The sequence below is a fragment of the Struthio camelus genome, chromosome 6, assembly GCF_040807025.1.
Source record: "Struthio camelus isolate bStrCam1 chromosome 6, bStrCam1.hap1, whole genome shotgun sequence".
Classification (NCBI taxonomy): Eukaryota; Metazoa; Chordata; class Aves; order Struthioniformes; family Struthionidae; genus Struthio; species Struthio camelus.
This window is the reverse complement of record NC_090947.1, coordinates 35498717-35620763: the sequence shown is the minus strand read 5'-3', so window position 1 is coordinate 35620763 and position 122047 is coordinate 35498717. Positions and strand designations below refer to the sequence as shown.

Genomic DNA, 122047 nt, shown 5'->3' with positions numbered 1-122047 from the left:
AAGGTAAGATACAGAAAGCTGTTAGGTTGTTCTAAATTCTTCTCAAAATCCAAAGGGACTGTTTCAGCAGCCAGTAATGCGCAGAGCTCTGTCTATGCCTATTTCCCCCCAGGATACCTCATAACAGAAGGCTGACTCTTCCCCACTTGAAGTGATAATCTGTCAGAGGAAATCCAGCTGTGCCGAAGAAGATGAAATTGGCTAAATAATTAGGTCTTTGATTTTCATATATGGGTCCATTTAAGTATTCTCCTGGCTGACTACGGGACACTCAGAATGGGATATACCCTATAAGAATTATAACCTGCAGTTCATGGTTGTTCACAGGTCTATGCCTGTTCTGTGTTTTGTGTGAAAGACTGAGGGATTACAGGAAATAAGTTGAAAGAAAAAGGATTCGTGTCAGGAATGAAATCATGGAAGCCGTGCTTTTGGTCTAATGTTATCTAGTGCACTGAAGTATTTTTGACAGTTGTTTTTAGCTGGATTATCATTTATAATCTACTGAACCAGAGCATAAATTTTGGACTGAATTTTTATGCATAACATGATACACACACACACACACTCATGTGTATGTATAATTATCTCTAATAGAAAACTAATACCTGTTAATAAACACTCAGATATTTTATAGTGTCTTTTCTGAGGATCAGATAGCAGGACTGCACAGCAACGGTGTGAAATGTCTTCTCCTTTCAACATCATGGAAAATACTTTATTAAGGTATCTTTTAATGTACTTTCTGTGTACCCATATTAAAGAAGCAAATTATAGTCTTTTGAAGGAAGTGTCTCATTCTGTTTTAGATTAATCCCATGGAAGTACAGATTAAGTACAGTACTTCACATACAGATTGCGAACTAAGATCCGTTAATGTTATATATAGCCCTATTCCTGTTCATTCTAATGTTGATTTGTGGACTGCCTTATTTCTGGGAATCAAAGGGCTGCATTTGTACTGACTTAAGTGGGGAAGTAAGAATGTGTAAATTGATGTGCAGAACGTGACAAGTTTATTTCCATTCACTACACATCAAACTACGGCTTCTTGCACCGTTTGGAAAGGATTAATTGGCTGAATGATGATGTATCTGTTTACCAGTTAAAGTATATCTATCTTGCCTAAAAAAGGCCTGTCTTATTAGCAGAGTTAGTAAGCGCTGACTCACGCTTTAGCTCTTCTCACTGTTATTACATAAGAAATGAGCATTAACATCTAAATCAAATAAAAGGTGCATTTTAAAAATTAAGAAAATATTAATGTTTTTATATGGAAATTATCTGTGAGCTTCAGTGCTCAGTAATTGGGTATTAATCTCACTTACTGGGTATTAATCTCACTTACTCTTCCATGATAAGAGAAAGACCATCAAGGTCTTTGCAATGTAAATTAATTATATTTCCTAAGAGGGCTGGGAAGAAACAGCGGTGTGCCTCTGAGGTAAAGAAGTGGGTGAAATTGTATTTTCAGTTTGCAAGACCAGTTTCATGAGCAAATTAAAGAAACCTCCTTATCTCTGGATTTGTAACAAAAGTATCGTTGATTCCAACTTTTATGTGGTTTGGCGTTTATGTTGTCTCTCCCCTGCACAGGTTTTCTAGTGTCTTATAAGAGCTGTGCTCACACTGCAGCCTTTCCCTCATGGATATGCTATGAAGGCTTCTCTCCAGCTGTTTAACCAGGCAGGATTTTAACTCTTGCTGAGACCTCTCTGGCTCCTTTAGTTTGGTTGGAATTAGCCAGCAGGTTTAGAAGTTATCTGGGGAGACAGGTACACAACTGATCTCATTTCCTCAGGGAGCTGAATAAGCAAAGAGAACAAGGACTTTTTTGAGTGCTAGTTTGAGTAAATTTCTACATAAATGTTGTAATTGCAAAGTGCTGTTCTGTAGTCAGTAAGTGCAAAGACCGTACAGTTTTTGGAGAGACACCAAACAGCTGATATGCTGAGAGCTTCTGTTACGTTTGAAAATCTGAGGGAAAAATCTGAGCTGCCACTGATATACCGAGCTTGTGACTAGAGGTGATTTTTAAGGCAGAACTGATCTCCCACTGTCAACCTGTGCACTGATTACTGATGGCGCTTGCTCAGAATGAGTCTTCTTCTTCAAGAGGTTGAGGTTGCAGTATCTTTTGTTTTCTTTTTTTGGAAAGTAAAAAGCCTTCAGAGAAGATTTTGAAAGCAGTGAGCAAAGTCAACAGCTGCTCAGTCTCATAGCACTGACAAATGTATTTCCCCATTGGCATCGTATCAGGGCCCCTAATCAGAATAGATGAAATATTCAGCCTCCGCTTGTCGTCTGTGCCCACAGTGTGCGATGGCAGCCTCTCTGTCGGCACTTAGAGGCAAAGTAGCCTAGCACAGTAGCCAGCTTTTCTAGTCTGAGCAACCTCTTCCACCTCCTCCAGCTCTGCCTGCTGCCAGAGGATGGATAGGGGTAGCTGCTTTGGTGTGGGACCCTGGAGAGCCATCAGAAGTACTGTGCTACAGCCCCATACAGCTCTTCTCTGGGCCTTGTGGTGTGGGGTATTGTCAGAAGCAGGGTCCCAGCGTATGTGCAGAAGAGACCTCCCATTTCCAGGAACAGAGTCCCATTCACACCCGCTCCCACATACTGCAGGACTTGGTCAAAACTGTCATGTGATTTTCTGTTTTTACAAACATCTCAAGTATCTTATGTCATTCCTACAAAGTCGGAATTGGCAGAAGTCTCCCAAAAACACTGCTACACTGAGCCATCCTTTAGCTGGTTGTGTACCTCTGTGTCCTCTGAGAAAGCTAGATTCATCAAAATTAAAATCAATGTGATATTGTGCCAATAATTTCAACCACAAAAGACATCCAGATCACACTATTTGGCCAAAAAAGACAGACCCATCTAATAGGGCTGTCTTGTGCCACTTATCACCTGCAGAAACTAATTGGTCGCGAGGGACTTCTCAGATTATGTCTGTATGACCACTGCAGGGACTTGAAAATTAAATCAAGCAAACTCCTAAAAACTCCAGGTGATTTCAGAGCATCTGCAGGAAGTATTTTTCCAAAGCAAAATATGTGGAAAAAATCTTCTGATAAGCTGCTTACTTGTGCCTGATACTGTTTGGCTCCAGTACTTTCATGTTTTTACCAGTCCACAGATTAAACTTCATCAAAGTGGGTGAGGGCTTCCCAGGGTGAAAAGCGGTAGCACTTTGTACTGTCTTTAAAGAAATGAAATTCCTAAGATTTGCTGATTCTACTATTAGTTGATGAGCACTTTTGTTTTTAATGGCTGTCATGAGCAAAGTGGTTACTGCTTTTCCTGCTGTTAGAAAGCCTTTCCAACTATTTCAGTCAGATTCTATGAGTTTTTAATTGCACAAGGGACTGAGTTAACAGTGCGTTATTTTTAATCAGCTGATTTTATCTGGCTTCAGAATTCGGAGCCAAATTATACCTCTCTCATCAGCTAATTACTAGTTTCTAATCATTTCACAGTGTGGAGTCTCCAGTACTCTGATATGCATTGCCTTCAAATCAATAATGCACTTTGACACCTCAGGGATATTGATTGCATGATCTTTGGCTGAGTTTCAGAGCACCAGATGAAGAAACTAAGGCTTATTTCCCATGAGTTTGGATTTGCATGATTAGTTCGCTGCGTGTTACCCTGAAAACAGACCACAAGAATCAAGAGAGAATTGCTTTCAAACAATTCTTCTTTGCTGCCCTTCCTCTGAAGCACCCTTCCTTGCAGACAGCATCTTGTTTCAACGAACTTGCTACTTGTGGTAACACGGTAGGCACAGATGTCCCCCATGCAGGTACTGTCAGCAGTCATGGCCAGTCATTTTATATATTTGTACCACAGGGCCTGGTGCAGCTCAGGATGCTCAAAAAATATTGTTGATGAACGGACAATGGCCACCACCACATGAAGTAGCCCCCAAATTTTTCTGATTTCCTCTTGTAGCTAAGAGAGCAGGGGCTCTCAAATTGCTGAAGTTCCGCGTCTCCTGCTAATAACGCCTCGATATCAATGGGAAGAGAATCTCCATCCACCACTGGAATGCAATATAATTTGTAGAAGCTGTGTGGTAACATTGTCCAACAGCTGAAAAGGAGCAAAATAGCTAGGTCTCCTGTGACAGTGATAGCCAGCTTGTTAACTCTTTTCTCTCTTCTGCAAGCACCTCTCCAGCCACTTGCATGCACATTTTCTCAATGGATCCTTCTTCCTGGAAAATGCTGACTAGTTCTCTTTCAAACCTCCTTTCTAGAAGAGCCCTCCCTCTTAGTCTGCACCACTGGAAATAGCAGCTTTTCCAGTTTCCACTCCTTTTGGAATCAGGGAACTTGCAGTGCAATTTCCAGTGCATCATGCCTCATTTTGCTATCAGTCAGTTTAGTCAGTTTATAGACATATTCTTGCCTCGCTAAAAGCCGGTGACGCAGAATAATGGAGCTTGCAATCATGACACTGACTTAAGCATTCGCACAGCAACACGGTCTTGCTGAGGGGAATCACTCAAACTAATCTGAACTATTCAAATTCTGGTAGGATAGAAGGCAAGCTTCAGAGCAGACTGGTCACCAGCATCAGTATCCAGCATCCAAGGAGGGCTGTCAGTGCTTACATTCAGGTCAGCATTGATTAAAAGTAGTATAAAGAGCTTTTCTGTGCAGCAGTCAGACCTCCCACCTTCAGCAAAGACATGCTTCAAGGTTCCTGCCTTCCAGATTGCACCTTTACTTCTTCAGAATTAGAAAACTCAGATATAGCAGCACCTATGTTACCATGGAAAGATTCCTCCTTTCAATCTCTCAGACCCCACAGGCTGTTTATGTTTGTTGCTCTGGAGTGTGTCAGTCTTGCGAAAGGGCAGGGTAGCATTACTAATTTAGACTAATAGACTAAAAATAACCAAAAAGCTGGGGGAAGAGATCAGGGACATGGCAAGGAAAAAGCACAACCATCTTATTTGTTCTCCCAGCCCCAGAGAACATACCAGACTCACAAGAATCCCATTTTGAATGAAACATCATGCCATAACTTTGTAAGTGCCATGACATATGTCAGAATTTCCCATTCTGTAAGTCCTCTTGCACAGGAGAAGTAGAGCTTATTCATCCACTTTGTGACAAGAAGTGCTGAGTTTTGATTATGGTTATTATTTAAGTGTCTAGATCATCCCTTCCATGAGTTGGAGACTGATATACAATTGAATGTCAATGTTTTGATGGATGTTATGTATTACATTAAAATGCAAGGTCGGGGAGATAGATAGGGGGAAAATGCACTTCCCAACAGGATGAACTGAGACTAGATAAACTCTATGAAAAGGGCCCTATTGAAAAATATTTTCCAAAAGAGGCTCTGCATCAAATCAACACAGTCCAATTCTGATAAAATGATGATGAAGAAAACCGAAGAAGGAAAAATGTGCTCCAGTTTGGTCACAGGCTTTTTGGCTTTAAGCGGAAGTTATTGGATGAGGCTGTACACGTTGCACCAGGCAGGAGGTCATGATCATCTCTCTTATCCTTCAAACAAGTGAATTTACCAGTCTGTTTCTATTAAGTATGCAAATGTGAGAAAGTGATGTTCTCAGTCTGATTTCAGGCCATTGAAGATAAAGAAATCCAGACACTGTAACACTGAGACGAAAGTAACTAGTCACATCAGCAGTTATTTATTTAGCCTGCAGGCAGAACTCAGATCAGTTTAAAGTCGTTCATGTATGGCTTATCGCTGGGAAGTCTTGCGTATGTCTAGATTCTTGTATAGTTTTGTAATTTCTACATTTGCCTGTCTCTAATCTTATTCCCTTTGAGTATTTGTCACACTTGTTATGTTTAGCAGAAACAGTGACAGTAAATAACCAACAGAAGTCTAACAGTACAGAGCTTTCCACTGATAGCAATGGAATAATTGCTTCTTGTCACAGAGCAGTCTTGCAAGGCTTATTTGCAGGTGATATACTGGGGAAGAATTCTTACACTGCTGACAGTAGGACAATCCAGGAGACGGGATTTGGGTGGAGAGGGCCTAAAAATGTTATAATTTTATCACTGAATTTAATATTGGAGTTATTGGTCCTTTGTCTTGATACATGATAGCCAGAACTCAGCAAGCTACACTGGCTCTAATAGACTCTCCTTCAGCTGGAAGGATTCTTGGTCTTGCCTAACACTTGCATCATTGAACATTTTAAGGAGTGCTGTCTTCTACAAATATTCCCCAGAAGAGGCCTTTTCAAATATGTTCTTCCTGTGTCTTAAATCTAACATGGCAGTTTTGCATTTTATTATGTTATACTAGACTCTGGCAGGGAGGTACTTTGTTCCTTGTAAAAGTATTTTGTTCTTTCCTCTTTGTTTAAAGATATTATCATACCCTGGTTTTCTTCAGCAAGAAAGGCCTGGCCATTTTTCAGTCCTGTATCATTAAGCTAACCTGTTCTCAACTACTTATTTGGGGACTTTTTAATATCTTTTCTTTGATGAGATTACCAGCAACAGCTCAACCATAAATACACGGATAATCATTTGTGGTATTATTCTCCAGCAAAACCACTCATTCTTGTATCTTTTGCTTATTGTTTTTGATGATGCTGCTGTTAACTGCAATTGTTCCAAGTGCATCAAGCCCTCTCAGCATGCCTACGATTAACTCTGACGGCATACGTTCATCAAACCTGTTACCTTATTCATGTCTTCCAATAAGGCTTTAGTTCATGCTACAGAAATAGATGCTAATTTATTTAAAATCTGCAGCTATAGGCTTCGACAGATGTCTCAAAGGGGATCAGCGATCTCAAATTGGGGCTATTCTGTTTCAGACCAGCATTCAATTTTGGAAAGAATTTCCATAGAATTTTATTAGTTTCTATATAACCCTACTAACTGCATTCTTTATGGGTAAGATTTTCAAAACTGGCTATAGGTATTTTGTGTGACCAGCACAAGACACCATGAGAGGGGCATGGATTTAAGTAAAAGTTCCATGTGGCTGTAAGGTGTCTCCAGCCAGGCACCCAGAATTTCTAATCAATTTAAGAATTTTGACTTGAGTAATTTCCTTAAAAGATAGATAGCAGTTTGTATCACTGCTTAATAAAAACCTTATTGTCTGTGAGCTATGTATCTAATGCATTTTGAAATCTTTCAACTTAGCAACGTATTTTAATTTGTCTGCAGCTACTTGAGTAACGTAAGAGTGAACAGCTTGTTGTTGCCTTTGGACTGGAGATACTATTTGTGAAATAGCTTTTCCAGGAGTGAGTCAGTGATGAAAGGAAGTCCATTTATCATGTTCCCATGAAAAGTACAAAGAGAAAACTGATTTTCAGTTTGCTTGAAAGAAAACTGAGTGTTAACAAAATCTGGCAGCGTTAAATATGGGATCTTCAGCTGCCACATGAAATAAATGCTTCATGACTTGCAATTATTATTTCCTTTTATAATTTTATGGAGCTCAAAGCAAAGGATAATATCTAGATTGTCTAGAGTTTAACATCTGAAACTGCTGAGACAAACTCAGTCCTTGCTAGAAACAAATGCGGTATGAAGCATTTGATCCAGTGACATGTAATTAGCTCTGAGGCAGAGCATTCTCCATGGTGGTAGGGGTCCTGGCAGTGGAGTGTGCACAGATTGCAAGTTCAGGGAGCGGGACATCAGGTGCATGCCCAGAGCAGTCCTTCCCCGAGCATGCCTGGGGTCTGGCTGAGCTGTAAGTCTGAGGTGGAGCCAGACTCCACTTCTGCTCACGCATGTCAAATGTGCCTCCAAACTGCTTGCACTGGCACAGAAGGGCTTTCCTTGAGGCACCCCCTTGAGCTGACCCCCCATGAGCTCAGAGCATTAGTTCTGCACATAAGGTGGCATAGCTCAGAGAACACATAAAACTTATGGGCCAAATTCAGCTCTGCACTTCAACACTGCTGAATTCTGCTGGTGATTCTCTGATCAGCTGAAAGTCCTATTGGATTGACTCCAACTAATAATTGTCATGGTAGGTTTCTTTTAATTACAGTCATGGTTGGAGACTTCATCTAGGACCCTTTTTCCTACACATAAGGAGCTATGGCCCCCATTTTATGGAGTATACAGCTGGGATCTTGCAGCTACTTTTCAGAAACAACTTCACCTAGTTCGTAACTGTAGAGTCCTGATGGACTCACGACAGTTTCCATTCAGCAGAACATAACCTTTCTACCTTCCCTTCTAGGACTTTTCAGCAGATTCTGCCAGATGCAGGCCTGCCCTCCAGTGGATTGTATTTTTCTGCTCTTTGAACTCACTTAAATGTTCTATGAGAAGAAGCATTATTAAAAAAAAATAAAACCCAAATTACACAACAGCACTGGAAAATATGAGCAATTTTCAGGGAAATAATTAAGTCTTGTGGTGCCTTCACTTTGTTCCTCTGAACAAAATATTTTGTAGCAACTGACATATTAAAAACAAATGCAGGAACTGGAAGAAAAAACTTGTGAGCTATAAGCTAATTTTCAGGAAGAAAGTGAGTGGGAAAGAGCTTGGGCAGAGAGAATGGATAGGACTACTGTTTTGTTTGTAGTCTGAAATCCGTCATGACTTTATTGGACATCAAACTCAGAAGAGGAGCATTTTCTTGGATCATAGTAAACAGAATCCTTGGGTTCTTCATACTCAGTCGTAAATGGTGCATTCCATCTCTCATGTTGTGAGGCTAAATGGGTAGCTGGCGAATGAGTAGGACAGGCTTTTGTTACTATCGTTAGCCTGCGGCCTCCACATGGAGAATCTTCTGAGCCTGCCATTGTCCGGGAAGCATCCCCAAATGGCACTTGATTTAAAACAAATGGAACATTTTAGCCTTCTGCAAAAGAACAAGCCTGAAAAGAATCAAACAGCACTCAGTTTCTGTCTCTAATTTCTCTTATTATGATCAAGACAGTGGAGCAGTTCTGCTGGTAGAGATCCAAGTCCAGACCTGTTTTGGCAACTGTAAGAGGGGGTGTAAGGGAGCAGGGTGAACAGCTGGGAGGGTTAGTGCCCTCCAGTACAGTGGCAACACTATGCAGAATGGTGCAGTGGGGTGAACTCAGCCCAGGCTCTGCCCTTCCCTTACTACCACCCTCCTGCACCCCAGCAAATGTGTAGTGGATGGCAACAGGCTGTGATCATACCTTACAGAGAGATAAGGGGACTTCTCATCCCACCCTATTGCTTGGCTTCATGAGAACACAAGAATGGTCATAAGGGTTCAGGCCAAGAGTTAGCCCAGTATCCATAAGCAACCACTTAACGGAAGAGTAAGGAGAAAGCACCTATGATATTCCCCCAAAACTATCCCAGTCTCCAAATGTTCTCCTCTCAGGGACTGAGCCTGATGTGCTAAGCCTTAATAGGCACGTTCTCTCACTACTACTCCAATCTCTTTTTCCTTGCCCAGTTTTCTTTGAGGTTCCACAGTTCTATTACCCGTTGCATAAAGAACCATCTCCTCATGTTTTCCCTGGAGGGTCACAATTTTGATTTTGGGTGGAAGAGAATGATAGGAACTTTCCTGCCTTGGAGTTTTTCCAACCCTTCTCATTTTTATTGTAATTTTAAAACATTATGCTCTTGCATCTAGTCTTCGTTTACATTTCCTGGCAAACATAGTTCTGACTATGCATTGGCTACAAAGCAGCATATGTCTCAGTGACTCATACATAAATGCAATGACAATGACAAACTTGAGCCTGACATTCTACTGACTGGTTTGCATGGTGGGAAACAGAAGGTCTTTATTATATCAGTAAGGAAAAGGCTAAAAGCAAAATCTTCCTGAAGCTTTTTAATTAGAACCATGGCAGAGAAATAGAGAGGGGAAAGGTTGTGGCTTTTAAATTTGTTTGATTTCCTTATAATCTATGAAACCTGGATTCTGTAGGAACTCTTCTGAGAGGAAGAGGAAACTCTTTTTTTTTTCCCCATAATAAAATTATGAAGCTTTCTCTCTTCGGTATCAGCAGGCTTTTCCATAGGCAACCACTGGAATTAGGAGCCTATGAAAGATTGGGACTGATGGGAAGGTAAGAAAAGAACTATGATATCTCGCAAAGATAAAAATATCTTTGTCTGTTTATAATGTTACAGTAATACATACTCTTCTAGCAGCAAAGAATTTATACTCCCTAGCTTTGAGAGAGTAAGAAGGAAGAGAAGGTAAACTGGAAAGCTGAGTTTACAGTAACTTGTGGAGCACATCAGGAAAGCAGCCTTGTTTTTCTGATGTAGTCACAGAAGACATATGCTTTCTCTGATCTTTTAGACAAGATCTCTGAATTGCAGTGCTGACTAACCAGAGTGATATTTTCCATTTCTCTGAGAGCTCTCCTGTTTGCCTCTTTACCATAACACTGCTGTTCATGGAAGAGTCAGTGTGCACCCGCCCTTTATGATATGCCTACATTATCGCAAAAAGCTGAAGGGTGAACAAATGGCTCAGTTTCAAAACCAAAGACAACAAGTCCTGTCCAAAGCTTGACTTCAGTGGTTCTGATTTACACCACTCAAGGATTTTTGCCAGAAAGGTTTCATGCCTAACACAAGGAGCTATAGTGGGACAGGAACTTCTAGAGCAAACTTTCTGCTGACTTGTTAAAGATGCAGGAATTGAGATACTATGGATCTCTCTCCATCAGCTCTATGTTTTCTGGTCTGTTATATATTATCTTCTTATGTAAAATGCTGGGCCTGTCAACTTGACTTTCTATTCCTTGCCTTTACCAATCACGGCTTTCCCATTTCAACTTCTTCCTAATCACATTGACCTCTTACATTTACTGTCCAGCAGCAGTATAAGCTTCCACTGCTTGTTTGCCCACTTGTCTGAGCAGTGTCTCAGCATGAACTGTAGCGTATTTTGGCTCTTGCCTCCCACTGAAATTGCTCCCGTTGGGTTTCCAGATGTGAAGCAAGTCTGGGGGTTTGTCTAGCTGAGTATTCAATCAGAACCTGGTGTTCTGAAGCCAGGGCAAGCAGAGCTGCCAGGCTACTGTACACTGATCCTGACGGCTCTTTAGGCATTAAACTCTCCTAAGAATATTTTGCAATGGCATTTTCTTCTCTCCCTCCAACTTTTTCTCTCTCCCTTCAATGTTTTCTTCCCAAGACTCATATTGCTGGGGTAACTCATGTTTATTGTATTTATGTCTTTTCAAATTAAAAAATGAACTAAAAATGAACTAAAAATTGTCTCATTTAGTTGAAGTCACTCCTACACGCTCCTTAATCCCTTTGATTTGTTTGTATACTTGTTGCAACTCCACTTGTTGCATCTGTCTTTAAATTAAATCATGTTTTTCAGGGACTGATGTGGGAGACTGATGTGGGAGAAGGTAAACAAGGATTTCAAGAAAGGGTGCAATATGACCAACAATTGTTTACTTTTTAAATTTGTTGCTTGCCGCGGTCTGGAAGCAAGGTTACATCAGGTGGATCACAGCAATGATGAGTCAGACAGGACTAGCAGCAGCACATGGATTGCACTGGAAACATCCTCTGTTTAAATAAAAAACGCTGACCACTTTGTTAATATGAGGAAGTTTACCTCAGCTAGGTCTTTCTGCTGTATGCAGAGACAGAAGCAGTTCATGAAAAAGGACAGCTGCCCTCTACCAGATGAAAAACTGCAATCTTAATCATAGTGCCAGAATGGGACTGTAGTGAACAGTGCTAGCTCCAAGCCACAAAACCAAGGACATGAAGAACAAGGGACACAATGTCCTTTCCCCGTTGTTCCACTGTTACAGTGTGCTATAACACAGAGATACAAATTCTCATTTTCCAGGTGACTCATTTCTTTACTGATTTTTTCCAATCTGAAGCCCATTCAGAGTCTATTAAAACGTAGGACTGCACTTTACAAAAAGTGAAAAGAACTGTTATAGTCTTTCTGCTAACAGTTTTCTTTGTCTAGGTTGAGGAAAGTGTTTCAGCCTGAAACAGTTCCCTTTCTTTCCCAGTCCCTGAGGAGCTACAGACACTTGTGCCTGCTCTCTGCAGGGGAGGAATTTTGCCTCTCGTTGACAAATATTTCCTCAGAAAATAATGTTCTGTTCCTTAAATTTCCTCTGTGTTTTAAATTTGACTTGTCTAGTAAAGGATGATTATAGGCAAAGGTTATTAGCCTGGAACTTTTAGAAACAGAATGGCAGAAACTAGCAGTCGATGTGACATAATTTTCCAGACAAATAATTTATCTAGTGCAAGTGTACAGTAAAAGCAAGAATCTGGTGTCAAGAGCTCCAGATGGTCACATCAAAATGCAGCTCCCTAAACACACTTTTGTTGAACATGCAACAGTTGAACACACATTTGTTGAACATGCAACAGTTCAATTTACCCTAAAGATGTACAGTATTGGCCATCTGAAGTGGAACTCATAAAAGAACAAGGTTATAGCCGCAGCTAGCTTTTCCTAGCGCATAAAGTATGGCTTGCATTTGAGGGTTGCATGTTTTGGGGTTTTTTTAATCTTAGAAGTCTCAGTGCCAGAGCAGGAAACAATGACTCCATTGAGCGCAAGAGCACAAGCCCAACAGCAGTGCTGGCTTCCCCGACTGAATAATGCTGGCTCTCCTGCCTTCTGAATAAGACTGGGGTCACAAATGCACAGCAAACATTGGCCTGGAAACCAGAGACCAGCTAGGATTCCTCATTGTATTACTGAGCCAGCTGTTTAACTTCCCTACCCAAGTTTCCACTCTTGGAAATGAGGTTTCAGTAAGATTAGTGTTGTTAAACTGTGGGTCAGACAATCAGCTTCTGTATATTAATTTGGCTCTGCTGAATTTAATGGAGCAAAAATAGTTTGCAACAGCCCACAATCTGTCCCTAGTCATTTACTCCCGTATCTCTCAGTGCTAAATATTTACTGAATTTTTATAAACTTTTCTCTTTTTATGCATAATGGAGGACGTCTGCCCTTGAGCACAGGTCTCAATATACCACTTATGCTCCTTATGAAAGATTTGGGTGATGGAAAAACTCACTGGGAGGAGCTTTCTCTAGGACAAAGCTCAGAGAGCCTACCACGTTGGCAATACCTGCACTCACACACTGAAGTGGAATAGCAAAAACCTGGACTATCTGAGCTATTTTGCAAGGCTCTTGCAATTGTATTGCTGTCAGTGACTGAACTGAGCAACATCCTCACTGTGAGCTGGGTGCTCGCAGATCACGCAGTGCTGTAGATGGTGTCTCTGCTGTTGTCACTGATACAATAGCCATGTAAATATTAGCTGAATTCAGGATTGCGAACACTTAACCAGATGCCAGGATCTCAGTCTTGGCCGGCAGAGGCCACTAGGAGATCATAGAAAGAGCTGTTCCACAAGGCCGTGGAGGAGGTGTTCAGCACTGCCACTGCTGGAGAGTTAGCATCTGGGCTGTGGATTGAGAGTTTTACAAAAAGGAAGGAATCTTCTGGGGATTTTCATACTTTCCAAGATTTTAAAAATAATCATGGGACAAAAATTGCTTTTGCCACTGCACTCTGAGTGGGCTGGTACTTGCCAACAAATAGGTTAAACAGACGCACAGGGGAACCTGTTTATAAAAAGTGAACCGGGAAATGTTCTTGTTTGTGCAGAATGCTAGGGAAGACTTTGTAACTACACCATGCGGTTTGGTTCAGTTGATCAAAGACAGACTGTCAGCTTGCTTGTGTCAGGTTTTGTGAGACATTGCCATGTAGACAGCAATAAAAACTCTGGTCTATCTGAGAGGATCAAGCTGTCTGTGTCACAAGGACAAGAGGAAGTGGCTGGGATGGGCTTTACCAAATTTACTCTAATCTCATGTTAGTCTTCATGAGGATTTTGTGTTTATGAGCTGTAGTGTCGGCTACCCCAAAGTTTCCTTCCTTCCTCAAGTTTCTCCCAGTCTCCTTGGGCTTTCTACAACTCACTGAATACCATGAAGTGTCTTTCCTCAGTCCAAACAATTCATCAGTCCGTGTCTAGCCTCATTCAGTTCTAGGAGACACTTTGCAGCAAAGGGAGCAGCACTGGGTAAAGAAAGCAGATTATGGTTCTTAGTAAACTGCTTCCATAGCACTATGCAATTCCTTTAAGTCTTGAGCTTTTTTGTGTACAACTGCTGCTCATGCCAAGCTCGTGCCAAGCTAGTGCTCTTTGGCAGTAACTTGATTCTAGGAAAGTGGCTTCTGACTTGCTGAATTCCCAGCCCTGTGCCAGCCTGGCTGTGCCATTAAAGCCTCTGCCTGTGCCATCTTCAGCAGCCCACACTGACATTGCAATGGGGGTCCCATGCACTCTTCAAGTGGGAGATGGCAGGTAGGTATTCCTGTGTCAGGACCCATTACATGAAGGGATGCCTGGGGAGGCAAAAGTGCAAGCAGCATTGCCCAGAGTTTCACCTGTGTTGCTCCTGTTTGTTATTCAGTTGGCCTTAGTCTGATCTGTGTCCCAGTCCATGTCAAACACAAGCCAAAGACATGAAGAATGCTCAGGCAAATCCATGCTTTAAAGGGACTTAATTAATTGTGCAGTTATGACTCAGCCCTGCAGCAGAAAGAAAGGAGGATAAACGATCCTTTCTTTCTTTCTGGGGAGAGAAAGCATAGCAGATGATGCATCAGTTACTTCTTCAAAGTCTGGGTGTGAAGAAGCTAGCTTCATAGGGATGGTGTTATTAGGTAAAGGGGGTACAACTTGCCGAGAAACCCCTCTGTATATGTGATGTGTCACATGAGAGGTGTCAGTTAAACGAGATTTAGTCATCCAAGAAACTTACCTAGAAAGTTTCTCCTTTCTGGATGCACCGTTAATGGGGATGTACCAAGTGGGACAGCAGTTCCATAGTCTGTACGGTCCCTACAGCTCAGTTTCTGAGCACTCTTAATTCCCTGAAGAAGTTTCTATAGCTCAGTCAAGGCCTTCAAGCAGTTAAAATACATCAAGATGCAAGTCGTTATGACTAAAGACTAAACTATAAATTATTAAGCCTCTCTTGTAAATACATATTGAGCTTGAAAGGCAGTTTTTTACAACTTAATGTATGTCAGTAGCATCTAACAGCATGTTCGTTCACTCAGCAAAGTAGAAAAGCTACTTAAAAGGATGAGGAGATACATTTTTTCCTAGGGTTTTCTTGCTTGCCTTTCAGAAACTGACTCAACAAAATATATCAAATATTTTGTCCTCCAAAAAGTCATGCTTTTATACTGAAGACATTGTATCTTGTCCTCACAGATCCTATTACAGATACAATTATTCAGACAGAAAATGGGAGTAAATCCATCCTATAGCAAAGGAGAAATTTAAAACAGTAAGTTTACTTCTGAGGCTGTCCTTCTGAGATGGAAATGTGCAATGCAATAATAAAAGTTGTGTTCAGTAAGGATTTTTAAGAATAAGCTGAAGTTCTCCAGCTCATTTCCATTTTCTGCTGATTCCATTATATGTGAAATACAGTCTAATTTCAGCGAGACATGAGCTTTTTGGTGAGAAACTCTTTTTCTTCAATCCAGGTTGTAAATTAGCTACCAAATCTGGTCTGTATACTAGCAATAATGATGGCATGCAAAGAAAGCTTATGATGGCATCTGTGAACGTATCCTAAGTGGACAAGTCACAACTAAGCTCAGACAACCTCTGCTCTAGCTCATCTCTGTCACAGGTAATCCCTTTCAGGACACGTTTTTAGAGCAGTACCTTCTGTAGCCTTCCTTCCTGATGTAAAACCTGTTGTGTTCAGCAGGTGGCACCAACTGCTTATGGGTCAGTGCAGGCTGCAAGAGGACCTAAAGGTGTGTCCATGACTCCTGAGAAAACCTGAGACATCCACAGAGCCAAGAAAGTGACAGCTCCAACTCCCAGGCTGTCTCCAGAAGTCCTGGAAAATGCTGTCCTCACTTGAAGGGAAGTTTATCTCTTCTCTCTCTCTGCTGCTATCATAGATGGTGCTTTGTCTGCTTCCACATCCTCGTGCCTCTGCAGTTACAGAATCTGTATCTAAAAGACACAACTTTTCCCAGTGCTCTGCTCACCCAGGTGTCTGCTGCAGCTTGTAGCATGAGAGCAGTGTGGGATTTCCTGGCGCAAAGGGCTTGGTTAGGCAAGGAGCACTGGACCACACCACCCCTTTGCCTCCTGTGCTGTATACTCCACGTCCCGCTGCACTGCCCTCACATTAACAGCCCTCTGTAGCAAGAGGACATGTGACACAAATTGCTGTTACTAGTTGTGTTACAGTGCCAACAGTACCAACTGTTCAGTGCCTCCCTGTACTGCCCATTGTACAAACTTAAGAGTGAGAAGCTATAAAGCAGGCAGACGCTAGGCACAGACACAGAGGAGCGAACACAACGAAGCGGGGCATTTAAGAGCAGGGGTCATGTAATCCCAACCCAGTTTTGCACATGTTCCCAACTAAAGCCCGGATCTTGCAAAGTCTTCTGCATGTGCTGAATTTCCCACATGAGAGGAAGTCTCTTTAGCTTTACCAGTCCAGACCAGGCTTATGGATAACGCTGGTTATAATCCTGGATTAGTCATGGTTTAGCTAGTCAGTATCTCACAGCTAGGTGGAGGCTGGTATTGTTTTCAGCCCATGGAATGATTCCCAAAACAGGACATACATACATAATTTTTTTTCATGGCCAAATTACACATCTCCAGCCAAAACAATATACCTGGCTGAACACTGCAGCACAGGTTCATTTGATCTGCCCAGCTCATGTTTCATTCCCGGACAGGGCCAAACAGAACAGGGGAACCATAGCTTTCCCCAGGAAAATGCACTCCAAACTAGGTAAGAGTGTTTTGCCTGAGAACAGACAGTAGGATTAGATACCAGTTTTTTGCATTACGGCAGGCAGAGTCTGGATGTGGCTTTGCTTGAAAGGGTGAACAGTGCATGCACGGAGAGCACAAGCCCGGGGAAACTAAGCAATAATTCCTTGTCAAGTGACAGGGAGAACCCAAGGAGGTGACTGCTTTAATCAGGTCTTGATACAGAAGCCAGTTTGTTAGCACACGGAGAACATTTTTATCCTTACATATGTTTTTTTCTATTTTACTGTGGATGCACAGAGAAAAGACATAGTGTATTTCTAATATTTGTTAGCATTAATATGAGAATTTCCAGCGTGGTCACAAGCACTGAAGCCACAAGTAAGATAGAAAGTCATCTTCAGTGAACACTTTGATATCTAGCACATTGGTATGCACTTAAATGGGTATTTTACATGAATGCCTTTGCATATTCTCTATAGTTAAATGAAAAGCGTTGGCAGTGGTTTTCCATAACTCCCCACCTTTAGAGCAGGTTGCCTTAGTTACCATGGCCAGCTTGAGAGACAGCAAATTTAGTACTAATACATTTTCAGAGCCCTGCAGTTTCTGTGAAATCTCTGTGTTATAATAAGCTACAACATATGCTTTTAACATTGCGTAAACAAACAACAGCAGTGATGTCTAGTCAAGTTAAATTGGCGATGAAGACTGTCACAAGCCAGAAAACAAGTTTTGATCATTACCTTAGTGACTGTCCTGTATATACTGGGAGAAACATGTTGTGGTGTTCCCCTGTAACTGGAAATAAGATCAGCTTCAAGTGGCTCAGCAATTTGGTAGGTTGAAAGCAGTCTGCTCGCAGTCAAGAGCATACTTGCCCCAAGAGGAAACGGATGGGTCTTAGGTTGTCCTCCAGGCTGGTGATTCATTATCTCCTTTGATACTTAAGAAAACCACAGGATATAATTATTCTTTAAAGGGTAAAATCTACTACCCATCAGAAACAGAGTTAACAGAGGTCTCAGAGAGTATTGATTTATCCTGTTCTTGTGAACACAGTATTTGCTTTAAGAACAACTCTCTAGGTAGCCTGTTTCGATAGAACTAATTTTTCACCTCCTCTTTTTCTTTAGCCTAACTTGAGAATTTTAAGCAGTATGAGCTAAAGTTATATAAAAATATATTTTATATATCCTTTTATATCTTATTTATATATCTTATGTTGTAGCTTATCTTTTGTAAGATACAAAAAGAAATGTTATATTCTTAGTGTACCTTTTTAAAGGCTCTAGAACCTCTTTAGACATAGGAAAGGTTTGTCTCTTTGCAAGGTAAGACCTGGCAGCAAAGGAATAAACAGTGCCAAGAAAAGGTGGCTATTTCTGAGCTCGGGGTCCTGGGGGACAGTCCATGATGGCGTGCAGGGTTCTGCATTCATGGAAGCACCTCCTCCACTGACCAACAGCTGCCGACAGTGTTGTGGGACTGAAAGAGTTGTGTTCACGTATACACATGAACATACATGAGCTCTCATGTAAGAGAGAGCTCTCTTGCTGTGTTTTACCTTGAAAATGTTTTTTTTTCTGAGTGAAGAATAAGTGAAAACAACAAATTGTAGTTTATGAAATTGGCCAATATGTGTTTCACTCCAGCCCCACTGTTTCTGCCGACTCAAAAAGACGCCGCCTGTTGGTGCTTCTACATTGAATAGTTCTCCGAGCTGGAGCTGAGCAGCTCCAACACTGCGAGAGCACCAGTTTGAAGGAGGTAAACAGTGCATCTACCCTTTTTTATAGCTCTTCCTAGTAGTAAAGGCCGTTAAGTCCTCAAAGCACTAGAAGATCCTCCTTTTTTTCAGAGGCTTCTATTTCTCTGAAAGATCAGACTTTGGGACTGCGATTGCCTTTGTGTGATCTCACCCCATAGATGAACCGTTACACTGAAAATGTTTCACAAAGCTCTAAAAGGCAGTGGAAGAAACAAAAGAAATAACAAGTCAGGCTCGGTATTGGGCCCCAGTCAGAACAAAAACAGCTAGATTAAAAAAATGGATTTTTGCATATAAACATTACTCCTGATATTCTGTAATCAGGCAAACGAACCATTGTATGTTTTTACATGTATCCTAGCAGAGGGCAGATAGTCTGTCAGCTTTAGATCCACCACCACCAATTTCTGGTCTCTCTTCCCAGCTTTTCATTATTGTTATATTAATGCCCCTGGGGCCAAACCAGTGGTCCATCTGGCACTCTCTGCCGGTGGCAATAGGAGGTGTCCTTTGAGGCAGAGCCTACGAGCTGGGTCATTTTCTGAAGTCTTTTCTCACATGCTCCCCCAGCATCCACAGCTGTTGTACGCAGGGTATTAGGGAGTACGGTTATGGGCCTTGTTGGAGGATTTGTCTAATTCCTTTTTGAACCTGCTGATACAGTCTGCCTTGCAGCCTCCTGCAGGTTCTAGAAATTCACTACCCACTGCATAAATAAGTACCTTCTTAGATCTGTTTTAAACTGATTTATCTTTGCAACACCCCCAGGGAGAAGAGTATATTCATCCTCATTTCACTGAAGGGGAAGATTAGGGTTTTTGTTTCCAAAAGTACCTATTAATACCAGGTGTCTCATGCATAAGTTTGCCTAATGCGAGACATCTTTGACCTGATTTTTTTCAGATTCCTGAACATCCACGGCACCCACTGCTTTCTATCCTGGATCAGTCATGCACCCTGATTAACATACAAGCGAGGATCACTTGCAGTACTGTCAGCTGTATTGACTGGCCCACGATCGCGTACCAATTGCATGGCAAAGCCGGGGTCTAAACCTCGCTCTCCTCCCATCATGGGACCTTCCTTTTCTTGGAGGTTTGTTTCCAGCTCATCGTTTGTTATCTTGTACAGCTGATACAAAAAAGGGGTCACAAAAAAAAGCTGGCATCGTTCATTAATGTTTCCAACTCGTCCAGGGAGTAAAGTGTAGCCTCTGCCAGACGCAGAGAAAATTCCAGTGGAAAACAGAGCAGAAGCAGAGAATTACAGTCTGTCTCCAAAGGCATATGTAGACAGGTATAGAATTAGTATTGCTGGGACTAAAAGCATCTCAAGAAGTGTCTAATAGTTTCCAAATAGCGCTGCATTTGCTAATGCATAATTCCCAGCATTTTGAAATCTGAACTCTTGCAAAATCGCCAACAAAATCAAAAGGACAGGAAAAAACGCGCTCTAATTCTTCCAAGCCGGTAGTGTCCGGAAGCAACAGGTTGTTTCGGCCGCAAACAAGCTGCTCTCCTCTGCTAAACAGCAAGCAATCACAATGGGATTTACTTAGGTCCAGAGTGGAAAAAAAACCCCCCAGGGACCGCAGTAATGGCTGGAGTGCGTCAGGCTTCCTCCTGCAGCAGCTGCTGCTCAGTGGGGGCCGGTCCCACACCCCGCGCCTGACACGTCCGGGCCCCCCCCGGCTCGCCCCCCAGCCCAGCAATAGGCATTAGGAGCTCCCCCTTTCCCTCGCAGCCCTTCTGCCCCACGCATGTCCTCGCCGGAGCCTGGGCGCGGCGCGCTCGCCGGGGGGCGCCAGAGCGCAGCCTGCCCCGGCGGCGGGGCCGGGAGCGGGGCCGGGAGCGGGGCCGGGGCCGGGCGGGGCGCGGGTGCCCCGGCGGCGCCTCCCCGGCGGGCGGAGGCGGCTGCGGCAGCGGCGCGGGGAGGCCGCGCTCGGCCGGGGCGCGACGCGCAGCATGGAGCCCGCCGCCGCCGCCGGCCCGCGGCCCGGCGCGCCGCCGCCGCCGGTGCTGCTGCTGCTGCTGCGCTGGGCGGCGCGGGCGCTGCTGTGGCTCGGCCCCGTCTACCTAGCCGGATACCTGGGGCTGAGCGGCAGCTGGGTGCTGCTGGCGCTCTTGCTGTGGGTGTGCTGGGGCCGGAACCGGCGGGGGAAGCGCTGCCGGCTGGCGGCCGCCTTCGCGCTGCTGGAGGACGAGCGGGAGGCGGTGTGCCGGGGCCTGGCCGCCCGGCACCTGCCGGCCTGGGTGAGTGCGGGCGGCGGCGGCGGCGGCGGCGCGGGCTCCCTCCGTCGCGGCCCCGCGCAGCTGCCGGCTCCCGCGCTCCCCTCGTCCGGGGTGCCGCGGGGCCAGCGGGCAGCCGAGAAGGAGGCGGCGGCGGTGTCCTGGACCGAGGCGGGGTGAAGCCTCGCTCAGTGAACTGAGCGGCAGCTTGGAAGTTGCTTTGGTCCCTGAAATACGCGCGTTGCTCTAAGGGTGCTGGTGAAATAGAGGCTGCTCCGCTCCCCGGGAAGTCTTCGGTACAACGTGGTGAGGCTGCGTGGCAGCTGTTTCAGTTCAGAAGGTGCTTGCTTTAGGCTTTCTCATCCACAAAGCGTTGTTTCTAGCATCGTTTAGGAACTAAAACCCACAAGCGCAAAGTTCTCTGCTAAATCACAAATGTGTAACTTCAAAGAACGTGTGACTTCAACGTGTAACTTCTTGGCAATATGGAAAGCCAACCCGGTTTGTGCTTCGTATTTGTTCCTAGCTGTTCTAGCTCTTAAAGTGAAGAAACTTGAAAAGCTAGCTGCGCTTTTTACTACATAGATCTGGTTATTTGTCATGTAGCCTCCATTGGGTAATTATGTTCTTTCTTCATGATCATTTGCTTAGCGTTTGGAAACCAGGGGACTGGTAGGGGAGTGCATTTCTTGTAGGGAACCATCAAAGAGCTCTGTTTGTTAGGAGCGTTGCATGGAGGCATTTGCAGCCTGTAAACTGTTTTTTATATAGCCTACAGCGCTTGGCTCGCCCCTGAATCCTGCGGGAAACGAAGGCAGTCAGCACTTTGGAGAAGTGGGGCCAGGGTCTTTTTAGCAAAGCTAATACAGCTCCCTGCACATGTTCTCTCCCGCTGGGGTCGGAAGTCTGCCTCTGAATGAGGTTTCTGCTTGTTTATATTGACAGAAGCTTTTAAACAACTTGAAGCATTAGTGAATATAGTGTTGTCAGCTCTTGCCCTGATCCTGTGGTAATAGTGTTGCATTTTATCCTCAAGCCCCGGTAACAACAAATTGAGACTCTTAGTAGCCATTTAAAAAACAAAAGCCCCTCCCCAAGCCATCTCAAAAAGTTTTAGGTTTTGCTGTTGAAAGTGCGGGAAATATTGGGCTTCGTTAGAGTGTAGTCCACGGGTTGAATTACTGCCGTGTATTCAGTACTTGGGAGGCTGCATCTGGAGCACTTTGTCCCCCAAGCAGGAGGGAGGCTGGAGCACCTGGCGTGTAAGGACACACCAAGGGAGCTGCATTTGTTCATCCTCCTTCAGGGGAAGGGAAGGTTTAAGGGCATCTAACTGCTGTATTCCACCCACTAATGGGGGGTTACAGAGATGACCGGTCAGCCTCTTCTCAGAGGTGCGCAGCAAAACGACAAGCCTCAAGGGTCACAAGCTGCAGCAAGAGAAATTCCTTGTTGGACGTCAGAAACAGTTCTTTGCAAGGAGAGGGGCTAAGCACTGGGACAGCAGCCCAGAGCGGCTGTGGGATCTCCGTCCTTGGAGATGCTCAAAACTCAACTGGAGAAGGCCCTGAGCAGTCTGACCTTAATTTGAAGTACTTTGAACCCCTGCCTTGAGAGGGGTTTGGACTAGAGGCCTCCAGAGGTCCCTTCCAACGTAAGTGTAGATTCTACACTTCTAAAACGTACAGCTGTAATGCAGGACATAGGCATGTGGTTGCTCCCCACAATGTACCCACAGCACGTGAATGAGCCAGGAGTAACTGTCCTGCAGCCCATTGCCTGACGATACGTCCTGGGAGGTTCAAAGTGGGAAAACAGAGGCACGATCTTTTTCTTCAGGGCCTCACTCATGACTTTTGACTTTTTAGAGTTGGCTGAAAGAAGATAGGGTGTAGGACTGAAGGATAAAGGGGTTGCAGTGTGTGTCTGCTTTTAGTTTGTCTTCATTAGTATTGCCTCATCTTTTCCTTCTTTCCTTTTCTATACTGATAAATTCATCGTCATTTGGTGTCTGGTACCGCAGTGTACTCATACTTGATGTTTTTTAACTTCTCATTTTTCATTTTCCTTCTATCCCCCTTCTCCCTTGTGCCAGTCTTGGAGGTTTCTTCTCACCTGCTGCCTATTCACAGTTTATTGTCGGCAGTGTCATCTTTTTTTATCTTTCATTTTTACCTTCCAGCATTCATGAGTCCTCAATTGAAACAGCTCTAAAAACAGCTCCTGTGTTATTCTCTCCTGACATGCAGAGGTGGGAGTAGGAATAAAATTCAGGCAGGGGGAGTATGGGTTGGAACTGCAGTGAAACCCTAGGAAAGGCACTGGAAGTGTGAAGCAACAGCAGTGTCTTAGGAGACTGGTAAATAGTTGTCTCCTTGGGTGCTGTGTAGTGAAATGAGGAAGATCGGATCAGTGAGGTGTTAAGACACGTCACTGATTCCACTACTTGGTTAGAAACTAGCTCTCTGTAAGAGAGCTGCAGTGGCTCTTTCAAAAGTGGCTCAGACTTAGCTCCGTCCTGGTGAGGGTTGTTAAGAGATGTGTTTGTATCGCAGCCTTTCCTTTGGTGGGGACACGAGGAGGGTTGCCCTCATCCGCTCAGCCATCTGTTTCAGGAAATCCGCAGGGATATTTTGCAGTATCAGTCTCAGCTGAAACCAGTCAGTGGGTTTGAAACTGCCTGGGGATGGGTTGGATGCGTTCTTGTGCTAGACAGCGTACGTGGACATGCGGGGCTTCCATAGGAAACCAGGCAGGAAAGCAGCTCGTGCAGAGCAAGGAGTTGGGTCTGTGTCTTGGAGAGGTGAGGTCTGGATTTTTGACTTCAGCCTATGCAGTCTATAGCGTGACTTTGGTAAAACCAGTCAGTGCCCGGAGCAGGAGTCATCCTGCTTCTCCTGCCTTCATCCTGATTCTTGTGTAGTGGTGGTGACTTTCCCATGTTGCTTTTACAGCCGTAGCAGATAGCAGGTGTGAACATCCAGGTATGCTGGGTTTCCTCCTGACTTTAAACCTTGTACTAAGAGAAGTTGATATTACTGGGTACAAACGATCCTTTTAAAAAAATTGCCTGCTACTTCCTTCTTTATGCAGAAGACTTATTTAGGCTTTCTTTTTGGCCCTGAACAGGGACCCAAAGAAATGGTCTCTTAAAAATACCTGGATGGATACATTCTTGTGTTGCATTTGAACAGAATGGCGCTGTCAAGTCAGACATGCTTTTTACTATGATCATTGGTGTAGTCTGCTGCAGGGCAAGGTGGAGCCTTGCAGAACCTTATGTATTTTATTTACTTGCTAGTAATTTGCCCTTGCTTAGCATTTTTGATCTTCAAAGCTCTTTTCAAATGCTAAGTAATTCTTGCAGCATTCCTAAAATATTGGCAAGAATTGTGCTTGCTTAGGCAGATAGGGAAGACTGATTTTGATAGTGTGACTTGCCCAAGGCTATGGGGCAAGTCTTATTCTGGGATAGTGCTAACTTTGGCAGCTGCTGGTTGCTGATTCTAGGCTTAGTAGGGAGTGTTTTGTGCTTCTCGTCTCCTCTCTGCTGTACTGGTGATGAACTTGGGGACAAGACCCTACTGCCAGGGCTCCCACCGCTGACTAGGGTCAGAAGTGGGTCTGAAGTCCAGGGCACGTGGTAAGATTGGAATTGTCTCTGTTTTTTTTGCCAAAACTATTAGGATACTAAGTTCTTGCAGTAAGTAGCTGTGTTAAGAAGAGAGCTTGGTGGTGCCGCTGAGCTGACCAAAGCAGAACTTGCCTTCTGCTAGATGCTAGCAGGATGTACATGTTATTGGAACACCCTCATGGTAGGAAAGGCTTTGCTCAGAGTTTGTGCCATACTAGACAGCAGAGAATCTAGAGGCAGCACGAGGGTACCAAGCTGTGCTTTTTCTGCAGAGCTGCTCGTTGAAGTCGTTCCACTGAGTACGGTTTACCTTTGGTATCGGGAACTCACGGAAACCTTGTGGCCTTTCATATTAGGCAGAAAGCTGTTTTACACCAGAGGTATGTAGTCTGCCAATCTCTCTGATTTTTGCCTTGGTGAGAGCCCTGTTGACCTAGCCACTAACCTCCTGGTGGTCTTTGACAGGCTTACTCACATGGTACCTTTGAGGTACAGCAGTGTTGTTTCTTCCATCTGACAAAGCAAACTAAGGCACAGACTGGCTAGGTCCAGCTGTGGAAGAGGAGGGACACGCAGATGCACGAATGAGGAGATGTAAAGCAGGAGAGAAACGTATACCACACGTGGCTACTAATCCCACCGCAGTGATGTGAGATGTGGCATGCTGATCTGTGGTTCATTGCAGTCTAGAACGGGATCTGGTTGCTTTTGCCCTGGCCTGCCCTGTTCACATGTCCGTGGCTCAAAGAAGTGACTTTTAGTTTGCTTTTTCTTAAGGTGTGCCTAGTTGCCACCGCCTTTTCACGCCTGTTGCCTGATGGTCCTGGGTGCTGTTCCTGCTCTTCTTGGCCACCGGCTTTGTTTCTTGGATGCCTCTTGCAGTTGCCCTTCTAGCAGCTTTGGCTCTAGTGAATAAACCCAGAAAACTCTAGTGGTTTATATTCTGCTACATTTCTCCCCTAACGCTGGTGGGTCTCACGAGCGGGCTGTGACTCCGCTGCTGGGGTCTGGTGGCCCAGCTGGTGCCCTGAGTCATGGTCTGTCCTTCCTTTTTGATCATGTCCCCTTTCCTCACGATGAGGTCCTTTAAAGGACAGCTGTTTCCACCTCTGCTCTGCCCTGCCCGAGACGGACCCAGGGCCTGGCTGCAGGGTGCTGCAGGGCTTGACGGTTGCCTTGGAGCTGGCCACCAGCCACTTTCTGGGCATCCAGGACTGATGTGCCCAGACAGAGGACTTTTCTGTGCAAGGTGAAAGGCTGGCAGGTGAAGTGGAGATCCCCTGGTTCCCTTAATCGTCCTTCGTGTGAAATGTCTGCAGCGTTTTATCCACATTGATTGTCCCTTCTGGTGCGGTATTCTCGCTTTATCATACAAGTAGAGCCGGGTAGGCTGACATTTCGGTGAACTTGTGTCTTCTTGTTTAATGGAAAAGTTGCTTTTTAGAGCATCAAAAGAAATTACTTATAAAGAATAACATCACTTTATTTTTTAGTATTATAATTGGAGATCATTTGAAGTGTTATGTGAGCGGGGGAAATGAGCTCTGCAATGGTACAGCAGGCAGGAATACAAGGCGGACGACTGTCAGTCGTATCCGAAGAGCTCTGAGCACCTCTCTGAATGCTGCTAAATTAAACAGCGACCCTTTGACTGAAGCGTGTAATTCACAGCTCTTGCATAAGGAGGTGAAGTATCGTCCTACCCAGTTTCTATTTCAGGCTAACGATAGTCTAAGAGGTCCTTTTATGTTTGAGTGCCCTTACAGGGCCGAAGGGGACCTGAATGCCTGGTCTGAGGAGCGGCCACAGTCCTGCCAGTCCGTTGCCCTTGTGGAAAATGCTGCCGATGGGGGACCGGGGAGGCTGGGGCAGGCGGTGGCAGGGCTGCGGCGCCCCCCTCCCGGCAACGAAGTGTGGTGCATCGCTTTGGGGTGAGCGTTTCTGTTTGCTCATTTATTTTTTAAAAAGGTTGTTGAAGAGCGGCGTTTCGCAAATGATAGAGTTAGCCTTTCTTTGCGCGGTTGCCGCTTGTCTGTCATGAATGTGGACCGTTGTGAATAAGGCAGAAGAAAAAGGCTGAATTCAGGTGTATTTCCATAAGATCAGTTTAGTAGGGATCTGCCCCATGATCCTTTTGTTTAATTGATGACTTAGCCTCTTAAAAAGCTCTGAGAGATGAAAACGCTGGACTTCTAAGGATGACAGTGTATGCTAATAGACTTAATCTCACAGCGCTTGTTTTCCCTAAAGCCATGGGCGCTGTGTTAGCGTTAGCACAGAAATCCTGTCACAAACAATACGTTGAATTTCCCAAGCAGGCTCTCATTTTCCACTGTGCCATGTCCTGTTTCGGGTGAGCCCACACCTGAAAAGGGGTCAGTGCTGCTCGTGGTCGTGAAGGGAAGCAGGTTCCCGTGGCTTCCCGTTGCGTGACCAAGACGGGGATGAGAAATCCAATGCTACTTTACTTTGCTAACAGGATATGACACTTGCTTTAATCACATAAGTGTGCCCAGAGGCGTACTGGTACATCACTGCACGTGTCATCTTTCACCTTTTACTATTTTAGTGCAGTTTTTAGATGAGGTAATACATTATAAAGGGCGTGCGTATGAGCGACAGGATCTCAGCTTGCTCTAAAACCTGTTCCGCAGTCCCTGGTATCTTTTTTCCTACATTGCAGCGTGACGAAGCGGATTGCACGTGGCACTAACTTTATTTTCCTCTGTATCCAGGTTCATTTCCCTGATGTTGAACGAGTGGAGTGGCTGAACAAGGTGAGGCGCTCTGAACTCCAGCTTGCCGGGCCGTCTGCTCCGAGCTGCCTCCCGGCGCAAACTCCACAGGCCGAGTCTGAGAAAGTTTCCAAGTCGCTACAATAAGGCTCAGTCACATCAGTGTCTGCTCTTATGTCTTGGAGCACGTAGAGCTGCTACAGATTTTAATGAGAGCCAAGTGTTTGCCTGGTTGGTACAGGTTATGCATTCCCTCGCTGGTTTGGCGTTTGAAGCTGCATCAATAAATCGGACTCAGTTCAGACAGAACTAAAATCACCAGCTTGTTCATTCTTACTGGAAAACAAAACGAAAAGGAAAAAAAGATCTATTGTAGAATGATTTGGTACATTTGACGCTTCATTCTGAGATACATGTGTGCATATAGGTATATATATATGTATTTGTTTTTTTTAAGCAAGAGTGGTGGTGACTCATGTTACCAAAGAGGTTACCAGAGAGTTCTCAGGTCAGTGCTCGCATCAGGAGGTTTAACTGAGCCCTCGCTGGAACTGGACTCTCTGGAATTCAAAGCAAAACAGCTGAATTTGCAAATCGGCATCCAGCAACCACAATGTCTTTTTTAGCCAACTTTCTTTTTGATGTGAAAGTTCACCTCACTCCTCTCTAAATAAATCTAACTCCAGGGAGCTTTCTGACACTTCTGAGTAATTAGAAACTACTTCACTTAAAAAAAAAAAAACTTTAGAAACTTTAATCCTGGGCTAAGAAACTTTATAACCCTGGGCTTTGCCAATTCAGTCACTGTGGTTAGAAGCAGTCAGCAAACTCCGTCGTGTTAAAACTTACTCTTCAGTTCCTAAAGCAAATTCCTCTGCTGAGGAGCAGAAGTGGATCCTTCCAGAGGGCTGACTTCAGATCTGAAATGTGACTTGATGTTTTAAAAGGACAGACATTAACAGCCAGATGTTCTGTGATGTGTCTTATTTTTCAGCTAAAGGTATCTCCTACAAAGAATCTTCAGTGTAATTTTGCTTTTGCTATTCCGTAGGTCCTTGTGCAGGCTTGGCCATACTTTGGGACGATTATGGAAAAAACATTTAAGGAAGTTCTTGAACCAAAAATCAGAGCAAAAAACGTGCATCTGAAAACATGCACCTTTACCAAGATCCACTTTGGCGAGAAGGTAGCGTGAATCCTTTGCAACGCTTACAGTTCAGACTTCTCTGAAAAGTTGAGATGCAAAGGGGAGAGCGTTTGTTTGGGATCCTGGCATCCCGCTCTTTAGTAGCACTAAGTATTTAACAGAATGGTATTGGTACGGCACTGCTGCCTCCTTTGTTCCTCCTCCTGCAGACCTGAGCACCTTCACCGTGAAAGAAAGATGATGTAAGATGCACGGAGATCCCTTCCCCGTGACTGCCAATATCAAGGGACGGGGACAGAAAATGGGGCACACATCAGCGTTTCTTTCTGTTATACCCTCGTGGCAGGAGTTTTTGATGCTTCCTGAGGCTTGCTTCCAGCATGAGCTCCTTGCAACCAGCCCCGTATTTTGGGACTGCCAAGGCTGCTCACACTGCATCTTTAAGAGACAAACTTGTACAGTTTGCTCATAATTTAAATGCTATCGTACAAAGTTTTTAATGAAAGCTTCTGTACTCGGATTGCATGAAGAGGGTAAGACTCTTCAGTTGGCCATAACTTAGACGATATTAACTATGCTGTATCTTGTCTATCTTTATTTCAGTGCCCTAGAATCAAGGGAATAAAAGCCTACACCAAAGAAATTGATAGAAGACAAATTACCCTGGACCTGCAGATATGGTAACATTGCGTTATTGATTGTATAAATGGTTCTTAACTCCTTGCCCATCTGGCAGCTCTGTGTGAGTTGTCATGATGGGCTGGACACATGGTCTGTTAAGTCCAGTATGAAGTAGAGAGGTGTTCATCTTACATCAGCCTGCAGTGATATGACATAATCTGACCTCCAGCTGGATTTCGTCCTTACTTGCCGAGGTGAGATGCTGTGCGTTAGCCTTTAAGTCAAAAAGTAGTGTCACCTGCACAGTTCTGGGTGTTACCTCTTCTGAACCGCCACTGCTGCTGTGGATATAAAAGTATGTTCCCTTGGCTTTGCTGTTCCATGGCAGTAAGAGCTATGTTTCCTGACAGCTCTCTGGCGTGAAGACCCTTGGTGTGCGTGTTGCCCTTCTGTGGTTCCTCTTCAGTCTGGCCACTGCAGTTCTTCCAGGACTCCTTGCACTATTTATTTGTATAATTCTTTCCCCTAGACTAATCTTCTTGTTTTATTCACCACTTGTTCCATATGCCGCCCAACGTATTTGCTTTTTTTGATTGCAGCTGCTCTTTCAGCAGAAAACCGCCTCGAGCTCTATTAACAACAACAAGAAAATTAGATAAAACATTTGATACCTTCCAGGCTGTTTTGAATGAGCTTTGTTGTGTGTTTTGTCACCATCAGAGCCACTGCGGAGCTAAACTCTCTCCTGGCTTAGCCTGGAGAATGGAATTATTGGGGAATTACCACTTGCATGCTCCTGTAGTGCTGTAAGCGTGATGGACGACTCAGCTGCCTAATTGAAATGATTTCTCTTCATGGTAGTGCCAGGAAAAAATAGTGTGAAACTATGGGGTGACTTGGCGGCAACACAGAGCTGCTCAGAGCTGCGCTTGCTGTTTTGTGTGGAACTGGCATGGCAGCTCCCCCAGGCCCTGACAGGGTACCGGCACTCCCTGCAAAACCACTTGTGTTTGATCTGAAGCTAGTACATGTTGTGCTCCAGTACAGTCATTGAGGCACCCTTTGTAATAGCGGGGCCTTTGGCAAATCATTCGCGTTTTCCACATTGAGATTGAGGGGTTCGCTGCCTGCAGGCTCTGCAGGAAATTGCTGCTCTTCTCTGTTAATTTGCTGTTCCTGGCTGCTTCTCCTAAGTACTCATTTCTGCTGTCTTTTACTAATCAGCTGCAAAGGGATTCCCCCACCTCCTCGTTCCCATGCCTCCAGCAGACCCTTCAGCACCTCCAAACTGGCCGCTTGTTTCTGTTCCTCCTTCTGGCAACAACTCACCTCAGCTGTCATCTGATAACCCAAATATTTTGTGTGCTGAGAGAGGGATGTTCAGCCTACCTTGTCCCTTTGATGGGGAACTCTTCTCCTGGGCTGTGCTTAGGGCCCAACTCCTCTCTTGCTAGTATACTAGCATCAGTTAGCATCAGCATGAGCAGGCGAGCTGTGCGTTGCACAGTTGCCGCAGGAAGTAGTGCGTTACTTCCAGGAATGGGGAGAAGCAGATCAGTGAGCAGTGTTAGTTATTTACCTGCCTTTCTCCAGGCTGCCAAAGGAACACTCTTTTTCCTTTCTTTAACCAAAGCCATGGGCAATTTCAACTTCGGGGTGAGGCAAAGTCCTGTTATGAATACACTCTCTCTGCCACATAAAGCATGCATCTCCTTCCAATAGTTATTTATGGCTTCCTCTATTAAATTCAAAATAACCTGGCTGGATGATGCATGTTTTCATGTAGCTGGGAAAGCCAGCATCTCCATTTGCGCACTGTGGGGGCGTCAGTGGAAACATTTCTGTTGTAGCAGACTTTGCGCTATTGCAGCAGGTGCTGAGGAGAAGAACTGGTTGGAAGAGGCGGATCTGAGCTGCCCCAGATGTGAGGGTGCAGCCCTTCGCGCTGCGTCGCAGTCGCTGCCTGTCGATGAGTCAGGTCTGGGTAGCTGGTTACACTTACGTAACCCGTGACTGGCTGGTGTGTGTGTGCAGTGCGTCTCTGCCAGGACACTTGCCTCCGCGACTCTGCGTGTGGTGTCAGTGAGCGGACATGCCCGTGTAAGAGCGTGCAGCCAGAGCTGCCGCGGGTCAGTAAAGGCCTTCCCGTGGCTCTTGCATTTGGCAGCAGCCCCAGCAAAAGCAGGAGCAACGTGGACGTTCGCAGCCAGCGCCGACGAACATCGTCTGTACTTGCACGGAAGTTGCATCCGTTGGTTGTGTTTTCACTCTGATTAGTCTAATCTGTTGGATTTGTGTCGCTCTCCCCTCTACTTGCACCAGCGTCAGCCCTACATGGTTCCCCTTTATCAGTGAGGGAGCGCTGATCGGTCAGACCTGTGTTGGCGATGCTGTCCCAGCCTCCTCCCCTGCTGCTGGCCTCGATGGAGAAGATGCGGCTCTGCGTGGCCCTCTCGGAGCCAGAGCTCAGCAGAGCTGAGTTGCTCCATGCCTGCTTGTGGGATGTGACCCTCTGTCTGACACTTGTCGCTTTTCTCATCCTACTGCTGCTTCTTTTGGCTCTGAAGAGTGGGTGCTGGAGGTGAAGATGTAACAGTGAGGTGCTGTAAGGTGTAGCTTTTCTGCCTGCAGATTTCAGGCAGCTGAAACAATATCCCTCAAATTGCACTGCAAAGACCATTTTGACAGGAGAGGAAGCCTTCTCCCCAACCCAAATATTTCTGAGTGTATCTGATACCATGAGGAAGTGAGAGGAGTTGAAAGTGAGCCTTAACTGCATAGTTTTTACAGGACCAGGTATTGGAAGTTTCTGATTTCTACAGATTAGAAAGCTCGCGGCCTCGCATTTTTCAGGTGGCCGTTGTTGCATGGTGGCAGTTCTCTTTTGCTGCTCTCTTCCCAGTTAACATTTGACATGTGGTCAAGATTTTTCTTAATCAGTGCTCTCAACTTGATAATTAGAGTCCAAAAGCCACTGATAAAGTGAGAGCGTTTTATAGCCTCGTTTTCCATGTGAAGGTGTGTATGGGTGAAAAGTTGCATCTCAGCTACCTCATTTTTGTGCACAGGATCCCTCCAAGTGGTGCTAATGGCAGAGCTTGCTACTGTCACCTGCTACTACTTTCCTTCTCTCTCGTTTCTTCTGAAGGCCCTGGTTGCTGAAAAGGTGTGGTGTGAATCACTGTCCACAGAGCTGAATCCTGGCATCACAACTCTGGATGACAGAGTAATGTGCTGTGGGTGTTAGCATGGTTCACTTCGCAATGCCAAGACCACAGTGACCTCTCTCAGGTTAGGTTTGAGAAACATAGCTTGTTGCAGAAGACATTAAAGAGTTAATGTGCCTGCCTGCCAAAACATGACTCCTTTGCCCTGGTGTTGGCCAGGTGTAACTTCAGGGGAATTCCCTTGCTGGTGTACACATGGGATGCTTGGTGGGCTGGTTGGCTCATGGCTTTGTGCAGTGTGGGTCAGGACAGCCATAGACTGGGAAGCCAAGCTGCCACTTCCTGCGGGAAGTCGTTATCCTGGATGGCGTTCCTCCTGCCATGGTGGCAGCTCTGCCCCGCTCTGTAACGCTTTGTTTATAGGCATCATCTGGAAATCTCAGTGCACTCTATAAATGCTTCTAACTTTCAGCCTCGCAACAGTATAGGAGAAGGGATTTTTACCCCTGTTTTATCAAGGAGGAAGCTAATCTCTGAAAGCCAGAGACTGATTTGGCTGAGGAAAAACACAGGAATTTCCCACTTAGACTTCTTTTATGGTCTGTGTGGAATCACTGACTCAGTTTTCGCAGCCATCGGTAGACATGTGGTCTACAAGTTCATCAGGTCTCTTCTTCAGTCTGTTTCTGCCCGGTCTCCATAGCGTGATGTTGCACCGAATGGAGTAGCTCAGTTGGGAGCAACTCCGCTTGGGAGCTGTGAGGAGCAGCACTTAAAGGTCTATCATTTGTATGGACAGCAGCTGTCAGCAAAGTCGGTGATGCCGTAGATCTGGTATCACGTGGAGTTACCAAAAGAAACTTGAGAAGCTGCTTTAATTAAGTCTGTTAATAACAGGTTATGTGTCCATAGCATCAGAGCATTGGGAATGGGTATGTAGAGCAGTGTCTCATTACAGTCTGACTGCCCTGCATGAGAGGACTATCCTTGGGTCTTTGACAGGAAAACCAAGGCTTCGAGGTGATTACTCGTCAGGCACGGAGGAAGGAGTCCATGCATAATCTTCCAGGATCTTTTGCTTAGTCCCTGAGATGGTGCACCCAATTGTTGCAAATTAAGTTGATGTACATTTTATCATAGCTTATAGGACCGAGGAGAAATGCTGAGATAATGACTGCTCGCCCTCGGGTCTTCTGTACAGACAGAATTTCAGCCATTTATCTGTCTGAAAATCCTGGCGTCTGTCTGTTCCGTTCACGTATCCAGTCCCCTGCAGAAATATCCCTGATCTACAGCTTTCAAGTAACAAATAGGGCTAAGTACCAGGGTTTCTGCTGTGGCTAAATTGAAAGATGGGATCCCAGCAGGTCTGTGGAAATAAACTGGGAGAACTCTGTGGTCTCCAGACATTTGGCCCTAGATCTAAATCAAGGATCTGCCTGCTGAGCTAGGGAGCTGACGGTTGTGTTAACCAACTGAATTAATGTCAAAGCATTCCGGAAATGTTCTCTAAAAGTGCAATTTTCAAAACAGGAGGAACTCCTCAAGTGCTGCCACTTGACCTCCTGCAACTGCCTTTCTGGCCACTAATCCTTTAATTGCCTATAATCATGAGAAATTCAAAGTATTTGAAAGCAGTATTACCTTCCAAGAGGGATATCTTGGAATCCAGCTACTTCCTATTTCATTCATCTAATTTGTTACTCTTATAGTATTTTTTTTCATTAGAAGTGTTCTAAATTTTCATTTGCTTGCTCTTTTATGGCATTAGTAGTGCACAAGATGTCATGGAGGGATAGTGTAACAATGAAAATGTACACAATTAAAAGTTTGTAAGCAATGCCATTTACTCTTACAAAAGAAGCTCTGAACTTCCTAACTAGCAAGTTAGCACATCCTTCTGGATGGTCACTGTCATCCAGTGCAGCTTGGAGAAGTAGTCAAAAGTAGTATGCAACAATACCTTGAGCTTTGGTGAGGTTTGGGTTAACTGAGTTTGTAGAGTCTCCTAAGAAACTAAAAGATTTTGGAAACTTGTCTAATCAGCCTTGAGCAGAGAAGAAACACTTGCCCTTGGGAGCATTAACTTGATAGGTAAAGGCAAAAGGCAGAAGTGGCCTGATTTCTCAGGAGCATTTCTTCTGGGGCAGAGGGGACAGCAAGGTTGCGCTGAGCAGAGGGGGCAGACAAAAGCAGTGAGCAGCTTGGACTTGAAATGAGAAGTAAAACTACTAAAGGGAGCGTGCCCTGGCGTGACGCGATGCCTGCGTGAAGCAGGCGAAGGCTGGTTAGAGGCTCAAGCCCTGACAGAAGGGGAGAAGACTACTGTGACATCTAGACTTCAAAACATGCTTGCGTGAGGTGTCACTAGAGAAGACAGACGTCTAGGACGGGGTGGGAAGGTTTTTGATTGTGCGGAAAGGCATAAAGATTATAAATTGGAACGCTGAAACTATTATTTGTTGTGTGTTGGACACTGGCAACAGCCAAATTAAATCCTCTTGGATTAATGCAAATTAAGGGTCTCGTTTTGGCTTCTCATTTAGACTGTTTGTTGTGACAAAGCTTCATTAGCAGTCAGTGTAACGGATGATAAGATAATGTTAAAATTGTAGAAATTAATAAATGTAAAAATAAATCTAATTATGTGGCTAGCTTATAAGGAGGATTGCGTTAATTTTAGCATGCCCTGTGAGGCTGGTTATTTAAAAAATTAGAATGCTCTAACATTAAAGGCTTTAATTTGTATGTTATGAATTTCTTAGATTCTGCTAACTGACTCTCTGTTAATAAAAGTTTGGGAACTTTGCCTGCAGAAATGGAGACAGATTCACAAGGTTGCACATTCTCTGCAGTGTTTTTTTGGTGGGGAGGAGGAATCTGATCATGTACAAATTAAAGTGTGAAATTAATGGCAGCTACAGCCCATATACACCTGCAGTCAGAGCAAAAAAAAAGATCCCTTTTCTTTGATCGTGGGGTGGAAGTATGCACGCATAATGTACAGCACATTCACTGTGCCATGGTACCTTTACACCCTGCTTTACTTGCTGTTAATTTGTGTGTGTCTGTATCCAAGAAGAGCTTTTTCTCAGAGGACTGAAAAAAAAACCCAGTAGCTCCCTTCATTTTCTGCCAGAGACATCAACAGATCCGCTAGGTTCTGCTCCTAGGAGAGTGGCTGTTGGTTTTTGCATAAGGTGATGTTTGTACTTTGATAAAAGTCTAAGGTGGTCTCCAAATTGCAAAAAGTACCACACTCAGTGTTTATTTTATTTAAAGCCTGATGTTCTCCATGGCAACTGACCAAAATCTGATCTAAACCATTGTCTTTTACCTCAGCCTCAAGGAAACCAGGTTATTCTTAGTGTTGAATTTGTCCTCCGACTGGGCTTTTTGCTTGCTGGCAGGAAGGAGCTGTAACATTTAGGGCCCTAAGTATGACGGCAGGATGGCTCTGCATCAGCTCAGAAGTTGGGCCACCGGTTTTTTTTGCATGGGACCGGGGCCTGTGGCAGAGAGAGGAGCGAAAGAGCAATTGCCGTGACTCTAAATTCCCAGTGAGGCCGTCAGTCCCTTCCTAAGAGTGAGCTTTCCACTCTGAAGAATGGGAAATTCACCTTGAAATGCAGATGTTGCTTTGACACTTTGCGGATAGATCAATACCCCAGCTGATACCAGGGTTTCTGCTGTGAAGAACCGACTCGTTGTTCAATGTGCTTAGCTTCCCCTTTTCAGTCCCTTGAAAATCCATCTCTGCCTGTAGTGTTGTGTTGTCAGTCATTAAACTCATTTCCTTTATTTTCTGTACAGACCAAATTTGCTCACCAGGCTAATTGCAAACTGGAATAATGTGAGAACTTTCTTTCAGTTACATAGGGGACTGTGAGATTCACATGGACATATCGAAATTTAAACTTGGAGTGAAAGGCGTACAGGTGCGTGCAATGCTGAAGTTGTCTGTTTAAGGCCATGTGTGGTAGGAGGTAGCGTGTCCCAGTGGGGAGGGTAGGACGTTTGACTGGGAGACCACAGACTAGCTGACTTGGGGCGAATCACTTCCTCTCCTTGTGTTTTGCCTGGGGAAACAACGCCTGCCTTGGAAAGCACCTGGCTGTTACTTTTAAGCTTCTTAGTGCAACTCTTAAACAGGTCCAGTGCTAGAGCGCTGAGCGTGTGTGGGCCAGCTCTTGCCACTCGAGCTGAGAGGAGTTGCATAGCTCATAAGAGCCAGTTATGTCGGGATGTTCATAAACCATTTTAGATTAGACTTACAACCTGTTCTTACAATGCTGGTGAAAGCTAATAGGCAGAGCACAAAAGCACCGGCAGGACTGGGCTGTATGGCAGTCAGGGTCGAAATGGTTGGGGAAGGGGAGAGGGGTCATTGTTATTATCAAATTCTAAGTACAATTATTTCCAATAGGATTTTTAAAATCACTGAAAAGCTCACTGCTTTGAAACTGGATGTTTTTGTTCAGATAAAAGCAGCTTTGGGATTCTGGGGATGATAAGGCAGGACAAGTTTGAGGACTTTGTTTTTCCTTATAACTTAGGGTGCCCATATTGCTGTCAGAACCCTAGCGTTCCCTCCACCACTAATCACGCATTGCCGTAAACAAGCAGAAGTTGAGGCTTAGATCATTCAGCGTGGATGTTTACACCAGACTTAGCCTGGTAGTCTCCAAAGGTCTCGTGAGAGTTTCATACTCAGTTTTCCTTGGTCTGCTCTGTTTGCAGTTGTACGGGACGTTGCGGGTGATACTGGAACCTCTCCTAACTGACGCACCTTTTGTTGGAGCGGTGACGTTGTTTTTTATGCAGAGACCGGTGAGTCGCTAGCGAACTGCAGTCTGCAGCCCTCTTGATTCTTGGTCTGTCTTAATGTGTGGATGGGTCTTCAATGAGTGACACAAACGGGCCATCGCAACTGACCCGACTGCATAGCCATGATTATCTCAGGGTGCAGTTATTTGAATAGCAAATTACTGATTGCTAAATGCTCATTTTGAACTCCAAGAGGAAGGGAATCATTTTGTCCTATTCTCTGGCAATTGTGTGTAAGAGGTTACTTGCTTCAGTCTAAAAACGGTTGGACTTTCTGATGGTCACAACAGGCAGCTCTTCTGTAGGCACTTGCTGCAAGGGTGCTGGCAAATATTAACATAGATTTTCAAATGCACCTGTCCTTGGGACCATTCAGCCATGGCCATGCTTTGGAAAGCTTGCTTGTTTAAGCTTACATGTGCCTCCTAGTTGAATTCAGTTTAATAAAGTATGAGAAACCTTCTTGCCCTGTAAGAACCAGTTACACTATAGCACAGGATTCTTTGCTTGCTTCTGGATTGTACTGTGCTTGAGTTCATGGAAGGCATACATTTTTGATCTTGGATGAGGCGTTCCTTGTTCACATGTAGTAGCATTATTTTAGCACATGAAAATCGCTTTTGTTTATTGTGTGAATAGAAATAGAGATCTCCTGAAGTTGAGCGTTGTTTGTAAATCCCCCTGCCCCAGGGCATGGGGAAGCCCAACTGAAAGGGTGAGGAAACAATTTCAAAACTTAGGTAGAGCTGCCGAATTTCCCAGACGTGCCTCTGGGGCATCTGACAATGGCCATTGCTAGGGGCTGAATGCTGTCTTCCCCTCTGCTTGCAGGATAAGCCCCAGTGATACCCTCATTTCAAGTATGGCAAGTAAAATAGATAAGGAAATTGTTACCAGCTGTTAGTTTTACTGTGTAAAGACATTCATTTACTGGTGCAGGTTTTGCTTTCTTTTACAAGCATTTGTTTTCCCCTTAAAATTCAACATTTGTCCTGAAATTAATTTTAATGGTTCTGTGTTATTTTTCTCCTCAACCTTGTTAGCACTTGGAGATCAACTGGACCGGCATGAGCAACCTCCTGGATGTCCCAGGGATTAAGTGAGTGTTTTGCTTCATTTTATTACTTTTAAAAATCATGTGGAAGGTGGGCCAGCTTTCTTCAGTAACCATGGAAGTTATTGTCAAGAGAGATCTGTAGAAGGTGTTACACTGGCACGTGTCGCAATGTATCTGGCTGTGGAGTCTGCAAAATCTGAATAGGAAGCTTTTTATGTTCAATCAAACTTACTTCAGTCCTTTCATTGCTTATAATGGGACTTATAACGGAAATAGTAAATCACAAAAAAATGCAGCGGTGTCTAGTCTGAAAAATGGGCCCTTCCCTCTCGCGTGCGCCACTTACTTAAAATGGTAGACGAGCAGATCTAGGCGATTAGCAGTCTGTACTTGCACTTATTTGCCTTAAAGTGAGAATAGGTTACATACCACAAACTTGCAGCGCTCTGTTGTCACACAGAAATACAATCCACGGTAAAGAAAACTGCAAGATTTGAAATGAAAAACTTCCTTCTCTTTCTTTGTAATCTGTTAACCCCTTTCATTCTCCAGAAAACCCATCTCTTCACCAATGCCTCTTGAGTTGGTCTTGTACATAAAACTTGCACAGCAAGAATGAAAATCTCAGTGTTTTTCACTATTCTAGGTTGTCAAACTATTTCTCCAGATTGGGGGCTTGCTTCTTCCCTTGCTCCTCAGTGTAAGGAGGAAATTCTGTTGCATGAGCACAAAACACATTAATTACTTGGCCATTACCTCTCTCCCTTTAAAAGCAAGCCCAGACACTTCCGCTCCTCTCTCTTGTGCTGCAGCTTTTGCTTTGCAGATGCATAGGAAATAGTTGGCCACTCTAGGTGGCAACTTACGGAATAAAGTGCGGTAAAGGGCTTCTGCAGACTTTTGATGCCAAGTGAGAGGAAGGTTTTGGGTTTTTTTTTTCTTAATTTGAAAGCAGCCTTGTGCCCTGCAGTTTGCCCTGAGAGCTCCTGTTTTCATCAGATGAATTAATCTATTCTCTTTTCTAATGCAGCTTTCCTTAATCCTTGCAAGGAGAAGGTATGTAGGTGTTTCCACCTACAGCCACTCATATAATTAAGTGCAAATTTGGTGTCCTAAATCTTTACTCTCTGGTTCTCACAGTGATTTGAACATAGAAACTCTTGCTTGTTCATCAACATTGCACATGAAAGCCGTGAGCAAAAACATGCCTGACTGTGAATAGGCTGAAATACAGGTTGAACAAGAGCTCTTCCTTTCAAATGAGCCTGGCTTCCCTGAGAGTAAAGAAACTGGATCCAGTCATCTGTTCTCATATATAAGCTATGTATATGTGGGCTTAGCCTGAGACTCCAAAGAAGGGACAATCTGTGAGTTTCCTGTTGACGGCAATTTTGACAGGAAATCCAGCTGCCTGACCAAGGGTTTTCAGCTTCTTGGTTTTACATTTGGAGTAGGAGAGGCCTTTCCTTCCTTCTGGGTGGATCCAGCCTCATCTATGGACTGTGACAATGTCATCGTACAGTCTTATCCCGAGAAGCTGCCCAGTAAGTGCTAGGGTTTAGCAGGAGCACAAGAGGCTTTCAGATGTTCTGGGTTTTCCCTCCAAAATTGTCTTCTGCCCATGCCAAGCTGTAGTATAATGAAATGATCTCATTAATGACCCAGAGACTGTTGGAGGTCTACGTTAGCCCTATGCTTCTTGCTCAAGAGAAGTAGCTCAAATCACAGTTTTCCCCATCATAAACATACAGCAAAGAAGTTCCAAAGAAAAGATTTGAAACTGGAAAAGCTGAAAATATGTAAGTTTTAAATTAGATGGGAAGGTACCATGGACTCCAAGACAGATATCACCCTCTGTTCAGCCAGTGTGATCTCCCTTGTGCCAGAGGCCTAGTAACCTCAAGAAAGATTTTCCTTCTTAATGCAATGATGTCAAGAGAAAGAATCTCATCTTTCTCTTAGTCTTAAAAACAAATAAACTCATTCTGGGTTTTCAGTCTGACTAGCTTTTCCGTCCATTTTACAGTAAGGTCACGGCATGTGGCCAAGAGCAGAAAACAGCGTGCTAGGACCAAGTTCTAAGCTTAAAAACAAACTATCTCAAGATCTTGAGCCCCGCTGTGAAACATCACCAATTGCAGACTGATTCGCTGCTCACCTTGTCTGTCTCTGGTGTTGGCATTCCCAAGGAAGCCCAGAAGGCACCTGAGTTTATATGACTTGTTTGGGTGCGTGATGACCTCATCATCTGGCCTAAGCACCCAGTCATCATTTACCACCTACTAGAGCCAAATTCCCATCCAGCCCTAGTAACTCTAGACTTGAATGTCCTTGTGTGCAGATGGACACTGGACCACGTGTGCCCCAGGGCAGTGGTGGTTATGTGCAGAATGATAGGGGATAGGACTATGGGAGATCTCGAGAGGCTGCCCCGTGCTTATTTCCTTCCCTGAGGAAGCCCAGCTGGGTCCAAATTACTGATAGCAGACAGCCTAGCCTTTCACAGTGATCCGTTTTCCTCTTGTTCCAATCAAAGTGTCAAAAGCAAGATGCCTTTTGCCTGTGTGCAGTTGGATGTAGGCTACAGCTAAACTACTGCCCCACAGCCCTCTCTGGGGAAGGTAGTATCACAGGTTTTGCAGAGCCCCTTCCTCTTGCTCTGCCATATTTTTCCCTTCTAACTGAAATTGCGATGGATTGTAGAGATTTAGGTGGGTTTTTTTTTGTTTTTCCTGCAGTGTGATGTCAGACTCACTAATTCAGGACTTCATTGCTTCACGGCTGGTTTTACCAAACAGAATCACGGTGCCTCTGAAGAAGAACATGAACATTGCCCACCTGAGGTTCCCTGTCCCATATGTGAGTTTTTTCCGTGAGGATACTCGAGCTTGCATTCCTCGAGATGGGGATGCGAGTTTGGTGTCAGGTTCCTGCACATCCCGTTCTCATCAGCTGTTTCGGCCTAGATTTTAGGCTTTCTGTAGGTAATATTTCAGAGATATAAAAACAGATATTGGATAGTTCTTTGTTTGGGGGGGGGAGGGGGGTCCTACCCTATGTATGTGGTGGAAGAAGTCTGTTTAAACACTGAGCTCATTTACCAATGTAGACCTTTAGTCTAATTTAAGGATGTAACAGATCTTCAGCTGGAGAAAGTAATTACATGAGCAACAAGCATTAGGCTACTTAGATTTCTTTACTAATGCTATGAAGGGGTGTAAGTGGGAAGGTCAGAGGATAACATCTCTTCATTAAAGAAAATATTTAAGGAAAAAAAAAGCCCCAAACCTCATAACCGTTTAACACATCCAGATATTCAATCTCCTTCATCCCTCAAGTACATAATATACTCACTGATGGGGTAAATATAAATGAATAAGAGAGGGATGCTCTGTCTTGTAAACTTACCTCCCCAAATTGAAATTGAATGGCCTTTCTGCAGTAAAGTAATAACCTGCCAATGGATGCTTAGTTCCTCTTTCAGTTGGCGAGAACTGAACTTGATTCCACAGAGGATTTGACTGTAGCTGTAATCCTGTGTGCGTATATATATGTTTCTGATTTTAAAATAAATGGAAGAACACATCCTGCCCAATTATCTACATTGGCTTGGGTATCTGGGGATTTTTTCAAAGTAAATGGTGGAAAAAGTAATTGTTATCTTACAGCTCTGCCGTCTGAAAGATGCTGCATCAAAATACCAGTCTTTGTAAACCTGTCATGCTGACTACCCTATCTGCCTGTAATAACTAGTTTTAGGAAGCAGCGTATTGTAATTATCCAAAGATCACATTTTCACGGCCAATTTTGTACCCTGTTTTATGCAGGGAGTAATAAGAGTTCATCTGTTAGAAGCTGAAAACCTTGTCCAGAAAGACAATTTCCTTGGTGCCATCCGGGGGAAGTCTGACCCCTATGCTCTTCTTCGAGTTGGCACCGTGCAGTATCGAAGCAAGACAGTCTCCCGAGATCTTAACCCTCTTTGGAATGAGACGTTTGAGGTACTGAATCTTGTGATCCTCCTCTCTCTAGGATGCACAGCTGTTCTGCCTCCCTAAGCATAGAGGACCTTCTCTTAGCTGGCTGCACTGGAGCAGGTGGACTTCCTTGTTACCTGACTGATGAGTCGATTCTGACCCTCAAACAAGTTCCGATTTGCTTTGCAACTGTGAAATGGTGTTCAGTTTAATCTGATTAACATGTGTGGGTTTTCAGGGGAGGTGCAAAGCACTGCTCTAAATAGCAATCAGTGCAGCAGGCTGTGCAGCTGTAGTCCGCTCTGACACTGATTTCTCTCTGTATTGGATGCCTTTAGCTTTTTCTGGTTTTGTAAACAATTCTTACTAGGGATCCCCATTTGAGGGGTTTAATTTGCAGTTCAAAAACAAGGAAACTGGTTTTGAAATATTTTTTACCTGTAACCAATTGCCTTCGTTCTAAGATTAGCCGTGGAACAGCTGGGAGTGTCCTTTATGTGTTACAGCTGTGAAGTGTTATGCTCTTGTCCATAACCTGAGCTGTGAACCTATGTGAATGCTCTTTACTGGAAATCAGTACCTCTCTTTTCTCCAGTTTGTTGTTCATGAAGTACCTGGTCAGGACTTAGAAGTGGACTTGTATGATGAAGATCCAGATAAAGATGACTTTATGGGCAGGTAAATTAGTATGACTTTCTTTTCTTCGTTCTTCAAGAAGATGTAGTTTTCAGACATGTTTGTTCAGTGAATTTGAGAAAATAATTCTGAGGATTAGATCCTTTCTCCTCCTTGTCTTCAGCCCTAACGGAGTGCAGCCTAACTTGGGTGTTTTCTTATTGCTCTGATAAGCTCTTGGTGCAGTTTTCTAATGGAGAAATTTCCCTGTAGCAACATTTGGCATCCTGTCTTCATTCTTCCAGAAAACGCACAAAACCTGAAATGCCCGGCAGCCTGGAAACTGCCCTCCCCAGAGCAGATGACGGGCAGGAGAGGGGCACTGCTTCAGGAGTTGCGGTTCTCTTGTGAATGGGACAGTATCGCTGATATTCTAGATAATAACACTTAGGGGAGGACAGAGAGGGTCATGATCTTTTCCAGACAGAGAATGTCAGATCCTGCTTTTTAAGAATGGGTTTCTACATATTTGCGTGACTTTAAAAAACAAAAACCAACAACAACAACAAACAAGCTCCCCCCTCCCTCCCCAAGTAAACAAACAGAAGAACCCAACCTTTGCACAGGAGCCGGTAATCTCTGAAACAGGACATCCAGATTATTCACGCAGGAAATTTACTGCTGAAGGAAGCTATGCCCTTTGTTCAAATATTTTTATCAAGAACTTCAAGCAAATAGCTTTGAACGCCGTAGAGGATAGGCCCCGCCACTGGCGGGGAACCTTAGGAAGCCGTTAGAAGCGGTGGTTATTACGTGACTTGAGATTTACTTAAAATGTATTTTAACTTTGGAAGCACTTCAAGAGGGAGAAGGCACTTAGGAGTGTAAGGGTGTTCCAGTGAATATGTGCACAGGTAATGCATGTAACTCTTGTTATTTGGAACAGCTTTGATTTCTTGTTCACTAATCAGCAATATACTAAATATATGCTGAAATGTTTACTTTTTTTGTCTTCCAGCTTACTTATAAGCCTGGCGGATGTAATGAATGACAGAACTGTTGATGAGGTAAAGGTCACGGTTTATTTCTAAATGTGGTTGTGGTGCATGCTTACAGGTACTCATTCATGCTCTCGCTCTCTCTCTATCACTGCATTGTTTCTGTGTGCTTGAAGCTTCCTTATGTACTTGAACGGTGTTATTTTCACAGGAAGAAAGGAAAATCTAGTTGCTTTTGCTCGGAAAACTTGAAGTAACTATTACAATCATTTTTACAGTCAAGCTGACAACCTCAGACGGGCCTGAGGTTACGTGGAGCCTGCGTGGGGGGTATCTCGTGTTGAAACCACACGCACTGTATGTTCCAATTGTTTCTGCAAAGCTATGGATAAAGTTTAGCAAAGCATTCGGGTTGCAGAGGGAAGAAACAATCTGATCTTGCTGTGGCTGGTCTGTAACCCAGCAGTCTGTGAGAGTGCTGGGGCGCCTGTCCTAGCGTTGCTGCTGGCTCCAAACGTCCATGTGCATTGCATATATATTAGTATCTTATTTTCAGGGTATTTGGCTTGTGATTCCTAAGTAGATGGAGCTGGTACAGTCTAAGTGTCTGAAATTCAAACTAAGGAGCACAAAACACAGTTCATGTTGTCTGTTGTACATAACTCCCAGTGACTGCAGTGTGTGTATGTATGAGAATTATTCTGCCTCACGGTTCTCAAGTTACTCTTTGTTGTCTCCATTTAGTGGTTTCCCTTAAGTAAGACAACAAGTGGACACTTACATTTAAAGCTGGAGTGGTTTTCATTAGTAAATGACCAAGAAAAGCTACATGAGGTGAGTATGTTTGCTTAAGGCATTTAGGTACTCTGTTTCCTGTACAGTCATCCACGAAGGAACATGTAAAATTAGGAACCCCAGGTAAACTCCTTGGAATTTGGTTTGTTTTTTTTGTTGTGTGTTTTATTTATTTGTTTGTTTATTTTGGACAAAGTTTTGGTGTGGGGGCTTTTTGGGGTGGTGTGGGTTTTTTTTATTGAGGACAAGGGAGGCTCTTCCTAGAGAGGAAAGGTGTGTGCTTGCTTGCGCCAGGTCACTTGGTAATCCAGGAGTAACTAAAATGTGGCAGCTCTTTTTATTTAAATTAGCATAGCTTTGTTTGACTCACTGCTTTGACAAAATGGCCTCACACAGTTCCTTTCTTTATTCCCTTCTTTTTTTTTTTTTTCTCTTTCCCTTTTTCTCTAGTATCTGTGTAGGACCCCAGCATCTGTACGCATCTGCTAGTCATAAATACCCAACAGCGATGCTTAGTAGGGCCATGGCTACAAACGGTGTCATATTCTTTCATCAGGATTGCTTGGATCAAGCCTGTCTCCCAAAGATGCTCTCTCTTCATAATCAAGCAAAAGCCTTTAGGTTCCACTGAAACAAATAAAATCTGTATCCCAGCTTTCTCCTGCTGACACTGGATTACTGATGTTGATGTGTATGTTTGAGCATGTGCTTAGGTGTCTTGCTGCACTGCAAAATCCAACCAGTTCTGCATGAGATAGATTGTACTGCACTAAGGCCAGTGGACCGAACTGGTGACCTTACTGCTCTGCTTAAAACAGTCAAACTGTAGGGTATTGGCTTGTGCTCCTCTCCATCGCAGGTTTTAGGAGAAAGTCGAAGAGCTGCCTAGCTTTCAGGAGGTGTTCTTTGAATTCATGCTGTGCTTTGGTTTGTCCCTGATGAGTGACCCTGCCTGTCTTGTGTTTTGCTTTGTTTTATTTTTTGCTGGCCTTCGCAGGATAAGAAGGGTCTGTCTACAGCGATTCTGATAGTTTACTTGGACAACGCTTTCAACCTCCCAGTAAGTATGAACCACGTGCAAGCAGCCTTCACTCCTAACCTTCTTTCTTCTCTTTTTTTTTTTTTTTAAAGCCCACAAATTAATTGTTTTAAAATATGCTTTTACCAATTCAGAAAAACCACTTTGAGTACTCAAATGGTGAATACGGAGCAAAGAAGTTCAAAAATAACAAGTACCTGAAGGTAAAATGTATATTGTATTTCTGTGCTTGCAAAGCCACATGCTGGATTATACTGTGTCGCAACAATTGGACCTAGCTGTTGTTAAAGGGAAACGATCTCTTCCCTGTGAGAAACTTAAGCGATCACTGGTTCAAGGTGGTGACTGAAAGGCTTCCCTAGTGAAAGTCAAAGAGATCCAAGGGGAAAAGCATCGATAAAATATTTGGCTCTGTGGGGGGGATTCCTTATTTTTATTTTATTCCGTGGACAGTAAGAGCCCCCGGGCATCAAACCCAAGTCATGCCACCCTTCCTGCTGCTGCAGGGGTTGTTCCCCTGCTGAGCTGTCCCATTTTGACCTCTCCAGTTGGGACAGGAGGGACATGCTTGTCTGCAGTAACCCTCTCACCCATTGCAGAATGACCATGAGATTCCTTCTCCTGCATTTTTAGCAGGATTCAGGAGCCCATCTGTCATTCAGGCTTCCTCTCTCTGTGCTTCAGGTTCCTTTTTCCCCAAATACTGCGTTTTGCTATTGTAACATGAACTGGGGGTGTAGGGGAGAATGTCTTTCTCTCTGTTTCATTGAACAAGCTACACATGACCGCAGCTCTAAGAAATGGATAAAGCCTTTGCATGGATGACTTTGACGTTATGCTAATCTCCTTTTGGGAAAGGGCAGGAAAGGGTCCCCTAGAGCTTCCCCAGGCCCCCAAATGGGTACTGTAGCATTAGTACAAAAGCGAAAGGCTTGGCACAAGAGGTTCAGTATTGTGTCTTCTGGAAAGGAATCGTTACTCAGTGCCAGTGACTCGCTTATAGCCGCTTTACAGCGAGTTGTGAGCACAGGAAACCATTTCTGCATCGGGGAATGACGAAGGCTCCCTGCTGTCCATGGGGTCTTCAACTCTTTTTCTGTTGCTTTCCTCCCAACTTCTGACAGATGCTTAGCTGCCTATCTATTTATACCTAAATACATAAAGATTTGGCTTAAATGTGAACTCTTGATGGTAGAGGGTAAGACTATACTGTGTTGTGGCTGGAATCTTTCCTGCATACTGGACTGTTAGTTCAGGTGTCCCGAGTCTGAAAAGCTGTCAGCTTTCCAGCAAAGAGCTTCAAGTAAGCGTAGTGGTTAGATATTGCTGCCTGTAAATTTTTTGAATGCCTCCTCTTTGTTTTTTTTTCTCATATTAAATGACAGAAGATGGAACGAGAGCCTTCCTCCTTCGTCCTGCTCACCGTAGGGAACAAGACTCAGAAGAGCAAGGTGAGGCTGTTTGACTCTTCAGCTTTCCTTAAATACTTTCAATTTTATGGGCGACTATTTCCAAGGTCCAGAGAGGACAGGACCAGCACAGGTGACATGCAGCACTGGAGTTACGGTGACAGTTGCAGAGGCCAGCCTGTCATCTAACACGTGGAAGCACCACATTGCTGAGCCTGGGCGTGTGTTTTAGTGGCTGTCTCCTCAGCCTGTCTGCTGAGCAAATGTGTGTTTCCATGCTCATGGCTACCAGCTCGTGAGGGCTGCAGAGTGAAAACTGATTGGTCTCCAGTCTGGCTCGTACTTTCTCATGGCAGAGGGTCATTTGTGTCAAACTGGCATCTATTCCCTCATCAAAGAGTCTCCTGGCCTCTGTTTCACAGAAGCTGTACTGTTTTTTTTTGTTGTTTTTTTTTTAACCTGGAAAAAATGTATCTGGATCTCTTCCTGTTCACTTTCAGTTCATTGTTACTTAATATTTAGTTTCACCTGATGACTATGAGCAAGTGTTGAATGCTCCCCTCCTGGTAGCTGCTGAGATTATTGCATGGCAGCCAGATGTGGACGGGGGAGGCCCTTATGCTCCTTCCAGCACCAGACAACCAGGAGCAGATCCTGTTGCCTGCGCGCAAGCATGCAGGATGGGTGGATCCACACCAAAACTCACCTTTTTTTCTCTGTTTCCTCCACCTTTTCCAGCCAGAAATTGGGCTCTGCCTGAACTTTTACCTTCTTCAGCTTTTTCCTGCACCACATCTCCTGCCTCTCCCAAGCTAGATCTGACTTCCAGCCTTCCCAGGTGCTCCTTCCCCTTGCTGCCAGCGTTCCAGCCTGGCCAAGGCAGCTGTTTGAGGGAGCAGCTCCAGCTGCAGCCCTGCTCCGGGCACCTGCGGGCTAGAAGCAGCGCTCCCGCTCCCTGTCAGGAGCAGTGGGGAGCGCTGCCCAGCTGCGGCTGGGGAGCGCCTCTGGTCCAGGCAATGCTGGTCTGGTCAGGGCCAGCCACGGCTCACCTGACTCGTTCCTCAGCATTCCCACACCTTGCAGACCTTGTTCTGGTTTTGCTGGAGACTTGTCTTCTACACGCATCTTACTGGGAAATCTCACTCTCTCTGTGTGGCTGGGATGTAGCATCACTTGAATAAAACAGGAGGGTCGCTCACTGGTGATCAGTGTCACGGTGTTGTTTGCAGCTCACAGAATTGCTAACATATATGCCACAATCTTCCTGTTGCAGACCTGCAATTTCAACAAAGATCCCACGTGGGGCCAGGCTTTCACCTTCTTTGTCCACAGTGCTCATTCCCAGTCACTGCACATTGAGGTGAGAAAAGCCTTTCCTTTGAAGACTGAATGTAGGTTTGTAGAAAGAAACCTCCTTTATAGCAGAGGTGATCTCAGTGCAGGTCATTTCTGTGTGCTTTTACTGGGGCCCATGTTTGAAGTGATCCTGCTTATAAGGTGGATCCTGCTGTTGTACGGGCACTTCTATATTAGATGATGCTGGTACCTACCTTTGCTCTAGGGATCCTGTAATGCTTAATATCTTCGTACAAAGCATGGGACATTTCTGGTTGCAAAATGCAAAGGAGACTTCAGATAGGCATGAGTGCCGCAAAGCCCTGAATGTTTTGCTGTCAGAAATCAAAGCCTTCATAATCCTCAACCAGAGTCCTATCTCCTTATCTTGGTGTCTGGCCTCCTCACGATGTCCTGTGTCTCACTGTCGTTCATTACAGTCAAGGCCAGGTCTGTGGCTGTTCACTGGGCTACAGAAGTGCATTTGAACTTCAAAGGTGTACTGAGGTTAGAAAGGCTAAAAAAAACTGTGACCATAAAAACCTCACAAAAATGTAGGCCAGTTGCCATCCCAGCTGCCTCTGGAGTTGAAGACATTTTCTCCAGACCAATTAAGGAAACTCGAGTAGATTCCAGGACCTAGTTTTTCTGCTAAGGGAGGCGCTTCTCTGCGTAGTTATAGATGAAGGTTTTTTGTTTTGGTTTGGTTTTTTTTGGCTTCACACACGCAATCTGTTACACTTCTAAAAGGTTGATGTGACCTATTTGAAGTAAATAAGCTAATTTTGGTCTCTCTCTGAAGTACCTTCTTGTTTTACTGTTCTCTGTGGGGTATGCTCACCAGTTTGCCATCTAGTAAAAAAACCCTCCTCTTTCTAGGTAAAAGACAAGGATCGGGATAGCATCCTGGGAACTTCAGTGGTGTCTCTCTCCCACTTACTTAAGGACCCAAACATGACTCTGGATCAGCGATTTCAGCTGGATCATTCCAGTTCAGACAGCTTCATTAAGATGAAACTTGTGTTGCGGGTAAGTTGTTTTCCATATTCACTTTGCTTATCCAGTGGACGCTTCCAATTCTGGCCAGGCAGAAGAGAGGAAAGGTTTAAGAGGAGAAATACAGCTTTGCTTCACAGGTGAAGAGTGAAAGTGTGAAAAGATCCTTAGCTGAAGTGAAGAGCGCATGATGGAGCTGACAGCTGTCCCCTGAGGCTTCCTAAAGTTTAGTGCATTGCCATTGTTGAAAATCCTCTGATGACGGTAAAGAGTATTGCTGAGCCGGGGGGCAATCTAAGCTGCAAAGCAGTGAGAGACAGTAACACTTAGGGAGTGCTTTCTCACAGTGCTGTGGATCAGTGTTTAGGCACTGTTAAATGCATGCACTGTAGGGCAAAGGAAGGGAACATCATAGCTAATCCCACAGACCTCTTTCATCTCTAAGGGCAGTCTCCTGCTGTCTGAAACCAGTAGTGTTGTGGTGAAATTTCAGCCTAGTTGGTAATGCTGGCATTAACTCCAGCACTTTGGTAGCAGGGCTCACTTCTCCACCTTGTGATTTTTAGGCCTTGAGTGTTGAGGAACCCGATCCACAAAGAGTCAAGGCAGGTGTCAATGCCTCGAAGCAAGGTCCCGTACATATCGCGGAGAAGGGTGGGAACCAGCACAAGTATGTCCCTCCACCAAAACCAGAAGTCTCAAAAGTACCTCCTGTGAGGAAAGACTCTGCAGCGCTGGAATCCATGCCAAAAAAGGACAGCAGTGAAGATGTGGACACAAATGACAGTTCAGCAGAGCCTCTAGCAAGTGAAACTGTTGCTGGCCTTAATGAGATGGAGAGCAAGCAAAATCCAGAGCATCGACTGTCGGCAGCATTACAAACCAGAGCAGCGGTAGTGCCCACGCTGCCAGTCATACAGGAATTAAGGCTTGCACCCAGTGTTGCTTCGCTGGGTTCTCTGCCTTCTTCTTGCTTTGACTTAAGTAGCAGCAATCTGGACCTTCATAAGTAGGTGGTTCTTCCAGCTGAATTGTTCTTCTCTTGAGAAGGTTTAGGTTTTATGGGCGGCTGTTGCATTCAGTTGGATTCAAGACTGCTAAGTCACTTGGAATCTGAGGTCTCAAATTACCTTACGTGAGAACTAGCATAAGTGTTCCAGTCAGCAGCAAAGTAAATTACTGGGTCACTGTCAGATCAGGTGTAGAGTGGATGCATTTCCTTCTCTGACTGTCCTAAGAGGTGCTGCATGTGTTGGCTAGTTAATTGGCTTTCACACAGAATATCCTGGGTCCCATAATACTCATGGGTTTAACACCAAAGTTCCCTTTAAACAGGAGAGTGGAAGTCTGAATATTTCACTTATGTTTATCATGAGTTTAGGTTTTTACTTATCTGGCTACTTTAAATTGTGGATGCTCTATTTTATCTAGCAAGTTTTGAGACTCTTGTAGTGGAGCGAACAAAGTTTTCCCAGATGGGCGTACTTGCGTCCGTCCTTTGATGGTGTTCCATGAAATAAAGCCCGCTCCATGGAGGAGGATGGAAAGCTGGATCTGTCTCCAGGGGGCAGAACTGAGCTAGCAGAAAGCTTAATGAACAGAAGTAGCAAAAAAGGTTTGTCTCAATTAAGAGAGCATCAAACCAGGCATCAACCTGAATATCGAATCCAGCTCCAGCTGTTCATTTTAGTACCTCTAGACTGGCAAATTCTCTAGCTCTGAACAGGGGCTCATTTATAAACCCTTAATTGTTGTTAGAGAATGGTTCTGAAAACCACTTTAATAACATGCAGCGTGAGGTACCAAAAGGGTCACAGTGTGCCTATACAAGCATCCGTGAAGGAGTTGTGTAGCATGTGCTGGTCTGTGCTTTGCTGCTACATCAACAGCAGGCCAACTAGGTGCTCATGTGGACGTTTATAACACGGGACTGAGAGCAGGCACCTGTACAGAAGGTGTGCTGGGCACCGCTGGCGCTAGCAGGAGTGTTATTTCTCTGAATGCTTTGTGGTCCAGCTGCTTTCTAGAAAGCAAACTTTAAGATGCCAGAACGAGGAATAGTGCTCTGAAAGTTGGTTTTAGTTGAAAATGCATCACCAGCTTCTGAAGCTCATGCCCTGTTCCGTGCTGTTAGGACTGTGCATCTTTTCTTAAATAGCTGCATTTAAGAGCTTTGACTGTCTGTCTTACAGCGGGACCGAAATGCCTCTGGGAGAAATTCAGCTCACGGTGCGGTATGCTTCTATACGGCAGAGTCTCATTGTGCTGGTAAACGGCTGCAGGTAACACTGACGATTGCTTTGCATCTGTCTGTAAAGTAGAGAACAGCTCTCGTGCTTGTCATACGTTTAGCAAAGCTGGACCAGAGCTGCGTGCAGTGTAAGCTGCCCACCTGAGATGCCTTCACGTTAGCTGACTTCAGTCTGTGCAGCCTCACAAGGCCCAGGCTGGTGGAAACCACCACATGTGGCCAGTGCCAGCTGCAGGTGGCCAGCGAGTAGTGCTCACTATGGTACGCTAACTTTCAGCCATCCAAAACTTTCCCTGAACACCATCAACAACTGATGCATGGCTTGGGAGGTCTAAAGGAGGTGTAAGTGTCATGGCAAGGACTGGCACCTACAACTCAATTGTAAATGTTAATTGAAGTACCCCTATAAGTGGCACACTTTCAATAACGAAAACTTTGTGAAACTTCACAGCCTTAAACTTATTTTTTGCTTACGTTCCAAATCCCAAGATAAACACTGTTTCCTCATGGAGGGTGGGTCTGATTCTAAGTGACAACACATTAAAAGTCATGTAGCGAGAGAAGCTGACTTGCTTATCAATGCTGTATTTCTTTTAACAGAAACTTAGTACCCTCTTCTAATCGTGGAGTAGATCCATATGTTCGTATATACCTGCTTCCAGATAGAAGATGGACAAGCAGAAAGAAGACTTCTGTTAAGAAAAAAACTCTGAACCCCCAGTATGATGAAAAGTAAGAAAATTTTAATTATGATTGCTGCTGAAAAAGGTACAATCTCTGTTTAATGAAAGGGCTTACATGAGGTATGCAGCTGTTGTGCCTGAAGGAGTGTTTCATGTGAACATTCGCAGGTTTTCTGAAAAAGTGGCACTTGGATTGAGATTTGTGAGTAGTTAGGGCTGGCTTCTCCCTGTATACAATATTGTCCCTCCCTCCTTAGGAGCACACACCTCCTCGCTCCCTTCCCTGACCCTAGGAGATGCAAGGTGCTGCTTGCTTCTTGGCACGCAGACATTCCCCTTCCCACGTTTAACTCGGTTACTGCGGAGTTAATCTCCCCGTTTCGGGACCTAACAAAACCCACTTCTCTGTTCATGCTGCTTCTTCCCCTGTTCCATATTCTCACGTTTTGCCAAACGCCAGAGGCAAAAATATAAAGCCCTTTGAGACCGGGCCATTCTTCAGATGGGCGGATGGATGTTCTCATCGAGACCTAGTGGAAGCAGATTAAAATGCTACCACCTCTTTGCTGACTATTACCGTGTCCACAGCTTTGCCAGTGAAGTGGAATGTGTTTGGTGTAAAGTCAATCACAGTACGGCTTAAAAGTAGAGCTATTTTGAAAGATGTTCTTTTATCTCCTTGTGTAGATGAAGATACACTTATGTGAATACTGGGTAACTCATTATTTTTCCCCAATGTTTGGTCTTTCCTATAGATGTTAGGATAGGGTAGAAACGGAGAAGACTTTAAATCCATCCCCTATTGACACTCAAAATACTAGTCGCTAGCTAGAGCTGTGGATTTTGTTCCTGCCTGTTCTCATGAACTCCTCTAGCAAGTACTCTACGGATGTAGTGTCAGCACAGCTGCTAGGAGCAGAATCTCTTTCCCCTCACCCCCAATATTGGCAGATCCTGTACATCCGTAATTAACTATAATACGTTGAGCAATACTAAGCTCCAAAACACATTACCTGTCTTACCAACTCTTGACTTAAGGAAAAACTACTTAGGGGGGCAGAACCAAAAGGATTTAGCATGGGCAAAACTGGCTTTGCATTAGATGATGTGTGCCAGTCATGAGTCAAGAGTCATTAAGAATATAATTGCCACAGGTTCCTTCCTTTGTCTTCTCTTAATGTGGTATAAGCCTACTTTGTAAACTTGGGGGTTTGGCTCTGCTATTTCCTCTGAGTAACAGGTGTTGCATGGAAAACATGCTGATCTTCCATGAAGGGGAAAATTGTTGGTAAATAGCATCTCATCGCGGATGTATGTTTTCCTTCATTCCTTCATGCCCCTGGCATGGGGAACAGTCCGATCATCAACAGAATGTCATATTCTTGCATGAGGCCTGGAAAAGATTTCTTATAATATTACTAAAATCTAACTATAAAATTGCCTTTTCTGTTCCATGGAGAACAGGCTTTGTTCACATGTGGATTAAAGTCAGTCCTCCAAAGCAGTGTTTTACCTTATTAAAACGTGCCGTGGTTGGGCAACAATGTTCTCAAGGTTTATAAACGTTAAGGTTTATAAGCAGTAAAGCCTTTTCGAACTTTGGGTGTGATTCACCTGTGCTGTAAAGGTCATTCTATAAAGCTATATTCCTTCTCTGTTAAAATTACTGTATTCTGGCCACTGATGTTTATAGAATTTTAATGTTTGACTTAAGTCTCTCCTCACAAAACTTTACTTTTAGGTTTGAATTTTTTGAATCTTTGGAAGATGTTAAGAAAAGGACATTAGACATTGCAGTGAAAAACAGCAGGCCGTTCATTTCACAGGAAAGAAAAGAACTGGGCAAAGTAAGTTCAAACAAGTTATACTACTGACTTACCACAGCTGAACAGTTTGAGAGATTCTTCTAATCCTGAACTGCAATTCTACTGTGAATAACAGAACTGGCACTCACTCTGAAAGCAACTCTTTTTCTGCCAAATTCTCATCCTAAATCAGGCTATAATCCCTATAGAAGCTTGAGTGGTCTCATGTGATTTATAAGGCACCCTACTTCATTGAAAAGGGGCATTTCTGAAACAGAAATGTGCTGCTTGGAATACTCCACTGCCCATTTGGGCAACCCCTCAAGTAATGCAAACATGGAGCCGAGAATGACCTGCAATAAAACTTAGAATTTTCCAGCAACACTCTTTAAAAAGTTTTCTGTGAACAACTTTGATTATGTGAAAAGTAAACTTCCCTCAGTTCTTTCTCTTAAGAAACTGAGCTTCAGTGCTGAGGCTAGCTAATTCCCATGTTTTGGAAATGCACAAAGCTCAGCTCCCCAGACCCTGAGCTGCAGCCCTAGAACTTAAGTGGAACTGACCCGGGAGGAGTGCTAACTTTGCTAATAAACTTGTATGCTGAATAATAAAATAAAATTTGCTTTTTAAAGGTGCAAATTGACTTGTCACAGGAAGACTTAATCAAAGGCTTTGCACAATGGTACGTTTGTTTCATCTTCATACTTTCAAACCCTGCTAATTGCTTTGTCCTGAATTCATGTTGGAGTGATGGTGAATGGGTTGTGTAATTCGGTGAGCAAAGAGAATATTTTTGCATGCAAACGCTGGACTAACTTGAACTAATTTGGTAGTTTTATCAAATTTTGATGTTAATCTCGTTACTAGTGCAATATCTGCTCTCTGAGTTTTAATAAGAGGCCTACATGACAATTATTCTTAGTCTTTAGCATATTTTATTTTAAGTTATGATAAAAGCCACTGGGAAATACGAGTAAAAGAATTAGCGTTATTAAAGTACACTTGTAACAAATTGTAATGTGTAGGAAGATCTTAAACTAAATATTCTGGTCAGCAATGTATATTATAAATATGATAAAACTATAATTACAAAGCATTCATAAAAGTTATTATGTTAAGCTATTCACTGTTTTCCTTTGTGGTTCAGGCTTAAAAACCTCAAGTATTGGTCTGAGGCAAAAATTAGGAACCTGATATTTTTTCCCCAAAGTCTGTAGTTAATGGCTGCAGCTCTTCCTTCTCCTTCAATGAAGGAGCCCAAGGAATGCAGCATGGGTAGTCTAGTAGCTGCCATCCACAAGGACAGTAAGATAATACTGATCAGCAGGACAAGAAAACCAAGTCCCTGTGGCCTAACTTGAGCGTGTATCTTATGGAGGCAGAGAGCAAATATGAGAGTAGGAGAGAAATGACTCACTCATTCGAAGTTCCTGGTAAAGAACTGAAGTTTGAGGCCATCTTTGACCCCTCCTTTGCCCCACCGCCTATGAAGCACAAGCGATAAAGCAGCCCAAAGTCTCCTCCTCAATTGTGCCAGTTAAAACTATTTTAAAAAAAAAAAAAAACCCAAACAACCCTGTAACTGCTGTAACTACTTGCTGTATCTGTCTTGCAGGTATGAGCTGACAAGAAGTAGATACAAGAAAAGCTGATTTCTTCTCCTGTGCATAAGTTACTAATTTGTAAACTAACTTTATACGAATGTACATATCTTTTGTAATTAATGCGTTTTGAGCAGTCACTGCAAACTTGGAGCAGTCTCCTGTTCAGGATGTGTATATTTAAAGATGCTACTCAGTGTTTAGTAAGAAACCACTGGGAATAATTTGGCTTTAAATAGCACTAGTCACTTATTTTTGCTGTTTCTGGCATCCTTTTCCCAAAGAACCCTTAAGTATGAAAACTCTCTTAAGCTAAGTCTTGCACCTTTAACTTATTTTAGATTCTGTCAGCTACACATCATTGCTCTGATTGGGCAGTTTTACTTTCCCAGGATCTTATATTGTTTTAGCAACATTTGAAAGCACTGCACCTGTGAAAGAATAGGGTTTGGGTTTGGTTTTGTTTTGTTTTTTAACATCCTTCACCTATGAGGCTTCAGAAGTGTTGAAAGAAACTGTTTAAGACTGTTTAATGGCAGTTGGTTTTGAGAAACTAAGAAATTAATAGTCCACTTTTGAGTATCTTAGACTGTGGTGGCAGGTATGTATATAATGAGCTTCCAAAAAGCACGGAGATGATTAGTTTACCAAGATGTCATTAAGGTTTAGTTTGTGATGCCTTAACATGTTTTGTTCTTTGTTACAGTACATTTCAAAATTGATAGTAAAGTGTTGTGCCTGAGGAACAGCAGTTTTGTAAACTAAGCTTAACACTGGAGTGAAATATACTAAAATATTTTCAGAAGCTCAATGTACCTGTTTCTGTACAATAAACTTTTAAATGTCTTGCTTACAAAACTTTATCTATGCCTTACTAAGACTGACCTTTAGAAGGGAGACCATGAATACCAAATCCATGCTAGGTAGAAATCCATAAACTACCAACTGAAGCAAGTTTCAGCTCATTTCAGCTAATATTACATTAAGCTAGTCTGTCTTAATCCAAAACCACAAAGAATATTCACTGACCAACAGTTTGCAGCACAAATCGGGAACCATGACATCTGGTAAATAGCTGAAGAGAAGAGAGTATCATTAACTCAAATCTCAAACTTATATGAAGAGGTAAAGGGCGTTTTGAAATAGACTCTTCAGAAAACCAAGACATGGTCAAATGATGAAAGCATGAGGGCTAGGGCAGGTAGAGCATCTTTGTCTCATGCTTCCTATGCCAGTACCATTCAAGATGCATAGGGGCTATATCTGTTTTCTGTCTTTGTGTGGGGCAGACTGATATCAGGGTGTAGTGGTTCTCTCTCTGGAACTTAACAGACCAGTTATCTGTGGTTATAAGAAATCTTTCTTAATAATTGTTTCATGGTCAATTTAAGAGAAATAAAAGAATGCAGTGGCAAAGTCAAGCTTTTATTTATGTCAGAATATTCTGAAACTGTCCATTAGGGTCACGGAAGCGAGGTAGCTGTATGCCATTTGCTTGGTGCATTCATAGGTAAGATAGAGCATGTTAGGGCACACAATACAAACACTTAACTAGCTACCAATTTCAGATTTTTCACAGTAGGTAAAATATCATCCAGGTTACTGATTTCTGAAACAAAATGAAAAGCAAAGTAGTGAAGCATATAGATGTAGAACATCTTCAACTTCCAGCACAATTCTAGCTTAAATGTTTAGAAATACAACTGGTGAGCAAGGAGCACCACAGAGAATAATCTCCTCAAACATGTTAGTGCTTTTGGGAAAAAGCTGTATTTAAGCTACTTTGGCTGATGAGTAATATGATTGAACACATGCAATCCAATTTTCGATGAAAACTTAATTTGCAAGTATTTTGCTTACTTGCTGTGGAAAGACAGAGACAAGAGTGAGGCTAAAATTAGCACCTTTCCCCCTATCTTCCCTGTGTTTTATATCTAAAGATTTACACATCAGGAGTAAACAAAACACCTGTTAGCTGTAACAAGTTTGAGGAGGAAGAGGAAATTGTGGCACGAAGGTACCTAAAATTGTTGCAAGTATGACTTACCTAGAAGACAGAGCAAATCCTGAATGAGAGCTTGAAATGGTGGAAAGAAGCATTCATGTTCTTCTAGCTTACGGATTATACTGAAATGTGTAAGTGAGACTGTCAGATCAAAGTTGCAAAGGCAGTTCATCTCCTTGGCTGTTATGGCATAGTATGGCACAAGTTTCTGAAAACAATATTACTAAGTTGTATGCAACTCCATCTATGCCAAAAATGCATTCTCGCGTTCTGAAACCTGCGGCCAACAACTGTTATTTTCAGAAGATTAGCTGTTGTTGAAAATGTCACTGTTTCTGCTCTATATACGTCCTTCCTCTCTACCTCACCTGATGCCATGGAATTTTTGGACTAGAATATTAGTCTATGTATGCCAAATACACCACTTGGGGGTGGCTGATGCAACTGCTTCAGAGGCAGACAGTAAGGAATCTTTTTTTCAGCAACTATTCTCTAGTTAAAACTGCAAAGGAGCGGACAAAGGTGGAAGGAGATAGTACTGTTAACTCAGCCTGTGTTAGACTTACTGCCCACAACTAACTTTTTTTGTGCTCGCGCATAGCAAATTCTGAACATCATAAGCTCTTACAGCCTGCTACTGAGCATATGTATGTTTTCATCTGTTGAAGAAAAAAATAGGATTGGTCCAGTTCCCAGAATATTTGTAGGAAGTTTGAGGCATATGTTCTCACAACAACTAACAGACTTTTAATGTTACAGTTGACACTTTGCAACACTTTCTCCTTCCCATCCACATGCAGTATTTGTTATGTCTCCTTATTTAACATAGCTTATTTAATCACACTATCCTGGAAAGCCAAAAAGGGGTTTTGGAGCCTCTGGCCTTAATTTATCTCCTTAGCAGCTTTATGCAATTGAAAGTATTCAAGGATTTGTTTCCTATAGGCTAACAGAAAGCTGTGACAGAAAAGGAATTATTAACTTTGTAGCAGATGATTGAAGTCACTTTCAGTATCTGCCTTAGCCAGTTCTCTCAATTGCTAAACTTGAGATTTGAAGAGTTCTCACCAGTGGAAAAGCACCACATACCTGTGGATGTCTTGGGTCCCCAGAAGTTGCTGCACCTGCTCAGTCACATTTTCATTGATTATGTCACATAGTTTCCCAACAGTATCCACTACCACAGTGGGTGGAGCAGAGCTGTCTGAAAAACAAACACTTCATGACTAATAACAGGAAAGTACTTTAGACATAACCTAGGTACCAGCAAGAACTGAGTTTCATTCAGCCTCGACACATCTAGATGTACAAGTTCCTTCCTTCACAGAAAATGAAGTGCTTGTGCTCAGAAATAAACTAGCATTACTGGAAGTGGTGAGTCTCTCATGCATCCCTTAGGGACTAAAACGCTTGTCAGAGGTGTGTATTTTCACATCAGAGACGGTACTAAACTGCATTCTATGATGTCAGTGGAAAAGAGCCAACTAAAACTATTTTAGGTTCCTACAACACAGCATAAGCATGGTATGGCATGGAATACGGCCAACAAGGAACCTGCTCCTTAAATACATGGTTACTAGCCAGAACGCTTTTCCGGTATTGATTTTTTACCTGCTTTGGCTACTTTGATCAAAGGAACAGGCCCCTTGTCCTTTCCTCCATCCATTTCAGAGGGCCTGTTCTTACAGGAGGTAGCCCCTGATCTCTCTGGCCACGTCTCTCTTAGGGAGACATGAAGTTTCCCTCACCTTCTCTGTTGGCTACAGGTGGTAAATCTGCTTCCTTCTTTGAACGAGGCCCAAAAGGAGACCTTGACGTTCCAGGAGCCTCACCCTTGGGCTGTAAACCCTACCAAGCAGCCACGTCTTTAAACCCGTGAGTTCAGGGAAGACTATCAGCCTCTGTTCTGTAGAGGTATACAACTGGAACAGAACGGGTACCTGGAAGTAACTAAGTAGGTCTCTGAGCACCGGCATTTAGTTTTGACTTAACTTCTTTTTTCCAAAGCTTAGCAGAATAAGAAGTTTCTGAGAACTGGACATACTTACACTTGAATCAATTACTGAGGAGAAATCTACAGCAAGGGTTGAACTATTTCTCTAAAATAATAGCTGTTACAAATGAAAAAAATATAGGTATTCTTAAACTTGTTATCTTTCAAGCAGAGAATGAAAGATGGTTGAGAAGATATACAAATAAAGTCACCAACTGGGAAACAAAGCTGTGTGAAAAAGAGATACTTCAATATGATCTGTTATTCCTTTCTTCTGCCACCTTGGTATTCTTCAGCAACTGCTAAACACAACAGACTTTACGAATCATGTTTTTCCTATTTAAACTCCCAATTGACAAGAACATATTTTTATCTTTGCAGTCAAGAACACATCTACTTTACTCATTTCTCAGCAGCTCAATGTATTTTCTATATAGAGATCAGCCTTTCACTCAGCTTCTTATTCCTGTGGAAAGGGTCTGAACACATGCTAGGTGGTAAGTCTTTACCTAGTTCCAGGAGCTCCTGGAGATTTCTCATAGCATTGGTCATTTCTCCAAGTTTTGTGTAAACCTCGTTCATTCGTGGATAAACACCATTCAGAGAACTCACATCAAACAACTTCTGGAAGTGAGAGACAATCGCATGCAGCGTTTGTAAGGACGGTGTCTGGCTGCTCTGTAGCAAGCAGAAATAATTGGTCAGTTATTACTTTAACAAAGCAAAATTCTTTCAAGCCACGAAACATTAAAACTAGTCTATGAAGAAAAACAGGTGTACCTTCCCTTATTAAATGAAGATATTTCAAGTATGGCTATATCCAAAAATACATTTTAAAGAGGGTTTTCAGACACAAATATCCAGCAAACCAAAAAATATTCTTTTGACAGCTTCCATTTCTGTTGCTTGGTAAGTATGTTTATGTATTCTCAATGTTAACTGAGAAACAGACGGAACAGGATGGTACCTGAGAGACTACAGGGCAATGCAAATTCATTGCTGGTCAAATGACTTTGATGATTAAAGCAGAGTCTTCACCAAAGTGAATTTATCCTTCATATTAAAATAGTCTTTCACTACTGAGTATCTTCAAGCAGCTATTTCTGCAACCCCCCAGGGTTTTCAAATGCACAAATCTAACCAACATGTGACAAATGCATTTAAGAACTCCAGAATAACTTTTGATTATAGACCCCTGGTAAGAATTACCTTCTCTTTATTTTCTATTTCTTCTAAAATTGCATCTACTATGAACTGAAGGTCTTCAACTCGTACAGATTCTCTGTTATCCTGGGGACTTGTAGTGTGCCAGGGCACCAATTCCAGAGACAGTTTTCTCAAGGACCTGTGCAAATCCTTTTAAAAGGGAGGGGACACAACTGTTATTAAAGTAACTGCTTAAAGTTGTTTTTATCACAGAATCGGGGCAGATTTTCTGTTTCTCATATGCGAAAACAATACAGTATTGCAGACAGTAAGGTTTTAGTTGTCATGGGTTTAAACAGAAAATTTTGCTCCAGTTCTCTGATTTTTTTTAAAAAGAGCACTGATGTTCTGAAAACAAAAGTGCTTTGCACGTTATTGCTTCAGTAAATATAGGAAGAAGTTGGTCACAGAGAGTTTGTTTTTTAAACAAAGTTACCTGTATTTAAATCAAAAAGTTAACATTCTGGCAAGACAAAAGGAAGAGAGAAAATACATCAGCAATAATGTGTAAAGTACATGGGCTCCAAAGCTTACGTTGTGTTAGGGACTCAACCAGTGAACAAAAACACTTAGACAATAAACACAGAGGAATGCATCAGGCCTGCAGGCGCACTGCATGTTTTTCACTCACTATGTTTTAAAGCGGTATACAAATACATAGCAGAATTCTTTTTAAAATTTAACACCAAGTCAGAATACAAAACCTATACACATGCAGACACAGGAGCAAGCAAACTGTATGTAGGGAGGGTAAAGAAAGTGACTGGGGAACAAGGGTAGTCAACAGATTAAAAGATCAAAAAAAATAAAGAAAGAATAGGAAGTACAACAACGCATTACCTTTAGGGCCATGAGCTGATCTGCCCACATTTCTATAGTAGGAGGAAGGTGCTCAAATCCACATTCCTGTCCATTCTCTTTAATATAATTTTGGATTGGCCCTTTACTGCGCCTGTATATTAGCGGAGGAGCTCTTGGACTTCTTATAACAGAATCAATACTGGACAAAACCTTCAACACCAAATAAACCATGTTATTGCTCAAATATCCACAACCTTTTATAATTAAAAAAAAAAAAAAAACACCCACACCACCACATTCATAATTTAGTCAAACAGTAAATCATAAATAGCTCCTATTTTTATTATAGTCAAATTTTACAAATGCATTCAATGTGTAATAGATTCAAAGATTTAAAAACATACTAGCTAGAAGAAATAGAAAAATAATGCAAATATACTTCCCCTTCAGGAATCTTTAATATTTATCCCCTCATGACGTTGTTACTTACACAGCTTACATATTGCTAATCTTTATTATATTTGCTTTTTTAATTCAAAGAAAAATAAAACCCACTATCTCCTCAGGCATTTTTGAAACCATAACAAAACCATGCACAGGACCTTGAATAGACACCATGTCCTGGAAAGACTTTCAGCTAAATCTCTGATTTCATGTTTGCCTGGCTAGTCTTTGCTTCCTTGCTATATTTTAAGGGAGCTTACACTAAAAACAGTCCAGAATAAGCCTACATTTAATTTACACTAAGAACAATTAAGAATAAGCCTACGTTCACTGCCAAATTTAGAACATTACACGTTTTGCGTAGAGGACTTTATATGAACCCTTAGACTCAAAGTAGCATGCTTCAGTTTACATAGTTAAATAAGCTTTATTTATTGTATTACATTACGAGAGTGCTCAATACATGTAATATAGATCAAATCTGCATACCTGTAAGTATTGCTGACAAACTGCCTGCAACTGATCTTCTCCTGTGATACCTTCAGATTCTTTCTTTTCTTTTATTCTTTCTCCAATACTACTCCCTGAAGATCTACAGGCAAAACTCGTACCAGTAAGTTACAGTAAGTACCCTCAGCAGGAGATACTACTTTCGACTTGATTAGAGAACTATGTATGTAACACATACACTTGCACCTACAAAGTAAAAATCTCCATTTTATGATGCCTGCCAATAAAATTCCATCAAACTGGTTGAAAAATATAATGCTTAATAAAAATAACATAAATTTATCTCAAGTCTCCAGGTTGATGTTATTCCAGACTGCATGTTAGTTTAGAGACAACACCACACGTGCAGTTACTGGAGGTCTGACAATGGTCAAAGAGTTGAAATCCAGAATTTTACCTGAAGGGGTCAAATTTCATGCTATCAACCACACAGACATTTGGATGTTTTTACAGCACTCCGCGTGCTCACAGTCTTTACCTACTGCTGTTTGAACATCTTTCCTGACTTACTACATAAAGCTCACTACCCTTCCTGTCACATCTGAGACAATGGTCGGTCTAAAACTACCATCTAAATCATATCCACTGCATGAGACAAGAGACCATTCAAATATACTCAATGTAAAATGAAAAAAAAAAAAAACCCTAAAAACTAAGCATGTTTAGTTTAAGTGATGTCTTTTTCAGGATACATACTATGCTATAAAATATTTAGCATTCAGTATACACACGCACAAATGATGAAGTCAAATTACAGATAAAGACACCTTTTATCAATATTAGAGCTCTACTACCTTTAATGCGCTTAGCAACGTTTCAGAAAAAAAACTCACCAAGTAAACTTCTAAGAATAGGATGGATATAACCTCAGTAGCTGAAACATTTTACCAACTCTAATAGCGATGAATAAATAACTAAGAGAAATAACTGTCATTCATAATCCACAATGCAACCAAGTAACTTTCTTTACAGCTTGTGGAAGTAGCAAACATCAGGTTTTGGTCCCATCCATATTGCCTAGGATAGCCTTCAAATCAAATCCAGAAAGACAAAACTCAAATAAAAAAAGACACACTGCTGTGCACTCCCCCTCAGCTGGGCACCATGCTATTGCTTCAGATTCACAGGGTATCTTTTTAGAGACAGTAACAACATTTGTTGCCCATAAATCAGGCTCTAAGGAATGGGGATAAGATACATGCTTTAAAAGCCACTATCGACATTACAGGTTGCAGAATATCTTATGGTTTTAAAAGGTCAGAGGATTCATGAAAGTTACTGAAGAAATATAGTTACTGGATAGTTTTCTTTAAAGTTTTTTCTAGTTTCTTCACTTGGTGCTTGTAAAGTTTTAATTCCTGTGCAGTTGGTCTGTTGGAAAGGAAAAGTACCGTATTATATGTCTGGTATTTGAAGACACCAATAAAACTTATTCAAGCAGAACAGTAGAGAGCGTTGCCAGTGCCATAGTATTATTCTGGAGATGAAATTCTGCAACATTTCTGCGTGGCAACAGCTCTAAGGCAGATATCTAACGCCATCACAAAAAAATCTGCTGGATCAGGCTGTTTTCTTACTAAAAAGGTCTGCATCTATACCTGGTCCTGCAGGTTTTAAGTGGAAATCATGCTTAGCAGTAATGCTACTAGTGTAAAGACTGAGTTTTTGTAAGCATACTGGGACAGTCAGCTCATCAAGAACTCAGGCTCTACCTGCATGCACTTGTATTGCTTTCGCTAAATAATTGCGAATAAATATCAGCACAATTGTCAGAGATAATCCACAGCAAAATAACCCATTAACAGTTACTATTAACAGTGTAGGGAGGGGAGGTTGATTGTTGCTGCTGTATCCTACTTCTATTAATTGCTTTTAAAGGCAGATTATGTACTACACTTTTACAACTGCTGGCACTTTTGGTTTCTTTCTTTGAAAGCAGTCTACCGAAGTGCCTTTACAAAGGATATTTATCCCTTCTCACCTTATTTCCAAATCTTTCTTGAGATTTATATTTTCAAGCACAAGCTGCTCATTCCTGGCTTTTGTTTCAACAAGTTGATTCTGGAAAGACTGCAACACAGACTGTATTATTTCTTCTATTTCACTCATTCCATAATCAACAAACTTGAACACTTCGAAGCATGTATGTTTCAAGAGAGATTCCCATTTGCTTTTTATACCAAGTCAGCATGGATGACGTAATAGTCACCATCAAGAGCATGTGCACTAGATCACAGGTGGAGACCTGTGATTGAAGAAGTCTGTTCAGTCCTCAGCTAAGAATTTTCTCAACACAGTACTGAATCGTTGCATAAATAGATAAAAACGGTGTATCCTGCCCCAAAAAGTTTACAAATTAAGTAAAGACAAGATGAGAGCAAGAGGATAGAAATCAAAAACATGTATTTCTGTGTGTCTTTTCAAGGATTACCATTTAGAGAGCTGCACTGATTTATTCTTAGCAATACAGTACCGTGAGTAGTGCTCTATAATTAGGAGAGGCATCTAGATTTAAGAATTCTTCCCTGCTTTTTACTTCTTTCTGTACATGATCTTCATCTTTTTTGTATTGCCTATTGGGAAAAATAAATTGTTTCACCTTACTGTAATTCAATTACCTCAAAGAACTCAGTTGTTTTAGTTAGTTAAGTGTTTAGTATGATAATAACGTGTCTATAAATTGCAAAATAAACAGAATAATTCTGCCCTAAGAGCCAACACTCCTCTCAACAACTTCTGGAAAGCTTTTTCATATGCTAATTGAATATACTTATTCTTTCAAAGAAACTCCAGTATAAGCAAGTTCCATTTCAGTTTTCAAAAGAATTATCTCAAATTACAGGAATGACTCTCAGGTAATTGCTCTGTTGCTTTGTACCATGTAGGCACCATGACAGAGTTCAAAGGCTGGTATTTCCTTTCCTTCCGGAGATCAGTCAGCTGAGCACAGCCAATATAATAAACCACTGTAAATAAACCTGTAAACCAATAAAAAGGCGGGGGGGGGGGGGGGGGGGGAGAAGCATTATTACAGCTCAAGTATCTAAATACCCCCAACTTCCTAGCTGTACTGGCCTCCTGACTGAGCAGCTGCTTAGACTGACTGACAGCTATTCAGCCCAGGATGAATCCAAACTTCCAAGACCATTACAGTCCTTTGCTGTTTCTTACAAATTAGTGACTTCTGGAACACAGAATACACAACATTTACTATTATAGGTTTTATACAAGAACAATCACAAACAGTTATCACTACCTCCAGGAAATGCCTATTTCTCCCATCTTTCCAGCAGGAGATCCATGGCAACGTTCCTGCTTATCTGAATGGGAGCACATGACAGAACTTTGAGCAGCAGGACATGACGCATTATTAGAGATTAGAATTAAAGATTAGACCTACCTTAACTCCTTTTTCATTTGATTAATTTGAGATTCATAATAATCAATTAGACAAAGAAACCTGAAGAGAAGAAAAACAGTATACTGAGTTTTTAATATTCTCAGGGAAAAAAAAAAAAAAATCATACCTTAAAGATATTGTAGTACCTTAAAGACTGTGTAACCTGTATGTACAGGACAGCTTTAAACAACTGCACTGTGTTTCACAAGCGATTGCATCAAGTAGTAGTTCTCTCTCACATTGAGCAAACAGTCACAGCCTTCCAAAGCAGAAAAGCATAGACATTAATTCTGCACTAGACTGAAACTGGCAAAATTGTTCAGGAGGAGACAAAAGCTAAACCTTCCTGACAGCCTCCCCATCTTGTAGCTCCATATACCCAGCAAGGTTAGCAGCCTGGCACAGCTCCTGAATTCTAGGACTGCAGTGAACATTGAGGGAGATGTAAGAGCACAGGTCCCACACAGACTAAGAATACAAATCTGGAAAGAAACTAAAAGCATTTTCAAGGCATGCTGTTGCAAAAAAATAAAGCAAAAAAAAAAAAAAACAACTGAACAGCAGAGAAACTACCTTTACTCTTGGGATGTTCTGAGATTTTCTGTTCTGGAGGCATAAGTGAGAAAATGCACGGAACCAAATTCAGTGATTCCTCTTCTTGTTTAGTGAGGGCACAGTAAGAAACAGTCAGGCTGCACAGTCCCTTTGAAATTTGTTGCAGGTTAGTGTTACCAGCCAAAACTGGCAGACCCAGCCACACCAACACACTCAAGTGAGGGGCGTTTGAGGCCTAAGAATTGGCAAAGCTCTGATTTATAGTAGAAGTATGGAGACCTTATCATAAGAGACATAGAGTACTTCCAAAACCTTCACAGAAGTAACTGTAAAGCTTTACAGTAAGCCTGCAGTTAGCAGCTGCAAATACTACTTTTCACAACTGAAAGATTTTTGTTGTTTCTTTAAGATCACATTTAACAATACTAGAATCCCAGAATGAGATCACCCTGGTAGACGTTGGAGTTCCAGACTAAATAGTGCATCATTCTCTTTTCTTTGCTGACACCTTGTGTACAGTGGCTGTAATTTTCACTTTTCTCCAAGGATTTAAGCAGCTCACTTTTAATATACAGTAAAAGTTCATTGAACTCACATGCCTTTACAAGGCACAAGGATTCATATTTCAACTGGCACTCCTAAGGAACTCAGTTTTTAAAAAAATCAAAATATCAAAAACCATTATTTTAAAATGTGCTTCTTCATTTAATGTTACATCAGTATAACAGTGGAAGAAAATTGCTTACTGCTGATCCAGAAGAGACTTCGGAGCTCTTTTGCAAAACTGGCAAAACATTTTGTTTTGAGTGGCAACACGCTGCTGCTCCTCCATCCCAACCTTGTACAGCTCCCTCTGCAAACGGGCAATAGTCTCTTCCTGTTCTTGCAGCTTTTCCTGTTGCTGTTGGTATTTTGCCTGTGAAAAGGGAACGGGAGCATTCCGAAATTATTCTGACAAACAAGCTGGAGACAGTGCCATACATGCCCAAGTAGGCACTTGCTCCTAAGGAAGGTGAGTAGTTTTTTTCTAGCCATGCTGAAGAGACAGTGGAAGAAGGATGCATATGTTTTTCTAATCTATCATTAAAAAATTTCCATAGAGCTTGAAAAATCTTAGCTATAAACAGTGTAGTAACTCTTAAGACAAAAAGATTTGCATTTATTTTGACCAGTGTCACTATTTTTAAAGCTTTTAAATAAAAGTCAAAAGTTTGAGTCCTCAAACAGGTTTACCAGAATTACCTGTGAAATCTGCTGATCTTTTTGAAGTTCTTTGACCTGATTCTGTTGCTGGCAAACCTTAGCTATTGTCTCATCTTCCAGCTGGCAAATTTTGGATTTTATGTTCTTCACCACGTTTTCCAAATCATTAGCCCGTTGTTCTTGCCGGGATGCTCGACCTCGTTCCTGACGTACCTCATCTCTAACAAAAAGAAAAAAAAAACCACAATCCTTGATTTAGAATAAATTAACTTCACTAAATACAGTGAAGGAGACACAGGCCTAACAGATTTTAGCTGTTAACACTCAATAATGGGCCATGTGAGCAGGTATGGGAAATATTTTGCTATGGGAAGAAGCAGCAGATGAAATGATAGAAAAATGCAGAAGAAACCAGGCCAACATTGCCACTTTCCACAAAAATCCCAGGAAAAAGGTCTTGGGCCTCATGCGTGGCAGCAGCTCCACCTGGCAGAGAACGGACACTGACAATATTTTTGGCTTGCATTAGAAACAAGTTCCTACCACTGAGTCTTACCTGAGCTGGTGATTAGCCTCCATAAGCCCATGCATCATTTTCTGTTGTCGGTCCGTGTCTTCCAGCAGTGTTTGTAATGCACATCTTATCCCCAGAGAAGACTGATTGTCCAAGACAATCATATCTGGAAACATTCAAAATAAACAAAGTCACAGTGAAAGGCATTTGATAACTGGAGAAGACCACATCTCTGCTGGCACTTGCAAAAGACAGCTTTAAAGACGGTTTATGAACTTGGGCTTATATTTTCATATACAGAAACTTGTAAAAACAGCATGCCCTTACCTGATATACTTCTGCTGTTTCCTGGGGCAGCAAAGCTCACAGGTTTCAACCCATGGCGCATCAAAATTTTGTTTAAGTTTTCCCATTCTGCTTTCTCCTGCTGCGTTTGGGAGAAGGAGAGACAACAACCTGAATGCTGAAGATCAGCTTACGGTCTCCTATTTCTCCTAGCTGTGTACACGGTAGAAGATACCAAATGCCCCCATATCAAAAAACAACCACGGTTTGCTACAGGAGGGTTGAAAGACTTTCCAAGTATGATCTGCAAAAATATTAGGAAAAACACACTGGACAGTTTACAGATTATCCAGTTTTCCCGGTGAGTATTTTTAAATGCCTTTGCAAATGATCTGCAAACGATTAAAAGAAAAAAAATACTTTCTGGAAAAAATACATAAATATATACAAAATGAAAGGCACTCATCTCATACTAATATTTTAACGCGTACTCCAGGCGGCGGGGCCTGCTCCCCTCCCGTCCCGTCCCGTCCCGCCCCAGGGCCCCAGCACGGTGCAGCCAGCTGGCGGGTGGCGAGTTCTTCAGAGAAATACCTATCTGTAGGTGTGTGCGTGCGTGTATAATATATGTACATACATATATTTAACCTCAAAGTAGCATCAATCAACCAGACAAACAAACAGCTCAGGTTCATTACTGTACCTCCGTCATTGTGAGGGATTTCTGTTCAAATATGCAGAAAGAGCAGCCCGGGCCCTGATCTGAAGCTGCCTAGGGATGAACACGGGAGGGGGGAAAAAAGAAAGAAAGAAAGAAAAAGGGAAAGTCATCAGGCCTCGGGAAAGAGGACCGCCGAGAGGCGCGGCGGGGCGCACGGAGGCCGCGCCGCCGCCAGCAGCCGGCACTGGCGCTTCAGGCCGCCAGCAGCCGGCACTGGCGCTTCAGACCCCCACAGCCGCCCTCCCCGCCCGGCCCGCCGCCGCAACGGCTCCGAGAGGGCCGCGGGGCCGGCAGCGCGGCAGGAAGGCACCCAGCGGGAGGCGGCCGAGCGGCGCGGGCAGCCCACTACCGCCTCACGGCGCCGGCTCGGGGCGGGCTGCGGCTAACGGCCGCCGGCGGGGGGCGGGGCCGGGGCGCGCGCCGCGCCGCCATTTTGAGACGCTGAGAGCTGCGAAGGGAGGGGGAGACGGAGGTGGCGCCGGTGGGGGCTGCAGCGGCCGGAGCCCCGCGCAGGTAGGAGACAGCGCTGGGGATGGGGGCGGCCGGGGCCGGGGCCGGGGCTCTCCTGTCCAGCCCGCGGAGGCGTTGCGGTCACCTCGCTGCCCGACGCTGGGAGGCGGCGGCGGGGGGTGTTTTGGCCGCGGCGCGGCCGGGCTGAGGGAGCGGCGCCTTGGAGACCGCTCGGCAGCGGCGGGGCGGGAAGGGGGGCGGGGGGGGAAGCGGTTTCCCCGGCCTGGCGGCTGCTGGAGCGGCCTCCAAGGCCCTACAGCGCTAAGTGCCGCCTGGCAGCGGCCAGAGCTAGGGTGGGGGGGTTTGCTTTGCCCGGAGTCCCAGGGACTGATTCAAGGCAGTAAGTAATTTTTCTTATTTTCCCTTTTTTTTTTTTTTTTTTTTTTTGCGGGCCGGTTCTGCGGTAGAGGTTTTCTTAGTCAGTCAGCGTCTCCTGCGTGCTGCTCTCACTTTATGCTCCATGGGTATTGCCCATCCTCTAGATAGGGTGAAGCTGACCTAGAGACTGGGTTTTGTGCCCAGATTTGATTCGAAAAGCGTGTTACGAAGTGATTGGGGGAGGAGACTGTGTAGTTTCCGTTATTTTGTAGCCTTTTCAATATTGATGCTAAATTAGCTGCTAAACTTCATAGGGCCGGGTTGCATGCCACCGCAGGGGATGCAGGGTCTGCGAGCAGGCTGGAAACGTGCTCCGGTTCCACCTCTTTGGCACTTTTTGTAACTTGAGGTCGCTGCTGTGTTGATAAGATGGTCGAGGCAGGCGGCGTAAGTCTGTCCTGAGCCAGTAAGAGTCTCTTTCTCTTTTTTTAATCCTTAGAAAGGAGGTGCAGAAATAATAACCGTTTCCCAACTTCCCTGATGCTCCAGAGGATAAGAATCTTTATGGAAACCAAACTGTAAACTTCAAAAGCAACAAAAAGACCCCCTTGTTGTCATTATTAGTTGACATACACAACTCACAAATGGGAGAATTAAATCCTTATATTCTTAAAAATGAACTCACAGTCTTTGGAACTTACTTTGCAGTTCACGAGCAGAAATTTGTAGGGTTGCTGAGGAAAAAGATAATAAACAGTAATATAGCAATGCTATTGAGCTTGCTTTAGAGCAGAAACAAGTTACACTGAAGGAGGCCTAATGTTAAATGCATTAACTATTATGCTCAAGAGAGATCCTAGAACTCATGACTTGACTTTAATTCATTTTTTCAAGGAAAAGTACCATTTATTTACCAAAAATGAGTTATTTGCATTGAATGAAATTATACCTATTGGTAGCTACTTTGGATTAGAGCAATAGGCCATGTGTTGGAAGAAAAATAGAGTACAGTATTCTTATGCTTTTATGTTCCACCGGCTTAAATGATTCTCTGACAACTGGGAGGTCTGTTACAGCTTATGTGATTAACAGTACAGTTTAAAAGACAGCTTTTAATGAAAATAGATCCTACACAAACTATTGTGTTTAATGAAAAGGATAAGGATTAAAAACAGGTTAGCAGTGTTGTAGGAACACATAAATCACTACTTCTTACTTAGAAGGCTTTTTGATGGTGCTTGCATTGTTTATTTCTGGTAAATACAGATTTTTATGGTTGAATTGCCAGGTCAAATTGCTACCATGACTATTGAAAACTGCTACAGTGGTTTAGCAAAGCTATTAAGTCGAAATTGTTGAGTCTGGCTCTGGTGCTTATGTTTAGAGGTCTGAGACAAGAACAAGGCTTCCACTTCACTCAGGATTTGAATATTGCACTGACTGTGGACCATAAGGACTCCTGCATCCTGTCTGCTCTCCCAAGCAGTATTTGATATCCTCTTCTCGGGCACTATTTCATTTTGCCTCTAGTGGCAATGGTCTCCGGTGTGTTACAGTTGGTGACTGAGCTGTGAAGTTCTGGATTTGGTTCCTGTTTTGGTCAGGTCCGTTTCAAAACTTTCTCTCGTAAATCGGGCAAAGTACTTTTCATCAAATACATGACAAAGCTAGGCTGTGCTAATAAAGTTAGGAAAAATCGCCCATACTAATTTTGTAAAGTAATACTTCCAAATAAACTTGTATTTGCCTTTTTGTCTAAGAGGAAAAAAATCACATATATGAATAATACATGATAGTTCATCACACTTTTTTAAAAAGATCTATAATCTTAAATGGAGAAAACTAGGAAAATCTAGTTCTCAATGCTTCTCTATTGCTATTCAGCTTTTCTTTTTTTCTTGCTGCTAATTGGATTAAGAGCTGTTTTGATTACTATGGCATCCTGTGAGGAGATTACTGTCGGTGAAGATGAACTAAGGTAAAAAACAGAACTGCAGCATGAACAGGTTTGAAAAGATATCCACAATTTCAGCAGTCACTTAAGAGTTTACCTGAGTTTTAAAAACCACTTAAAGAAAGGATATCTCAACATCTCTTCCCCCCATTGGAAGGAGGGAGGGGTAATATGTATGTGCATGCACAGTTGCATTTCTGAATGATGTAGGTAATATTTATGAAAAAGGTTACAGACAAATTTTTTAATAGCTAAACTGGTCACCCTAACTAGTTTGCAAGTTTAAAAGGCTAAAACACTTTAACAGACCAGTTAGCGTACTGTATTAGTGACTGCCAAGAAATCACAGAACTGTCCATAAGCATCTGGAATGTAAGTGTAGTTTTTTAACTTTGTTGTCATCTGCCTTGGAAGTTTTAGAGGTTAGATGGATGTATGTTCTTGTATGGTATTAGTCAAAGTGAACCTGTTTACCTGTCTTTGTGCTTATTTTTTGTGACAAGTTTTATCATATTTGAATGTTTGGTTTTTTTTAAGAAAATAAAAAAATTGGTTACATTTATTCTTTCAGATCTCACTTTTTCATTGGTAAAAGGTGACTTGCTATAAAGTAGTAAAGCTTTCAACTACATTCAGCAATATTTGAACTCTCTCAACCACAATTAATGTACTTTGTTGGTGTTTCTGTAGGTCCCGGTACAGCCATTTAGAGAAGATGACAGATCTGGTGGCCGTTTGGGAAGTAGCTTTAAGTGATGGTGTTCATAAGATTGAATTTGAACATGGGACCACGTCAGGAAAACGTGTTGTCTATGTTGATGGAAAGGTGAAATTACTATATGCTCAAAATTCACTATGATACAGACTGTGTAAGTGTGCTTCCATGCAGAATGCATCAGAACAAACAAAAGACTAATAAATGCAAGTGAGATGTATTTGGTTGACTAACTTTACGTAATCTAATAGACTACATAATTCTCTTCTCAGTTACAATTAAGGTGTGAGTCTTCATGAAGTGCTTTGCAGTCCTTGGGCAGAGGCACTCTGTACATGCAAAATATTATGAATTCGTACATACTGAAATAATAGTTAAGTACTGGGCTGTTGCCCAAGTTCTAGTTCAAAATGTCTCAATCCTGAGACATATTCAGGTTTATTAATTAATACCCATTGTCTTTGGCTTTTTTTCCTACAGGAAGAAATAAGAAAAGAATGGATGTTTAAATTGGTGGGTAAAGAAACGTTTACTGTTGGAGCAGCTAAAACAAAAGCTACTATTAACATTGATGCAGTCAGTGGCTTTGCGTATGAATATACGTTGGATATCAATGGGAAAAGCCTCAAGAAGTATATGGAGAACAGGTCAAAAACAACTAATACTTGGGTACTGAGTTTGGATGGCATGGAGTATAGAGTTGTTCTAGGTAAGTAAATATTGACTTCATGTTGTTGCCTTTGAATAAACTTGTGTGCATTTAATAACTGGCAGATAAGAGAAGGTATAGTTCAGGCTAGCACTGTTGCAGTGCAAAATCCTGGGTAGTCTGGAAACACTTAATTAGATGCTAAAGACAACGATCTGAAAAAATAAGGGTCTGGTTACATCTTTCCTCTTTCGTCCCCCTTTCCCAAAAATACTACAAGCAGATGGGCAGAAGGAAGCTACTGGGAAATTTGTGTCCATTGCATCTAGTAGGGGAAGCTTCTTGGGTGTTGCTGCAAGGTTAGAGCCAGAGATGAGATCAGGGACTATGTTTTTTTTTTTTTTTTTCTCCTTTATTAAACGTAAGGACAGAATGAATATCCTAAGATCAAATAAGACTGGGGGGGGGCAATCTTAATATATGACAGAGCCTGCAGCCTGCTTGGTTTTCCTCACAGTTTTAGTCTCCTTGTATTTAATTAAAAGGCGAGCAGGGTTCAGCTCTCTAATCATTGCCAGTGGAGGGCAGTGTCAGTAATGTGAATTCTAGAGCTAATGAACTTAAGAAGGTTGTACTGGGAAAAATAAAATAATACTGTTTGAAACAGTACAATTTTAAGATTCTTCATATTATGGTATGGATGGAACTTGAGTTTTCAAGGAGATCTTAAGAACTCTGAAACTTTGTGGATATTAAGTAAAGCTGCTCTTTACTTAAACATACCTCAAAGAAGTTAAAATTGGGATTTGATTGAATAAACACTCCTTAAATAATTGGCACAGACTACTTCATTTTTCTATCCTCAAGTTCTTCAGTTTGAGGATGCCAGAACATCTCTGACAGCATTCAGAGCAATCCACTGTTAACAGCCAGAGCTAGGGAGAGGTAAAAATGTATGTTTATAGCAAAAGTTGCTTGCCCATTGATGGCAGGGCCTTCTGTCTCTTCAATATAAGAACCGACTATGCAGGCCATGTACTACAGTTACTTCAGTTCCCCAAAGCTGTTCTTAATTAGAATGGAACAGGGCTTGGAGATTTGTTTTTTGTTTTGTTTTCCTAAATCTTTCCATCTGTAGGTGGGGAAAAATTCTTGTTCTGTCTACTTCTTGTTTTCCTTTCCTTCACAGAAAAGGACACTATGGATGTGTGGTGCAATGGTGAAAAAATGGAAACAGCGGTACGTGATCATTTTCCAAAGTCATTCTATAGGCTGTGGCTATATAATCAAAGCTTATGGAGATATACTGTGGCTTATTTTGCTAATATGGTAGTGAAGCCACAGTGAGGAGCAAGTTACCTCACTTTGCCACAGGGTACGTTTGAATACATAGACTGCTAGTATGCTATTAACCATTCTGAGCTTCCTTCCCTGTATCTTATAACTGAGAGTATTTTGTATTCTGACTTAACATCAAAAGTCTACATAAGCATAAACAATGCTTTTGGTTACGCTTTTTAGATAAGCAAAACATCTTCTGGGCCTGTTGTTCAGGGTTTTTAGAGAGAACTTCCCATAGGAGTGGGAAGGACTCAAGTTTGATGCAGACTGTAGAGCCACCTCATCCAAATCTCATCATGTTAGTAGTGACAGGAAGTTGGTCTCTATTGAGTAGCTTCTCTGCCCCTTCCCCCCCCCCCCCCCGAAAATCTAGGAAGACTTTTAGGGCTTAAGAATTTTTTTTTTTTTTTTGTCTTTCTGCCACTTCTGCATTATTCGTTAAAACAGACTGACAGCTAAAGGACTTAATCCATTCACTGTCTCTTTATCTTATGATGGTTTTCAGTATGCCTGTTACATACACTTCCCCATCCTTGAAAGATGTGCTTTCTTGCTAGAGAATCGTCCCTGTGATTATTATTGCCACGAGTAGTCCCCCAGATGCATACAAAATGTAAAATGAACAAGTTTTCCTATACTTGAAAACAGGATGGAAATATTTATCAAATGTTTCAGTAGTCAGTGGGACAAACGTCCTCTCACAGTGAGTCAGAGCTTCTGCTCTTGATGGTTCTCAACCTTTTCTATAACGTAGTTCTGCACTGTAACAACTGCACTACAGGATAGTCTTGCAAGCTATGAGTATACGTGTGTGTTTGTCAAACTGTATTGATGTCAGTAGCATACTGGTTTTTTTTTTCCCCATTTTCCCAATGACGATGACAAAGATGGAGAAGACATGGGTGGCAAAATCCAGGCTCACATGCAGGAGCTGTGTATCTAAAATGCATAATTATCAGTATTAATTCAGGCAGTATTAATTCAGGCATTAACTCATCCTACTGTAGATGGCGCTGCTAAATCCTTCACACTTTATTGCCACTTCAGTTGACTAAAGCCAGCTCTACTGCAAATCTCAGAAAATTGGCCTTTCCATTTTTGTTTTACTGACATGAATTGACTATATTAATTCACGTGTCTGAAGAACTCGAACTCTTCCCTTCTTGATCACGAGAAATTTTGATTATCGCTTAAACACAGATCTGTAACTGCTAGCCTTGACAAAGCAGCATCTGAGACTTTGCATCCTTGTTCAGCAAGTGTGCTGTATTTTGTCACCAGTACCTAGTATGGCTGCTCTAGTTACGGGAGCTAGTTGATTGGGACCTTGGAAACAGCCTGATGCATTGTGATTTTTATTTTATTAAAACAGCACTTTTCTATTATATTGCCTCCTTTCTCCTAGGGTGAATTTGTAGAAGATGGGACTGAAACTCACTTCAGTGTTGGTGATCACAGCTGTTGCATTAAGGCTGTCAGTAGTGGGAAACGAAGGGAAGGAATTATTCATACCCTTATTGTGGATGACAGAGAAATCCCAGAGGCTGTGGAGTAGCCTCTAGTTAACTGATTGTTGTAGGACTAAGATCAGGAATTTTCGATTACTGTGGTAATTATTTTTATATGTACTACTTAGTACATCTACTTTGTGCTGGTTTTATTTTCTAGCTTCTGTATCTGAAATTCATCTTTTTGAGGACCAGATGAAAATAATTATATACAACCTCCAACATAACCTTTTTGTAGTGTTATATATATATATTCTTTCTATATATAATAAGTGCAAGGAGGGCAGGGGAACTGAAGTAGAAATTATATATTAGAAAAAACTTTGCTATAATAAAATGCAAGATCCATATTCAGAAAGACTGAATTCCTTCAAACTGTGGGTATATGTGGAGTGAGGAGAAAGCACATGCTGGGCACTGGAGTAAGCTGTTAATTTTCTCAGTATTTTTTTTTTTTTATCTATTACACTAACTCTGTGTTTTTCAGGTGCAGTTAGGAAAATAGTTACATAAGTCAATAAAAATACTACAGAAATACATTGTTAACACCTGTATAACAGTGTTAAAAATAATACTGAACAATGAAAACTTGTTTCTACATCATCTTTTTCAGAGTAAGAAGAAAGATGTTATACTTGTCCAGAAAGAAACTGGACACCTCCCTAGGGTTTTCTGAAAATTGATGTCTACTACTAATTGTTGCAGTAGCTAAGAAACTTTCTGCAGTGAGTTCTGGTTCCTCCTGCTGCCACTCAACCCCCCAGTTTCTCTGCCATGAACCTCCTTTCAAAAACTGAAATACCTTGAAGCAAGCTGGAATAAGAGACCATTCTGACTCAATGCTGTTTAGCAAACCTTAAATCAACAGCTCTGTTTTCTTGGCAGTAATGCGTGAATAAGAAAATGTGAGGGGGGGGGGGGGAATAGGACAGGAATGGATAAGAAGAATATACTGCTTGAATGGAAAAGCTGAAACAGAAATAGAATAATTGTCTTCAAGCTTCCAGGGTACTGTCTAAAAGCAGCCTTGGGATTTCTGTTAGAGCCACGACTTGTGTGTGTTTTAGATGGTTCTTACAAGCTCACAAGGACTTTTTGCCCATCTGACACCAGTGTGCACTGGGTAGTCACAAATTCTCCATGAGGCAGCAATGGAGATGATCATTAGAACATACTGGCCCCACATACTGTAGAGGCTACCCTTCAGAAACAGGGCAGACTTAGCTAGCCTTTAAAAGGGGGGGGGGGATGAGGAGTGACAAAACATGAATATATTTACTTAAACGTTTGTCTTGCAGTGATTCTCAAAATTCTCCACTGACAACCTCATTTGCAGTTCTGAATTATGCTTTTATAACTGAATTTCTTTTGGGCCTTGGACCTGTTCCTAGCACTGTAACCCCCTACCTGGGGAGTTGGAGATACAGTACAAATGTGTTGTGAACTTACTTGCACAAGTTCCTCTTGAAAAGTTTCATTAAACCTTGGTTATACTTAGGGTTCAGACTACTCTGAGGCTTGAATACAGTCCAAGTTGCATTCTTAATACTTACAGAAAGACATAACAGATTGGCTGATATTGTCATACTTTTTTATTTTGAATACATGTATCTACAATACTTGGAATCACTTAATAAAAATTGTAATAGCAACAACTATTAAAAATCATGAAGTATTGCCTGACTTATCATAACTATGTGAATTTAATAGCATAGCCTTAGGTGGAAAACAGTATTCACCTGACACGTTCACCTCTTCAAGTCAAAACAAAACTTAAGAAATCTAGGTTGTGCCTTTGATTCCTTTGTTTCATTAATGAATGCATTGCCTCAGATTAAGAAAGTGTAATAAATGAATGACAGTTTATGGAAACATCAAGTGTATAGTTGCACACTAAGAATACTTTAAGACATAAACTAAATGACCATCTGAACTCTAAATTATGTTGTGATGCTCTCCATTTTGATTCATAGATGAATAGTTTGTTTTAACATGGTTTGTTTTAAACTCCTTAAGGTATCAAAGTATAGTTCTTCTGGTTGCTTCAGATTTGTCTTAAGGCACTTTGATTAAAGCAGGTTATTCTAAGAGCATCCTCTTAGAATCTAAGTACTAGACTTTTTTTTTTTTTTTTTTGAGGTGGTCTCTGCATAGCTAGAGCAATCATCGTTCTGATTGATTATGACTCAACGCGCTGCTGCTTTTCTCAGAGGGCCCAGACCTTCCCACCCCAGTCTGGGAACAAGTCAACAAATACTGTGGAAGGGCCTGAATACTGTTGAAAATGACAAAGATGTTAGGATCATTTACATCATCTACTAAACTGTCACATACTTTAATGGCATCTCCCTCCACTGCTGGTGGCATAATATAAGACTGTTTACCTCTAGTGTATGAGCCTGTTAATACCTCCGCCTCAAACACACACATTATAGAATCTGTTTCCCGCTTGTCTTTAGCCTCGATTAGGCTTTTGGGGTTCCTCTTAAAGTAGATGCCAGCTCCGTATTTTTGTTCTGAAAAAAGAAAGACAAATTTGTCTTTAAGAACTGGTTCTTTTAGAATTGTGGTACTAAAAGGCTTGCTTCTGGAGTCAGTATTTACTGAATTCAGTATTCTACAGTCCAGTATGTTCCACCTTCTTGGAAATATATTTGCATAAAGCGTCTGCTGAAGCTTTTCACTGTTAAATGCAAGTGTCTATACTCTTTCCTCCAATACTAGTATTTAACTCCCATTGAAGTTGTGAGCAATGACAGATGATGGCCATTCTGGTTTAACTGTTCCTTTAGTGATAGAAACATCAAGATAATTCTATTCATCTAAACACTGTCAGCTGTCACCAAGAGCTAGGCACTCTGATAAGCACCAAAGGACATAAGGTTTTAGTAATGTAAACTGCAAGGGGGAAAAAAGGAAAAAGGCTTGGTATTTATAAGGGGAGTATTGCATGAAAAAAGCTATTAGAGTATTGTGTGGAAAAACTGCAAACAAACAACATTAGACAGTTATGTTTATTGTTTTGAAAGTGTGTCATGTAAGCAAATCTGCTTTCTGAAAAGTTTATTGCCTGAAATCCTAATTCCACATTTGACTAGCAAAAACCCACATACTACTGCATTTAATTGATTGCAGGATAAGGAGGGGAATGCTTATTCTTTGCAGTTGTGGAAACTTCTTGAACACTATCTACCACAGTATTTCATAATAACCACATCAAGAAGCTTTTTATTTGAGTGTTTTCATCTTTCTTCCTAAACATACTCTACTTTTTTGAGTGCCACTCTGCTTACTCAAATTATTTACTTTATTTGATTGTAGTTGTTTTGAGCAGGTGGTTGGACTAGATGACTTTCAGAGGTACCTTCCGGCCTCTATTATTCTGGAATTCCTTTGTAAAGGTTGTAAAGCATTAAGATGTGGAATACATGTTTTCAGCAAGTAGATAGGAGCTTCTTGTTTAACGAGTAATGCAACAAAATAAAGGCTCAGACGTGGCATTACATGTATATTAACAATTCTGTCAACAGAATTGTCAACAGTCTAGCTGGGCTAGACTAGAAGCCAGGCTTGTCTTCTGAGAGTCTTACTTGACTTTTACAGTATTAGGAAGGAAAAAATAGTAAAACCCTACTACAGAAAAATATTAAGCTCGTATGACTCTAAATACTGGTAATAACCAGTACTTGTGGAGGAATGTCATTTTTTTCTGACCTTAATCCAACTTTAGCAGTCAAGTCACTGTTCATTTTGATTAGAGATGCAAAAGCAGGTTACTACCTGTTGGTGGTGAGTATGTTCTGTGAAACCCAGTTTGGCATACCAAGTCACAGAACTGAGCAGGAACGTGCTGGTACAACTTGTGGCTTACTTTGGAGGTAGCTTGTTTTTCTTCTGTTCTTTTTTTCATTTGTTGGAATGCAGCAGATAAAAGAGGATTATGTATTTTTTCTACCTATAACATAAATAGCAGTGAAATGTAAGCAAACAGGAAGGGACCACTATCAGTAAAATGCATGAATGCCCTTGTTCAGGCTATATTCTTCAAACTAAGAACTCTTGACTTAGCTGATGTGCCTTATCAGCTACGCAGTCAATGCAGATGAAGCGTGCAGCTGGTCAGGAGAAAACAAACCACGCCACTATCCCATGCTTATTGAAATCAGTGAGAATATATCTTACTGTACTGATTTTCAGTAGTTGAGCTGTGCTGAACAGGTTAGGTATCAACCAGTAATCAGAATAAGCTGTGTCAGTCCTCCTAGCCTAACCTTGCAAAGGACTGCAAGTGTCCTGTAAGGCATGGAGAACCTCAGCTCTCATTGAGCACAGCTTCAGAGCTGATGCAAACTGGGCTCTCGTGAAAAGGTCTGCAAATAAGAGAGCCTTTAGGGTAGCTTTTGCCTCATAGGAATTCCATGCAGTGTGAGTAACACTAGAAGGACCTTTGGGGAAGTTTGGCCCCTGTAGATCTCACTGGCACACTAGACCTGACCAGTGGGCCAGCCACAGGCCTGTAGCAATAGTCAATACCAGGGGCCTGCAAGGCCTCTTCTGCAGTAGCCTGCTTATGCCAGACTCTTCCTGGCTACTCAGCTAAAAATTAGAAAGTGCAAAAGCATGATCAAACTTCTGTTCTATTAAAAGTCATTTAACTGAGCTATGATTGGTTTCAGTGCAGTACTGTTTTAAACTTTGGTGTAGCTTTTGGGTCGAGATTCAACAACTTCATTAGTTCTACAGATCAAAAATACATGACTTAATCACTTCCTTTCATCTGGTTCATATTTGCTAATATTTAAATTGAAATATTCATTTTTCATATGAAAGGGTCTGTAGCAGTGCCCACCCGTACATCATTTGTATACCTTTTCTGTTGTTTTTGCCTTTAAGTGAAATGGTCAAGTCTCCTGAAACTGTCAATAAAAACAGAGGCCTTAACATAAGTGGCTGAGGTCATGCAGTAGCTTAACAGGGACATGGCAGTCTGGTTTCCAGTTACCTGCTATTATTGTTAAACGCACAAATCCCTGTGTTTAGAGACTCTGGTATTTTGCTGTGTGGCACAAACTCAAGTTCTGCCCATATAGCAAAGCAGTGATTCCAAAAAAAAAAAAAAAAAAAGTAGTGCTCAACTTCAACTCGTTAGTAATGAAATTACAACTCTTGACAAATTCAGTTGCTAATTTTTGGTGTCAAGCTCAGAAGAAAAGAGACACTACATTAAAGTGTCTGAGAATACGCTACTTAATAGCTGAATTTTGTGTCCCTTTAGAGCCCTTTAAAGGAACATTTGAGGCACAAAATATACAATACATTTAAAAATATTTATAAGAATTTAACCATATTCTTTCAGTAATTATTTGCTATATGTTTAAAATACTAGGTCTTTTTATTGGAAGTAAAGTCTAGATCTATTTTAAGGCTTAGACTGATTTGATCCTAATCTTTAAAAGCAATCCAAGTTCATCCAAATCCAAAGTTCATCCAAGTTTAAGCATGTTAAACACTTAGTTCAGCTGTATTTTATCAGTTGAGATTTAATTTTGCAATGAATACCCTCTTTACCTTGAGAACAAGAAGCCCAGCTTTTTCAAACTGTTTTTGTCTGTCCTTAAATTCTTGACGGTGTGATTCCACCAGTGAAATCTGGAAGCGTTTAGTATTCTTTGTCCTATCAAGGTGTCCTTCTGAAAGCTGACCTGCTTCTGGTTGGCCTGAATGTAGATAAGGGAGTAAACATTTTATTTATAATACCACCTGGAGTAAAGGCAAGGAAAAGGGATCCAATACTTTATTTTGGTTTTTATAGTTAAGAAGAAATAATATTAAATATTTCTGAGGCTAAGGCAAACAATTTCAGGTTATCATCTAGCTCAGCACTTATCACAGGGACTTCTGAAGAGCACAATGATGCCAAAGGCTATTACTGAGAGTACTTGGCACACGTTTAGGGGTTTGTTTGTTTGTTCTAAGAGCTACCTACCTCTTGTAAGTCACTGATGTACTTATGGCTGAGGTGTTGTGTGTTTTTTTTTTAAATTATTTTTTATTTTAACAAAAATACAAACATTAGCATTTATCAAGAATGCTCTGGGCCTTACCCAGAGTTCGCTGAAGTTAGTGGGGCAAAAAGTCCCATTAAAAAAAAAAAAAACTGCCTTTTGGTATTAGTACACCTAAGCCAGAAAAAAGAAAGCCTGTCCTGATGTAGGAATACTTAAACCAATTCAGTTAGCCAATAACTTTGCTCATAATGTTATTCTGTTCATTTAGTAAAGGAACCAGAAAAAAACAATTAAAAAAAAGCAATTTATCATCTCTATTATCTCTCTCCACTGCCTACCTTTATACAGTGGAATCTATCTTAAATGACTGTACAAACACTAGGAAAAAGGGATTGCTCAGTAACTTTTTGTAATTCCACTAGTTATATCAGCTATCAATCAAAGTCAAAGACCTTGCAGAACAAGTCCGCTGCTAGGTTCTCCAACGGAGCTACAGCTGGTAGCTAACAAAAGAGCTCAGCAAAAGTATGGGTCAATTAAGTGCAAATTTCTTAAGCGACCAGCAGTCAGACTTTAAAGTTAACCTGTCCTGTAGGAAGCCAGGATTACAGCTGGATGTATGATGACGGCCAGCCCCAGCATAAACTGGGGCCCACTAGGAATATTGCCCAGTGAGTAACTGAAGTCAGTATGATAACAAATGGTCTTTCAGGGCTCACGCAATAAAGAGAGTGACCTCAATAATTACAGTAATGTAGTGTATGTGTGAACTGTTGAACATGTCTTTCTAATATCGGCAATACACAGATCTATGTTGCTTCATACTTGTTCTTATGTATGCCAACTTAAGGCTTTTATTTATTTTACATACCCAAAAAGTACAGCAGTTCCTCCTGTTTGGCCAAAGTCTTCTCTTGCATACGAAGGAGTAATTTTTCAGTTGCAAGCACTGCATCAATGACAGCAGCAGGGGGGCCATGAAATTCCAGTCTTGCTTTTCCATCTCTCACTTCTTCTGATACACGTACACTAGAATGCTGCTCTCGAGCTAGTTCTGCAAACTCTTTTTTACCGAGGTTAAAAATGTAGTTGTTTTCAATAGTAGCACAATGATTTTCCTGAGCTTGTGCTATGTTTTGGATCCACAGTTTTGCTGCTTCCAATGCTGCAAGTGTGTTCCCCTTAAGTTCAATAGCTGTTCTATTGTCTGTACTCTCTCTTACGCTTTGTCTGCCTGACTCTGTACCTGGAAGAAAGATTGTTTACATAAAGGCATTAGAAGAGTAAAAAGCTTTCAATGCTGTCACAAATTTCTATATGTAATCCAAGACTGTGCAGTGTAAGAAGCATTCTACTCTTCTGGTATGCTCAAAGGAGAGATTACACACCAGGCGGTGTGTAATCTTTTTTTCCAAGGGGGGAAAAAATGCAGAATTTATTTGATATCCTCTGAATGACTTCTGACAATGATTAAGCACTGACTATCATTTTTACTTTTGAAAATCTTCTTTTAAGGGAGAGCCCAATCCCGTCCCTGTTAACGTCAGTGACAAATCTCGTAAGTGAGACTGAGAAGTAATGCCAAAATTAACAAAAACAGTGTACTTTTGAAATGTTGCTCAGGAAAAGTCAACTGGTGTATTTTAAATTTGTAAACTTTTCCTAAGCAAGAAATAAATCAGTGCAAATATACATTTCATTCATGCTCACCCTGCACTACTACGTTTCAAGCAACAACACCTTTTCTCTATTCAAATTTTTCCCAAGATAGGTATCTTCAACTATGATTCCTGAATTCTTTGCAGAGGCCTGGCATATTGACGAGTTGTACCCAGGAAACCATATATAATTATGTTTGGTTTATGTGGAAGGGCTAAGGGAACATGATCTTAGCACAATGTCTTCACTTCCCTGAACTGAAACTTTGCTCATGGCCTGTCGTGTACTTTTCAACTCCAGTGCCAGCCACAAGGTCCTAACCAAAAGCCGAACAAAACTGTAACAGAAAACCAGAAGTGATAAGGCAAAGGCCTTGCTTCTCAGTCGTACAAGATTTATCATACTTGCTCAGCGTGACAAAGCTGTGGAGTGCAGTTGTGACCGTAGTAAGGAAGGGCCAGACTAAGTTTCATTATAGTTTTAATAATTAAGTGAGGAAAAAAATTATCTGAAAAAGATTCTGGAAAAGCTATAAAAACAAATCGTTTTAAATGCTAATACTGCAAAACAAGGGGACTGGTGAAGAGGCACAGAAAAAGCTTCAATTTAAGGCCTTCTTAACAATATCATTTTGGCAATATCTTCTCTCAAAATAAACAAAAAAAAGTTATGACTATGTATAATGTACAAGTCCCACTCAGACTCATAAGGCATAATTAGACTCAGCAGACCTGATGATCACTACTTTAAAGTATCCAGGTCAAATACTTTCATGTCCTCTGAGGTGGAAGGAGGAGAGAAGCTGACATAACTTTGCCCATATGTAACTGGAAAAGTCTTTCAGAGCAGGAACACGAGGAAGAAGTACAAGTCATTTATTTAAAATGCAATTTCATGTTAGTAGCTATCTACAAATTTTTATCTAACTTAGGTTTGAAACAGCCTTTGGACCAATTTTATGACATGCACCAATTCCTGACATGGTGGAAACTGTGATTGAAACATGACTAGTTAGAAGCAAATGCATAACTGACACAACTAGATTCCTCAAACATGTATTTGATTTTAAGGAAATATCATTTTAAACTTATTCATCTCCCATCTTTGATCTAACTTCTGAAGACAAAATATGACAGTTTCAGGAGTCAATTCAGCACTTTCAGTTCATTTATACAGTAATCTGAAATAGTAAAAGGAAACTAAGCATTATTATTAGAGCTAGTAACTTTTAAAATAACTTTTACAAAATATAATTTCAGAGGAAGTGTCACCTTTTCCCAGCAGCATCAGAACTCCTCTTGACCATTTCATCCCTTAGCAACCAGTCTACCAAACACTAAAACTATCAAAATGCAAAGCACTCATACGTTTTTGCCTTCTCCTTTCCCCACCGCACATATGCAGGTATTAGGTACTTTTTACAGAAATTGATTTTAGATTCTCAGTCTGGAATGGTGATGTAGCTGAAACACCCTTTCTGTTCGTTACTTACTCAAATGATCGCTTCTGTTGTAATATTGCTTTTTTTCCAGTTTGCTTGCTGCTGAAGAAAGTTTGCTCTGGAAAATCTTGAAAGAGAAAAGTTTAGGAGCAGTTTGCAACCTCTTATCAAATATGCAATTTGTCTCATCAGAATTCTATTAGATAAGCAGTTTACAGTTGTAACTACACACAACAAATTCTGAAATGATGTTAACAGTTCACATTCGGTCAGCTTTTCCCAAACTGTTACTACTGACAAGATCAAATGCATACCTGTTTCTCTAATTCTCCAAAGGTAAGACACGTTACGTACTGAATGGCAACTTTACCAACTCTGTGGCTGTGGCATATGAGGAACCCATGAAACTACAGTAGATGAAGGTGCCTGCTACTTGTGGTCGAATGCTGATGAATCTTTACTCAGCTCCAAACCCAAGACTATCCCCCTACCTTTACTGCAAACAGCCTCTTCATGATCTCACACTGAAAGGCTGAGAAGCACTACTCCACTAGGCTCTGGATTTGGCTTATGGCAAATTGCCTTTCCTATGCAGCGCAAAGGGTTTCTGCTGTGCCCTGATGAGCACACAGCTATCATACAGCCTTCTTAAGAGTTTATGGGACTGTTACAGTATATGGCACCTGTTGAAAGAATAGATGGTTGGACTTAAATGGGAGCAGGAGCAAACGCTGTATTTTTATAATAGATGGCTATCTAAGATAGTTGCATATTAATCACCTAGGCCAAATATTCCAAAGGTGTAAATGGCTGACTGCAGCCACTACTGCTTATTTGCAAGTTGCAGTCCTTTTCTCATGCTAAGTTGACAGTGTTTTGTCCTGGGATACTTCACGTGAAGAAATTGGTTAAAGAAATTTCCTAATGAATAATAAGCTCATTTCCTAATGAACTAAGGATGGATAGAGTCTTTGTTACAAGATCCCTGACAGTCCTGAGAATTTCAGAGCTTTCTCTAAGCAATAGCCTTGCTATCTGACTACAGTGTGAGGACTTTTGGATTGGTGAAGAGACAACAGAGATTTGTAAAGATAAGTAATACCTGTTAGTGAGAGACAAATAGCTACATAAAGGACCTGCCACTCACAAATATGTTATAAATAGTATGTAATTCAGAGTATTTTAACTTGCTGTCATATATGGGAACTTTTTTTACAGCTATTTTGGGTTCTCCTTATTGGTGGTTAACACCAAATATATTACCTGATAGGCATCATAGTCATCTGGGTGGAGCACAAACTGTACAGCTATCTTCTTCTCGGGGTGTTCCATGGCAAAATTAAGAACCTCTGCAATCATGACCTCTGCCACTGTATCCATGGGCAGCAAAAGCGACCAAATCCCCTTTGCGGGGAAAGAAACTGAAGAAGACTCCTGATTCCAAATGTAACCCAAACATCTTGTCACTGCAGCTTTTAGTTCCTACAGGAAAAGCAAGTGTTTTAGTCCTGACATTACTCAACATGAAAATCACCAATTAAAATCCAATCTAACTGATCATCACCTCGCGTAGCAACAGCTTGTGGGAGTATTGCGGCCATACAACATGCAGTACTGAGTTGCAGGGCAGATTATACCCACATGTTTTTATGAGCTCCTTGTAAGATGAAGAATGTTTAAAAAAACGAGACGTAAATTCATCCTGAAGAGCTGGGCCTCCTTTTTGCAGTATTCCATTTGAAACATCCTTGTGAAAACTGCCGTCCATGAACACAGAATTAACAATAGCTGTAGTCTGGAAGAAAAGAATAAGAAGTTTCAGTACACTCCAAGTTTACTATTTACAAGATTTGCTACTACAAAGAGCATTCCCTCTAGGAACAGTTCCTTGTGAAAAATCCTGATTGCAGCAGATGAATTGCTTGAAAGGTTCTCTCAGTACTACTAAGGACAGAGCTGGAACATAGCAAAGATACACCTTCTAGCACAGTAAAGTCATGTTTTTTTCAGAAGCCAGTACCATGCATGAAACCTGTTCAAGTCATCAGAGCATATTCAACAGAATTAGCATCGCAGATATAGGCGTGACCCGCATGCACCTCACCAAATGCAATTCTGCAGCCAGTCATCAGCGAGCAGACAGGGCTACGTCCGCTACCACATCCCACGCGGACGCTCCCAGCATTAGGGTAGTACGCACTGGTATCCAAAACTGGGGTCAGTGCACATAGGGGAACTGCAAAGCTACGGTTGCTTCCACTGCCCAGTGGAGACAGTAGATTTCCTTAGTGCACTAACTAGGCCTCATATATTTTAAATCAAATATGTAAAATGCAAAAAAACTTGGGATGGAATGTTAACAGCAGTAATCATTCTAACCTTAATTGTTCAAGACTGCCTAAAGATACAAGACTGGTCCGTATTCTCCTAATAGCCTTGAAGGCATATGCTATCTTTCAGCACTGTATTACAATTCCCCACAATGTCAACCTTGCTATTCTTTACTCTTGTCTCAAAAAAATAAACTTTCTACAGAATTAAGGTATTTCTTTAAAATTGTAAGTTATGAAATTTTGTCAATTTTTTTTAATGCAAGTTTTAAATTTTGTATTTGCTAAAAGCAAGTGCCATTCTTGTCATTTAGCTTCCAGTCTAACAACTCTATTGGATTACTCATGATGAAACCCACATATTTTGCATCAGGTTTTCTAAGTTAAATAGTTCAAATGATGCACTGTTTAAAGATAAAGTACGCGTTGTTTGTGTAAGATATTTTCAGCTGTTTCAGTGATGATAACTTCAGTAGTGACCCCTCTGAGAACATTTCTCAAATTGTAAGAGAGAAGGCTTGGTGCAAAAAAAAAAGAAAAAAAGAAAAAAGAAACAAAGAAACAAAGATTTCAAGGGAATGCATGCTAAAATAAGGACTTCTATCATGTTGATAACGAAGATAAACATTAACATAGGAATATATTATTATTAATCATCCAACCTTTCAGCTGCTTCCCATTCTCCTATTATAGCATGTATACAAACAAGAAATAAAAACTTTCTAACATTCAATAATTTTCTAAAAACTTACCCATGCAAATATAATTTATTGACCGTTTGTTTTAATCTCGTCAAGATGAGAAGATTACTATTCAGTGGACCCATACGTGTATAGGGCTCCAATCCTATAGAGACCTGGAGGCAACTCCATGTTGAACGTGTTACAGGACAGACTTACCTTCTGCTCTTCAATAAGTCCTCTTACGATACTCAAATGAGTTCCTCCAGCTACGAAGAAATGTGGAGGCTGGCTTTGCAGAGCTGATAGATTTTCCTGAAACAAACTGCTATCACCTAGCAACTTTTCACAGGCTTTTTTCATTTCTGCAACTGTAGGCTCACAAATGTTCACCAGACGGATCTCCCTGAGACAGCTTGGTGGACTCTTCTCAACAAATTCCTTTATAGCCATTACAATCACTTGAGCACACAAAGTGAGTGGGAAGCCAAAAACACCTGAACTCACTGCTGGGATAGCCACAGACTTGATATTATTTTCTGGAGCATTCACGTACTTCAGAACATTCACAATGGCTTCTTCAAGTAGGTTACAACATGTTTCTTTTTCATAGAAGGACCATCTTGGACCAACTGCATGGATAATTTTCTTACAACGAAGCTTTCCTCCACCTGTCACAGCTATTTGGCCAGCTGTGAGACTTCCATATTTCTGAATATGAAGATTGCTTTGTTCTTTTATTTCTGGCCCTCCAGCATTCAAAAGGGCATAAGCAAGACCTCCTGCATGGTCTAGATGTTCATTGGCTGCATTCACCAAAGCATCAGCCTCATGTGTTGTGAGATCATCCTTGCAAACAGATATGTGAATCCCATGCTTTAGTTTTCTCCTGTATACTTCAACAAGACGTTTTGTGCTTTTGAAGGCCAGCATACAAGCAAACTTCTTGTAAATGAGATTACTTAGACAGGACTCTCTTTTCTTAAGAGCTTCATAAGCATCTTTATTAATGGGGACCGTCAAGCTTTCTTCATCCACTACCATGCTTGACCCTAGGATATAAAATAATATAAAGTGAAATCCAAGAAACCACTGTCAATATATTTTTTAATATAGGTGTGTTTTAGAGCTCTCAATTTTATTTATCTTACTGTCATTACTTTTTAGTATTTTTTAGCGTAGTCTGATCTTCTGTCTTTTCCAGAGACTTTGAAAGCACAAATAAAGATATCAAGGCCTCAAGAGTGAAAATACACAGATTGAGAGGACTTTGCTTTAAGGGAGAGATCACACTAATAGGTGCCAACTCCCTTACTTTCCCGGAGGAATTCTTGTTCCTTATTCTGTTCAAATCAACTTCCCTGTCTAGTGTCCCCTGTTACCCCACCTTACCTCAAGACCTCCTTGTCTTTCATTTCAACCCCTTTATTAATCACTTCAACATGAGTTTCAGGAGAATGCAAAGCTCAGCTGGGCTCCGTCAACTTAGCTTATCTGCATTCTGAGAAACGATCAGCATTATGCTGTCCACTGTCTCTTGCAAGTCTGTGAATGCTTGCAGTTTCATATTCTCGACCAAGGAGCAGCTCCCTTCCTGTAACTGAATACAGGAAGTATTCCTGTATGTATATATGTGTGTGTATACATATACATTATATATATATATATACATATACACACTCCTGCATATATATACAGGAGTGGTCAGCTCCTAATCAGTGTCCTCACATAAATATCAGGGCAGCATCACAGGCCCTCTTTTGAAGCAGTCCGTTTTCAAGATACCGTTGTGTGACCTGGCAAAAGTCAGCCCTGGTGAAATGCAGCCTGAGCCCCCAAAGGGGGTTGACTGGTTCAGCACCCAAAGTCCTCTTAGTGGAGGAATTACCAGCATATAGCCAATAGGTCCTTTGGGCAAATATCTTTTCCTCAGAAGTGGCTGACTGCTTTTCTTTCCCTATCCTTTCCCTGTTCGTCTGAGGATGGAGCTTGGTTAGGTGTCCCCCCCTCCCCCACCACTTGTTCTTATTATCTCTCCCTTTCCAACAATTTATTCTCCCCACCATTAGGCTGGCCGACACAACCATCGTCAGGAACATGTTCTTAAATGGGTCAGTGAAATAATTGGTGCAGGGGGGACAACACACACAGAGCACCAGCCTCAAAAATAAATGCATCAGCACAGCTGAATGGGCAATAAATTTTGAGAAGGAGGAGAAAGGAGCAGAGAAGTATGAGAGAACCATATGTCTTCGAAACAGGCTTTTGTCACAGGGCCACAGGGCTTTGTTTACTGGCCATAGTACCACTATGATGCTGGGCTACGTTTGCCACTAAAACTCCAGCTGAGAAAGCAAATGAGAAAAGCCTTCAATAACGAGGGCTTCAAAATTCTTGTAAAAGCAGGAAACACCATTTCTCCCCTCTGAGGCTGTTTTTCTGAGAGGGCTAAAGCCTGCTTTTGCTGCCTTCAGGGCATTCTCAGTATTTTGCTATTAATTTCCAGTCAGGTGTAAAGATGACTGCCCCAGGCCTCTGCAGAGTCTGTGACCCACAACCACCCAAGCAGATGAACACTTGATGGTATGTTCCTGCTATCTGCCTGCAGAGATCTTGCACTGAGCTTTAATTCTGTGTCTCTTCTTTGGTCTGCGCTTACGGCCCATAAACAAGTTCTTTCTTTGTAAGGAACATACACATTCAGAGGGTTTTTTAAATCACTTTTTACTTAGCGAACTAAACCAGCAGTATAGAGTGGGGGAGTTTTTTTATATTGTTACTATGTCCACAACCATATCCAATTCAGCCAAAAGCAACCCCAAACAGGTATTTCCCCATATCGGTGTTTTCTAGTTTGCTGGTTGTAGCTGCAATGAATTTTCAGCTTAAATGAAGGAGCACACTTCTGATTTCTAGAAGGCCAGAGGAAGGGGCTTACCTGAACTGCTCTTGCCTTCTAGGATCTCCGAACAGGAACTCTATTGCCCAACAGGAAAGAGAAAATACATTTTATTATTTACAGCGCAGCAGAAACCACTCTGTCGTCAGCAGAACGGGTAGCGCCGTCTATGCAAAAGACCGCAGGACGTCTCCTAACATGTAAAAAGCCCTTGGGAGAGCTAATCCCGAGCTCAGGCAGATTTGGTGAGAAGCCGGGCAATCCCGAGGGCTACGCCAGACGGCAGCGCCTAAAAAGCTGGGGCGACTTCCCCCCCGCACCCCCTTCCCAAGCTGTAAAATCTGTCTAGGGAAGGGGGACGGGGTCGCCTTTAGCTGGAGGGTGCAAACCTCCCCCGGCTCCGAGGCCTGGAGAGGGGGCTGCCGCGGTGCCGAGCCCGCCGCCCGCCGGTGGAAACAGCCTCGAAAGGCGCCTCGCTCGGCGGCCGCGGCTCGGTCGCCCTGAGGCGAAAGCTCAGCTCGCCTCAGCCGGCCGCCTCTCCCCGCGGCCCTGCCCGGCGCCTTCCCTCGCCCCCCACCCTCGCCCGGCCCCGCTCCTGACCTGCAGGCTCCCCATTACCTGGGGCGGAGCGGCGCGGCCGGCTGCCTCTCAGCGGCGGGGCGGGCAGCGGCGGCTCCGCGCCGCCGAGCGGGAAACGAAAGCGAAACTCGGCGGCGACACGATGGCGGCGGCGCCGCTGCTGGTGCGGCTGAGCCCGGCTCCCGGCGCCGGCGCCGCCGAGAAGCTGCGCCTCAAACTCGAGACCTACTTCCAGTCGGGGAGGCGGTCGGGGGGAGGCGAGTGCGAGGTGCAGGCGGGCCCCGAGCCCGGCACCTACTGGGTGCAGTTCAAGCAGGAGCAAGGTAGGGTGCGGGGAGTGGGGGCCCCCCCAGCGCAGCCCTGCGAGGGGCGCGAAATGGCCGCCGAGGGCTCGCCCCGGCCCGGCCCGGCGCGGTGCGGTGCGGGGGGCTGCCGCCGCCCTGGCCACAGGGTTTTCACTTGGCTTTATCAATCCCTCTGCCGCCAAATTACTGTAGATAAGAAGAATGTGGAAGCCCGCAAAGATCACGTCTTGGAAATCGGCGGCAACAGCCTGAAGATAGTCATCCAGGCAGAGGAAGGGGACCGGAGCCAAAGCCAGGGCGCAGCGCTCGCCTCCCCGCCCCGCTTCTCCCCGCCGCCGAAAAGGCCTGAGAAGCAGCAGGCAGCTGGAGGCCGTGGAGGCGCGGAGGCCGAGGCCATCACCAAAAAGGTACGTCGGGAAGCGCAGCGAAAAGCGGGGTCACGGCCTGCCCTGCTTACAGCTGGGGCATCTCCATGAGTCTTCTGGGGAGAGGTCAAACCACGTCGCTTTCTGTTGCGCTTCCATGTTTCGTGCCAAGCGAGCGCCGGCGACGTTATCTTGGCCAATAAAACGGGGGCGGGCGGGGAGCAAGTTTGAGCGCTGGGGCACAGAGCGTCCGTACGGCTTAACAAGCTACGTGCGCTCCAGCCCGGTTCGCGCACGCCGACTGCTGCTCTCCGAAGCAGTGCCCTGGCAGGTTTCAGGGGATCGTAGGCACCCAGAACTGCTCCCAAAGGGCAGAAGGACCATACGAGATCTGGTTCCTTTCACACGGCGCAGACCTCTAATACTATTTTGACGGGTTGCGTACCCTCAGACCGCCTCAGTGCTGTCACCCCGCACCTCGGTGTTGAACACGTTCTCCGCTGCACCCTGTAAAACACTGCTCTGCAGGGCTGTAGCACAACAGACTATTTCAGGCACTCTGTACTAGAAGTTGTGCAGAAAAGATCAACTGTGTATTAGCTAGCGTCAGCAGGGCAAGCCAAGCTATGCGTTACACGATGTGGATGCGGCTCTACCAAGACACTGATACCAGGGCCAGAGGGTTTGCCCTGTTTTACATAGTAGGATAGATGTTGCTTTTGAGATAGAGCATGTACTAGCGTATTGTTATTTGACATCTGTAGCACTATGCTGCAAGTCTCCCTATCCTTCTCTCTGTGCAAAGTAGAGATGTGATCGTATCTGTTAATATTTCTCAGAATCCTGTTTTCTACCTTAATCCTGCTGCCTGAGTTACTGAAGCATGAATGTGGGGAATTTGTTTCTAAGGAAGATAGTAAAGATAACTAGAAAGTCTAATACAAGCAAAGAGCAATGTGACATAACTTATACGTGCTCCTAAAAAATGTTGTGTCTGGAACTAACTTCCTTATTCTCTATGTTCCTGCAATGGTTAACATTGCAACGTGGTTAACGTTAACAAATTTAAGTCTTACTGCTGACTTACAAGCAGATTAGTTTACTTACAAATGTATAATGTCTGTATACATGAAATAAAATAGCAGTGAGCGCATATTTTTCCATCGTATCAACACAAAATCTGGTCCTACTGAAAGTGTAGAGCTTTTTCTTACTCAAATACAGAAGCAAGCTGAGAGCTTTAGAAAAAAACATGTTGATATCTTCTTGTTTTCTGTTCAGATTTTTCTTACAGTATCTGCAACTTTGAATACCAGTATGTTCACTGAACAGCAAAGGGAGAAAATTACCATGATATGTCCAAATTTAAGAAGAGAAAGAAATCCTGGTATTGATGACTCTGAGACACTGACCGGTGATTATACAGATATTGAAAAAGTGTATCACTACTTTAAGGATCTCATTGCAGGCACTGACCAACGCCATGATTTTTCACATTCTGAAAGTAAGAGTGATTTGAAAGGTGAAAAAGGTCTGAATACTGAAGAAGCGCTTCAAGTTCCGACAGCTCTCTACGAATACTTCAGTCATGCCTGCAAAGAACAAATTAAAGAGCTATGTGAACGTTTTGGAGTGGGTATAAAAAGTAAAGACGGTGACAGTGGAAACACATCCATATGCTTCACTTCTGATACAAGCCCCACATCAGTACAGACAGCTAGAGATTTTTTTATCGGGGTTTTTCAGAAAAATGTAGCAGATCTGAAGCAGGATACAATTCCCTTAACAAACAGTAGCCAGTTAAATGAGAGAATAATGCAATTAAATGCTAGGTTTAGTAATCTTCTTGCCAAACAGGAAGGGAACCGATTGCTACTCCGTGGTCCAATAAGTGAGATTTCAGCTGCCAAAAAATTTCTAGCAGAGGAAAGTGAGAACAGCCAAGCTAAAAAGAATATATCATCTGAACTTTACAAATATAGGAATGGAATTGAAGTTGATGCTTCTGAGTTTAAACTGTTGGAAACAGTATTAAATAAAGAAATTGAAGATATTAAACAAAATTTTGACACTGTAGTGGAAAAGAGAGACAGTTCACATGGCCAGAAGATGGTCATCATATTTAGGCCTAGGATCAAAATTTTTGATCTGTCTTCACACGCTACTGAAAGTTTCATCAATGCATTTCAGAATGCCTCTGCAATGCTAAAAGAAAAAGTCATCAGCTCGAAGCTTTCAGAAGATCGTAAAAAAAGATTAAATATGCTTCTTGATGGAAAACAATTAGAAAATCAGCATATAAAAATTAAGAAGAAGGAAGACAAATTTGTTTTATGTGGTTTACCAAAGCATCTCCATGCTGCTGAAAGGCACATTATGAGCCTTCTTGACATTGAAGACTCTGCACAAGCTAAAAATAGGACAGCACTGGCTTCTGATCTCAGCCATCAAGAAGCTTCGAGAGTGTCTGAGATGAAATACAGTAGTAAGCAAAAGAATGATTTTTCTTCCAAAGAACAAGCTAAGCCAAAGACAGAGGATGAAGGACAGGACAAAGATATGTGTCCTATTTGCAGGGACAGATTTAACAATAAGGAAGTACTGACAAAGTGCAAACATGCATTTTGCAGAAGTTGCATTCAACAAGCAATGACTTACAAGAAAGCTTGTCCTGTTTGTAATACCTGCTATGGGCTCATGCAAGGAGATCAACCAGAAGGAGCAATGTTATTTAGAACCATTCGAGCCCAACTCCCTGGTTATCCCAGATGTGATACTATTGAGATTACTTATGTTATGCACAGTGGTATTCAAACTGTAAGTATATTTAAAGATGCATTAAATGTATTTTTCCCCTAATAAAGCCAGTGTTGAATGTTCAGTGTTTTCCATCATTTTCATGTATGTGCTCGAGAGACATTTCTTTGTTCTGTACAACTCTGCAAGCATTTAATCCCATAATTTTGGGTGGGATTAGATAATACTGTGGGTAGTCAAATGGCAGCCCTCCATCTTATATTCATCAGGACTGAGCTACCTGTCTTTAATTTTTATATTGCGAATAACTGAACTGAAATCTACAGAGTTTTGTGTACACGATATCAGTCTAAGTAATAATGAGGTTTCTTTAAGGCGTTCTCTTAGCTACTGACAACAGTTGACGAAAATGAATATCAGGCTGATTTGTAAGCATTTCAGGTAAGAGATCAGCTTATGTTATGTGTTTGGAGTTAGGACTGGGCCTGAAAACGTAGAGAATGAAAACATCAGGAGTAGGGTGAAATGCATTTGAGAGAGCAAAGAAGAAAAAAGTTATATTTAGAGGTAACAATGAATGCATGATGAGAAGAAAATGTGAAACATATATGAAAAAAATGCTATAATGAGAAAAAAACTCAAAATCAGTCATGCTGTGTCATTCTGAATGGCATGAAGATAGGCATAAAAAACACTGTGAAAGCTGGGACGTGTGATTTTCACACTTTTGAAGAACTTCTGATACACAATGCATTTTTGCTTTGTTTTTCTACAAAACCAGAACAACCATCCAAACCCAGGAAAACCTTATGATGGAACCACTCGAAGAGCGTATTTACCTGACAATAAGGAAGGACAAGAAATTCTGCAGCTCCTTAGAAGAGCCTTTGACCAAAAATTAATTTTCACAGTGGGGCAGTCACGTACTACTGGCGCACAAGGTGTTATCACATGGAATGATATTCACCATAAAACGCAAATGGATGGAGGACCTACCAAGTAAGTAGTTTTATCTTTAAGTAATTTTACTGCTCTTCAGATGTAGCAGGATGGCTATGAGTATTTTCCACATTTGAGCTTTCAGATTTCGAATAGCAGAGCCGGTCATTGGCAAGTCTGAATTATCTGCCCTGGTTTGTCACTTAGCAAAGTGACACTGTAGAATGCTCTATGAATCCAGATTTGATCCACCTTCACTGCTTTGCATGGCTGTGGCGTGGTGGATGCTCCACTCACCCAAAACGTTTCTGGTGATAGCGCACAGGTTTAGCACCAGCAGTGTAAGCGGTGGTAAGTAAGGCAAAAGCAGTATTACGTTTAGCACTTGATACTTGCATCACAGAGCCAGACTGGACCCTTGAAACAAGGATGTGCTTAGTCTTCTGTCACTCCTCAAGCCACTCAGTCACCTCACTTGGAGACGTTTCCAGGCTGATTTTTAGAAAGCTGCATACCCAAGTGTCATACTGTTTTGAAGTGAGACAGTGGGCAGCTCTGAAAATCAGATTCTTAGTGTCAGTTTGGACACCCAAATTCAGCAGCTGTTTTTTGTAAATTTTTAGCTTTACCCTTTCCGTACTGCTTCTCACCTGTAAAATAGGGTCTGTCTCCTTTGTAGACGAAGGGGTAAGTACATACAATTTGAAAGTGTTTTAAGGGACTTGGATGAGAGGGTTCTGTAGAACTGTCAAATAGTTCATTGCAGAAGTAGCCCAAGCAATTATTTTCTTCTTCTCCTAGTTTTGGTTACCCTGATCCTAATTACCTGCAGCGGGTTCGATCAGAACTGAAAGCAAGAGGAATTGAGTAAAGAATCCTATCAGCTCTCTGCCTTTAAATGTAATAACGGAACATATAGCAGTTAATCTACTATTTAAGGACTAAGAAGAAAGAAGTTACTTTGTTCAGCTGCCATACTTCCTTTTTAAAATCGCCAAATTTATTTGTATAAATACAAATAAATTGTATTTCATAGTTAGCTGAAGAAAAGTAATCTGTTTTGGTCACAAGATATATGTCCTTTTTACAAACCTTTTACTTGCTTGAATCATGCTTTCTTATATAAGTAACATGCAGAATTTGGGTCTTCTGAGTGCAGCATCAGTATTTCTTGATACTCTTTTATTATTTCATGATTGATTATGTATCAGCATTGATTTGCTAATTGATAGAATTTAAGGAAATTGAAACTTTACAGATTTGCATTGAATTCAGCAAAAACTTTGGCTGCAAATGCAGAAGAAGATACTTGGAAAACTTTAAGACATGCTTCATCTTTTTCTAGCTAAAATGCTTCAGAAGATGCAAAACATTTCTAGATTAGAACGCTCATTTTGATTTGTAAATGTAATTTTTAAATTACCCATTTTTTTTTAGGAAAGAGGTTAAACTTGTTTAACCTGAAACTAATTAGGTAATTTCCAATCAAATTAAATATTTCTGATTGACATAAAACCAAATACCAAGCTATATATCTTTTTCTCATTTTACCAGTGAATCTGAGGTTCATTTTTTCCCTAAAGTCTTCAGTGTGGCCACCAAATGACGAAGCTATTACTGGCTTTTCTTTAATCAAACACTTAGCCTTTACACTACATGCACTACAGCTTTTACAACTGTCATCGTGGATAGGATCATATAGCCATCTGCTGGAAGATATTTATGTAGTTGTTACCAGTTGTATATAGCTAAGAACTTTTGCTTCTTTCCCTTTTCAGGGAGAAAATGTCATTAGCGATTTGGGTTTTAAATGTGAAATTAGCATGAATAATGTTGTTGTATGATGGGGTATGTGGATGCTGCTGGATTTTTAACTCTGTGCAGAAATGCTGGATGCTCAACGCCTCATTGGAGCAAATGGAAAGCATCAGTGCCTATGACCAGCTCTGATAAAGAGGCCCTGGTTCTGAGCACTTCATTGTGTTTAAGCTTAAATATAACTTTTAAGTCAACTTTGCATGTAACAACACTATATTTTTCCCATTGCTTTCAAATATGGTTTAAATTTTATTATAAAGATACTTTGCTGCTACTCCATGCTGTCTAAATCACCTGCTCCTTGTGTTTGTGATGTTGTAAAATGAGTAGCTTTGACTTAAAGCAGTTGATAATTGCTAGTGAGCTACAAAATGTCCATAGGCTATTGAACAAGGGTAAAAATATCATCTGCTCAATTACATTCCTCTTTGTAAGTTCCTTAAAATTCCTCCTGTTTTAGATAGTAGAGTTCTGTAATTTTTAAGAGCTTCCAAGACACCTCTCCAAAGTGATTTGGACTCAGTGACTCTTAAGATTCCCACATTGTTAATAGGCAATACTACTCCACCACCTTGACTTTCAGATTTCTTTGTAGTGGGTACTCTCAGGTTTCCGTTTGAATTGGGATGACTTTTTCCCTGTGATTTTGTTTTACTTAATTTAGTTTTACATTCTCTCACTGTTTCAAGTTTCTTCCATTTTCCGTGCAGTGAGACACAAACACACTAGTTGTTTCTGCATACTGAAACCAGCTGAGTAGCCTAAATTCTCCCCAACTTCTTCTTTGAGTCTGTCTTTTCACTTTCTATCCCAACCAGTTTACCCACATCAGATGTCTAACTAAAAAGTCACCTGCTTATCTTTTATCTGTAGTAAGGTTTTATAGGCTGAGGGCTAACATAGGAGTGGAAGAGTCCTAACTGCTGTCACTTCAAGTTCCCAAACCTTCATCCTATAACCATAGCTGCACAGTTCAGGAATAAATCTATTTTGCAATCAAAGTCAGTTATTTTGCCTGGGGACAGTGAGGGAAGAAAGCATGTGACTGTAACTAACTGCTGAGAGAACAGTGCTTTAGGAAACAGATTTATCACGCACCAAGAAACAAAGGAATTCTGGTGGATCCACTCAAGCTGTGTGTCTGGTAACACAGCAAATCCATCCACATTTATGGTATTTAATGATATCTGGTTATTAACCAATGTTTCTTTAATGAACTTTCATTGAAGAGTAGGGGAAAATATTTTCATTTTTTTATCGCACTATTTTAAGTGCCAAGTTTCTCATATGTGGGCGGAGTAGTAAAAACATGCAGCAAAAATAGCCAGTTAGAAACCAAAACCTTAAGAATTCAACCGCCATAATAGTTTATTTCACGGGAAGTTCTGAACTTTCAGTAGAAAGTTTCTCAGCTAGGTTAAATGTTGGTCAGGAGGAAAATCTTCCCTTGCAGCCTTGACTATTTTTAGTAGTACTTCCTACAGAGAATTGTGAAAACAAGATAATTGTATTTTGCAGCATAATCTGAAAATGTAGTGCATAAAAGACCAAATTTGCTACTACCTAAAATCCCTGTTTGGTATTATCCAAAATCCCTGACTGCTCTAAACTCAGACATTGAAAACGCTGTTATGTTTGAAATCGGCTCACTGCCTGGCTCGAAGAGGGTACAGTGCCACACTGATTTATGCAATAAAGCGGGTTATATGGCAACACGCCCCCGGGTGCTTCGTGCGGGCGGCGGCACGTTGTCTCGCACTTCCAGCACCAGACGCCAGGGGCTGCGGCCTCGCCTCCTCCGCGGCGGGGCGGAGCCCGGCGCTGGCGCTTTCCTCTCGCCGGGGAAATGAAAGCGAAAGCGGTGGGGAGCGCTGGGGCCTTGCAGGGAGCCAGGGGCCGGGGCCGGAGGGCGGCGGCGGAGCGGCGCGGCCATGGCGGAGCAGCGGCCGGGCGCCTTGCCGCTGCTGGTGCGCGGCGACTGGGGCGCCGCCGAGCCGCCGGGCGCCCTGCGGAAGAAGCTGCTCTGCTACTTCCAGAGCCAGAAGCGCTCGGGCGGCGGCGAGTGCGAGCTGCGAGCGGGGCCGGCGCCCGGGCACCTCCTCGTCTGCTTCGCCCACCGCGACGGTGAGCGGCCGTTGCCCGCGGGGGGGGGGGGGGGGGAAGAGGGGCGCGCGAGCGGCCGTTGCCCGCGGGGGGGGGGGAGAGGGGCGCGCGAGCGGCCGTTGCCCGCGGGGGGGGGGGGCGCGCGAGCGGCCGTTGCCCGCGGCGGGGGGGAGAGGGGCGCGCGAGCGGCCGTTGCCCGCGGGGGGGGGGGGGAGAGGGGCGCGCGAGTGGCCGTTGCCCGCCGGGGGGGGCGGGGGGGGGAGAGGGGCGCCGGGCCGGGGGGCGCTGCCGCCGCCGCCTCCCCGCCTCAGCCGTTGCTCGCGGTGTTCGCAGTGAGGCAGCGGGTGCTCGACCGGGGGACCCATGAGCTCGACTGGGGGCCGAAGGGAAGGCTGGTGCTGCTCGTCACGGAGGTGCCGGCGGACGGGGATCCCGTGCAGGTGAGGCGGAGGCGGAGGGGGCCGCCGGCGGCGGAGGGGGCCGCCGGCCTGCGGGCCGCGCCTAACGTCTCTCCCGTCCTTGCGCTTTCAGGAGGCCGGGGCGGCGAGCGCGGCCCGGGAGACAGGTAGGGCTCGCGTAACACGCGCCGCGACCGCTACCCGCGCGCCGCCGGGCCGGGGGGGCCCTTCCGCCTGGGTCGGGGCTCTGCCGCCGAGGATACGGAGGCACCGGAGGAACGTCGGAAAGCGGTGCCCGAGCCTTGTCTTGTCAAGTGCTTGTGTGGGCTGGCTTTGGGCTTTTTTTTCCCCCCTTTTTTTTTTCTCCCCCTTGAGCACTTCTCTTCATTTTTAAACCACAAAACTTCAGTTTTAAGAAATGCATAAAAATGGAATGAGTTAACTTTCCCTGCAGTTTTACCTGAGATGGGATGGTAGCCTCTCTGTGGGCTAGGCTTTCATAACCATTCTCAGTACGTTTACATCCACCTATATGCACGGTCTGTACCTGTGCCGATAAGGGCAGTCCACAAAGGAAGATTGAAGGTGCAGACTGCTCTGACAGCTGTTACCATTTGTCTTTCCTTTTCTGATTTAGCAGTATTCCTCAATCTTTTTTAAAACGGCAGGTAGAAATCTCACTCTGAGTTGAGATTACGTAGTGATAGGAATTTTTTCAGAACTTAACTGGTTTTTAAGACTGCTTCCTTCCAGATGAGATATCTCTGAGGGATTCTTGTTCAACAGCATTATTTTTTATGTGAGGAAAGTGCTCTAATGCATTGGAAGTTCTGCTAGCTCTTGCTCACAAAGCATGAGCGGATATGTGCTAGTTTGCTTTTTAACCCGGTGCCTGATGCTCCTTGAGCTTAAAGGATGTTTCTGTAACAACATTCAACATGTGGTTTGAAATAAAGATATATGGATGTCTGTGATTCTGACAGTATCAACTAAATTAAGGCTATGTTAGCTCTGAATCTAAAAACTGTGACCTTTTGCTTCTTGAAGTACCCGATAATTGAGATAGCACTGTCATTTGTCTGTAGTTAATGAACTCCAGGTGTCTTTTCCCATCTACAAGAATAAGGAGGCTTCAGTGTGCACTGAGCAGGAGAAAACAGGTAAGTGCGCCAATTTGCAAGCAAATATGATTGTATTCTTGCTTTATTGGTTTTCATTGACTGCTGCAACAGTGTCATGGACACCTGAGTGGCTTGTGCTGTTTGTATAATATAATGTAGAAATCATTGCTTGAGGCTAAAAAACACTGGTTTTTCTGTGTATGAGTCCCTCGAGGATGAAACCTCCCACTTCACCGACTATCTCGGAAAGGTCGGTTCTCTGGTAAAGCATGCAGTGGGTTGCTGAACCTAGGCTGTCCCTACCTGGACCTTCCCGTGCTGTCACCAGTCCCAGCTGTGAGGCAGTGCGTAAGGACTACCATTAGCTATCTGCAGCCCAGGTACACCTAAGCTCCTATGGCAGCCCTCATCTATGGACCTGTGGTAGCCCATAGCAGTGATGGGAAATGTAAATAGGGAGAGAGCACAGGGAGAAGAGTGATGGTTCCCCTCATCATGGGTTTTTGAAGAAGCTTTCATAGCCATTGCTTTTGCTGTCTCTACCTGGGGATACAAAGAATCCCTTAGTTCTCGCCTGTTGATCCCACTAGTGGTATGATCAGCTTGTCGTGAAGCATAACTGAGTAACTGTTTGTTTGTCTTTTCTTTTCCTTGATCTTATATTTGTGCAGAGAACTCTGTGAAAGCTTGAAAGATAATAAGCTTGTTTTGTCTCCTAATTTTTGCCTAAGGCCTCAGTGTGTAATCTTTGATTTCAGAATCGTTTGGGAACTTGAGACCAGAAACAACAGTCTCTAGGGAATCTGTCATAGTAGTAACCACAGCCTCTGGGGAGGAAGTAGAAGATGAGATTGTGGAAATGTATTTTGAAAATAAAAAGAAGTCTGGTGGGGGACCCATCAAGTCTTACGGCAGAAGGGATCAGCAAATAATCATCACCTTCCAGAATGAGGAAGGTATGATCTTATTTTATGGATTCTATATTACTAAAGCACCCTTTTTAAAAAGACCTTTGCTGGTGGTGGGTCTTTTGTGGTTTTTGCCACTGTGGAAATATCATATTATTCCCAGAGAGCGACACGATGAAAAAGGAACAGATGTAGCTATTTATTCAATGCAGATGTGGGTGTCTGCCAGTGCTTATAATAACCTGCAAGAAAAGACATGGTTCTTTAGACCTATCCCGGATGCTTAATCAAGGCTCACAGAGAATAACGTAGGAGAACTGGCGGCGGGAGCACTGCAGAGTAAGAAAGCTTTATCGTAGTTCAGGAGGTGGGATACAGCGTAGTACAGTATTAGCTGCAGATTGTGGGTAAATACTATCCTATTGTATTTTCCTTCATATTAATCTAAGCTGCCAGGGTTTTGGAGACTGGGAGGAAAAGAGGCAGTAAATGTCATGTCTTTGTAAGAAAGAGGTGAATGTTGTTTTCAAGAAAATGCTGTTCTGAGTTCATCTTGACCTTTTGTGAGGCTCCAAGTGGCTTTGGTGGATACAATCATGAGTAATAGAAAAGCAGGAGAGAAATAAATTCAGGTATCTGAACCAGAAAAGGGACTAGCAGACATTCCCATAAGGCCTGACCAGCTCCTATGAGTACATACATTAGGAAACCCATATTGGCATAAGCCAAGAGCCCTCAGGACCCCTTTTAGAAAAACATATTTATCTGTACCTGTCATAAAATCAGCAGCAGGTTTGCAAAGCACTATCTCACCTTGCTGGAGAAAATAAGTTTAAAGTAGTCTCAATTTATATGTAGTTTTCCTCCACCAAAATACTGTTCACAACTTGTTAGCATATGAAGGACCTACACAAAATTAAGAAACTGTCTCGTTATACAGGAGAAAGTCATATCTGTTAAATGCATGAGATAAGCAGGCTGGAAAACCATTTCTTTATTTGCTGTTTATTAGGTGTTGCTAGTCTGGAGAAGAGCTTGTGGTTGAGGACTATTTGACAGTAGAAAGGAGGTTGTGTTTACCTCGAAAAGTAACTTCCGTTTCTTTAGGGAGACTGAGACGTCTAAATTGTAGAGTAAGGTTTATCCTGATCCTAACTCTTAATGTAATTTTGCCTTATTTTTTTTTTCCTCATGCCAAAAGAAACAGATGCCTGGGCCGATTTTTGAGGTAGAGCGTAGCTTAATGTGTTGATCTGTTCTGGGTGGGGAGAATGGAAAACAGCATCTTTCTTGTTTGTTTTTCTCTGAAACTAGATGCCCGAGGAGTCTTGCAAAGGAAGCATCACTCAGTGAAGAAAATTGGGCTTTTGGTGAAGCCTTGGCAAGTGGAGACTATCCAGGAGCTGTGCCAAATGGAGAACTCTCAAGAAAATGTGCCTTCTGCCTTAGTTGTGCTTGAAAATGTGCGGGAGACAGTAGGAGATTACATGTTAATTATGCTGGTAGAGAACATCAGTGGCTTAGCAGAGGAAGATGATGACTTCAGTGTGGAAATGATACCTGAAATAAATGCTGCTGTAGTTACTTTTACTGGAAGTACTGGTAAGAAGGAATCTGGGTTGCAGATCTTTCATTAGCTACTTCTAAGAAGGTGTGTGGGAGGGAGACAAGGCTACAATTAAAAGAGCGGCGTCTTCTGTTGTTAGCTTTCAAGCCTAATCTGATCTTGCATCATTTAAACTGAGAAATGACTCCACAAAGTCAATGAGATATCTTTGTATTTGTAAGGTATAAAGGCCAGTGTAAGTGAGAAGAGGGTTAGCTCTGGTTTGTGTGGTGAACAAAATGGGTGGGACTAAAACTGAACTATAGCTTTGTACAAGCAACAAAAGGATATGGTGAGTCTTACAACAGATAGATAGTGAGGGATCCCCTTGCTAAAGGGCGTTATACATATACGAAGCTTGCATGGATTCAAGGGAACACTGAGCAAGTACTTAGAACAGAGCCTTTTAAGGTTATTACATGTGCTGTGTTAGGCTTAGGGAATCTCCTGTAGTAAAAAATAGTTGGAGGCTGGGAGAGGGTTAGGGAAGTGGCATCTTCTTACTGCAGTTCTCTAGATCCCTGCTATGGCCCCTGCTGGAGGCAGGATCCTGGGCTAGATAGACCCTGGGCTGCTGAGGCAAGTCCAGCTGCTCTTTATGCACAGAGTGGTAGCTGTCAGTTACGTGAAGCGTTGAATTAACAGTACCTGCTTTGCCTGAGGCTGTGGTACGAACCAGCAAAGCAACTTAGTGCCTACTGTGGTTTTTGTAGTGTGTTTGGTACCATATATTCCCTTTCTTCCTCATCAGTGATTCATGATAAAGGCCTCTTCCGGACGACAGGCAGTATCTGCTACTTCACACCAGTGAGAAATGGGGGGGACTTCCTGATTTGGGGCAAGAGTTATGATTGATTTTTTTTTTTTTTTTTTTTTTTTTTTACTAACAAATTCTATCCCAGGACATGGGCAACAGTAACCAGTATAAGTAAAACCAGCTTCAGGAACTATGTAAGCAAATGCCGTGGCTGATGTTGTAGAGAGGGCAGCACTTCTTTACTAGGAGAGGTGAATTAAACTGGTAGCAGTAAACTTGTTACAGGATTCTGGGACTGCGACTGTGCTTGAGCCCCTTCTGGGACAAGATGATTTTACATGGGCTTGATTTGGAAAGATGCGAGAAGTGTTTGTTCTGTGGGGGAAAAAATATGAGTCTCTTTAGAAGTTAAACTTGATGAAAGCAACTTATGTGCCACTTTAAATCACCTTAATTGGGAATAGTTGTATTAGTGGCAACATAGAAGAATGAAGTTGCTCAGAAATTTTTAAAATAGTGAAAGGGTTAATCAGTGGTATAACTAAATCACTGTCAAACAAATCTATAATCTTTGAGAAAGCAGAGTCTACGTCTCTTCAGAAGTCAGAAATGACTTGCCTCATATCCTGGTCCAGTCCCAAATTTCTGGTTTAGCCTTGAGGAAATAAGTAGATCCTTTAAGAGGTTCAGTGTGCATTTACCGGAAAGACCTAAAAGTGACTTAACTGTCTTGTACCATGATGATCGTGGAAACAAAAAGTAGTCAAAAATAGAATATACTTGTAATGCAACTGAAAGAATCCAAATTTAAACAAGGTACTCTGGTCAGATTAATTGTATATAAGCCCATAGTCCCAAATGAGCCTGATATTTTTGTCTTGGGGTTAAAAATACCAGGTGCTACTTAGTTGGAAAACTAGTGGCAAATTGTGGCTGCAGTAGTTGTTGCTCAACAGTTGTGATCAACTATTCGGTTAATATTAGACCCACAGAAACAGAAGAGGTGGAAAGAATTAGCTTTGTGGGCACCACCAAGTTAACAGATGCTTCATAACTCAGTGCTTTGGTCAGTGCATACAGTGATAGTCTACTAACGTCCTAGTAGAAAAGTGAGCTACTTGTTTGATACTGTTTTCTTCTCCCTTCTCTTTCTAGCCACAGGGGAATTTGTTAAAAAATTTAATCAAAACCACAGAGCAAAACAACAAAGTATTACTGCACGGTGCCTTGAGGTGACAAAAAGCATTAGGGCTGAAAATATACCACCTAACACACCCGATGACTATATAACTATCTACTTTGAAAACAAGAAGAATGGAGGTGCACAAGTGGTGGATGTTCAACAGCTGCCTGATGAAGGTGCAGCTATCATTACATTCAGTGACCATAAAGGTAATGCAGAAAATGAAGCCCTTATTTCTCCAAGATCCTTTGACTTAAAAATGAAAATATGTGTTACACTAAAGAAACGGCTACTTTTCCCTCACGAAACAGCAGGTCAGGTATTTTGTCAGCAGGTCTCTGCTAATTGGAGTGCAAGCTAAAGTTTTGGACCAGCTGGCTGGAATGCATAGGATTTTTCTCTTTTTAGGCACGATTTGTTAGTTCACCCCGTCCTTGCTCTTTACAGACTTCAGGTAACAGTTTGAGCTCAGCAGAGGTGCACGCAGTGCCATGTGGTGTAGGAGGCCTTTTATTTTAGCAGCTGCCCTGAGGCAGTGTGCGCTGTCTGGCTTATCTAAGAGGAATTTTTTGGACAGCTCATGGGCCAGACAGCAGGTGCTGTAGCATGTCCTGCTACTGCCAGAAAAATGAGCCTCTGTGGAAGATGGAGGACAAGGGGGAAGTTGGAGGAGGTGTAACTTGATGCTAATGGTTAGTAGCCCAGGCATCCTACTGAGTTGGGCATGCCAAGTACAGCGTAACAGAGGTGGGGGCAGAGGCAGTGCTGTTCTGTATTTATTCCCTCCTGAAGGTGGGCAGAGATGGTACTTAACTGCCTCTTCCTAATTTATTTTATTAGGCATTTAAAAACAGTAACTCTTTAATAATTTGGAGTTGTTTTTATTTGGGAAGAAGAAGGGAGAGAACTGCTGTAAAAGCTTATTTATGTATATTAAAAGACATTTATTATATGGTAAATAACTTTGAAAAACAGAGCAAAAGATCCTTGGATTTAAGTGCTAGGATTGATTGTTTGTCTGTATTTTTTTGTGTGTTTTAGATGTGATCAATATCTTGACAAAACAGCATTCACTCAACACAGTACGAATCTCTGTCTATCCTTACTATATCTCGCTGGGAATAGCTCTCTATGGAAAGGAAGGGCCGCAAATAAAGAAGCCAGATCCGGTTACAGTGCCTCTGAATCCCTATATCTGGCAGTTCTTACAGAGAAAAAACAAGCTAATTGAGGCAATCAGTTGTGAAATGGCAAGGTGTAATTGTGAGCTAAAGTGGCCTGAACCCAGCTGTGCAGACCCGAAAGTTACTTTGCATCTTCCAGCTGCTTTGTCCAAGCAGAAGAGATTAATGGCTCGATTGATCAAGACATGGAATGAAAGTGTTTCCACCGCATTTTCATGTAGCATATCAAAGTACAAAACAATTAAATATCAAGTAAGCGCAGAGGTGTGGGAAGCTATTAGGAATAGCATTGTCCACGATGAAGTTTTGATAATCCCGCATGTTTCCGAGGAGTTGCTTGTTCTAGTAGGTGACAAAGAGGATCTGAAGAATGCTGAACAGGAGCTGAAGTTACTGATAGAAAATGCCACCAGAAAAATTGAAAGAGAAAAGCAAAAAACTGAAGAAATCGTGGTAGTGTGTCCAGGGGAGTACGCAATTTTACAGAGCACTGGACTTGAAGAAAACATTCACAAAGAATTCCCAACTCTGCAGATGACTTACGATCACTTGCAAAAGATAATTAGCCTTTGTGGAGTGGCTGAAGAAGCTTATAAAGTCAAAGGAGAAATCCTAGATAGCATACGCAAAATGGCAAAGAAATCGGTTAATATTCACCCTTTTATTTTCCAGTTTTTAGAGCATGTCGATAACGAAACCCTGTCCCAGAGCCTGTTTATGTCAAAACAAATTGGTGCCTTCTATGAGCTTGGAACGGAAGCTGTCATGTTGACCGGGAGTACTCCTGAAATGCTCCTGAAAGCAGAAGAAGAAATAAAGAAGGAATTGAACTACAGAAGCATTGATCTGGAGGATGAGTCAGTCCTCCAGAAGAGAGAGTGGAGGTTGCTCACCACCCAGAATTGTTCTAATGCAGCTGTAACAGTCACTCAGGTCGGGAGTCAGGTCATTGTTGCTGGTTGTTCTCAAGCAGTAGAAAAAGCTTATGAGGAACTCTTTGACTTTATAGATCAAAACACTCAAGTGCAAAAGGTCATCAGAGGAAAGCCTGTGGCAGTCATAATGTTCTTTGAGAAAGAGAAGGCCAATGTTTGGGCTGAACTACAAAGTAAAGGTGTGAAAGTCGACTTTGGCACACACAGGAGGTGTAAAGCTATTTCCTTGAGCGGGCCAAGAAGAGAAGTGGTGAAGGGAGTCACTTTAGTAGAACGAATTCTGTCCAGTTTGCATTATAAGCGTGTGTTAATTAGTGAGCCGGGAGCCAAGTCATATTTCAAAGAACGAGAACACTTTTATGCTGCCACTGTGAAACAAGACTTTAACTGTCTGGTTAGGCTGGAAGAGCAGCCAGAAGAACAGCTGGAAGAACAGCAAGAATGTGGTAGTGAAGGCAAGCCCTATAGACAGACGACCATAGGTGGGGTAGTAATAGCGGTTTATAAAGCTGACTTGTGCACTCATCGCGTTGATGTTGTTGTAAATGCATCAAATGAAGACTTAAAACACATTGGTGGTCTTGCTGGGGCACTTCTACAAGCGGCTGGTCCAGAACTACAGGCAGAATGTGACGTGCTGACAAAGCATGAGTGTTTACAACCCGGTTGTGCTGTTATCACAGGTGCTGGGAAACTTCCCTGCAAACGTGTGATTCATGCTGTTGGGCCCAGGTGGAAGAAAGAGGAAGCAGAAAAGTGTGTGTTCTTGTTAAGAAAGACAGTTAAGAAATGCCTACAACTGGCCGAAACATATAATCATCGCTCCATAGCTCTCCCTTCTATAAGTGCTGGGATTTTTGGCTTCCCGCTGCGACTGTGTACATATTCAATTGTATCATCCATCAAGGAAACCTTGGAAGAATCCATGGGGGACAGCAGCTTGAAGGAGGTTCATCTTGTGGATGTTGCAGAGAAAAACGTTCAGGCTTTCAGCGAGGCACTGAAAGAAGTGTTTTCGGATAATTTACTTCCCCCCAGTTCAGTGTGTCAGACTGATACAGATAATAAGCCTAGGAAAAGTCAGAGTTCTAAAAACAGCGAAAGACTCATGATGGTAACAACAGAGGAAGGCCTTGACATTATACTGAAAAAAGGAAGCATTGAAGATGCTACAGTAAGTGTTTTAAATTATCAGCTGTTTGTCTAATTTGAAGTAAAGCTCATTTTAAAGTGTGGACAGTATAAAAAAGGAACTTAGATCATCATCTGTAATTAGCAACGTAGCATGTTTGATAGGTTATTGGAACTGGCTGTATGGCTGATAGCAATTGATGTTAAAATAACTGTTACTATGTGTAGATACTCATAGCTGTGTAGCACTGTGTTGTGTGTGATCAACTAACATAGAGACATGCGGATCCCTGTGGTGCGTGGTGCACCAGTTTTGCAGAAGCAACTGATTTTCAACAGAAGTCCTTCTGGGCTACAAAACCCTCTTGGACCCTAGCTTGCGGGGCAGGAACCACTTGAATGTGGCACTGACCTTCCTGAAAATTCCTGATCGCAGGAGTGTGGTTAAAAAGAGGTGATATGTGTGCAGAAGCAAAAGAGAGCACTCAGTATTGGTTAACATGAGTGCCCTTCCACGTGAAAGTGGTTACGTTGCTTCCACATCCCCAGTGGCCCTAGAGCAGCACAGCCGTGCACATCCGATTACGTGCCTGTACTGCTGAACCCTCTGCCCTGAGCCAGAGTGGCTTTCTCTGTGTTTGGAGGACATTGATCTGCATGCCAGGTAAGCTTGCTCCCTGATGGGCAGGGGCCCCTGTAGACTTGTCTCAGCTATTGAAGTGAATGCCTGTTTCCTCACAGATGGATTTTGATGCTCTCAAACTTCAAGGCATTGACTTTGACATATCAGTTGACCTCTTTTAATTCTTCTGAATGGTCCCTATGCAAACAGGGTTCCATCTTTCTCTAGTGCTTTACTGGGGAAATATTATTGCTAATGTTATTGGTGAACATTGGATTTCAATGTGGAGTTGCTATCGCATATCCTGTTGGGCATCAACTTTACCAGTCAGTTATCAGCTACCTTCAGTGTTAAATTCCTGTCAGCTGGCCTGAAAGCTGGGATCAGTGCTACTGGCAACAACTCCTCTCAGAATCCTTTTCAGCTGATCCTTTCAGGAGTGGTTGTCTCCTGCAGCTTGTACATGTACAGCTCCTCCAATTGGCCAAAGCAGAACAAATATATTAAAAATATGATATAGAGAGGTGTTTCCTCAAGAGCTGAAGATTGTGTGTGATGCAATATTCATATCCCTTTATATTTCTCTCTCTTCTAAATTACTGCTTTTCTCACTTCTCTCTTCTTTCCTCTTACCTTTTCCTCCAGTCCTGTTCCTCTACAGCTTCTGTTTTTTCTTGACCGTGCATAAAAGGTCCTGCTCACCCCAGTTTGCCCTGCAGCCTCAACAGAGGCAAGTGGGAGTTTTGTCTTACAGTAACTCTCTCTTGCTGGGAGGTGGGAAATTTGGACACAGAACTTGGTCTGCGACCTTCTCTTAGAGGATAAATTTGTGTAAGTGTTTTTCAAAGGGAGGTAGACTAAGTAGACCAGGAGTGCAGAATTTTAACTTTCTCCTGTCAGAATGAAATGAATTTCACTTTTAATGTAGTACTTCTACTTCATTGGGCAGGCTGATGGTATGAGAACTGAATGTAATTTTTTTGTTCTGTTCCAAAGCTTTGTTACACTCCAGGTTCTGTCCCATAAGTTCATGTTGTAAGTCAGCAGGTAGCTTTTAAGCTTAAATTTTGCATTGATTGGAGACTTTTATTTTTGTTTTTCCTTCAGACAGACATTGTTGTCAACAGTGTTGCCAAAGATCTACAGCTTGACAGAGGGCCGCTCTCCAAAGCCTTGCTAAGCAAGGCAGGGCCAATGCTCCAGACAGGCTTAAATGAAGAAGGCTTAGAAAACACACCTGATGAAGGATCTGTGTTCAAAACAAAAGGATACAATCTAAGTTGCCATTATGTGCTTCATGCTATTATACCTGGATGGTCACAGGGAAGGGCATCTGCAAAAAAGGTAAAAGGTGTTTTTATTTGACTGAACTCTTATTTGGCTGTACCTTGCAGTGGGTTTACTGCATCTTCTCGCTTGAAGTGAGGGATAATTTCATAGGATATGAGTTTGGGCTGTTCTTTTATGTGTGGCTGATCCCGTGTTGACTAGTATGTGCTTTGTGATGTATGTAACTATTGTATTTTAATAAGAAAAGATAGCTAAAAGAAAAAGTGCTAAATTTCACATACTGGCAATGAATGACTTTTTGGTAATAATTGTGTTTTTCAGATCCTTGCAAACATCATCACAGAATGTCTGCAGATTGCTGAGGAGCTGTCTTTAAAATCTATCACTTTCCCAGCAATTGGGACAGGGAATTTAGGATTTCCAAAGTCTGTTGTTGCCAAATTACTGTTTGACAAAGTGTTTGAATTCAGTAGTAAAAAGAAAGTAAATTCTCTTGAAGAAGTTCACTTTCTGTTGCACCCGAAAGACACATCTAATGTGCAGGTGAATTTTTTCCTATTTTCTTTGGGTCTGTTTTCTTGGATGCTATTTTCTTTGGGCCCATGAAGTGATACTCAGCTATCTGATGACCTTAAAAGAATCCACAGTGTGCTAATTCTCATACTAAAGAAAAGAGCAGTTTGCTGGTAGTCTGTCTTGTCTGTAATGAAAGTTCACCTTTTGGTTCTGCCTCTCATAGTTGCCTACCCTTTTTGGGCAGCTCTTCTCCCTTCCTGTCCTGTTTTATTCCCTGGGAATGATACAAATGAAAGTATAATTACTATTTTATTTCATGAACTTGTGTGACTAATGCAGTAAATTTATCTGTGGACAAGTATTATGTAACTCCTGCATAGCTGTCCTCACTCAGGTTTAGCTAGTGTCTCTTAGGAAGAATACCAGCACAACGATCCAAGCATAATTAAGCTTCTCCAGTAGAAAACATACAACGGTTCTGCGTTCCACCGTCTTCCGTATCGCGTTAGCTTAGGCTTTGTCACAATAGCAGTCAAGTTTGGCCTTTCAAAAAGTATTAGCTATTGCACAAAATAGCAGAACGTCAGATGCTGAAACATTTATTTGGGTATTATTTCACAGTGTGACTGCTCGCTTTTTGAGAGGTTCCACTGTGAAATGAGTAACTTGAGTGTGGATGTAGAAAACCTGGGCTAATGTGCAGTGTTGCAGCTAATGAATGCAGACTTGAGTTAGAGCGTGAGTTAGCCCCTCATTGTAAAGGTGCTGTCAGTTCATGCATCCCTCTGGAATGGTAATTAGGACTCTGACTTAAAGTTATTTTCAATTTTTTCCATTGTTCCTGTAGAGCAACCTTGTTCTCCAAGAACTGCAGTGTGTCAAGACTTCCTATCAGCATTGTGACAGATGGTTATTAAGTCATTTGCATTAAGCTCCTTTCAAATGCTTTTTAATTTTACTTTTCAAACTACTGAGTAAACTCTAAAGACTCTTCTACAGGGGTTGATTGTAGTTTCCTTTTCTAGGTGTTTTCAGATGAACTGCAGAACAGATGTGGAAATAATATAGATGATAAAGTGCATGAGACTGCTCCAAATGAGGCTAGCCAAAGCACATGTAAGTTTATTTTCAAAAAGTAATATTTTTATTTATATTACTTTATATGTTTGAATACTCTAGGGAAAAATTCAGTGCAGATGTTTAGATATGCATTTGGTGAGCACATCATGCCCAAAGTCCAAGTAAGAACTGTTAATGCTGGAGTTGAAGTGGTCGCCATAAAGACGGAAAATAGTAGTTTCAGCCTCAATGGCTGTCATGTCTGAAGCACTGTTGCAAACGCTAAGAAAAAATGTGTCTGTGATTCATTATCTGGTTGAAGCCCACCCATAGTAAAGAGAGTAGAAGCTATAGTGTGGAGAGGGCACAGGTGGTGTTTTGGCGCTTTTTGGTTGTTGTGTGTGGTAGTGATTATGGTGTTAGCATCACTATAACACTTGATTAGATCATGAATGGGTTAGTTTCTTCTTATCTCCTGAGAATGCAGGTAAGTATCTGCTTGTATGCCTTAAAGGGGCTTCTTTGGAATACCCTTAAATCTTTTTGCCCATTTATATCAGTACTAAAACCAAACTGAAATAATCTCTGGTGTTATCTAGCCTAAAAGAACTACAGAGCTCAGAAAATGAGTTATATGATGAAAACTTAATCAATTTTTTACAAATAACGTGTAGGTAAGAAGTTCTTCTCATGCAGTAGAGAACCTGCCTAAAAACTACTGAGAGACAGGGGAGCAAGGGAGTGAGACTTGGCGAGCTGCCCCTCTCCTACTTCCAAGTTTGTCTTACTATATGAGCCTTTGCCATTGCACAGAAGTGTCTCTATAACAGGTGTGCAGCAAAACATGTTTCTTGTCATCTCATTGTGGAGAGCAACGATGGGAACAGGTGAAGGTTGATTAGAGACTCCTGTGAAAAGAAATGATTTTCAGATAGCGTAGAAGGCAGCTGTCTTCACAGGGATGGCACTGGCTGAGCCAGGGGCCAAACTGTCATCTTTTTAGACGTTACACCCATGAACAAGTCCTTCATCCCAAGAAAGTTCTGCGCTCCGTTACTCCCATATGTTTCTTTCCTGCAGCATTCTTTGGTCCTATTTCAACCTCGGCACGGGGTGTGCATGAAATGATGATTGGCTCCATCTTGTTCCAGGTGGCAATTGGAGATATTACCAAGGAAAAGACAGATGTCATTGTAAACATAACAAACAAAAGCTTTAGCCTCAAAAAAGGTACTTCAGTTGGTATTATAGATGAAAACAGCATATGTGGTTGGAAGGGCTGGATAAAGGAGAGTATGGATCCTTTCAGTGTTCTAAAACCTTTTATTTTATAGTGTGGCTCCTATTTTATTTGTCAGGGTATGAAAACCCAATTGGGAAACATCTGAGACTGTCTCTTACTCTTTTTCCAATGTAAGAAAATGCTACAAAAAATATTGAGATAAAATTTTTTCTCCAGTGTGTTCTCAAATCTCAGACTTCTTGGTCTGTGTTACAGGATGTCATGTTTAAGACTCCTGTGGGAAAGTAAAACTAATGCTTTTTAATATTTTTATTGCTGTTGTTTTAACAGAATCTTTTTATAGAGCATCTTTTCCAGGCTAAAGGAAAAGACCTCAGAGAGGTTTTGACCTCAGTGAAACTTGTTAGGTACTTCAGACATCAATCTGAGTTGAAAAATGTAAGCTGAACTCTTGGGCAACAATGTTTTTCAGTATTACCTGTACTGCTATCAGAAATGAAAGATTTTTAGATGATACGTGGTACCATGTTCTGCCTTAGGTGGGGCTTTAATGGAATTAACAGTAGTAACAGTGGATTCACGTGTCTCTTCTTACTTAAGGTGTTTCTAAAGCGATTCTGGAAGGTGCTGGACAAGCAGTTGAAGATGAATGTACTCGACTAGGTATGGTACAACATTTCTGGCCTCCTTTCTAAAGGTGTTCATATGTGGTGGGGAATCTGTTGGAATATGTGCTAAGTGCCTCCTGTGTATCCACTGTCTTATTCACTGTGTTACCTCAGCTAATTCTTTAATCGGTTAATGTGATATTTGTAAAAATACTTATTTCCTCTTGGCCTAACCAGCAGCACACTACCACATTCTTTACATGACCAAGAGGAAGACTAGTGAAGCTGGACTCCTGCCAAAGAAGAGGCATTTATTTGTAGACCAAATTCAGTTAATGACCAGCAAATGCAATGAATGAGGATTAAGAATGGAAAAGCAAATTATTTTGTGGGCTTTTAAGCCATGTAAAGAAGGAAAGAGGCCAGTGTGGAGGTCAGCTCAGAAGACCACCAAAGGAAAAAAAATACGTGGAGGAAGTAAGAGAGGCTGACCTGCGTTGTGCAAACCAAAAGGACAATTTAGGCTAGGCATCATGAGGGTAGATGGCGTGTTCATTTGTGTGAAGGCTAGCTGCAGTGTTGGCCTGCATAAGCTCTCTAAGTCTGCAGAGTAAACTTAGGAGTGAAGGCAAATAAATTGCAAATATAAAACGAGTCCCTGGGCCTAGAAAATGGAGAGAGGGACGCTTGTGGAAGGAGCCTGCAGCTTGTTCTGGGACGTAGTTGTCATCTTTTTTTTTTTTTTTTTTTTTTTTTAAATCTCCTAACAAGGATTAGTACAAATTTACATTGTGGATAATTGTTGTTTGTTTACTTCCTCCTATGTATCTTTCAGCCTTGCTGCCTAACAATGACTTTATAACCACTCAAGCAGGACACCTGCCATGCAAAAAAATAATCCATTTTGTTGCTCAGGATGATATCAAGGTACCAGTCTCCAAAGTACTTCAGGAGTGTGAATTACAGCAGTATGCCTCTGTCATCTTTCCAGCAATTGGAACAGGTTTGTGTCCCTTTTTGAACAGAGTTCAATGCATGTGATTCCACTGAAATCAGGGCCCAAGGAATGATTTTCCTTTTTCTGGAAAGGTTATTCTTTGGTGAGAAGATATGTAGAAACTGTAGTCTCTTCTAAAAGTCAGAATCTTATGAAGACCTAAACAGCTTTTACTCCTTGCAGTCAACTAGTATGTAAGGAGTAAAAGAAGCACTTTAGAGCTGACTTTTTTTTGCCAATATCAAGGATCCAAAAGTGTGTCAATACTTCCTAGAGAAACATAAATATTTGTCTCAGTGGCTTGATGTGCACAGGCAGTTTATTGGGGTATATCCAGGGAGCTGCTTCTTCGTTGCTGAAATCAATAGATGATGCAACTCTCTCTAGTAAGAGCACAAGTAAAGTTGATATGGATGGAACATAAACCTGTCTAAAAAGGCCAGACTGCACTTTTTTGGTCACTTGTTATTTTCACTTAGTTCAGTAAAAATCCCTATCTAAAGAATGCAGAATGTGTGCAGGGATCTCTTGCATGAATAAAACTAGACCTATTTTTGGAGCGAAAAGTTGGCTACTGGGCCGTTGGGTGCAAGTCCACTGGCCTATTAGGCAACCAAGCTATGTTATCTACTTCATAACCTGATCAAGTACCACGTTAACAGAAGTAAACTTTCTTCCCTGCTGTACAGCTGGTCTTGACCCTTCTTTCCCCTCTAGTTGAAAAACTTTTCTAAATTGCCAGCCTGAAGTTATTTGTGACTGGTTCCTGAGTCAAGTGGTTGCGTGTATGGTCGTCGTAGCTGTTCTTTTAATGATGTTTTAACCTGTTGCAATAGCTGATAACTCTTTAAAAATATAAAATGTTTATAACTTGTTTCAGGTGAGGCAGGCCGTGATCCGGCTGCAGCAGCTGATGAAATGATGGATGCAGTAATTGACTTTGCAAGAAATAACTCTGTTCAGTCTGTGAAAACAGTTAAAGTCGTCATCTTTCAGCCACATCTGCTAAGCGTGTTTCATGCAAGCATGCAGAAAAGAGAAAGTTCTGATAATAAAACTCCATCCAAATCATTTTTTTCCAAGCTAGTATGTAAGTAGATGTCATTTCTAAATACAGGTTATAGATCAATCTATTTTATATTAACCATTATCAGTTGATGCTAACTGTAGCATTTACATTTCAATATAGCACTCTGGAACTCTGAGAAAGGTACCCAAAAGAAAAAAAGCAAAGCAGTTTTGGAGAAGAAAATTGACGTGACTGTTGTTCAGATTTGCGGTGAAAACCAAAGAAGGGTGGAAGAAGCTGAAACCTGGATGAAAAATGCAATTTTAAAGGAACAATTTCAAAAAGCAATTACAGATGAGTCTATCCTGAGTTTTGGTGAAAGGGAGAATGAAGAACTGTGTGACCTACAGAAGAAATTAAATATTGCTCTTTATTGGGAAAGCACCTCTATTCGAATTTCAGGTGTTGCCAAAGATGTCTGGGTTGCTTATTCAAGAATTCAAGATATGATTCACAGGGTTAAAGCAGCTAAAGAGGAAGAGATCAAGGCAGAACTCTTTAAAAATGTAGTTGAGTGGAAATACTTTGAAAATGATTCTTATGTGCCCTTTGACAGACTGACAAATATGCACTTAGAAAATGCATTCTTAGGGAAGCAGAAAAATATTTCAGTCACCATTAATAAGAAGAACTGCAGAGTGAATATAGAAGCCAGACATGCTGTAGATGACCGAGGAAGTAGTATACCCATCGTACGTATTGATAAATCTGAAGGTAGGTAAAAACATCTTGACAGGTAGATGTTACCATATAAAACCAGGTTGCATTGAGCCTAGAATAAGGAAGGAATGGTGCAAATACGCCAGATAGTGTTAGGAGCTTTGTGCAGGTTCGTTTCTGGAGAACGTACAAAAGGAGCTAGAGTGAGAAACCGAGATGAAAAAGAATTCTGCAGATATTTAAAACTCAGAAAAGTAGATAATGCATTGTGAGGTTTTTAACAGACTTACCAGCAGTGATTACATGTTGTTTGTAGCGGTTGTCATTCTAGATCCCGGCCAGCTCATTTATGTTCTTGAGATGTGTACCCTCTTCTATCCACTTCTGGTCCTTTACAATATAAGGAACTACCTTTTTCTTTCACTGGGAAAGGTTCTGTATGTACAGGTATTACTTTTCGACATGCCTCTGTGACTCAGTTTTGCAGGAGCTCATTTTATATCTTAGTGGGAACTTTTTTTTTTTAATATATAACACTTGAAAATGAAAGTTAACATGTTTAAGGAACTGTGTGGCTCTCAGCCCGTTAGTATTAATGCCTCCTGCACATTCTTTCCGCTTTTTCCTTTTGCCAAAAGCTATCATTTGTCAAAAGAGTTTTATCCTCCTAATTGGGGGAACTGAACATACTGAATATCTTTACCATGTGCACCGGTCAATGTGTTTGACATCACAGCTAGATACTTGGCCTCTCTTTCATGAAATGTGAGAAGGGAAGACTTCTGCTTTTCAGTATGAGAGTATATTTTTGGAAAAGAGTTAAATGAAAATCTCCCTTATTTGGATGCTTTATTCCTTGTCTCTTATTTGGTGAGCATTGACAGCATGTCTCCCTCTCCTTGCTATGGACAGAAGATAAGAAAAGGGTATGACAGGCCCTTTCCCAAACATCTCAGTATTTCTGTATTTGCCTCATGTCCTTGAAAAGTCAGTTTGCAGAGAAGGCTACTGTTAAAAGATGTTACAAAGGATCTATCTTCAGCTTTGAAGGAGAACAGATTTGCCTGGATATTACCAATTCATGCCTGTTAATTGCCAGTGCAATGGTAAACTGCAAGTACGGTACGCTAATGTTCTAGTAAAAGACCCATAGAATGTTCTTCGCTGCCAAAGACTAACAGGTATTAGTGATAAGCTAGACAATAAATAGGTGTACAGGTATTAAGAGGGGTTTATAGCAGGGCATATATCACTATAAGCAGAGGATTTCGGTAAATATGATTGACATGTTTCCCTTGCAGATCAAGAGTCAATAGTGCTCCCTGCAACATGGGACGATATGCAAACAGAGCGAGTCAAAATAGTGGAGCTAAAACCAGAAACAAAAGAATACAAAGATGTACAGGCAAGGTTTCTGCAGACCTGTCAGTCACTGAAAATTGAAAAGGTAAAAAAAGTGTCATCATTTCTGAGCATAAGTACTTTGATAATGAGTAATGAAGAATGACTAAGTTAGCTGAGATTTCTGAAGTTGGATGAGTCCTTATGGAAAAAGAAATAAATAGACACAGTTTTGATCTGCATTCCTACTCAATTTTTATGTATAATATGAATTTCTTTTTAATAATTGTCTGAAGAGGATGCACATAACCTTTAATATCCCTGCAAGTATTACCACCTGTGAGGTTAATGCCTTTCCAACCTGGAATAAAATCCCTCCCCTCTTAAAAATCTGCCTCTGGGACCAAGTTTTATGAAGCTGAGAAAGTGTTGAGTAGGGCAGTTTTAACAGAACTGCCTGTATGTGCTGTTTCTGTTCCTGTATCTACTATGAATTCTCCTTTTCTGCTTATTCAAAAGTAAAAAATCAGTAAGCAGAGGGGATTTCGTACCCAGAAGTGAATGAAAAACAACTTGCTAGCGAGGGCCATTGCTATTTCTTATGTCTACATAAATGTTCTTACTAAAATTTCTTGTTTCTGCACTATTAACTCTGCCAGTGTTGGGAGATTGCTTACTCACATGCTAATCCCCAGAGGAATTAATACCCTGAGTGGAGCTGGCTTGATAATATGGAGCTGGTTATAAGGCTATTTAGGTGCCCAGTTTACTTCTGGTGTCCAGCTGGTTTCAAGCAGTAGCTGCTCCTGAAGCGATGGAAGACTACATACCTGCGTCTCGTCTGCAATAGGCATAAACTCAACTACCCACTAGTCAAGTCAAACACGAGAGTTTATATAGGATGTTACACGAGAGTTTATATAGGATGTTCACCAAAAGACTAAGGCCTTGGCAAAGCAGACTGTAATGCTGTCACTAATCTTAATTGGCATTGATTTCACATTGCAGTTAAAAGTATTTAGAGTAATAAAGCAGTAGGTTCTTCACTACCCAGTGAGTATAACTATTTCATTAGATCATTTTGCTATAGTAGAACATAATAAGCCATGTATTCTTCAAAGGGAGGCATTTTGTGTACGCCCCAGAAACCTGCAAAACCATTTTATATTGTTTTCCATGGAGTCTTCCTAGCAGATTTGGGCAGGGTTTTGCCATCTGTCATGCAAAAGCATGGAGCAATTTTTGATTAACTTACTTTATAATCTTGTATACAGTCATTGTAGCTAGGAAGAGAATCTGGGGAGTGACTTTTTTTTTTTTTTTTAAGCTTACTGTCATTAAAGATGTTAGTACTATTAACAATGTGTCTTGCTTTCAAACTTTATAGATTGAAAGGATACAGAACCCATTTTTTTGGAAGGCCTACCAAATAAAAAAGCTTGAAATGGATAAGAAAAATGGCAACAGAAATAATGAGCGGTTTCTGTTCCATGGAACAAGTAGTGACTCATTAAACTTAATTAACAACAATGGATTTAACCGGAGCTATGCTGGAATGAATGGTAATGTGAATTTCAAAGTTGAGTATGACTAGGAGCAATTTGCCATGCTATCTGTGTATTTCTACCTTGTATGCAAAATGATTTGTTTTGCTAAATCTAGCTATTGCAAACAAAAGCAAAACTGCCAGCTTTAGAGCCTGTGAATCCCTTGACAGGTAAATGGTTGTTGCTTATGAAAGACTCACAAATATCTGTGTTGTGTTGTTTTGTTTTGTTTTTTTGACTACAGCTGCAAACTTTGGAAACGGAACTTACTTTGCTGTTAATGCCAACTATTCTGCCAGTGACATCTACTCTAAACCAGATGCAAATGGGAAGAAGTACATGTACCTTGCTCGAGTTCTTGTTGGAGAATATTCTTTGGGGAAAAAAGGAGCAATTACACCAGCAGCAAAAAATGCTAGTAACTCTATAGATTTGTTTGATAGTTCAACTGACAATGTGAACCGACCATCCATGTTTATCATATTTAATGACATTCAAGCTTACCCAGAATATCTTATCACTTTCACTAGATAAGCAGTCTTCATTGCAGCTAAGATCACATGTTTTTTAGTCTTTTTATTTTAATTTTTATTTTAATTTTATAAATTAATTTTTCTTATAACAAAAAATTTGCAGTGAAAGCAATAAAAAAAATTACTTTTATCACATTGATTTCTTAAAGCTTGTTTACATTTAAGCAACTCGAAGGCAATTTTTGACTGCTTAAATATTTTCAGCCACAGTGAGTGGAAACGCTTAATGTTTGTGAGTGCAGTTTTCTACTGAGAGCTGCTCTTAGATTACCTATGAGATTTTAAAACAAAACAAAAAAAATCCAGAACTTGGCCTTTCCTTGCAGCATATGGCCATTTGAATTGCAATAAGAAGTGAGTAGTACTGTACTGGTTAGGATTGGGGGTGTTTCCTCTTAGCTATAGTTCAATATGCTGCGGTGTTAGTAGCATCTTGCTCTCTTTATGTCATCGTTTATGATTCAAACTGTCATTTACAGTGTTTTCAATAAAGCTGGACAAACTGCAGTCAAGATACAGCCTTTCTTTTTCCTTGTTAGACCCTTACTTAGCTCTGGATTTCAAAAAGCCCCTTACAGGAAGGTTGGAACTTCAAGTCTCGAATCTGAGTGTTTTAATTAAAAAAAAAAAAAAAACAACTAGCAGGAGGTTCTGTAAATCTGCCAAAATCTTCTGCCATTAGTTTATTTGCTTGCATATACTCAGTGTACAGCCTGAGAGAGGCAGGTAAGTAAATACTGGGAAGGTGTTTCTGATGTTGTCATGTGCCAGCTGTAGTGCCTTTCCTGTGATCTTAGAGAAGGGTATACAGCAGAGAAACGCACAGAGGGTTGTTTAAAAAGAGCCTTTTTGATGGGGCTTGAATGAACAGGCCCCCCAAAAGGGGGGTATTCATTAATCAGGCCAGAGTTCATCTTTGCAGAGAAAGCAACGCAACATAATCACCTGCATAATGTGTTGATGAGAATGCACAAATATGCCTCTTGCAGCATTGTGTGTCATAGGGTCGTCCACTGAAAAAGCAGGATTTGCAGCACTTCCAACTTCTAGAAACCCTTAACTCTACTGTGAATTTATTGGTTTTGTACTGTTGTTTGGTTGGATGGTCAGGAGGAAGCCATCGAAGTAAATAATATTTAGTTTAGATAGATTTTTGTTAGGTTGTTAGTATTAGTGCAAAACTTTAATACAATTTGATATATCCCTTGTGGCCAGTCTAAAAAATTTCAGCAAGGCTTCTGGAAGCAAAAGAGCTTGTCTACGCTATTGTTTAAGGGTTTATTATCAGTCATACCTTCTTTTATTAATTTGCAGATTGAAAAGATACATGTTTATCTCTGGTTATAAAGAATG

General features: G+C 42.1%; 6 protein-coding genes across 17 annotated transcripts; 4 read left to right on the top strand and 2 right to left on the bottom strand.

The window, feature by feature from the left end:
- The first annotated feature begins 20515 nt into the window (after nt 1–20515).
- Nucleotides 20516–56334, top strand: ESYT3 (extended synaptotagmin 3). The gene is made up of 23 exons (XM_068949566.1): nt 20516–20803; nt 27149–27190; nt 28200–28334; nt 28899–28975; nt 35955–36021; nt 36824–36913; nt 37954–38009; nt 40706–40826; nt 41795–41968; nt 42540–42622; nt 43578–43626; nt 44302–44391; nt 45350–45412; nt 45526–45594; nt 46777–46842; nt 48074–48160; nt 49015–49164; nt 49698–50140; nt 51324–51413; nt 51983–52114; nt 53807–53912; nt 54503–54552; nt 55486–56334. The coding sequence occupies exons 1-23, from the start codon at nt 20516–20518 to the stop codon at nt 55520–55522; spliced, it is 2565 nt and encodes an 854-aa protein (XP_068805667.1). The 3' UTR covers nt 55523–56334.
- Nucleotides 56335–56882: 548 nt separating this feature from the next.
- Nucleotides 56883–69481, bottom strand: CEP70 (centrosomal protein 70). Of its 4 annotated transcripts, none has more exons than XR_011141974.1 (16): nt 69091–69481; nt 68430–68529; nt 68145–68268; nt 67628–67808; nt 67132–67301; nt 65831–65890; nt 64904–65003; nt 64412–64500; nt 63727–63801; nt 62410–62512; nt 61516–61686; nt 60679–60825; nt 59979–60147; nt 58566–58694; nt 57519–57598; nt 56883–57080 (listed from the first exon to the last, which is right to left on the bottom strand). XR_011141974.1 is itself a non-coding variant. In XM_009677212.2 (16 exons), exons 1-16 carry the CDS (start codon nt 69097–69099, stop codon nt 57019–57021), a joined length of 1755 nt encoding a protein of 584 aa, XP_009675507.2. In that variant the 5' UTR covers nt 69100–69481; the 3' UTR covers nt 56883–57018. The 4 variants fall into 4 exon arrangements, 3 of the variants coding, with proteins under 3 accessions (XP_009675507.2, XP_009675510.2, XP_009675512.2); XM_009677212.2 differs by having other exon boundaries at nt 58566–58680; XM_009677215.2 differs by lacking the exon at nt 63727–63801 and having other exon boundaries at nt 58566–58680.
- A 21-nt stretch (nt 69482–69502) lies between these two features.
- FAIM (Fas apoptotic inhibitory molecule) lies at nt 69503–77771 on the top strand. 6 transcript variants are annotated; one of them, XR_011141971.1, is made up of 7 exons: nt 69569–69621; nt 71855–71914; nt 72581–72716; nt 73086–73314; nt 74444–74493; nt 76001–76204; nt 76717–77771. XR_011141971.1 is itself a non-coding variant. In XM_068949139.1 (6 exons), exons 2-6 carry the CDS (start codon nt 71871–71873, stop codon nt 76148–76150), a joined length of 609 nt encoding a protein of 202 aa, XP_068805240.1. In that variant the 5' UTR covers nt 69569–69621; nt 71855–71870; the 3' UTR covers nt 76151–77771. The 6 variants fall into 6 exon arrangements, 3 of the variants coding, with proteins under 3 accessions (XP_068805241.1, XP_068805240.1, XP_068805242.1); XR_011141973.1 differs by lacking the exons at nt 69569–69621; nt 71855–71914 and adding exons at nt 70251–70402; nt 71321–71540; XR_011141972.1 differs by lacking the exon at nt 71855–71914 and having other exon boundaries at nt 69507–69621.
- Nucleotides 77673–91830, bottom strand: PARP9 (poly(ADP-ribose) polymerase family member 9). 4 transcript variants are annotated; one of them, XM_068949135.1, is made up of 10 exons: nt 91739–91830; nt 91160–91199; nt 88441–89273; nt 86776–87006; nt 86475–86693; nt 85263–85338; nt 82983–83357; nt 81672–81820; nt 79884–80058; nt 77673–78619 (listed from the first exon to the last, which is right to left on the bottom strand). In XM_068949135.1, the coding sequence occupies exons 3-10, from the start codon at nt 89263–89265 to the stop codon at nt 78267–78269; spliced, it is 2403 nt and encodes an 800-aa protein (XP_068805236.1). In that variant the 5' UTR covers nt 89266–89273; nt 91160–91199; nt 91739–91830; the 3' UTR covers nt 77673–78266. The 4 variants fall into 4 exon arrangements, with proteins under 4 accessions (XP_068805236.1, XP_068805237.1, XP_068805234.1 ...); XM_068949136.1 differs by having other exon boundaries at nt 91175–91199; nt 91739–91825; XM_068949133.1 differs by having other exon boundaries at nt 91721–91808.
- Nucleotides 91831–91841: 11 nt separating this feature from the next.
- Nucleotides 91842–98324, top strand: DTX3L (deltex E3 ubiquitin ligase 3L). Its single transcript, XM_068949137.1, has 5 exons — nt 91842–92022; nt 92197–92411; nt 93651–95186; nt 95908–96125; nt 96867–98324. The coding sequence occupies exons 1-5, from the start codon at nt 91842–91844 to the stop codon at nt 96934–96936; spliced, it is 2220 nt and encodes a 739-aa protein (XP_068805238.1). The 3' UTR covers nt 96937–98324.
- A 1452-nt stretch (nt 98325–99776) lies between these two features.
- Nucleotides 99777–121208, top strand: LOC104145607 (protein mono-ADP-ribosyltransferase PARP14). Its single transcript, XM_068949132.1, has 19 exons — nt 99777–100007; nt 100320–100426; nt 100518–100551; nt 101470–101544; nt 102264–102461; nt 103728–104015; nt 105932–106168; nt 107001–109252; nt 110939–111175; nt 111443–111664; nt 112663–112753; nt 113777–113926; nt 114540–114602; nt 115383–115550; nt 116425–116634; nt 116734–117327; nt 118575–118720; nt 120002–120176; nt 120406–121208. The coding sequence occupies exons 1-19, from the start codon at nt 99815–99817 to the stop codon at nt 120693–120695; spliced, it is 5730 nt and encodes a 1909-aa protein (XP_068805233.1). The 5' UTR covers nt 99777–99814; the 3' UTR covers nt 120696–121208.
- The last annotated feature ends 839 nt before the right edge of the window (nt 121209–122047 follow it).

Excerpts from the sequence above, each read along its gene's own strand:
- DTX3L (XM_068949137.1), top strand. The coding sequence starts at position 91,842 with ATGGCGGCGGCGCCGCTGCTGGTGCGGCTGAGCCCGGCTCCCGGCGCC. Across the intron at positions 92,412-93,650 it reads CCGAGGCCATCACCAAAAAG|ATTTTTCTTACAGTATCTGC; the intron begins GTACGTCGGGAA and ends TTTTCTGTTCAG. Across the intron at positions 96,126-96,866 it reads ATGGATGGAGGACCTACCAA|TTTTGGTTACCCTGATCCTA; the intron begins GTAAGTAGTTTT and ends TTCTTCTCCTAG.
- LOC104145607 (XM_068949132.1), top strand. The coding sequence starts at position 99,815 with ATGGCGGAGCAGCGGCCGGGCGCCTTGCCGCTGCTGGTGCGCGGCGAC. Across the intron at positions 100,427-100,517 it reads CGGACGGGGATCCCGTGCAG|GAGGCCGGGGCGGCGAGCGC; the intron begins GTGAGGCGGAGG and ends TTGCGCTTTCAG. Across the intron at positions 100,552-101,469 it reads GAGCGCGGCCCGGGAGACAG|TTAATGAACTCCAGGTGTCT; the intron begins GTAGGGCTCGCG and ends ATTTGTCTGTAG.
- PARP9 (XM_068949133.1), bottom strand. Across the intron at positions 83,358-85,262 it reads CAACAGAAGCGATCATTTGA|GTACAGAGTCAGGCAGACAA; the intron begins GTAAGTAACGAA and ends TCTTTCTTCCAG. Across the intron at positions 80,059-81,671 it reads CTGGGCTTCTTGTTCTCAAG|GTAGAAAAAATACATAATCC; the intron begins GTAAAGAGGGTA and ends TTTATGTTATAG.
- FAIM (XM_068949139.1), top strand. The coding sequence starts at position 71,871 with ATGGCATCCTGTGAGGAGATTACTGTCGGTGAAGATGAACTAAG. Across the intron at positions 71,915-72,580 it reads GTCGGTGAAGATGAACTAAG|GTCCCGGTACAGCCATTTAG; the intron begins GTAAAAAACAGA and ends GTGTTTCTGTAG. Across the intron at positions 73,315-74,443 it reads GGAGTATAGAGTTGTTCTAG|AAAAGGACACTATGGATGTG; the intron begins GTAAGTAAATAT and ends TTTCCTTCACAG.
- ESYT3 (XM_068949566.1), top strand. The coding sequence starts at position 20,516 with ATGGAGCCCGCCGCCGCCGCCGGCCCGCGGCCCGGCGCGCCGCCGCCG. Across the intron at positions 20,804-27,148 it reads CCCGGCACCTGCCGGCCTGG|GTTCATTTCCCTGATGTTGA; the intron begins GTGAGTGCGGGC and ends CTCTGTATCCAG. Across the intron at positions 38,010-40,705 it reads CTGGATGTCCCAGGGATTAA|TGTGATGTCAGACTCACTAA; the intron begins GTGAGTGTTTTG and ends TTTTTCCTGCAG.
- CEP70 (XM_009677212.2), bottom strand. Across the intron at positions 68,269-68,429 it reads AAACAGCAGAAGTATATCAG|ATATGATTGTCTTGGACAAT; the intron begins GTAAGGGCATGC and ends GAATGTTTCCAG. Across the intron at positions 57,081-57,518 it reads GGATTTGCTCTGTCTTCTAG|AAATCAGTAACCTGGATGAT; the intron begins GTAAGTCATACT and ends ATTTTGTTTCAG.